Here is a 144,179-nt window from a genome sequence, read left to right on the forward strand (position 1 = left end):
ATATATATATACATATATATACATATATATATATATTATATGTATCTGTGTCTGTACTGTTAATATTTTTCTATTTTTATGTCCATACCATACTAATTTATTACTGCCTTTTTTTTTTTTAACGTTTATTTATTTTTGAGACAGAGAGAGACAGAGCATGAACAGGGGAGGGGCAGAGAGAGAGAGGGAGACACAGAATCAGAAGCAGGCTCCAGGCTCTGAGCCATCAGCCCAGAGCCCGACACGGGGCTCGAACTCACGGACCGTGAGATCGTGACCTGAGCTGAAGTCGGATGCTTAACCGACTGAGCCACCCAGGCGCCCCTATTACTGCCTTTTAATATATGTCCTGGTATATGATGAAACCAATTCTTTGTTTTCTTACTTTCAAATATTATTGGCATGCATATGCATTCATTCTTCCAGATAAAGTTTGCTATTTGTCAGTTTCCGGAAAAGAAAATGTGTCGGGATCCTGAATGAGATCCTAAATGCATATATTAATATGGGAAGCATTAAAATCTTTGTACTGCTGAGTTTCCATCAAGGAAAATGGTGTGTATCTTCATTAATTCAGATCTCGTTAAAATTTCACAGTTTTTCTTATGTATTTCCTATTAAATCTATTTCTAGGTATTTTATGCCGTGTGTGGCTATTGTGAATGTATTGTCTCGTGGTAACACAAAATAGATAAACTTCAAAGGACTGTCTGAAAATATAATTGAAACTCATTCCTGTGCAGTAATTACCTAGAGCCTCGCTGAGAGAGACGTTATACACAAATGTTTCAAAGATGAAAAAAAGGGGAGAGGGGGGTAACCCTTGGCCTGTACCAGGCTGGAAAATGTAATGTCTACCTGGACCGTAGCACAGGGACTCTGAATGGAATCCATTTTGATGTTAGGCCATCGCCTACGAAAACCCTTTTCAGAACTTACTGGGAGGTTGTTTTTCAAAGATGTTATTTTCTATATTACATTTGTCATCTGTATGAAACTCCCAAAGAGGAAATTCCCTGGTCTTTGTTCCTCCTGAGAAACCGCTTTGTGCTTTTAGCGAGCGGACCCTATTATAAATCATGTAACTGAGAGCATTTCCCTCTGCATTGTCTGCCGGAGAGCTTAGCGTCAAATTTTCACCCACTGCTAACAAATGCATGGGATTTTCATGGATGCGTTTGAATTCTAAGCTTATTCCTGGCCCTGGTGAACTTTCTTTCCGACACTTAGGCCTGTTTTTCATTTATTTTTACCCTGTTACATCTTACATATCTCTGTAATCCACTTTAAATGCGTTCTGGATCAAAACAGACTTGAAAATGCTTAGACGGGTTTGCATCCTATAATCTATGCTTCAGTTCATGAAATTGCATGATAAATGTAATTGCCCCACCATTTGATATAAAGAGCTTTATTCTGAAATAAGGAAATACAAATTCTTTGAAGTTACACATCGGTTCATACAGAATCATCTCAGCCTTCACTTCTAAAATCAAGCTGACTTTTAAAAACCTTCGAGTAAAACGGTTACAATAAACTTGAGACTCAAAGCCAGACTAAGATATATATATTTGATGAGAGTCATCCCATTACTAGTTTTTATTCGTCATTTGAAATGTGTGTCTGTTCCCCATTTTGTTCTGAATACCGAAAACACAATTTCTGACAAAGATTTACTCGATTTCTACATTTAAAAGTTTCTAAAGAAAGAATTTTTAAGCTAAATACATTTAAAATACTCTTTTCGTGACCCAGCATTAAAACGTGTAAAAGGAAATCAGAATTGTTTTGAACTGGAGGTATAGTTTCAAGTAATCCAAGACAGGACAGAAGACAAACAGTTCACGGGAACAGGTTTGAGAAAGATTTTTGGGTCAGTGAAGGATATTAAATGGTGTTATTGACAGAAATACACTTTAAAAAATACGAACACAAATTTTTAGAAAGGAATTCGTAGTACTAAAATCAATCTAGAAATGTTCGAACTATCAATAATCCTACTTTACAAAAGTGGGACAAGGTGACAGAAGACATTGAATACCATTGAGTGTATTTAGCCAAGTGTCCCTGAAGCATTCTGGGCATGAAGAATGACAGTCATGAGGCCACGGTATTGTCCCGGGAACAGCAGCTGGGTGGTTTTACACGTGATTCCCAAAGGGCACAGAGGCTCCTTAGGAAACAGTGGAGAGGATTAATTTTGACAATAATAAACTTTACATGAGGGCCAGGGAGCATAAAATGATCCAATCAGACTGAACTCTTGCCAAGAGACTGAAATCAGAAACACAACCAAGTTCAATCCCAGTGTCCTCATTTCTACGCAGACAGAAAGAACATTTCTCATACTTTTATTTAAAGAAATAAAACCAATTGGTGAACTTCAGAGAAAGCGTATCTAATGAACTTCTCTCCCGTGAACCCCCGTTTGGTCATTTGATCGTTTAGAGGTATCTGTAAAGATCTGCCTCTCTACTCCTTAACTTCATCAGCCCGCCTGGATGGAACATGAGGTCAACTATGTAGACCTCAGGAGGAGGGAGAGCCCCGATCAGTCCCTTACGAGATTCATTCATCAACTGAACTTCATTCCAAGCTCTGCCATACTCCCCACGAACCAGAGAGCAGCCGATGCCAATTTTATCAGCCAGAGCCTGTGGGAGAAAACACAAGATCGACCAAAAGTGAGGAGGGAGAGGAGGGGAGAAAAAAAATCCTGAGCTCTAAGACCCATCTTGTTGAAGGGGAAATCTACGACTCTTGCAAAGAAGTGCTTAGAAAGGAGGCTGGAAGAAAAAAACCAAAAAACACGTGGAATATTGTGATAGGAACCAATAAAATGTGACAAGTTCCCTTCTTCCTCGAGATCCTGTAGCCTCAAAAATCTCTGTGTAGGTCCTGCTGGGAAGTGACATTTTTCAGGCAGTTACACGGCATTGTATCAGGACAAGATTGATAACGTCATTGGAGAAAAGCTATTCCGCAGGTTTTCAACACTAGTGCATCTATCAATCTTTCCATGCTTCTAGGCTGCTCTGGGGGTGTGATATGCAGTGGGATTGAATGGAGGGATCAAATTGGTGGGAACCTATTTCTTGCCGATTTGTTCTGTGCGATGGAAATCGTGCCGTGAGCAGGAGGAGCTGGTTGGCCGGGGACGGTCCTGCTCTGCTGGGGCTGCCTGCTGCCACTTCCTGAGTTGTGTAATGTTCCTTGGAAGTGGTCTCTTCAGTTCGGTCCTGGTTTTGAGGTTATTTACAAAGTACCTTCAAAATAATCTGGAAACTGGGGGCGCCCGGGTGACTCAGTCGGTGAAGCATCCGATTCTTGACCAGGTCACGATCTCACCGTAAGGTGGGTACGAGCCCCACGTTGGATCCTGTGCTGACAGCTCAGAGCCTGGAGCCTGTTTCAGATTCTGTGTCTCCCTCTCTCTCTGCTCCTCCCCTGCTCACACTCTCCATCTCTCTCTCTGTCTCTCTCAAATTAATAAGCAAAACGTTAAAAAATAATAATCTGGAAACTTCTTTGCCACATCATGATGGATTGAGAGAGCTGGCTCAGACTTGCCTGGGTTTGAATTTCGGCTCAGCCGCTCCCTGGCTGCTGTCACCGCAAACAAAGGGCTCAGCCTCTCTGTGCCTCCGTTTCTTCGTCTGGGAAATGAGGATAACCGTAGAGCCTCCTGCTTAGCAGGTTATAAGGATGAAGTGGATTAAAACGTATCAAGTGCTTAGGGCTGTGAGCCCCGCACAGAGCAGGTGCTCAATAAATGCTCCTAGCCAGAGGAGGCAGGAATCGCGTTGTTTTAATCACCTGTTTATATATTCATGTGACTTACTGATTACGTACTGTGTCGTGATGGCACCAGGCAGTCTTGGGTGGACCAAGACGATTAAGACATGGTCGTCATTTTTCAGGCCGTACCTCCTATCTAGGCTGAGCCTGCCTGGTAAACAGTCAACTCTCACGTAACAGTATCCAAATGTATGGCCACTCCCGTGGTATTGTCATTTATGATACGAAATACACGTTTGGTCTTCGTCCGTTTCCGCACAGAACTCCTAAACCCTTGGGATTTCCTAAGTGATGAGCGCCATAAGTGTCTTTTCTTAATGAGGTGGCTTTTGGACCACCCCCAAGGGTGGGGATGGTTTGGCAGGCGAACCAATCTTGCGACTGGAGGGTTAGAACTTTCAGCTCCACCTCCTGACCTCTGGGGAGGGGAGGGGGTTGCAGGTTGAATCAGTCCCCGGTGGCCAATGACTTCATCAATCATGACTATGTAATGAAGCCTCTATAAAAATCCAAAAGGAGAGGTTCTGGAGAAGGGCCGGGTTGGTGACCACATGGAGATTCGGGGAGAGTGGTGTGCCTGGAGGGGACACGGAGGCTCCAAGCCCTCTCCCCATACCATTCCTTTTTTAAATTTTTTTTTAATGTTTTTATTTATTTTTGAGACAGAGAGAGACAGAGCATGAGCGGGGGAGGGGCAGAGAGAGAGGGAGACACAGAAGCCGAAGCAGGCTCCAGGCTCCGAGCTGTCAGCACAGAGCCCGACGCAGGGCTCGAACCCACGAACTGCGAGATCATGACCTGAGCCGAAGTCGGATGCTCAACCGACTGAGCCACCCAGGCGCCCCAACCCCTATACCATTCTTCATGCAATTCGTCCATCTGGCTGTTCCTGAGTTACATCCTTTTCTAACAAACTGCCGATCAAGTCAGGAAAAGGTGTCTGAGTTCTGGGAGCCGCTCTAACAAATTAATCAACCCTGAGGGGGCTGTGTCCAGGGGAACCTCCGATCTGTTGCTCAGAGGCACAGATGACAACCTGGGCTTGTGACTGGTGGCTTGAAACGTGTGTGGCCGGGAGGGGACAGTCTTGTAGGGCTGAGCCCTTCACCTGTGGGATCTGACATCATCTCCAGGCAGGTAGTGTCAGAATCGAGTTGAACTGACCCAGCTGAGGTCAGAGGATTACCTGAATGTATAGAAACTGCCCACCCCGATCCCCGCCACCCCTCCCCCATTGGAATTGGTACCAGAATCATCTTACACACTGTCTTGCGGGGTAGAGAGCCAAAAATAAACATGCTTTCCAAAATAATGGTTACTGACCTCTTAAACTCCATGGCAAGGCACTTTAAATCATCACAATGATCCTGTGAAATAGATACTATTGCATTTCCCATTTTATGGAGAGTAAAACCAAGGTCAGATAATTTTCCCCAAGGAGGTCACAGTAAGTGGTGACCTAACATGGAAGGCAGGGGATCGGTCTCCAGAGTCTGAGTCCTAACCTCAGGGTGACGCTGCCTCCCACTGAGCTGAATGAGTTCTCATCTGAAAGTCTGGATTTTCTTTGTGAGGTGGGAAACAATGAAAAGTGTTAGTAGGAGGAAAGACAGATGTGGGGCACAGCTGCTGAGGAAAAAAAGAGAAAAGCCTGTGACCAGGAGATGGAAAAGGGTGACACCTGAATGTCCACCTGAGTTGGGCACCCTGAGGTGGCTGTGGCGTCCCCCCACTGTCCTGTTCCACAGCCTGGGCGGCACCGTGGAAAGGGCAAGCCATCAGACTGGCCCAGGGTGGACTGGCGAGGCAGGGGAGAGGAAGGATGGGGTCAAGAGGATGAGGGAAGTTAGTGAGCGAATTCTAAGGTCCATGGATGATTTCTCTAGGCGCCTAGGGGTGGGAAAGCGAAACCAAAAAGGAGGCAACAAACTGGAAGAAAATGGAGGAGATGAAGAGTATTCAGAGGAGTGAATGATTTACGGAGGTAGAGGGTAAGAGATTTTATCAGTGGGTATTTATCAGTGGTTGGGATGTCAGTGGTGGGAAAGATCAGGATAATGAATTGGATGACTCAACCGAGGTGTGAGGGTAATGGATCCGGTTTGGCATAATGCTACGGACTGAATGTTTACGTCTCCTCCGCCCCAACTCATTTGTTGAAGCCTTGACCCCCAGTGTGATGGTATTGGGAGGGCTTGTAGGAGGAGGAAGGGACCAGAGCCCCCGGTCCGTCCATCCTGTGAGGGCAAAGGAAGGAAGTGGCCACTGGAAACCAGGAAGAGGGTCCTCACCAGACGCTGGCTCCGTTCTCACCTTGAGCTGAGACTTCTCAGCCTCCATTATCGTGAGAAATAACTATTTATTGGTTAGGCCCCCCAATGTACGGTATTTTGTTTGAGCAGATGATCACACTAATACAGTGCCTGTGAGACACTCAGGTGCAGCCTGGAGGGTAAACAGGCACACGGATGTGGGATCAGGAGAGGTTTGTGGGACAGAGGGAAGAATCTGGACACCCGCGGCATTTAGTTAGTATTTAAGGCCACGTGAGAGCATGACCTCACCATATGAAGCACATAGAGTGAGAAGGGAGAAGAGTCTGTGTCGGAACGTCGCGGGGACCCCAAAACTTAAAATAGCGTTGGAGGAAAGAGGTCACCAGAGGAGACTGAGATGAGGTGGAGAGAGAGAACAAAAGTTACTCAAGAAGAGTGCTGTCAGGGAATAAGAAGGACGAGTGACAAAGTCTTTGACATACCAAGTAAGACAGACAATAGATTCCTGTGGTTCTTCCTGAGAGGGAGCCAAGGCGAGAGACCGCAGTGGCCTGAAGGAGAAGAACGAGGTGAGCCAAAGAGGGACAAGGTACCGAGATGACTCTGAATTTTGACCAAGACTGAGAATTATCTAGATAGAAAAAATATGGTAGGTTTGATTCAGATCGACACGGGTTCAGAGTTGAGCTGTGCCTCTCGCTGACCTTGGGTAAATCCCCTCTCAGTTCAGTTTTCTTGTCTTTCAAACAAGGATAGTAATTTCGACTTTTGGTATTTCTCAGAGTTTTCACAATTGCATTAATCAAGTGTCTGTCATGTAGCTCAAAATGATGGTGGTCATGATGATAGGAGCTACAGGAATAGTTGTAGTTATTACGAGAAAAGATTTATATTTCCTCTTTAAATATTGTAGACTTAAGTTTAGATTTTAAAGGAGAAACAGAGAGAGAAAAAGATTCAAGGCAGAAGAGAAGAATTTGCTAGAGCAAGAAACCCAAGAAAATAAGGAAGATTGGGGAGCACAAGGGGAGCTCCGTTGGTTAAGTGTCCCGTTCTCTCTCGGTTTTGGCTTGGGTCATGATCTCACAGTTTGTGGGTTCAAGCCCCAAGTTGGGCTCTACACTGATGGAGTGGAGCCCGCTTGGGTTCTCCCTCTCCCATTCTCTCTGCCCCTCCCTCTCACGCTCTCCCTTGCTCTCTCTCTCTCTCAAAATAAATAAAACTTAAGGAAAAAAAGAAACTAGGGAAATTTGGCACTCCAATTATATATAGAATTAGCTTGGAACTGGAGGCAAGATACACATGGATGTAAAGAGGTTTGTAGGTATTTGGGAGGAAGTAGGAATTGTATACATTCAGTCTACAGTTCAGAAACCATTTTTGCAGCTCTTATTATATTCCAGACGCTTGATACAGTGGAGGAAAAAAAAATTACCCCCTCTTTCTTGAACCTGACCCTCCTCTCGTGTCCCCCTCAGTGAACGATGCCAACATTAACGGTTGCCCTGCCCAGAGCCTGAAAATCTTGTTCTTCTCATGCAGTCCCTCACACCGCACCTTGGCAGACGCCAATTGCTTTCCGTTTCGCTCTTAAATCTCTCTGTACGTATATACATATATATACATATATATGTGTTTTTAATTTATTTTTTATTTAAAAAAAATTTTTTTTAACGTTTATTTATTTTTGAGACAGAGCATGAACAGGGGAGGAGCAGAGAGAGAGGGAGACACAGAATCTGAAACAGGCTCCAGGCTCTGAGCCGTCAGCACAGAGCCCGACACGGGGCTCGAATTCACGGACCGCGAGATCGTGACCTGAGCCGAAGTCGGACGCTCAACCGACCGAGCCACCCAGGCGCCCCTATATATGTATTTTTAAAATCATGCTCTCCCCTTAACAGCTTTCGGTGGCCACTCACAGATTTTAGGATCAAGTGCAAATTCACATGGTGCTTTATAATCCGGCCCTTTAGCTGCATCTGACCCGTCCTCTTTCCTTTTTCCAGACCAACTATGCTACATTCCTCAAGTCGACCATGGACTCTCATTCCTGTCATCTTGTATAAAATGTTTGCTTTGTTTAGAATGTTCTTGTCTTCCTTCTTTACCCGATGAAATCCTATGTATTCTCTAATACTCAGGCTACACATCACTTCCTCCCCTGAAGCTTTCCCTGACATCACCAGAGAACCCACAAGTCTAGCCCTTGTGTGTATGCAGGGGCTATCGCTTTAAGAGATCCATATTCCCAGACCTTAGAAGAGCCCTTGACCTGTAGCAGGTGTATGATAAATATTGAATGAATATGCTTCCGGTAGTCTGGCAAATATATACGTGAGTGTGTGTGTGTGTGTGTGTGTGTGTACACACACAAAAATAAGTGCGTGTATACACACACACACAAATAAGTAAATCTAGGTGGCAGGATTAATATTAGCCAGTTAAATGTTAGCAAGTGGCTCACACTATTATGAGAAAGACAAACATTTTTACCTAAAGGCAAATGAGGCAAAATATCTCAAATACCTTGAAAAGCAAAGCTCGATGATAGAAGATTCCTTTTTTGATCTGTCCAATTGGCACAACGTTGGATTTAAGTTGAAATTTTAGCTCACTGATATGGAGTTCCCAGCTGAAATTATGGAGTTTCTCCTTTGACATTTTACCACCCATTTTTTCTGCCACGTACCTGTGTCAATGACATTGAGATCCAATCAATCGAGTTTCACATCCCATTTTAGATGCTTTGAGTGTAACTCTACGTACAGTTGTATGTGTCAAAGCTGCATTTCCTCTGGCTTTCTTATTTGCTTTACTTTTTAAACTTACTATAAGTGCGTTAACATTAGGCTCACTCTATTCAAACTATCACATAGAGAGTGACACTCTCACAATTTCATTCAACACAAAGGAAGAAATGAATGCTAATCTTCGCAATATTTATAAGAAGAAACAAATCATATCACACAAAGTTCCTATCAACACAGTTTTTTTTTTTTTTTTTTAAATTTTTTTTTTTTCAACGTTTTTTTTTATTTATTTTTGGGACAGAGAGAGACAGAGCATGAACGGGGGAGGGGCAGAGAGAGAGGGAGACACAGAATCGGAAACAGGCTCCAGGCTCCGAGCCATCAGCCCAGAGCCTGACGTGGGGCTCGAACTCACGGACCGCGAGATCGTGACCTGGCTGAAGTCGGACGCTTAACCGACTGCGCCACCCAGGCGCCCCTCAACACAGTTTTAAAGCTTTATCTTGCCCTTGAAAAAATATTCACAAATGCTTCAATCTGAAATCCAAGGCATCGTGCTAACATACACGGTCCTTCTTTTAACGAATTTGAACTTAGAGATAATGTGCACACATTGGAAATTTTTTCTTTGGATTCCCAAATATTTTCAAGTTTTCTAATTTTTCCCTGTTAAATTTTATTATTTTGGGGGGCGCCTGGGTGGCTCAGTCGGTCAAGCGTCTGACTCTTGGTTTTTTGCTCAGGTCACGGTCCCACAGTTCATGGGTTTGAGCCTTGCATTGGGCTCTGAGCGCTGACAGCGCAGAGCCTGCTTGGGATTCTGTCTCTCTCTCCCTCCCTCTCTCTACCCCTGCCCTGGTGGGGCTCTCTCTCTCTCTCTCTCTCAAAATAAAAACATAACCTCAAAAATATAGATATATGTGATTAAATTTTTTTTTGATTTAGAGAAAGATGGCGTTTAGGTAACACTAAAGTGAGAGGAAGAGAGGAAGAAGGCAGAAGGAAAAATAAGTTGGGTGAGGAGTTGGAATGGATGTGCCCCGGGGGTTTCTCCTCATTGGAGGCTCTCCCTGAAGAGGTCAGTAAACACGTCTACAAAAATCCTCTGTCAACTAAGGCTATACTGCATCTTGGAGTAGAGGCAGAGTTGCACATTTTAAGAAAAACTTTCGTCTTGCTGTACAGAGAACCAAGCGAGGAAGAACAACGGCCGAAAACGGGAGGAAAGGTGGGGGAGAAAGCTGTCGCACGACCCAGCCAGGCAGACCGTGATCAATGCTGGGGACCAACAGCTCGGGGGCAAATCTCAGCATCCCCGTCTTGGGGCGGGCTCAGGTTTAAAAAAAAAAAAAACAACGAAAACCCCACAATTATTTGGGAACGATGAAAAGTATTCCCGATAGGAACAAAGCACGAGGACGTTTGGCAAATGCTGAAATGAGCTAGATCAGAGTTCTGCTTGAGTCATCACTTCTCAAGGACACCCGAAAAACGCCAGCAGCCAAAAATGTTCTCTTCCGGTTCTGGCTGACGAGAAGTCAATGATCTGGCGGCTGTTGTTTCTTGCGGTTGTCACATCCAGGTTTGATGAGTGCAGTGCACTTCAACTTGGAGAGGGTACAAGCTCCCGCGGAGGCCCCAGCTGTTGCAGGATCCACCTGCTCACCTAACTCACCTGCTCCTTCTTGGTGCCAGTGGCGAAGGCCACCCTCCACTTGAAGTGATTCCTAACCCCTCACAGCTACCACGTCAAGGTCTCAGGTTTCTCTTAGCGGACTCACACTAAATGCTCCAATTAAGAAGGCAGGATCAGGGGTGCCTGGGTGGCTCAGTCGGTTGGGCGTCCGACTTCGGCTCAGGTCACGATCTCACAGTTCGTGAGTTCGAGCCCCGCGTCAGGCTCCGTGCTGACAGCTCGGAGCCTGGAGCCTGCCTCGGATTCTGTGTCTCCCTTGATCTCTGCCCCCTCCCCGCTCCTGCTCTGTGTCTCTCTTTCTCTCAAAAATAAATGAACATTAAAAAAACTTTTTAAGGAAAAGAAGGCAGCCTCACTGACGTCTGCAGGGTGTTGAGCCTGCCCAAATAGCCATCCCTCAGAACACTCACACCCCCACGTTAGAGCAACGTGCAGTGCAAAATATCAGACATAGGACATAAAAATCAGTGATGGTTGTTTGTATTAGAACATAATTTTTGAGTCTACAAATAATTCACAATACGATTCCTTTAAATTGTGAGCACCCCATCTACCTACGGAGTCATTTAATTTTCACACTTGATTCATTCCTTAGGATCACATTGAAGGATGGCTTTAGTGGTTTCGCTGGAGAAAATGACAAAAGCAAAAGCATTTTTCTTGAAGCAATTTCCAGCTCCTAGCTCTGATTCTTGGTGGAAATAGGACGTAAAATAGAAATGGAGCGTTTTTTCAATTGATTGTGTTTCTGCTTCAGAGTCAGCGGTGGGGTGCAGTTATTATGACGGAGTCACCTGAAAACTGGCTAAAAAATGCAAACCGCTAACATCAGAAACTTTTCCTCAGAAACTGAAAATGTGCATGAATAGACAGAGACAGCTGACTTACCTTGCAAGGACCTCAATCTGTTCCTTAATATTGGTTATGGGAAATATTGATTTGGTCACTTCATACACGTAAACACGGAAGTCAGGATCGAAGGGAGGATACCATTCTTTCTCGGGGCTTCCTTCTCCCATCAATTTTGGTAATGTCGAAACCTCTTCTTCCTCCTTCACTCTTTCCTCCTCTTTTTTCCCTCGGCCTTTCCTTTGAGAGTACACAGTAGCAATCAACGTCACAAAATGAACCACACCAACTGTGCTCTGAGTAATCTAAAGAACCCCACAGAAATAGATTATTTTAAACCTCAATGACCCTATCATATGCCGTTTTCAAATTTTCGATGACGGTGATGGAGTGTTATAGCCTCTACATTATGCAGGAGAAATTAACTTTCAAGGTAACACTGCCTGATTGGTACATACGAAAATCGTACGTTGGTCTTCCGTATAATTGCTTAGCAAGACGTCTGGTGCACAGTAGGTATGCAAGAAGCATTTATTGAATTGGGAGAAAATAGGTTGCTTCCTCAGGGAGTCGAAGCCAGTCTTATATCATCTCTCGCTTCAGTTGGGCCCTTCAGCAAGAAGAGTTTGCATCACCATTTTTAAGAAAAAATTCCCCGGGGGTACCTGGGTGGCCCAGTCCCTTAAGCGTCCGACTTCGGCTCAGGTCATGATCTCACGGTTTGTGAGTTCGAGCCCCGCGTAGGATTCGGTGCTGACAGCTCAGAGCTTGGAGCCTGCTTTGGATTCTATGTCTCCCTCTCTCTCTCCGCCCCTCCCCTGTTCACACTCCTGTGTGTGTGTCTCTCTCTCAAAAGTAAATAAACTTTAAAAAAAATTTTTTTTAAATTACCCAAAACATGGAAAAAAGCAAACCAAAATACGGATAGCACAGAATTTCCATGTCATGCAGGGGCGAAGACTTACCTGAAGTTTATCTAAAGAAATGTACTTAATTCTGCACTTACGAAAACTGAAATGTACTTAATAAACAGTAAAGATACTGCTTAATTAAAATCTACTCTTAATTAATAGTTTCAACCCGAGAGAATTTGCTAGTTAACATGTGTAGCAGAGACGCAAAGGATTCCTGTCGGTGGAAAAGGCATTGCCAGCGGTCACAGTTGATTGTCCTGGAGGCCGTTAACCAGTTTTTAAAATGCAATTCTTTGTGTTCCTTCACTGGGGAATGTCTTTACCTCCCCCTCTTCATTGTTAAAGGACAGTTTCGCCCGAGAGAGATCACGTGGTGGATGCCTTTGGCAGTTGAGACACGTTGTGCCACTTCCTTGTGGCCTCCGAGAAATGCACCGGCACTCAAATTGGAATTTCCCGATATGAATTCAGATCCCACGATTCAGGGGCACTTCCTTCGGTGGAGCTACCTCACGAGAAAATTGCAGCCCTTGTTATGCTAGCAGAACCGGAGGTGGGGACGAGGAAACCTCCATGTGAACTTCTATAGCCTTTGCTTACGTCTATTTTTTTCCTGCTGTTCCTGCATTGTATCTTTTACTAAAATAAACCTTAGCCATAATTATATTATATTATATTATATTATATTATATTATATTATATTATATTATATATAACATATATTATATATAACATATATTATATATAACATATATTATATATAGACAATATATTACATATTATGTATTACATATTTTATATTACATATTATGTATTACATATCACATCACATATCACATATCACATATCATATATCATATATTATATATAGACACACACAGACACACACCCATCCCCTAGCTAAGAAAATGGGGCCCGGCCAGGTGAAGCTCCTAAATTGTGTCTTTGCAACTATTTTGCATTTTGTTCCGCTAGCAGTAAATTAGAAGCAGGAATTATCTTTAAATATTTCTCGAAGTACAGGATGAAGGGGGGGGGCAACCAAAGGCGATGTGAGTTTTCTCTTTAATTCATTTGGAGGAAGAAATACAAAAAATAATCTTATTAATTGCTTTTGGAGCATTACACAAAACTCTATAATCACCACAAATACCCAACGTTTTGTATTTTTTAATTCAATATTCTATGTACTGCAGCTAAGTAGAGTCTAAAATGTACTCCCCATATATTATGATAAAATTTCTAAGCAAAAATTAACATTTCCAGCTCTATCATCTGAATACCTTTCTTGGGGCGCCTGGGTGGTTCAATTGGTTAAGCGTTGGACTTTGGCTCAGGTCATGATCTCATGGTTTGTGGGTTTGAGCCCCACGTCCGGCTCTGTGCTGAGAGCTCAGAGCCTGGAGTCCGCTGCAGATTCTGTGTCTTCCTCTCTCTCTCTCTCTCTCTCTCTCTCTGCCCTTCTCACGCTTGCACTCTCTCTCAAAAACAAATAACACTTAAAAATTTTTGAACACATTTCTTCTTTTGCAAGACAAATAAATAGAACATCTTCACATACATAGTAAGATTTTAGTAAATTGGGAGCCACCACGAGAAAGGTCAATTAGAATGGTGAAAACCATATTTAGATTTACCTGCTCCTAAAGTTACAGGGTAGCTTTATAAGATTGGACAGCTTGACTCAGAGCACCTATAACACAAAGCAGGTGTATTTCTGAGTGTGCTGAGGTGCGAGAGGAGAATCATTTGGTACGTAGCAGACGAGAGCCAGCACGCAGGACTTAGCACATCATGGAGGGCAATCCTATTGAGTGATTAAAAAGGGATAATTTACAGGAGCCTCTGAACTGTAGTTTCCTGCTGCTACAAACAGAAGTACTTCATTTGGACCTCTTTCCCATGAAGCCTGCCTGGGTATGTCAATAAGGGCTTCAATACTTAAATGGATTTTATTTCTTCTTCTTCTTCTTCTTCTTTTTTAAACATTTATTTATTTATGAGAGACAGAGAGAGACAGAGCGCAAGCAGGGGAGGGGCAGAGAGAGAGAGGGAGACACAGAGTCTGAAGCAGGCTCCGGGCTCTGCACGGACAGGCTGACAGCAGTGAGCCTGATGTGGGGCTCAAACCTACGAACCGTAAGATCATGAACCATGAGATCATGCCCTGAGCTGAAGTCGGACGCTTAACCGACTGAGCCACCCAGGCACCCCAAATGAATTCCATTTCTAAATCACTATGGAGACAAGTGCTAAGAAATTACAAAATTAACTCTCGTAAAATTAACCCTCAGAAAGAACACCGATTTGCGATTAAAGATAGTGGAACTTTTACCTTTCTTACCAAGACTTTAGCAAAACTACCTCAGAAAACAGAGAGTTACTGTGGGAATCCAAAGCAATAAGGATATTTTCTATGTTCATCGGTGGATGAGAAGGCAGATAGCTAAACAGAAAGAGACATTTGTCTGGCTCCAAACTCTGTACTGACATTTTCAAAGTTTAATCACTTGCTCCTTTTTGATTCCATCAACTATTTGGACATATAAGTTATAAGGCAAGGCTGCTGGGAGAAACGGAAGTCATGAAGCTGGCCCACGTGGGGTTTCAATTTAGGCAGGAAGATTTGGGTCTATGAAAAATTATCACAATACCAGGTAGTATTCGATAAATTCCACATGAGTGGTAAAAATAAGAAATTCGAGATGTTCCAGAAATCTATCCCAGTTGGGTGTCCTGTTCCCCCCAGTCTATTCCAAAAAGATGAGGAGAGAGTATTGTATAAAGTGGACACAGAATGTATTCCGGGTTTAGAAGGATGTATGTGTGCATACGTGTGTGCGTGTGTGTGTGTGTGTGTGTGTGTGTGTGTGTGGTTTATTTTCTTATTTGTCAGTGTCCCCAGTAGGATGTAAGTTCTATGAAAACAAAGGTTTATGTTCACTTCTGTATCTCTAATGTGGGAACAACTCCTGATACCTAATACAATAAGTATTTGCTGAACGAATGAAAAAATTCAAGAAAAGAAGGTGAGAAGGTATTTAAGCGTGATTAAGATGTTAAATGTGATTAAGAAACAATATCTATTTCTGAAAGACTTTTGCAGTTAGTCAAGATTTGGGAGGAAGGGGGAAAAATGGCCAAGCGAAGGTTAAAAAAAAAAAGCAGTTGAGGGAAATTCTTCAAAAAATAACAATGTTTTAGGAAGTCGTTATGATGAGGATCAAGATTGAGCGGCAGAAATGTTTAAGTATATGTTGTAAATTTCTAAAAGACTCCAGAGGTGAACAGACTGGAAGGAAACAAAATAGAGACAGGAAAGCAATAAACTTTTAAGTGTGTATCATAAACTCATGTGCAATCAACTTAAATATTTATGAAACCTGGTCTGAATACAAAAATATGCTACAGATAGAACTTCTGATACACTCACAAATGGGTACAGTAAGTGTTTATTGGGAGGGGAATGGTCTTTATAAAGAAAAGCTTTAGAGGGCATATTAGGTTTGTCGGATTCAGTGAAGGCTAGGAAATTATCAAGATGGCGGCTGGATAAAGGCAAAACCAATCACGTCTCCTATTAGTGTTTTGCTGTGACGGAGGGAACAGCTGAACGCTTCGCACAGAAGAACAATATAGTTGCTAGTCACCCAGCGAGAGACTGTCGCTTAAGGATTTTAATTTACATGGTATATGGTGATAATATTCATGAGGAGAAAGAGACAAATCATACTTCCCCTGTCTGTATTGGGCCACCACACACATAACTGGTTTGCCCATTTCCTGTCCCCTCTCTTCAAGACTTTGGCCACTTTGTGGTTCTAGATGTCTCGTCATTGTCGGCAGTACCTCTCAGTAACTTTTTGTTAACATCGCACATTCTCTACGACATTATCAGATGAGTAGAGTTAAAATGTGTTACTCTATCGTCCGGGGTCCAAAGTTCTCATAGGAACAAGACAAGAAGGGCTTACCAAAAGAGAGACAACAGGGCAACACGATTACGACCAATCTATCCCCCCAGTGGACCCAGGAATAAGGAGGGGAAAGGGACTGGATGTATATGGATCACTTAAGTATGCCAGGCAATGGTTTAGGCACTCGACAAACACTGTTTCACTTACTCTTACAGCACCTCTGCGAGGAAGGAATCATCACTTCCATTTTAGAGATGAGAAAACCAAGGACCAGTGTTGACCGAATCCAAATGTAGGTTCTCCTGTATGCTAACAACCTGTCTGAATGTTAGGAGCACGTCAGGGCTTATCTCTCAGTGGGGAGTAAGAGGCAAGAGTATGCAGAGACAAGGAGGAGACTGGAAATGGTGTGAGAAGAAATAATGATCCTCACTTGTTTATACTTATTCTCCCCGGGGCATATTGCCAGGGAGTCAAACCGCTATTCCTTTCAACAACAAGCCTTCGATATTTGAAAGAATTTGTGGGGCGCCTGGGTGGCTCAGTCGGTTAAGCGGCCGACTTCGGCTCAGGTCATGATCTCTCGGTCCATGAGTTCGAGCCCCGCGTCGGGCTCTGTGCTGACAGCTCAGAGCCTGGAGCCTGTTTCAGATTCTGTGTCTCCCTCTCTCTGACCCTCCCCCGTTCATGCTCTGTCTCTCTCTGTCTCAACAATAAATAAACATTAAAAAAAAATTAAAAAAAAAAGAATTTGTATTTAATCTATAAATTTTTTTTGGTTATTATTTTTTATTTTTATTTTTTCAGGCGTTTGCCATGCCTACACAATTGCTGTTTGGACTTCATCTGGAGGATGATAGGAAAGCGTTGTTTTGGGCAGAGTAATATGATCAGCCTTTCAGTTTGGGAAGTTAATTTGGGGGGGGGGGTGGTCGCATGGAGGATGGGTTTATGGAGGGCTAAATAAAATGCAGGCGGATCTTACAATAAGGGGGTTAGTGTGCTGAGATATAATACAAAGGCCTGAAGAGGGGAGGTAAAGGTGAAACCGAAGGGAAACAATGACTTAAGAGGCACTGAAGACATCGAGTGCATAGGGCTGAGTCTCATTCAGTGAAGGGGAGTAAGGAGAAGAAGGATTTTAAGATGATGCCAAAGCTTGAGCAATTGCATGGGAGTTAACATTCATCAGCATTGGGAACAGAGGAGGAGAAGGAGGTTTGGGAGTTGGGGGAACAATGAGTTTCGTTAGAAACGCACTGTTTCCAGGCCAGCAGGATAGAGAAGCCAGGACTCAGGAAAGGGGCACATAAATGTCAACGGTAGCTTTATTTAAAAAAAAAAAAAATTTTTTTTTTAATTAATAAAAAAAAAGAACCAGACGGGGCTGTAAGAAAAATAAGATAGTGCGAAAGAGCCAAGAACAGCAGAATCAGCAAAGATTTAAGCTGATGTGATATCAGAGATATCAGAGGGAAGATACACTTTGATTGATGATGATAGGTACAGTATACGCATAACGGTCACTCATCAGACAAGTGCCTACCCTCCCCGATCAAGGGGGCAGAAAGCTGATTTTTCCCCAGGGCCATGGCTGGGTAGACCAAAGGGAGACACCTGCCCCAAAGCCAACCAATGCTTTGGCCACTGAAGAGAAGGTGGTCCCTCTTACAAATTTGCACCTGGTAGTTGTTGGGCTTTAGAATGGAAAGTTTGCTTGGAACTGGAGCCAGGTCTGTCCCATGGCAAACGAAAGTCACATACGCTACAGTTATGGGTGAGGCAATAACCAAAAGAGGGTCAAGGAGGATAACAAAGGGTCTGTAAATAAGATACCACGCACGTGGAGAGAGGGAGAGAGAGAAAGAGAGGGAGAAAGCCAGAGAGAGCCTACAGTTACGGACTTCATCCCAGCTCCTGTCGTTTTGGGGATGGCTGCATTTCCCACATTGGACCCTGGAGATTCCTCTACGTCCCTGCAAGGGTTGAGTGGATTTGGGCTCCTTGTAACTGTTTCACACAACAGTACTAGCATTTGTTGAGTGTTTACTTTGTGCCAGGCACTGCTCTATGGACTGTTCATGTGCTAATTTATTTAATCGTCACAACAGCCTAGGTTATGCCCGTTTCACCGATGAGGGGACTCGGGCAAAGAGAAGGTAGCCAATTTGTTCAAGACACACGGCTTAGGCGGGTGGACCTTGTCAAAAATAACCCTGTCCTGTCAATTTAAGATTTCTGTTCTCTTGAATAAACACGGAGGCCTATGTGTGCCAACCAAGCGCTAGGCTAAACACTGGGGATGAAAAGGGAAATACTCCAATCAGCCTATGTTCTTGTCCTCAAGTTGCTGCCTGTGCAGTAGAGGTGAGGCTGAGAAGCCTAAGGAGGAAAGGAAAGCCGGGAAGAAAAGCGAGGGGGAAAAAAGGGAGGGGAGGAGAGGGAAGGGCAAAAAGTATCAGGCCTAGAACGACAGGCGCAGATTAGAAGCAGAGATGAGAAGAATGAGCCACGGAGACTCACAGTAGAGAATGAAGTCCGAAACAGAAAATAAACAGCTCTGAGGTCTGAGGAAGAGAGCAAACCGCTGTCTGCACCTTGGGAGACCTTCGGGGGCAGTCCCCGTTTAGAAAGCGGATGCTGGACATGTGTGCTAGATGGCCTCCAATACCACAGTGGTTCTGAAGGGCTTAAGTCAACAATAATTAAAGGGTCACGGAGCGTGGCAAGAGGTCCACGTGGGTTTTTGAGGAATCCAGGAAAGTGCTCATTAGAGAAATAATATGTTTAAAAATACGTACACATACCGAAAGCATGTTTAAAACATGCCAGGCCTAAAAAGCATGAAACCACACTGTAATCGTTCCATCATGTAAACACTTGGTCCTATGTCCCTCTCCCCCCTCTCGCTGCCTCCTGAAGGTCAGAGGTTTCTCTGGGTGAGCTGGATGGGGAGGGGAGGTGGAGGCATAAGGCAGAGAGAGAGAGGAAGACAGAGACAGAGAGAGGGAGAGAGAACCACACGCCAGCGTGTGTGGCTCACCACCCACAAAGGCAGCCAGGGGGGAGGGCACAGGGTTCATTTTACATCGATCTCTACACCGGGTCGGACTTGTAAATGAGTCACTAGGACTGCTGTTTCTGTGGTCGTTTTTGAATTAAAGTGCCTGTAGGACTGTATAGTGATCAAAGTGACCCGAGTTCTCACCCAGAGGCAGAAGAAGAAATTCCCTCCGGTTAAGTTTTCAAGAGGTTGCAAGAGACAAAAACGAAGTAAGTTACTTTTTAATTACAGCTCATGAGTCTCGCTTCGCACAACATGCCGAGTCCAGAAGCAAAGCTTCCCATTTAAAAGCCACCCCTTCCATTCCCCAACTCTGCTGGGGAGTCAAAGCCTGACATGATCACAATTAGGAAGAGAACGTAATCACACATCCCCTACCTTGATCCTCTTTCTTTTGTGGTGCCTTTGCTAAGAGCAGTATTTCGTCCAGAAGGAGGCTCGGATTTCTCTTCTGTGGGAGATCCAAATCCGGTACTAAAATGATAACTATTTTTTCTGATTGTATGAAAAAACTCATGATCGATTTCAGTCACATGAAAAATAAGAAAACATTACATGTGCAAGGCGTCTCATAAGTTAGAAGGCATTTGTCACTGCCGTGACATGCCGCGATCCCTTTGCCGTCAAGGCAGGGGTGAAGCAGGGCACGAGGCACTCTTCCATCTACAAATAGTAACACAAAGTCTGCCCACGGCCACTGTGTCCCGTGGTCCAGAGCTCAGTGTATGTTCATGGCACACAGGACGTAAAGCCAGTCTCACTAGCTACTTTTCCAGAGATGTTTTCCGTGGCAATTTGAAAACGCAATTACGAGGGGCACCTGGGTGGCTCAGTCGGTTAGGCATCCGACTCTTGATTTCGGCTCAGGTCGTGAGCCTGGCTCACAGTTCGTGAGTTCGAGCCCTGCATCTGGCTCTGCGCTGACAGTGCAAGCCTGCTTGGGATTCTCTGTCTCCCTCTCTCGGCCCCTCCCCTGCTTGCTCTCTATCTCTCTCTCTCAAAATAAATAAACATTAAAAAAATTTTTTTAAGCAATGATGAAATTATATTACTATAAGGATGAAAAGAATTACGTTGCCAAGATCTAAAACCCAAATTTTTTTTTTTTTTTTTTTTTTTTTTACTCCCACATTGAGGGGAGAATTGAGTCCAGACAAAATACCATTTTCTTACTTGGTCTTTTCTTTGCTTGCTCTTCTAAAGGAAGACGAAGAAGAAATGCTCCGACCATAACCAACATCTGATGATTTATCTTCCGTAGATGGAGGCGGAGAACTAAAATTTTACATATTTGAAATTATACACAAGTTAAAATACTTGATTTGTCAATATTGGATCTGCCTACAAAAGACAGGTTTTTTTTGTTTTTGTTTTTTTTTTTTGAAAATCATATTTGGAGCTGACTTTTAACAGTGACCTAATAAACGCATAAAGGTAAGACAAAGAATATTGTAAAGGTTTTCATGAACTGGAACAGGAAATATTTTTATAAAATGTGTCCCATAAAATATGTAGATATATATAGGTATCTGTGACCATTTTTTAAAATTCTGAAGCTTGCATTTTTAGCTTTATTATTTACTTCTTATTTCATATTTTTTAAAAGCCCCGGGCAGCATTATAGTCCTGCATACAGTTCTGGAGCCCTGTAAACACAACTCGCTTCGGTTTGCTCCTGTCTATTTATACTTTCTTCAATTAACTTCATGTTACCGGGAAGGGAATAGGCACTGACTACAGAAATACATCTGGAATTGAGTGGAAAAACCATGTTGGTGGTGATTTCCATGGTCTTTACTAGGTCAGGCTACAAATTTACGGACCAGTGTTGATTTTCAGGGTGACGCTAAATACAGGGGACGAAAAGGTGCCATCCTGCGAATCTTTACATATTCACGTGATGATGGACAAACAAAAACCATTATGCTTCCCTGCATCCGTCCACCCCCGAGAGACTCACACATCAGATGATTTACTGTTCACTAAAAGTACAGCACGTTGATCACTTGGTTCTTGTAAGCAGAGATCCTTCAAAGGCAAAAGTTTGGTGCCAGGATTTATCTGCAGATAATTTAAGAACTGATCACTCTGGGAGAATCTGTTGTCTGTCAGAGTAACTAATTACTAAAGAGATCACTAAAAATATTGCGAGGCTATCTAAAAATAGGCTAGACAAAGTCCTATATTAGCAATTTTACCAGCCTGGTGAGGCGGGTTAGACCACACCATTTTCTGAGGTCTTTTTCCAGTCATACTATAATGAGATGCCTCTCTCATCCAAGACACTTTTTAGGATCCTTTAAAGACCAGACAGATCATGGGGCGTCGTGGTGGTTCAGTTGGTTAAGTGTCCGACCTTGGCCCACATCATGATCTCATGGTTCGGGGATTTGAGCCCTGCATCGAGCTCTGTGCTGATGGCTCAGAGCCCGGAGCCTGCTTCCGATTCTCTGTCTCCTTCTCTCTCTGCCTCTCCCCCACTCATGCTCTCTCTCTCTCTCTCTCTCTCTCTTTCTCTCAGAAAGCAAACAAAAACATATATATATCAGACAGATCATGTCATTTTTCTGCCCAGAACTCTGTCTGCCAAGTTTTCCCACTTCATTCAAAGTAAAAGCCAAAATCCTTCCAATGGTCTACAAGACTTAACATGATCTGGTCTCTCTGTATCTCTCTGATTTAGTCCTCACTATCGTGCTCCTTGGTTCATTCAGCTCTATACTGACCTTCCTGTTTCTCAATATCTGCCAAGCATGTTTACACCTTATGGCTTCTGTACAAGCTGTTTCTTCTGCCTGGAAAGCTCTTCCCCGAGCCATCTCCATGGCTCAATCCCTCACCTTGTAGTTTTTTTTTTTTGTTGTTGTTTTTTAAATTTTTTTTAACGTTTATTTATTTTTGAGACAGAGAGAGACAGAGCATGAACGGGGGAGGGGCAGAGAGAGAGGGAGACACAGAATCGGAAGCAGGCTCCAGGCTCCGAGCCATCAGCCCAGAGCCCGACGCGGGGCTGGAACTCACAGACCATGAGATCATGACCTGAGCCGAAGTCAGACGCTTGACCGACTGAGCCACCCAGGCGCCCCTCACCTTGTAGTTTTTGCTCAAGTATGACCCTCCCTGTGAGGCCTACCTGATCACGATTTCTAAAATTATGAACATCAACCCCCAGCAACCCCCAGCACTATAGAGCCCCCTTATCTTGCCTCTGATCTATTTTTGCCCCCAATGCTCTGATCATTTTGATCGTGTGATATAATTTCTTTATTTGTTATGTTTCCTATTTATTGACACTTTCCTCTTACCGGTGCCATGGAAGTAGAGATATGTCTCTTTTATTCACTGACTATTCCAACCTACAATATTAGAAACTTAATATTTACTGAATGAATGAATCAGAGAATTCTCCTTTATTTTTAAAATAAATTTTTTTGAAAGTTTATTTATTTTTGAGAGAGAGAGAGAGACAGAGCATGAGCAGAGGAGGGACAGAGAGAGAGGGAGACACAGAATCTGAAACAGGCTCCAGTCTCCGAGCTGTCAGCACAGAGCCCGACGCGGGGCTCGAACTCGTGAACCGCGAGATCATGATCTGAGCCGAAGTCGGACGCTCAACCAACTGAGCCACCCAGGCACCCCAGAGAATTCTCCTTTATAAAAAATATTGTTTCATTAAATTTTTTTAAAACTCGTGAGCAAATACATTTTGTCACAGTTTTATCTGATCCATAGCAACATTTTCCTGGTAAGTGTTCTCTGTTGGCTTTTCTGCCCATTTCCTCATTTTTCTCAAAGCATCTTTGTACTAATAATGTGCTAGGGGAAGTCAGAAGGAGGATCAAGAGTCCAGTTTTAGGCTAGCCATTTTCATTATTCGAAATGCCTCTAGGGGCACCTGCCTGGCTCAGCCGGTAAAGCACGTGACTCTTTACCTCAGGAGCATGAGTTCGAGCCCCACATTGTAAAGATTACTTTAAAAATAGGGGTGCCTGGGTGGCTTAGTTGGTTGAGTGTCCAGCTCTTGGTTTCAGCTCAGGTCATGATCCCATGGTTTGTGAGTTCAAGCCCCATATCGGGCTCTGTGAAGGCGGCGCGGAGCCTGCTTGGGACTCTCTCTCTCCCCTCTCTCTCTGCCCTTACCCCACTTGTGTTGTCTCTCAAAATAAATAAACGTAAAATAATTAAAAATTAAATAAAATAATAAAAATAAATAAAATAAAATAAAATAAAATAAAATAAAATAAAATAAAATAAAATATGACTGACTCTAGATTTCTGTTCAGGTCGTGATCTCATGGTTCGTGAGTTCAAACCCCGTATCAGGCTCTGCACTGATGGGATTCTGTCTCCCCTTCTCTCTGGCCCTCCCCTGTTTGCTCCCCTCCCTGCAAAATAAATAAACTTTGAAAAAAATTTAATAAAATAAAATAAAAATTTTTTTAATGTCTCTAGAACTGTTAGCATGGCAGAGTGTTTCTTGCAAATACGGCTCGGCTCTGTGATTCCTTCATGGCCCTGTCTCCTCTGCCTTTCTGAACCACCCTGATCCAAGAAGGCTTCCGCTGCTTGCCTTGCTCATCCCAGGTGCTCGGGTCCTGCACCTGCCCGGCAAACCCAGCATTTGGCTTGTGCACCCCTGAGCTCTCCCATCACCTGAGGCAGTATGGATTGCTGATGGTGCTTTCTGAGGCCTGCCGCCGCTGGCTCCCTCGTCCCTCTCTGGGCTTATTTTTTCCCCTTTTCATTTTTCTCCTGTACCCCTTCTGCTTGATCTCAGGGAATTTCAGTCACTCCTACTTTTTTTTTTTTTGTAATTTTAGAGAGAAAGAGAGAGAGAGTGCCAGCACACACACAGGTGCAAGAGGGGGGCAGGGGGGAGAGAGAGAGAGAATTCAAGTGGCCTCCACACTCAGCACGGAGCCCGACGTGGGGCTCAATCCCATGACCCTGGGATCATGCATGAGCTGAACACAAACCAAGAGGACAACGCTCAGCTGCCTGAGCCACCCGGCACCCCCTTATGTTTTTTTTTTTTGAAGTCTGTGGATCGTATCTGCTTCCAAGGTTTGCTTAATATGGGATTTGTAGATTTAAAAAAGTTCCCCTATTCTCCTCATTGCTGTTGGTCTCCAGAAGAAAGGAAGATGCTAACTTAAGCCGCAATGCCAGAAAGTCCTCAAGATTCTAATTTTCAGCTTCCCATTTCTCTGGACGTCCACACTGCATTACACTGTATATTGGTTTTAAAATCAGAATCAGAAATGCAGCTTAAATAACATTCCTCTATATTACATTTTAAAATCTGGGAATACACTTTGGTTAATTTCAGTTAGATTATGACTAATAAAACAAGGGGTGCCTGAGAGGCTCAGTCGGTTAAGCCTCTGACTTCAGCTCAGGTCCTGATCTCAAGGTTGGTGTGTTCGAGCCCCGCGTCGGGCTCTGTGCTGACAGCTCGGAGCCTGGAGCCTGCTTCGGATTCTGTGTCTCCCTCTCTCTCTGCCCCTCCCCCGCTCACGCTCTGTGTCTCTAACTCTCTCAAAAATGAATAAACGTTAAAAAAATTTTTTTTAATTAAAACAAAACACTTATACTTCTATACTGATCGCTGAGCTGAGCCCTGGAAATAACAGAACCCCCAAACAGAAAGTGCTCCTTCTTTTATATTTTCTCTGAAACTCGAGAGTAGCATCAGCAAGCTGGTTTCTACTACAGGTAATCAGATTCTAGGTAAAACTGTACATAAATGCAAAATCTTACCGCAGACAGAGTTAAGAATAAAGCTCTGATTCCCAAGTTTCTGTCTATAAAAATATACATTCTGCTAGGTGGTTATAAAATTGCAATGTAATGGCATCATGACTAAAGAAACGATCGCACATACCGAAATACAAATTAGTGCTGTCACTTACCCGACCGTAATCATAGAATCCGTCACTAATTATGTTACTTGATGACAAGTAGCCAGTCAGGCTATATTTCAGAGACAGGTTGTTGTTGAGCAATTTGTTATAAGCTGCCTCACTGAATTTATTTTTTCGACTTGCTGATAGATTAACTTCTTCAAGGATATCTAAAGCCCTGTCAATAAAAGAAAAGAGCATTATTTGCTCTAAACAAGCAATCCAACGTTAAATTCCCATGTATATCCGTAGCTAAGACCCTGAGTGAAGAATTGAGATGGAAAGGTTAAAGACACCTCACCCTTTTTTTCTATTTATTTCTGTTTTAATGTTTGTTTTTTGAGAGAGGGACAGAGCATGAGTGGGGGAGGGGCAGAGGGCGAGGGGGACACACAGAATCCGAAACAGGCTCCAGGCTCCGAGCTGTCAGCACAGAGCCCGATGTGGGGCTCGAACACACAAACCTTGAGATCATGACCTGAGCTGAAGTCGGACGCTTAACCGACTGAGCCCCCCAGGCCGCCCCGACATCTCACCCTTTTAGATAAAGTAATGTACACAAATATAAATAAAGATGGTTAGAAATGGGGAAACCTGTCAGTGGAACCTTAAAAAGCCTGTTTGTCGGTTTGGTTAAATGCAGAATTCTGAGGCCGTCACGGCTCACGCATTTTATTTTGGCTTCCAACGTGGAGAGACAGGGGCGCCTGGGCGGCTCAGTCCAGTAAGAAACAGACTCTTGGTTTGCTCTTAAGTCATGACCTCACGGGTTGGTGAGTTCGAGCCCGGCGTCAGGCTCTGCACCGACGGCAGTGAGGAGCCTGCTCGGGATCCTCTGTCTCCCCCTCTCTCAAAATAAATAAATAAACTTAAAAAGGAAAAGAAACTTAAAAAAAAAAAAAAAGCAGCCAGGCAGAGGTGTCGTTTCGCGATTGCAGAGTGGAAGAGAGGTGTTTATCAGGATGAAAAACGGACAGGGAGACAGTCAAGCTGGTTTTGTCGCAGAGGGGGGGCGGGGAGGGAGGTCTCCAGGGGTTGGGAGGAGCCCAGATGATCCTGCTCCCACCAGGCGGTCCTTTCTGGGAGGCTCTCGGTGCCCAGCCCAGCTCCCCAGGGCCCTGCCTGCCCTTCCTTGGGCCTGAAGACTGTCCGCCTTCCTCCTCTGCTCTCCATCTGAGCCAGAAACTCGAGGCAGCCCCACTCACCCGAGCTTGCAAAGTTCGACAGCCGTGAGCTCGTCGTTGGCACAGACCATCACGGCCCAGCTGGCGTGCCTTCTTACTTCATCATTCTTCGAGCGCAGGAGCTCGACCAGCGGCTCCAGGCCACCCGAATTCCTTAACTAAAAGTAGAAACTGCAAGTGTACACGTTGGGAGGACACAATATAAACATCCGTGGGGTTTTTTGTTTGTTTGTTTCTGTAATCGCCTTGTTGGGTGGTGAAGAGATTTTGACTATGTACGAGCATGTTAGGATCTGTGCATAATTGGAATTTTTACAGCCCGGGGTGAAAGATCTCCTGTAAAACCTTATAGACAGGAGCCCAGATTTCTGTGCACGGTCAAGAGGAGGCCCCCAGGGAAATCATGGAGGGAGGGCGTCCTGATCTTTGGTGGGAGGGAGACTGGGCGGACAGCCTATTATCTCGCAGCCCTACTTTCATTCACTCTGCTCCTCAACCTGAATGTTCACGTGGCCCTGGGGGAGGCAGGATGATGGTCCCCCAGAGGTGTCCTCTTCCCTGGAAGGGATTTTGCAGATGTGACAAGCTAACGATTTTGAGATGGGGAGATTGTCCCCGATCAACAGGTGGGCCCAATTTAACTACAAGGGTCTTTAGAGGATGGAGAGGAGGGTGCCCGGAGGCAAGAAAGGGGGTGTGGAGAAGCAGCGATTGGACAAATACCCTTTGAAGACGAAGGAAGGGGCCACAGCCCAGGGATGGAGGTGGATGGTAAAAGCTAGAAAGGGCCAGGAGACACATTCCCCCCCAGAGTCTCCCAAAGGAACACGCCCCTGCCAACACCTTGATTTTAACCCTTAAGACCCGGTTTCGGCTTCTGGCTTTCTAAACTGTAAGATGATAGGTTTATATTACTTTAAGCCACTACGTGGTGGTTACAGCGGCAAGAGGAAACTAACACGGTCCCTAAGGCTGGGCAGGGGGAACTGATACACTACGTGCCACCACCGTATACTACCACCAGACCATCAGTGTGGCCAGGGCAGTGTTGTAGCAATTCCCTAGAAAAAGAGCAATTTTTGTTATCACTGCACAGCGTCTTTTCCTCATTTCTCCAAAGAGTGAAAAAGAGACGAAGAAAAGAATAGAATGAAAATCGGGCAGAACTAAGCACGGTATTAAAGGAAATTCAGGAACTAAAGGTAATTACTCATGTATCGAATTAGTCCAAGGAGGAAAAAAAAAAAAAAAAGATCTGACAGAGCTCTTATCTACTGCCTGAAATGCAATATTGCATTATCTGAGCCTAGAGGACCAAAGAAAAAGAATAGTCTATCAGTTTCTATGTGCAGTAGCTGAAGACGAGAGCCCTTGTGGGAGAAGAGCTACTTGATTCGGTCATTTTCGGTCAGTGTCCAGGGGTAGTTTTCTCTCAGAGATGATACTTTAGCACATGCAACATGCACAGCTTAGAAAAGTTTCCCTGAAGCATCTCACGCAAGTGAAACTTCGGAACATCTTTACTTCCGAGTATAACACACGACGGTCTACGTCCGTGTGTTCTTTCGGCAAAGATCTCATTTATGAATTCCTACATTCGTTTCCTCATTCATTCAACTACTGCTTATTAAGCATGCCCTCTGCGTCAGATATATGTTAATGACATCGACACAGGAAAGAAAAACTCTCCGTTCCCTTCCCCACAGCCTCGAGGAGCTTATAGTCTTTCACACAGGAACCATAGATGCGCAACAGACAAGGGAAGCATGCATGGGGGTAACGGGCACAATAGCAGAGGATATTCCCGGGTTCGAGGGCTGTCATGGAAGGCAGGATGGCGGAGATGGGTTTTGCGGGAAAAGCAGGATTTTAGCAGGCGGACAAAAGTGACACTGGTTTTCCAAAGGGAGAAATCAAAGAGGTGAAACTAGGAGAGCAGAGCATATGGACAGAATTACAAATGGAATGGTATTTCTGGAGTATGGAGTTCCGCCTGGGAAGAGGCGTTAGGCGCAGGTGGGTAGGTGCGGGTCAGTGACAGCCGTTGCGCATCCCGCGAAGCCGCTGAACTTTTCCCCCCCCCCGGGGCGGCGGGGACTTGCAATGAGGCGATGAGGGTCACAAATTTGAAAGATCAGCCTGGAGGCAGTGTGGGAAGCAGGAGCCCGGAGCGGGGGGGAAGCGGTAGACTGATCTGCAGTATTCCAGGAAATGGATGGACTATTCTGCAGACCGCATGGAGGTGTGACCAATATGCTTTTATCGTTCTGTTGCCGAAGCCCAGCATAGTACCCGGCACACAGTAGACATAAAATAAATATTCGGTAATCTTAGCGCCTTGATGGATGAATACAAATGAACCGAATCAATGGGAACAAAGACACAGGATAGAATAGATAACCTAAGGGACCGAGGAGAAAAGATTTGTTAGTTGTCTGGGCAGGGAGCACAGTGCAGCAGCTTGGGGTCCGGATCGCATCCCTGATCTTCCAACTTACGAACTCTGCTTTGAGCCCACTACGTCTTTAAGCCTCGTTTTCCACATCTGTAAAATGGGGATTACGAATCAGCCTGTCATGAGGGAGGCTAAATGTCTGTCAAGTGCTGAGCACAGTGCCCACCGCATAGCAAGTGTTAGCTGTTGTTATTTATATTATTGGCAGGAGAGGAACAAAGTCTTAGGCTGTTTGAGTGAGTGCCAGGTGACAAGCAAATATGGGAGAAGCAAGAGAAAAATAAATATGATCCACTTGTAAAAAAATGAAATTCTAGGTTTCAAAACTTTGAAATATACAAAAAACACAAGAGTGTGTGGAATTCATATGTACGATATAAAGCGTCATAGTAAAGGCACACCTGTCTAACGCTCAGCTTAAGGAATGACACTTTCAAATGACCTTGAGCCCCTGTTTGCTCCTCTGAAGTGCATCCACTCCCTTGAGCCCCCAGGAGGATTTCTTGCATTGGGGGTTAATCATTCTCTAGCTTGTCTCTATAGTTTTAACTTACGTGTCTGTTTACCTAAACAACGTATTGCTTAGATCTGTATATTTCCGAATGCCACGTAAATAGCATCTGGAACGTGTATTCTTTTGCAATTTGATTTTGCTCGGCATTGTGCTTGAGATGCATCCCTGTTGCTGTCTGTAACTACAGGTCATTCATTCTCACTGATGTGAAATTCCGTTTTGTGAATATACCACAAATTTATTTGACCATTCTCTTCAAAACTGGACAACTGGTGTGTTTCCCGTCGTGTAGATATTATAAACAATGCTTCCTGGCGCCTAGATACTGCCGATTTGTTTTCCAAAGTATTGCCCCGATGTAGCAGATTTTGGTCTTTGTGGAGCAGTTTTAGGTTCACAGCAAAACTGAGCCGCGGGACGGAGATTTCCCACACTCGCCGCCCCCACACGTGCGGCTTCCCCATTATCAAGTCCCCTACCGGATTGGGACATTGACTGACGCGTTATTATCACCCAGAGTCCATGGTTGAAGGGTTGCACCACTTTTGAAGGACCTAAAGGATGGGTAGGTTCGAACCCTTGAAAGTGTTTCAGAGTAATCCACCGATGGGTGGAAAAATGAGAGACTCCAGGTCAGCAAAAGCTCTCACCTCTGTCCGGGCCTCCACATCGCACGCAGTTGCGGCCACGGTGAGAGCCGCTTTGCTCTGCACGACCGTGTTCGCGGAACGCAGCGGGCCCAGGAGGGCGCTCGTGACGCCGTGGCTCTGGAGGCCCGCGCGCAGAGGCTCCTGCATTGCCACGTTCGCTAGCACTGTAGCCGCGTTGGCGACGGCTCCGTCCCGTCTGCTCGACAGGATGTTTACTAACGGATCAACACCGTCAGCTTCAGCAACAGCCCTGGGGAAGCGGAGGAGAAATGAGCGTCATTCATCCGAGTTCAGGACGTTGTCTTTGGCATGTACACCTGAACCTCTGCCGCAACTGAGTCCTGATACAAAACCGTTTGGGAAAGAAATTAATTTGCCCTGCGCTGAACCCGGCATGGAGGTGCTAGTGATGTCGGGAAAATGTCGGTTAACAATGAATTTCAATTACCCCTTTCCTACTTCTGCAGCTTGTAGTTAGAGAAAAAGGCATGACGACATCTTAGAAATCCTCTTACTACTGTTCATTTTTTAACTCAGTGATACTTGTAAGATCAGGAAGTTCTATTCGGAGAAAGTCGATCAAGATATTCCCATCCGGTAGGAAAGCAAAGCTTTTAATTTTTAATTTTTTTTAATGTTTATTGATCTTTGAGAGAGAGAGAGAGAGAGTGAGTGGGGGAAGGTCAGAGAGAGAGGGAGACACAGAATCCGAAGCAGGATCCAGGCTCTGAGCTGTCAGCACAGAGCCCGATGCGGGGCTCAAACTCATGAAGCATGAGATCATGACCTGAGCTGAAGTCAGATGCTCCAATGACTGACTCACCCAGGTGCCCCGCAAAGCTTTAAATAGTAGGAATGGTCTCAGGGTCCATGGGTTCGAGCCCCGCCTCGGGCTCTGTGCTGACAGCTCGGAGCCTGGAGCCTGCTTCGGATTCTGTGTCTCCCTCTCTCTCCGCCCCTCCCCCGCTCACGCCCTGTCTCTCTTTCAAAAATAAACATGAAAAAAAATGAAAAATAAATAAATAGGAATGAGTGTGGAGGGAATGCTCCTGGTTTAAGTTAAGATTCTTTGGTTCATCTTCCCCGTATTTAAATGAGGCTGTTAATTGTGGGCAGAGGGTAGCACATTTGGAGCCAGCAAAACATTGTGGAGGTGAATGTTGCTTTTACAGATTAAACATCAAAGATCAAAGTCATATTCCTGACATGATAACTACTAACTACTGTCAGTAATGTTGGCATATTCAGTTGGTAAATTTCCTATTTCTGCTATAAAGAGACCACAGTCATCCGTAAGGATATTAACAGTCTGACAAGTAATAAGCCGAAATCTCTTTTTAAGAACGCCATGCTTTCTATAGTCCTTGCTTTCTAATTACTTAAAAAGCTCATAAAGGAGCAAAAATAAAAAAAGAAATCATTTTAACAAGTGGACGATGATTTAAGTATGCTCCTTACTATTTGGAACTGCTTCAGACGAGAGATGTTCCAAACAATAAGATACAGAGCATCCTAGTTTCAACGGAAGACCCCGAATTCTTGTTAAAACTCCACTTGCATCATCGTGGGAATGGAGGTAATCAAGACAACAAAAAACATACCTGAGACTTCAATAATATGAACATCTCTTTAAGGTTTATATTTGACACATTCCACTTAGGATCATATTAAGAACCAAAAGTGGAAGAAAAAAAAAAAAAGTGAGGCTATATGATTCAGCCCACCACCCTGTATTCTGATGAATTAAATTTAATTTGGTCGTCACTTAAATTTGCTGATTGTGAAGAAGTGACAACCTCAAGAATAGGAGTTATCCGGGCGCCTGGGTGGCTCAGTCAGTTAAGCGTCCGGCTCTTGGTTTGGGCTCAGGTCAAGGTCATGATCTCACAGATTGTGAGTTTGAGCCCTGTGTCGGGTTCTGTGCTGACAGTGTGGATCTTGCTTGGGATTTTTCTCCCTCTCTCTCTGCCCCTCCCTAGCTTGCTTTCTCTCTCTCTCTCTCTCTCTCTCTTCCAATAAATAAATAAATATTTTAAAAAACTAAAAAAAAAAAAAAAAAGAATAGAAGTTATCACAATTGCCCAAGAGAGTACAGAATGTAAATGAAATACCACCGAGGAGCAAAGAAGCTATGATTGTCACACAGACCAGCTCAGAGGTGGACGGAACCGACAGCAACTAGGTGGGGACAAAATGACTAAGGCTCTGGAGAAGGCCGGGTCAGTTGGTACTAACCCTCAAGGCACCTCCCACCCTTGGTGTGCATAAATCCATCCGGGAAACACACCATATTGATACGAAGGCAAAGTCAAGAGTGTCTGTTTCCACTTTTACCCATGCTCTAGTCCTTGGTACATATTTAATCCTTCCTGTGGTGTCTCCCATTCTTTCTTACTGCCAGCAAGCATTTGAAATTACGCATATTTTCTACTCATTAGAGACGTAAACCTGCTCCAAACTCATTTTATTTCTCTGACTTGTTTTCCAGGCACCTAATGCAATCGATCAGTCCCTTCAGCCGAATTACTTTGTAGTTTTTAATCATTGCAAACTATGCCTTGGTGAGAATGCACAATTCCTTTGCCACTTGGCGATTTTTCCTTTGACGGGATTCACCTTTTAAAACATCCCGGAGAATAAAGGAGGAGCCGACAGTGGAGGTATTTCAATGGCAACCGAGACAGGAGGTACGAGTATTTTAGGTAAACGCATACCAGTCAATTCTCAAGGGCTTTGTCTTTTGTATGGAAAATTTAAGTAAATACCTAGGATCACACTCCATCGTTTTGATTTCTCTTATTTGTTTAAAAAAAAAAAAGGGCTACGAGATACAGGAATTTTCATCAGATGTACCTCTGCCCACAGCCTTTGTGTTTCATTTTGGCTTCTTCCTTTTTCCTGGACAAAGGCATATGTTGCCTTGGTTCCTTTGTATCCCTATCTTCTGCTCTTTTCTGTGCTCTTTATGAGCCAGTAAAGAGAAGTACATAAAATCCTAGCTGTTTAAGAAACCAAAGATTCTAGTACTCAGTGGAATAGAGCTTTTACTAAATGGAACATAACTGCCAACGCTGAAAGACAAATCGCACGCGTGCAGCTGGGAGAACTACTTGCATTGTGGGTAGATCCCTGCCTGTAATGTGCTGTGTGCACTCCGTTCAAGTGTAAAAAGCGTAACCGAGATGAAATTATTATGGTGAAAAAAAAAATCCAGCTTGTTATTCTTACCTAAAAAAAAAAAACAAAAACAAACAAACCCTAATTTCATTTATAGAAATAGAGCACAGAATTTATAGTTTTCTTAAAAAAAAAAAAAGAATGGCATTAATTTTGTGATTCAGACCCAATACGTTCTATTTTTCTGTGTCTAATGTGCACACAAGCTGAAGCCTGTCATATTTTAAAAACACATTTCCGTTTCCTAGATAGTCTATAGCATCCTCCAAATGAATGGGACGGAAGTCAAACTGCTTTGTTACAAAATCCAGAATTGTAGGGCCATATGTCATCATGATAATCCGAAAATATTTTGATTCGTACTATCATTAACCTCCACCAGTTGGAGTTTAAACAAGTAAGAGTTTAAAATGGGCATTAAAAAAACTAAAACTCAAATATGGGAATGTATAAAAACATCTGTTTGTATCACTTGATATATGTAAACAGAAGTGAAGTTCGACACGTCACGTGTATCCAATTTATTACCAAGTCCTGACTGGTTTCCTCCCCCATATTTCTCGAACCCTCTCTCTTTTCTCCAGCTGTATCACTCCGATCCAATCCAGTCCACATCCTCTCTTGTGAATTGATGTGCTCTTCTAAGCGGTCTCTCCTCTCCCCCTCCAATCCTTTCTCCAATTTACAGCTGAAGCGAGCTTTTAAAATAATAATCCAGGACACCTGGGTGGACTCGCGTTATCATCTCCCGGTTCCTGAGTTCGAGCCCCCTGGGCTCGCTGCTGTCAGCGCAGAGCCTGCTTCGGATCGTCTGCCCCTCTCCCCCTCCTCTCCCTCTGCCCCTCACCCACTCACACTATCTCTCAAAAAAATGAATGAACATTTAAAAACAAATAAGTAATCGGATTATTATAATCATACATATAGTAATATACATAATACATAAAATCAGAGTCAGGTTATTTTTTTTTATTTTCTTTTTTAACGTTTATTTATTTTTGAGACAGAGAGAGACAGAGCATGAGTGGGGGAGGGTCAGTGAGAGAGGGAGACACAGAATCCGAAACAGGCTCCAGGCTCTGAACTGTCAGTACAGAGCCCGACACGGGGCTCGAACTCACGGACCGCGAGATCATGACCTGAGCCGAAGTCGGACGCCCAACCGACTGAGCCACCAGGCGCCCCAGAATCAGGTTATTATAATTATATATACAGTGAAATATATAGTACATACAATCAGATGTCTCCCCTACTTAAAATGTTTCTGGTTTCCCATTGCTCAGGATGAAGTTCCGAATTTCTCACTTTGCCTCCAAGTCCCTGCAGGAGCCAACCTGCCTCCCCCACCGCCGCCCGAGGCCTCTCACCTCTTCCTGTGGCTCTGTGCTCTGGGCCTCGCTGGGGACCTGCATCACGCTACCGCCACCGGGCTCTGTCTCCCCTCTGGATGTTCCAGAACGCCGTTCTGACTTCCTATCAAACTCTTCCCCCGGAAAATTCCTATTCGCCTTGCCAAGTTCAACACAAATGCCTCTTCCTCTAGGAAGCATAACCCCCCAACTGGATCAGGGCTCTTTTCCGCGTGAGCTTAAGATCATTTGTTTGCTAAACATAGAGACATTTTTTAAAATGATGTTTTGGCGCAAATGGTCACACAGAGCAGCAGCAATCTTGAAATACTATTTTATAGAAGCTTGTTGTGGGAAGGAGCTTAGCACAAAGTTTCTCGTTTAAATCCTGGAGCCCCGGGGCGCCTGGGTGGCTCAGTCGGTTGAGCGTCCGGCTTTGGCTCAGGGCACGATCTCACAGTTTGTGGGTTCGAGCCCTGCATCAGGCTCTGTGTTGACAGCTTAGAGCCTGGAGCCTGCTTCAAATTCTGTGTCTCCCTGTCTCTCTGCTCCTCCCCTGCTCATGCTCTGTCTCTCTTTCTCCTTCAAAAATAAATAAAAACATTAAAAATAAAAATTTAAATCCTGGAGTCCCAAGATTTACGGGCATGGGCACTAAGAACATTGTGCTCAAGTAGGTGTCTCTTTATGGCTCCCTGAAAATACTATGCTATTTCATGTCTGTGTCTTTGCACTCATGTTTTCTCTGCCCAAAAGGCAGGTCCCTATCCCTCCACACCTCTGCCTGGGGGACTGTAGCTCACCCTTCAAAACCTGCTCAACTGTCCCTTCCTGTGTGGAGTCGTTCTTGTCCATTCTTGTCCATCGCTGCCTCCCTTTGTTATTCACTCCCTCCTCTTGCTATGTCTACACCTGGCTCCCCCTTCTTAGAGGCAGGGCTTGAGTCCTATCTATATCCCCAGGGCTGAGAAGATCAATATACCTAAACTGACTTGACTCAGCTCAAGGGGAGCAATGAAGAAAACCTCAGTAGGAGTCGCGAGAGGGTGAGGGGAAAATGCCCGGCTCAGCTTTAAGTTTGCAAGAAGGCATAGGACCCAACCAAGTTGAGGTCTCTGCTCATATCACCTACGGCTGCCCTCCCCACCCCCAATGCTACTCTAATTATTTCCGTGAAGTAATTATCATGTGGGGTTTAGCACATGGCATCTTACGCTTTAGACAACCTCTTAGGGATATATCCATTTCATGTGCCAAAGGATGTCTACGTTTTGTCTTTGCAGACATCGTGGACCTGTTTACTCGGGTCCCATCATCAGATGACGTTATTTGGTACTTCTCAGAAAACCCTCGCTGCAGTTTGGAGGTTCACGTTTAACCCGTCTGCGAAGGCTGGTTACGTGAATCAAGGGTGACCTTGGGCAGTGCAGAAATCTGTTTAACAGAGCCCACATACAGGGTAATATGTGGAACCCGATGGAACAGATGGTGATATTGGCAATCAGAACCTTGTTTGTTAACAGTGATTACAACCATTCTCACCAGCGTGACTTTTCATATGTCTCTGCGAGGTTCGTCACACCAAGGAAGACATATTGGCAACAGACACACCGCGAGTGGTCAGGAGAGGTGCATATGCCGCCGGCTCAGGGCTGGCGCGGTTAAGCCTTGCGGGCTCCCAGTGAGGCTGTACAGGTGCTTGGGGATGGGACGCTGGCCGTTATGATAAACGGGTCTCTCGGGTATCACAGCCAGATCTGGAATGCTGTGAACAGGATTCCTGACTCTGGTTCCAGCCAATTTTTCAACAAAAGTAATGATCCAAGAAGTCGAGCGTATTCGTGAAGTTGATCGATTTCTGAGCGCATCGAAAAGAACTAAGACCCCGCTGCAGCCCCCCGGTTGCAGGAGAACGGGATACGTGCCCCAGCTCTGGCTGAGCTCCAGGATAGACAAAAGTAGCCAAGAGAGTTCTCCTTTTAAAGAAATATTATTTAAAGAAGCTTATCAGCAGTAAGGGAGAGAATCACAATGAATTGTAGGCAAATGCTCAAAATGAAGGGTTTTTAAGCAACATACAATTTTTAAAATAAAACCCAGCCACAAAAACAAATGCACGACGTTTTACACTCCATAGCAAAATAGGAAAAACGCAAAAAAAATTTTTTAAAGGATGAGAAACCAAATTGCTTCTATCACGTTGGTGTATCTGAGTGGCATAATTTTGAGACCTTCAGAGTGTGCTTTTCTGCTCTAGTTGCTATGACATCATGGTTTCCAAAGAGATAATGGCTAGTTGCAAAGCACCTAGTAGAGGCTGACCCAGCACCTTCAAAACAGCATGCAGGTTTTTGTTACCAATTACGAGGCAGTCAACCAAAGTCTAGGGATTTCAAATGCAATTTTCTTACGAGTGACATGGAATCCTTATTGACCTATCTGTCCAATCACAATACTCCCTTCCATACATGCCACCTTCTGTTTCAAAAGCTGGAATGGCTGCCAATAATTAACTAGCTGCCATCAGGAAAGAACAACTGTCTTCATTTTACATGGCTGACTTGTCTCCTGATAAAATAGGAATAATGGTCAAGGTGTTCGAATATTCGCAATAAATGGCTTTTGCGGTTACCAAATGTTTCTGTTTAGCCTGGAAATCAGTCTCTTTGCATATCTGCACATGACAAGGGACGCAATCCCAAAGTAATTAGAGGTACCGTGTTGTTGGTTTTCTTAACTAAATCATAAGGACGCTGCGTGCTTTCGTGTGACAGCACTTGCTGGGGCTGCCTTATTCTCATCAGCTCTAATGTCACCTTCTTCTGGAGAGGCCATCTTTGACGAGCATTATGTCATTCCCTCGACCCCTTTCACAACCCTGGTGTCATGTGTGCCCCTCTCTCTGACATTGTGCTGTTTTATTTAACTGATGCTGTTATCACTTCTGAAATTACCTTCTTAAAGTTACTCGTCTATGGTCTCTGTCTCCCATCCAACACGTAAGTTTCACGACAGCAGTTTCGTGGAACCTTTGTTGTGTTCCCTACGGTATCCCTGCAGCTAAGAACAGACATAAAGAACACTTGGGTACCGGTGAGAGAATTACAAAAGAAACCTAAATTCATAAGTAATAACCTCCTTCACCTTTGAGATAAAACAATAAAAGAGGTCAAGAACAATCCCATCCTTCCTAGTGGAAGCTTTGTTCCAAACGCCCTAGGATACTAGACAGAGGGTAATTATTCAGATACCCAAAATATAATAGGTAATCTAGGCTCACTTTTCTTTGTTTTATAGTTAAGAGAGAGAGAAAATTTAGAGAGACTAAGACTTAACCACCAGGCAAGTCAATCAACCAACACAGGATTAAAACTATGGTGGTCTGACTTATAGTCTATAACCTTTTATAACCATCGATCTCTGAAGCTTTAAAAAAGTACAGTGGGGTTTTTTTTCCAGGAAAAAGGAAAAAAAAAAGGCGCCAAGATCTACCTGGTTCATTTCATCATTCCTCAGGGAATGAGAAATGAGGTGGGCCATGGGCCATTCTGATATGTAGCATAGTGGGGAAATTCTTAGTGACCATTGGATATATTTTTTCCCTTTTCTTTATTCCCTTTATAGAAGGAGGGGGAAGAAGAGGAAGTGGAGGAGGGATAACAGGGAAAGGAAGCTGGGAGAAGAGGAAGGAGGGGAGGAAGGAAAGGAGGAAATGAAAGCTCATGCCTCCCAAGCACCCTACTGGAGTTCAAGGAGTCACGGCCGTTCCAGTCTGGAAGAATTCAAAGAGATCAGGAAAGCAAAGAAAAGCATTTCAGTGACGATCTGGAAAAGTTCAGACTCAGACACTGAGCAGGAGGCAGAGAGAAAGAGCAGTTGCAGGAGTGCAGACTAGAAGTTTCCACTGTGGCAAACTCCCTAGGGATGTACAGAGCAGTCCGCTTCGGCGTAGCTCGACCCCACCGCCGTGACCCTGAGCAAAGACCGTGCCTCTGTTTCCTCATCTGCAACGTGGACCTAACAATTATCCCTGCCTCATGGCACTGCTTCGAGGATTTAGTAATATATTCCATTTCAGGAACTTAGCTTAATGCCTGGCCCAACTGTCATCACCACCATTGTCTACTCCTGTTCAGTGAGCCTCGGTGCAGGGATTTTCCCATATCCTGTCTCGATTTCTCGGACCACGGAAAAACACCATATTTCCAAATTTGCCAGTGTGTATGAAATTCTCATTTTCAAACAACTCTTCGGCTAAGTGGTCAAATCTCCAACACTTGCAGGGCTGGAGCTGGGACATTCTCGGGATCCCACCCAAGCCTTTCCCAGTTAGGTGCAGTCAATGATCAAGAAAAGCCATTTCCAGAGAAGAAGAAAACACACAGAAAATGATTAATATGAAACGTCAAGGATAAGTAAAAATGGAATTTATGTAGGTTTTAACTACTGCTTCAAACTGAGAGGGCAAGAGAAAAAAAAAAACCGCACAATAATTTGATAGTTTTCTAGGAAAATCAGTACTGCTGGGAATTAAACTGGAAAGAGGTACCAGCAACTTTAAAATAAGGTTAATGCAAATGTTAGCGTCTGTTCTCTGGGTAATAAAAGCAGCATAGATAATTTTCTAATTGATCACTTCATGGGATTCACAGAGTTTCACAAAACCGGTAGCCGATAAAGTTTAAACCGTTTGTGAAAGTTGACTAGACAACAAGGAACACAAAATGGGGATACGGAATCAACTTGGTTTACTGCAAAATCCAACTTTTCATTCTTTCTTCAAATCCAGTATGATTTTTTTCCGGCCAGAGAAGGAATCAAGGTAGAAAAGAAAAGTATCCATTCAGTAAACTTGGATGGAAATAACACAAGAATAAATATTAAGGGGTGCCTGGGTGGCTCAGTCAGTTAAGTGTCCAACTTTGGTTTCAGCTCAGGTCATGATCTCATGGTTCCTGAGATCAAGCCCCGTATTAGGCTCTGTGCCGTCAGCATGGAGGCTGCTTAGGATTCTCTCTCTCCCTCTCTCTCTCTCTCTGCCCCTTCCCCGCTCGTGTTCTCTCTCTCAAAATAAATAAACTTTAAAAAAAAGAAGAAATTTTAAGTTTACCTCAAAGACTCTTCCCATTTATTTCACCTGTTAACTTCAGAAGTCTTTTAAAATGGTAAATAACACATTGAGTTCCTTGAGGGATCAACCTTAATACAAAAGTTTAAAACATCCTTATGCACAAAACTGAATTTCCTAAAAGGTTATGAAACTAGCTTATTTATCTTGTAGGTCGCTCATATTGTGAGCATTCTAATTCAAAGGAGGTAGCATCTTACGACAAAGTGATACTAACAGGCATTTTAACACAAAATATTCTTTTCCACGGTACACAGTCAAGAGCGAAAAATCAACTCTAGAGTAATTACGATAACGATGCGATTAACTGATGCTGTCCAAGCATATTATATTAATCCTGTGTGGTTATATATCACGGCACATACTCAGCCACCAGAACTATGAATGTGTCAGAACATTTTTAAACGACTGCCCCTTACAAAGGACCAAAGACAAACTCAAGCATTAACACACTGTTAGTGGTAGAATATTCTCTCTTTAAAAGCAACACAATGAAATGCTTGCCAGATCACAATATTTTAATAATGTTTTAAGCTATTACTTTAGACACACCAGAGGGTGTTTCAAATTAAATTTAATGTGTCTTCCACAAAAATACAGAGCAATCTTTCCGTTGCCAATGTTTTGCCCCTCCCCCAACTTCCTCCTTAAGTACCACTAGGGGTCAGTATAAAGACACGGTTCCCTTCACTGCTCGGCAGGGAAAACAGAGCCCTGGAAACATTTTCCCAGGGAAAAACCCTCACGCAATAAAGACAATAACTGTACAGCTGCAGCATTCTTAAGTCTATCTTAGACTGGACACATCGAGTCTATGACAGGAGTTTGCATTTTTCGTGAGACCGCATTTTAATTTTGTAAATCACAGTGGATCGTTCTCTAGTCAATGTTTCTTTAGTAACAAAGCAGTCACCGTGACAAGATTACCTCTTCTAAGTGAACCTGTGTGTATTGGGCACAAAGTATGCTCTAGAACAGACGTTAACATTTCAAAGGGGGGGGGGGCTCCTGGGTGGCTCAGTCGGTTGAGCGGCCGACTTCAGCTCAGGTTCGAGCCCCGCATCGAGCTCTGTCCTGACGGCTCGGAGCCTGGGGCCTGCCTCGGATTCTGTGTCTCCCTCTCTCTCTGCCCCTCCCCCGCTCGCATTCTGTCTCTCTCTCTCTCTCTCTCTCTCTCTCTCTCTCAAGTAAATAAACATTAAAAAACTTTTTTTTTTTAAATTTCAAAGGGTGGAATGACACAACTCCAGCCATCTCAAAGCCATACATCCCACCTCTTCCTGTAGAAGGGCAGAGATGGAGGTGAACTTTGTGGTGTTTTGCCAACTTTAAGAGAGACTGTTTTTTCTCCTTCAAAAGGACTCTCGTCATTCAGTGCAGCCCCACATGCACAACACAGGCCATTCGAAGAAACAGCGTTGGTCTACACTTGAGTCTACAAATAAAGAGGTATTTATAAAAATAAATATGTATTACCTTCTCCTCACTCTATTTAATGGGATGGGAATGGAAAAAAAAAAAAAAAAAAAGCTTTGAAAGTGCTTTTTATACACACTACAGAGATTTAACATTCCAAGAAGAAAATCACTTCGGGCCAGAATCTTCCCCGATAACGCCAATGCCAAATGACTGACAGGGAGTCGGGTCACTGTGAATAAAACGAAGTCCTTTTCTTGAAGTTCTGTGTTAAGTTCTGTCCATGACATACCTTTTAAATGGTTTCTCTACACGTTACATGGCTTTCTTAGGCACGGTACTCCACGAATAATTCTGCTAGGGCTTAAAACTATTCAGTCAATGCTTTATTTCTCCGTTAGTGAAGAGTAATACGAAATGACAGGTTATCCACAGATAATAAAAAAAAAACATTCAAAAGTTCCCAAACTACTCAAACATACACCCGTTCAACCTGGGGGCACTGTGGCTCTTTCTGGGATCCCTTTGGGGTATACTCCTTCCTTATAGGTCACACAGCAGTAGAAGGGTCCCCACAGAAGAGCTCTTTGACCCTCGTGTCATGGAGACCAGCAGTGGCCCAGTAATCAATCATTTTGGGGGGGGGAGGGGGGGGGTAACCATTATATGTGCTGTCATTTAGAACTCTCTTAAGTCACTGCTGTTGTGGAAAGCCCAAGAAGGGGTACAAAAAATTTAAAAAAAAAAAAAAAAGAAAAGAAATGGAGATAAGAAGGTCTCTAAGCTTAAGGGAAATCACCCAGTTCTTCACGGAGGTAACACAGAATAAGCAGAAAGAATCAGGAGTTAGTATGATCTGTGAACAAACAACGGAGACTAGATTATGTGTTTTCTACGGCAAAACCAGTTATTACCTACTTATCTATGGGTATTAATTGTATTATTACTTTTCATATTTTTTTTTTATTTATTTTTTGAGAGAGAGTGCAAGCGGGGGAGGGACAGAGAGAGAGGGGGACAGAGGATCCTAAGTGGGCTTTGTGATGACAGCGGAGAGCCGGATGCAGGGCTCAAACCCACGAACTGTGGGACCGTGACCTGAGCCAAGGTTGGAGGCTAAACCAGCTGAGCCACCCAAGCGTCCCTACTCTTTGTATTTTTATTTTATTCCTTGTCTTATTTCCTAAAATAACTGCATCGTTTGAAAGCTATCCTGCCAACAACCATACTATTTTCTAATCTTTTCCTCGTTTACTAATAGCCAAAATTCACTTCGTGTTGGAAAGGAAAACGAAAAACATGAAAGTCTTTTTAGTCTTCAGATAACTCAAAACCTCTAATTCTGATCAGATCCAACAGATGGCAGTGATGTTATAAATTAACAGTTTAAAATATTCTTGTAATGTGTGGACTCTGCTCCTCAGAAGAACGTCAACCACGAATAATAATTCCCTCACTATTTGCGTAAATCATGTACAACTTTAATATGAATAACTGGACAGGAGAGCGCAAGTAAAGATCACCTGAAATTTCACTGAGATGCTATTTCCTGGATCAAAAATCAACAACTTTCTCCTTTCCAAGAAGTATTACAAATGGAGAATTGTCAGAAAGATTAGCAGTGAACGAAGCAAGGAGAGGTGCCCAAAGTGACTAAATGGGTTACCTTTTCATACAGAATTCATTATTGCACTTAGGTTTCTATTTTCATCTATTTCTTCCTACAAGGGTTGTCTTAGCCTTCTCACTTTTTATTTATTCGCTTATAAATGATTTCACTTTTCTTTCTCCTTCTATCACTTTAAATAAGCAAATATGGTTAGGGGCGCCTTGGTGGCCCGGTCGGTTAAGCGTCTGGCTCTTGGTTTCAGCTTAGGTCATGATCTCACGGACCTTGAGATTGAGGCCCACATCGGGCTCTGGGCTCACAGTTCAGAGCCTGTTTGGGATTCTCCCTCCCTTTCCCTCTCTCTCTATGCCACCCCCCAACGTGCTCGCTCATGTTCTCTCTCTCTCTCTCAAAATAAATAAACATTAAATAAAATAAGTTAATCTGGCTGTTCTTGTCCTTTTTTTCCTATGCCTTCAAATTGTTATTTTTTTAAAATGTTTGTTTATTTTTGAGAGAGAGTGAGAGTGTACGAGTGGGGAATGGGTAGAGAGAGAGGGGGAACAGAGGATCTGAAGCAGGCACTACACTGTCAGTACGGAGCCCGGCACAGGGCTTGAATTCGCCAATGGCAAGATCACGATGAGCCCGTCGGTCACTCAACCAACTGAGCCACCCAGGGGCCCCTCAAATTGTTAATTTTATTTGTGTTCATGGCCTTTCCATATTTTTATCCACTTTAAGTGATCTTTACCCTGCAGATGATAAAGAATGAAAAGTACAAATAGAAAAGTCTTAGAGGTAAGTTTCCACTGTTGCTTCTGTGGTCCAAATCATGTAAAAACACAACAATACAAACGATCACTTTCTGTTCTCAATTACGGGCATTGGTTGATGTCAGACCTTCTGGTTTTTCACTGTCCTTTCACTTTCCGTCGTGTTTTCGGTGTAAGTCCACTTTCCCCCCCAAATCCGTTGTTACGTAAAGGAAATTACGCCAGCATTACGTGTAATCATAACATACCAGAGATCACTCAATGCATAAAATGGGCCTCCAATTCCAGAAGGTGCCCTGACTTTAAGAATTAGAAATCCAGGGGCTCCTGGGTGGTTCAGTTGGTTGAGCATGTGACTCTCCATTTCTGGTCAGGTCGTGATCTCACAGTTTGTGAGTTCGAACCCAACATCAGGCTCTGTCTGCACTGGCAGCAGAGAGCCTGCTTGGGATTCTCTTTCTCTCTCTCTCTCTTTCTACCCCTCCCCTGCTCTGTCTCAAAATAAATAAATAAACTTGAATAATAAAAAATTAAAAAAAATAATTAGAAATCCACTTTAGGCACATTGAGATATGAATGTCAGGGAAGAGGTTGTCTTCTAATAAACAAAATTAGTATTCACAATGCTTAACTGCAAATTTTTCTTTTTAATTAGGCTGGCAATTATCAGGTATCCGAACAGCTACCCAGTGCACCTGGAAGACATTAGCTCTGGGTTTTTGCCTTTTCTTACTACTTAGGTGTGGCAGAAAAGCAACATTCTTTCTACCCCCCAATCTCACCCCCCCCCAGCAGCAGAGTCACAACTCAGGCCTTCCCCTTCCCCACGTGCCCCCCATGCCCTCACGTGCTGCCCCCCCACCCCAGCAGCTAAGAAAAGTGATCCAAGGCCCTGCTTCTAAAACGTGATGCCAGAAATATTCACCAATGCAGAGTTTAAGCTAATATGTTTTTAAAGACAATCTGAGTAGAATACACTTTTGATTAAAAATAATCAATCATGGTTATTGTCTCTTCTGTTTTGGTTCTAATTAATGCTCTAGGAGGCTTGCTAGAAGGATGGGCAATGTGGTTTATTTGTTTTCATTCCTTTTGGTTGACTGTAGAATCTTTGCCAACTCCAGTCTTCAGCATTTGGCACAAATATGTCAAACCTGACTCCATTTCCTCCCCCAAAACATTCATTTTCAGTATCTTTTAGCTCCAAAAGTCCAAAGTAAAAAGTATATAGGTCTCAAGAGAGACAGATATCCATAGCCATAAGAGATATCTCAAGAGACAACCATTTTCATTCACATCCCATTTCCCATACCAAACACATATTGAAAAAAATGATCAGAATGGACAGTATATAATAGGTTAAAGAAATACCTGCCATTAAAATTTTATAAAAATAAAAATAAATCACAAAAATAAAGAGACGCGTGGCAACATTTAGTCTTCGTTGACCTTTCTGTGTTGACAACATGGAACCATAGAGTCGGATGACAAAGTTCTGTGTAACAGATGACTGAATTGCAAGAGAAAGTCTGAAGGAGCCTCTTTCAGAAGCTACTTCACATCCTAATTTTCTACGATTTTGTATAAAACTGAAATTATATAAGCCAGGCAAACTCACATCAAATTAAGACATCTATACACTCTGGAGGCCTATTAAAGTATTTTAGATAATATATCAGTCTAAATGCACCCAAGATAGAAGTGTTTTAATGTCACTGGTAAGACTTTTCACTGGCACCACTATCGTGGAACAATGCTATTTTCAAATTGCTACTTATTATGACTCAATATTCTAGAAATTTGTGTACTTTCACATAGATAATGATGACCCTGAATTTAGGAAATTGCTATGTCAAAGATTGTAGCTATTAAAGGAACACAGTTTTGTTCTGATGCTTATCCTATTTTGGCTGTATTTTAATCGGGCATTGTTAGATTTTTAGTCATTCCATTAAGATCTCATAAAATACTGTGTGGGAGTAGAGAAAGGGAAAGAAAGGGTAGGAAGGGTAAGAAATAGATTAAGTATATGATGGAGGTAGAGGAAGATCGATTTCAAGTTAGAAAAGAGTAATCTCAGCCACAATGCCATAAAGCAATAATACACAAAAGTTAATAACTTACGTATCGTGATGGTGGATTTTATGTGTCAACTTGACTGGGCGAAACAATACCCAGATAGCTGGTAAAATATTATTTCTGAGTGCATATGTGAAGGTGTTTCTGGAAGAGGTTAGCATTTGAGTCAGGAGACTGAGTAAAGGTGGTCCTCACCAATGGGGGTGGGCATCGTCTAATCCGTTGAGGGTCCAAATGGAACAAAAAGGTGGCAGGGTGAATTGCTCTCTGCCTAAGCTGGAGCATTCATCTTTTCCAGCCTGGAACACCGGCTTCCCCGGCTCTCAGGCTTTCAGATTCACACTGAATTATACCAAGAGATCATCTTTCCTGGTTCCCCAGTTTACAGATGGCAGATGATGAAACTTCTTGGCCTCCATAATCACATAAGCCAGTTCCTATAATAAACCTTCTCATGTCTGTATATTATGTCCTATTGGTTCTGTTTCTCTAGAGAATCCTTAATAATAAACATACCAAATGAGATACAGGGAGGGTAAATAATTATTTTATTTATGAACGTTTCTTTCAAGAAGTTCTCGCTCTTTTATAAGGCAATCTTCTGTGGAGGAAAGAACACAGATTCCAGATTTAATTTCCAGCTCAGCCATTTTAATAGATGTGTGTACCCAGGACAATTAGGTAACCTTGCAGAGCCTCGGTTTCCTCATCTGCTGACAGATCATCTTGGTAATTAAAGTTTGTGCTGAATATAGATCACATACCACACTGCTTAGAATATAGAGGGCACTCCTTTCCAATCTTTCCACATAGTGTTTACCCATAAATATATTGCTTTCCATTGACTTTTTTTTTTAATTTTTTTTAACATTTATTTATTTTTGAGACAGAGAGAGACAGAATATGAATGGGGGAGGGACAGAGAGAGAGGGAGACACAGAACGGGAAGCAGGCTCCAGGCTCTGAGCCGTCAGCCCAGAGCCCGACGCGGGGCTCGAACTCACGGACCACGAGATCGTGACCTGAGCTGAAGTCGGACGCTTAACCGACTGAGCCACCCAGGTGCCCCTCCATTGACTTTTTAAAATGTTTCCAGATTTACCTAATATTTATGTCCTTTTAAAATGGGTCTTGTAGGGGCGCCTGGGTGGCTCAGTCGGGTAAGCGTCCTACTGCAGCTCAGGTCATGATCTCACAGCTCGTGAGTTCTAGCCCCATGTTGGGCTCTGTGCCGACGGCTCAGCCTGGAGCCTGCTTGGGATTTGGATTCTGTGTCTCCCCCCTCTTTCTCTCTCTCTCAAAAATAAATAAATAAACTCTAAGAAATAAATAAATAAAACGGATCTTTTAAATTTTCTCTAGATTTATCAAATGTTTCTACAAAGTTGCCTTTAATATTTCCAGCAGCCATCCCATTTTGTTTCTTCTGGAATCGTCCACAAAAGTTAGACTGTGAGCTGAACCACATGGCTCACCCATTTTCCCAATCAGCCCAGAAGAGTCAAGATTTTGCAGCATCTTTGAAAATCAGGGCCATCTGATGACTCTGACTTTCATAAGGATTCCTGAGGAGTAACCCAAGAGAGAACATCTGAAAGAATATGTAAATTGCCTGGAAAGCCAAAATATTAAAATGAGAACATCCTGGACTGTTAGATACCCCTAAACAAGTCAGCGTTGAGTTTCTCCTTACTTTGCATTAGCGGGATGGCATGTGGTTAGATTGGCCAGGGCCAGGGAGGCGGCCTCCCTCACTTCTTCACTGTCACTCTTCAGCAGCACGATTAACTGTGGAATCCCTACAGAAAAAGAGAGGGAAGATGTGGTTTTGTGAGTACCCAGCTAAACTACAACTGGGGACCTAAAAATGTTCGAAATGGTTTTTTCTGCTTTGCTTACCCTGGTTATTGAAAAATTCCTTGCTGCCCGTATTCTCACACATTGCCGAGATCGCTTGGGAAGCAGCAATTTTAGTTCCGTCGTTTTCAGAACCCAAAAGGGCTACAAGGCATTTTTCAACCTCTTGTTCGTGAAAAAGTTTTCTATTCTCAGCTTTCATAAACCAAAAGGAAAAAAAATTAATCAGGATTTTTGCCGCAAAAAACCATGCAAGGGTAACTACTTCCTCATCTAAAATGTGACAGGAGGTTCCAGCCGTTTCTTAGCCTCAGTCACAAAGCTCTACACTAAATAAAATATTCCCCCACTCGACCTCTAGAACACAGTGACTATGCAAAGTGACTTATGAATATTAAAGCTTAAGTTCCTGTTCCCTTGTATGATATCAGTACTAGGGCAAAGAAAATTCTACGATAAGAAAGAGGCAAGTTTCAGATTTAGTGAAAATTTATTTAACGCCTGTCATGCTGCCTGGCACGGTGCCGTGTTCACACAATGCTGTCTTCTCACTAAGGACAAAAACCCTGTTTGGGGCACCTGGGTGACTCAGTCGGTGAAGCGCCTAATACTAGATTCGGGCTCTGGTCATGATCTCCCAGTTTATGAGTTCGAGCTCGCACGGGGCTCCGTGCTGGCAGGGTGGACCCTGCTTGGGATTCTCTCTCTCCCTCTCTCTGCCCCTCCCCAGCTCTGTCTCTTTTTCTCAAAGTAAATAAATAAAGGCTTTTTTTTTTAGAAAGGACAAAACCCTGTTTATCTGATGTTTATTTTAAATACAAAACTCAACATTTGAAGAATGCCTAAGACATACAAACTGGCATGCTGGGTACTCAAGAGAAAAGGAGAGAAGTGGAGAAAGTAAAAATGAATAAAAGAGAATGAGCCCAAGTCTTCGGGATTTATAATCTTATATCAAAAAATCATAATCATTTTTATCTCAAGTTACAATAAATGCTGTTGCAGCAAAAATTACAATAAATATTTAATTGCCAAATTGCCATTGATATAACCTAAACATACATTAGCATGGTTTTTTTTTTTATTTGAAAACAAATAAAATTGTGACTCTAAGAACATACCATGATATTCACCCCATTATGAAACACTTAATTAAAAATCAAAGTATTTTCAATGTTCTTTTTGTTCCCTACTGTTTTTCTCTTGATTTCCTTTCGTTTTTTTAAATAAATGACAACCTCATTACTATACTAAGCAAGCACTGCATTAAACTAAATTAGAACGTTAAAACCTCATTTTTTTGTTTTGTGTTCTACAGCTATTTTTAAATTTTTATTTTTATTATTTTAATGTTTTTATTTTTAGAGAGAGAGAGACCGCACAAGTGGGGGAGCAGGGCAGAGGGAGAGGGAGAGAGAGAGAGAGAGAGACGGAATCTTAAGACAGAATCTCCATGCTGTCAGGTCAGAGCCCGACGTGGGGCTTGATCTCACAAACCATGAGATCATGACCTGAGCCAAAATTAAGAGTCACATGATCAACCAACTGAGCCATCCAGGCATCCCGTAAGTTACTCTTTATTAAAGGCATGTACTAGAAAAAAGATATATTAAACCAAACTCAATGTTAATGCCGTAAGAGGAATCAGAGACTAGTTTGAAAAGAACCAGCTTACAAATAATTCCTTGCTAATTTGTTTACAGTCCTCCAAAAAGCGTCATCGTAGGTTTGACTTTCCATTAATTACCCTTTGAAGTCAATTTATGTGGTTAAAATAGAAGAACGTGTAAGATATGCTCTTAGGATGTTGATATACGTAAGAGGAGACTATTCTGTTAGAATAAAAAATCTCCGCAAAAACCGCCCTACTAATTTCGATCGTATGTGACTTCTGCACGAGGAACTAATTCATCGTTTATGTATATTACAACTAACTTGTGTTTCTAGGAATATTCTCAGAACTTATCATAACTGCTTGTCCACTTTAAAGTTAATAGAGGATCTCTGTCTTCTTTTAACCGTGAGTTTTTTCAAATTGCCCCCTTTTTTGCAGAAGCGGAACCACACTCACATGTCACCACCTTTGCAATCACTTTTGGCCTTTGTTCATTCCAAACACAGCAACCTGGTCACAACTGGCACTGGCTACATCACTAACACTTCTGTTCATTTGTCTTAAACCAATTATGAACCATGTCCTGTAATCCTATCGTTTTAATCCCTTGCTCCTTTCACTTAAACTGAGGATTCAGGCAGGTCATGACTGTTTTACTTTTGTAAATGGTGCGATTAATACTTAAATCTCAAGTATGTGGCTTCTGAAAGGTTTTAAAATATATGTAGTCCTGATTAGTATTCCCTGAATAAAAAAGATCTGAAACTCTTCTAGAGTCTTTGACCTAAAATGCTTAGATTCATAATTAAGATTTCCCTGATAGCTCTAAATTCACTTTACTAAACAGAACACTCTGAGCATAAATTCTACCAGGAAAATCAGCCAGAAGAATTAATTTGTCAAGACTAACTTTGGAGTATGTGGTTGTCGCATTCAAAAACCAGTATATACGCAATTCTTGGAAATATCTTTTTAAAAATAATCTAAATACCACGGGCAATTAGTTTCTCAGCCCTGCTGGGAGTGTTCTCAAAATCCAGCTGCGTTCACCAAACCTCAAAAGTGCTGACTGCAGTGTGGCCATAATAGATTTAAAAGATGAATTAACATATTAACCAAGTACCTTCACTGAATTGCTGCACCGAGAAGTAAAGTATTTATGTTTTAATTATACAGATAATAAAGATGGCAAGGTAATTATGCTACTAATAGAGTAATGTCCTTTAAAGATAACATTTGTGCAGTATCACTAAAATAAAAAGTGTGAGGCTTTGTAACTGGAAATAAATCTGCACGTAATGATGCTTTTCTTCACCCGCTCTCGGGAAGTTGCTATGGCGCCACCTTTGCTCCTGCTGAGATGTTAATGTCAGTTCGTAAACCTCCTGGCAACGTGGTAATTAACACCTTCCTCCTCCCGGTCCCAGGTCAAAAACTGACTGATCTGGGCTTTCGACTGTGGGGGCGCATGTTAAAAAGTACTCAACAAACAAAACTTAAAGAATGTGTATTAAGGGGCACCGGGTGGCTCAACGGGTTAAGCGTCCGTCCAACTTTGGCTCAGGTTATGATCACACGGTTGTGAGTTCCAGCCCCCCATTGGTCTCTGTGCTGAAGCTCAGAGTTCAGAGCCTGGGGCCTGCTTCGGATTCTGTGTCTCCCTCTCTCTGCCCCTCCCTTGCTCTCTCTCTCTCTCAAAAATAAATAAACATTAAAAAAAATTTTTGTTAAAGAATATGTATTACGTGTCTGTGTGTTTTTGACGTGCAATGACGATGCATTCCCTAACTTACAAAACATTTTTGATGATGAAAAAGTAAGAAAGAAAGTTTTACGTGAATACTGATGGTTACATTATTCTTAATAACAGCATAAGGAGCAATATTTGTGAAAACCTACATATAAATGGAGTTTTCTAACTGTGCAAATATATTCTCTCATTCAGTAGGTTGTCTTTTAGTCTTGGCGATTGTTCCCTATGCTGTGCAGAAGCTTTTCATTTTGATGTAGTCCCAATAGCTTATTTTTGCGTTTGTTTCCCTTGCCTCGGGAGACATCTAGAAAAATGCGGCTACAGCTGATGTCAGAGAAATTACTGCCTGTGCTCTCTTCTGGGGTTTTCTAACTGTGGAAAATTATTTTGAGACTTCATGATTATTTACTTCCAATACAGAAATATTAGGAGAGAACTTTGTTATTCCTTAGTAAGTTTTTAGTTTTTCATTGTCACTAGTTAATATAAAATAAAGCCTCCTAGATCTGGCTGGGTCTGGCAGAGAGAAGTCAAGGCAGGCAACATTTGGTATAAAAAGGGGTAGATAAGAAACACAGGTAGGGCTTGAAAAGAAGGCACAGTATAGAAGGGAGGCAGGGAAGAAGAGGTGGTTATCGTCGATCTGGCCAAGTAAACAGCGTAAGGAAGTAAATAAGCAACAAATAGAAGAGATCATCAGGTAAACGATGCGGCTGTAGGATTTAGGAGTTGGGAAGTCGATGTCAAATCCTACAAGGACTGTTTTGGCAGAATGGGAGAAGCTGAAGTCTCATGCAGTCAGTCGAGGGATGGAGATGAGATGAAGAGGTGAAGTTATTTACAATTAACTAGTCTTTCAAAGAAGTCGATTGAGAAGAAAAGGGGGGAAATAGGGGCCCGTGGGTCAGGGACAAGTCGGGAAGAAACAAATTTCTGTAAACTACTCCTGGTCAATGAACAATTATGGGCTCCTCAGAATGTTCTAAATTTGTATCAGTTTCCTCCTATATAACCACTAGGACCAGGAGAAAATAGCACCCCAGTGTTGTAATGCCACATTAGTGGGAAAGACTCATCATCATCCAAAACTGGGCTAAAGGACTCCATTGCCGTCTCAGTTGACGGGGTAAATAAGCAAGGGCATCCTGCAGGTCTTGTCTGATTATTGTAACTAGGCCTAGTTGATGAAAAAAAACCCATCAAAACATTAAAAACCACAATTAGGAATGTGTAATAGGTATGGAAGAAAGAGAACAGAGACGGGCTAAAATAATAAATATTCCTGGGGAAAAAAAAAACAGTAAATAAAACAAAAGTAATAACCAAAAGTATAATAGGAAAAAAGTTTCCTAAGTTAGAAAACAAAAAACAGATCCCAAACCACGATTCAGTAGATGACAAGACTTTTCTGTTTCAGGCAGAGAGAGGGGGGTGGGTATGTGTCAGACACATTTTGACAAAGTTTTTTTTAACTTATAGGATAAGGGATTCAGCACAAATACAAAAAGAAAATATTTTCTATAAAGAAGAATGGAAATCAGACTGCCCTTAGACTCAGACGCTACAAAAACAAGGTTCGTAGAAAATCGGAGAAAATGCTGTGATGTAACAGTTCCAGACCCAGCCAAACTGTCCTATGTGCTTTTTTCCTAAATAAAATCTTAAGAATGGGCATGTTTTATCATGAGAAATTTACAATGTACATTGAAGTGGATTCAATATGTAAATAACGATAAGTGTGGAAAAAATTGAGTGTATAACGGCCAAATGATCCATAAAAAAGAGAATTATATAGATTTTTTAAAATGTATTTATGTATTCATTTTTTACAGAAAGAATGCATGGGGGAGAGAGGCAGAGGGAGAGAGAAAGAGAGAGAGAGAGAAAGAGAGAGAGAATCTCAAGCAGGCTCCACACTCAGCCCGGTGCGGAACTCGATCCCACAACCCGATCGCGACCTGAGCTGATATCAAGAGTCAGATGCTCAACTCACTGAGCCACCCAGGTGCCCCCCAATTACATAGATTTTTAGAGAGGAGAATCTATAACCCCCCTATGAAATTTGCAAACATCAGGAAAGGGAAGAGTTATGGAAGCAAAAAAGTTAAATGTCTTCAATAACTATAGCCACTCTATCTTTAAAAAAGTCATTTAAAATTTCCTTTCATCTATATAACAAAAAAAGGAAGAAAGCAAAGAAGACAACATAGAAAAATGAAAAGCCGAAAACAGCAAACACGGTCAGGAAGAAGGTGAAACAAATACAATAGTTGTAGAAATAAACCTAACGATGGTTCATCCCCTTGCCTCTGGATCTAGCGAGTGATGGTTTCACAATATTGCTAATCTGTGGGGACCTCGCTATCCCTTGTTTGTTCCCTTAACCCTGACTGTACTTCTGAAAGTAGTCCCTTCATGTGTCTCTTTATTTAACTCATCTGGAGTTTCAAGAGCTGGTAATACACCTTTTTGTCTAGTCAACAAGCATCTATTCCCTTATTTTATTCATTGTTTACCTTTATCTTCTAGAACAGTGCCTTGCATATAGCAGGCATACAATAAATATTTGCTAAGTAGTAGGCAAAGAGATCCATAGATCATATACTAGGCCTCGGTGACAATGCAATATTATTTTCAAAGCAAAACTTGCATTTTTTAAACTACAAATCAAAAAAATGTTAGAATTTAAAATGGGAGACTTTGAACTCTGGGTCCTGCTGGAGAAATGGGATCTGGGGCTCACTGTAGGTCTTTCACTCAAGGGTTGGCCCAGTTTGCTGATATGGTCAAAAGGCTGATTAAAATCCTTGCTTCAATAGCACTGCTAGGAATTTACCCAAGGGATACAGGAGTACTGATGCATAGGGGCACTTGTACCCCAATGTTTATAGCAGCACTTTCAACAATAGCCAAATTATGGAAAGAGCCTAAATGTCCATCAACTGATGAATGGATAAAGAAATTGTGGTTTATATACACAATGGAATACTACGTGGCAATGAGAAAGAATGAAATATGGCCTTTTGTAGCAACGTGGATGGAACCGGAGAGTGTGATGCTAAGTGAAATAAGCCATACAGAGAAAGACAGATACCATATGGTTTCACTCTTATGTGGATCCTGAGAAACTTAACAGAAACCCATGGGGGAGGGGAAGGAAAAAAAAAAAAAAAGAGGTTAGAGTGGGAGAGAGCCAAAGCATAGGAGACTGTTAAAAACTGAGAACAAACTGAGGGTTGATGGGGGGTGGGAGGGAGGGGAGGGTGGGTGATGGGTATTGAGGAGGGCACCTTTTGGGATGAGCACTGGGTGTTATATGGAAACCAATTTGACAATAAATTTCATATATTGAAAAAAATTAAATTAAATTAAAAAAAGAAAAAAAAAAAGGTTTTGCACCCATAAAAAAAAAAATCCTTGCTTCATAAAACTGAAATTGAAAATAATCCTACGATAACCAAATCTTTATATTACATAAAATGATGGTGCATGTTTCTAAAATGCTGTTCGTAATATACATCACCCCACTTCAAAGAGGATATCATGAATAAGAGAAAATCCAGAAAAAGTAAGAGAATGATCACAGGATAGCATAAGGACATGATGTATGGGGAAAGGCTAACTGAAGATTCTTCCGTCTGGAAAAATAATGGTTAAAGGAAACATGAAAAAAAATCACAAATGGCATAGATGAAATCAATACAGATTTAGTCATTTGATTCTAAAATAGTGAGGAGACACAATTTGGAACTGGGATGTAGTCATTTTAGAACTAACATAAGGAAGTAGATTCATAAAACATTAAGCGCCAGATGGGATTTAAAGACTATCTGGTTGAGTTTCTTTGTATTACAAATAAAGAATGGATTTCACCAAATGGTGCTAGGAAAACTGGATTTCCACACGCAAGAGAATGAAGTTGGACCCTACCACACCGTACACAAAAACAACTCAAAAATGGATCAAAGACCTAAACATAAGAGATAAAACTATAAAATTCTTACAAGAACACATAGGGGAAATTTTTCATGACATTGGATTTATTAATGATTTTTTGGATATAACACCAACGGCATAAGAAACGAAAGAAAAACGAGATAAATTGGACTCCACCAGAATTAAAAACAGTGCATCAAGGGACACAATCAATAGTATGAAAAGGCAACCCACGGAATGGGAGAACATGTTTGCAAACCATACATCTGATAAGGAGTTAATATCCTGAATATAGAAAGAACTCCTACAACTCAATAACAACCTGGTTTAAAAAAAAAAAAATGGGCAAAGGATTTAAATAGGCCTTTCTCCAAAGAAAATAAGCACATGGAAAAAAAAAGCTCAACGTCACCGATCATTAGAGAAATACAAACTAAAACACAGTGAGACACCACTTCACACAAATGAGTATGGCTACTAACTAACTAACTAAATAAATAAATAAAACAGCAAGTATGGGTGAGAAGGTGGAGAATTGGAACGCTTGTGCCCTGTTGGCGGGCGTGTACAATGGGTGCAGCTGCTGCGGAAAACAGTATGCAGTTCCTCAACATATTTAACACAGAATTACCATATGATCCAGCAATTCCAGTCATGAGTATATACCCGAAATAACTGGAAAGCGGGGACTTGAAAAGCTATTTGTATATGTATGTTCATAGCGGCATCATTCACAATAGCCAAACAGTAGAAGAAACCCAAGTGTCCATTAACAGATGAACAGGTCAACAAAATGTGATGTATACATACAGAATACTATGTAGCCTTAAAAGGGAAGGAAGTTCTTTTTTTTTTTTTGAATTTTTTTTTTTTTTTTACATTTATTCATTTTTGAGAGACAGAGCACAAGCAGGGGAGGGGGAGAGAGAGAGGGAGGCACAGAATCCGAAGCGGGTTCCAGGCTCCCAGTGGTCAGCACAGAGCCCGACGCGGGGCTCGAGACTCACAAACCACGAGATCATGACCTGAGCCGAAGTCCGATGCACAACCGACTGAGCCACCCAGGCGCCCCAAAGGGGAAGGAAGCTCTGATGCATGCTGGGACATGGAGAAACCTGAGATGGGTCACGCCAAGTGAAATAAGCCAGTCACCAAAGGACTAGTATTTTACAGTTCCACTTGTATCAGTACTTAGAATAGTCAAAATCACAGAAACAGAAAGGGTGGTGGTTGGTGGGGACCACAGTGGGGGAGAAGTGGGGAGTTCTTGCTTCATGGGTACAAGCTGTCTGTTCTGCAAGACGAAAAGAGCTCGGGAGATGGACGGTGGAGACGGCGGCCCAACAGCGTGAATGTACTTAATACCGCTGAGCTTAAAAATGGTTAAGACGCTAAATTTAACATTATGTATATCTTGCTACCATTTTTTTTTTTTAAAGAATAGAACTCATTTCCTTTCCTTTAATCAACACCAGCTTCTCTTCTTGAGTTCCCCATTTCTGTGAATGGCACCATTCTACTCCCAGCTGTCCTAGCCAGAAACCTGGTCTTGTCCTTGACATCACCTTCTTCCTCCTCCAACCCATGTGGTCACTCATCGAACACTTATGGACCGACCCTCCCGATGTGCCAAGCACTGTCATGGGGGTTCTCCTTGCAAATGTCTGTTTCAGGAAACTTTCACCTTCCACCTAGATGCCACAGCAGTCCTCTTCCTGGTCTTTCTGGGTCCGGTCCAGCACACTTCGAATCTCTCCCCCACTTTGCAGCAAGAGAGCTCTTTCTTTTAAAAGTGAGCATCTGCAATGGTCCCTCACCTTTCTAAGCCACTTCAATGGCTCTTTGTTGCCATCAAAATAAGGTCCAAAGTCCTTACTTGGCTTCTATCGCGCATTAGCATCTGGCTCCTCATTACTTCCACAGCCATCACTTTCAATTTTCTGCTGCATTCTATTCACTAGCTGTTCTGAAAACTTTCAGTTCTAGAATTTACTATGCTCTGTCCCTCCTCTGGCCTTTATACCCTGTTCCTTCTCCTTAGAGCACTGGTGATCCTTCCCCATCCCATCAGGACCTTCTTTGCCCAGACAATTTCTATTATTTACTTTATGTCGTGGCTGGTAAATTACTTATGTCGGGAAAACCTATCTGATCCAACCTGACTTTAGGTGGCCCTCCCAGGTGATCCTGTCCTTCCACCATCAAGCACAGTGTGATCACCTGCTTTCTTGCCCCTTCTGGGTTTATTGACCCAAAGTGGGGGGGGGGGGGCTCAATAAATAATTAGTAAATGAATTAGTAAATAGGTCCAGAGAGGCTGTGGTTCATTCATAGTTACAACTTAGGTCATTGCACTGCAGGTAGCGGGACCAGTGGTAAAACTAGACCACCAGGGACTCTCCACCCAGGGCTCTTCCCACTGCTACGTCACACGATGGGTCATAAATTCATGAAACTCACTATCCCAAGAGGGGCTGTGCCCGGCTTTAAATGGTCCAACCACACAAAAGAGAAGTCGCAAAAATTTTGGCTTTGATATCGTCTGTCTCTTGCCATCGTCCTCTCTTTTGGTCTCAGACAGCTAAGAAGACCTGGGATAGCTGGAAAACAGAACTGACCAGGCACAATAAGGTCTAAGTTCCATTTGATAGAACACCGAGCCAAGCAACTTTTGCCAACATTAAAAACCTTGATTTTACAACCTGTCTAGATTTGGCATTCATAACGCAACTCACAAGTCCCCTCTATATTAACTCCGTACTGGACGGTGACATTCGGCTTACTGCTGTGAAACTCTGCCTTGAAGAACTCAGTATGGATTGAAAAGGAAGTGGGTCCCATAATATACACATAGGCATATATATGTACAGATGTGGGTGTCTATGTTTAGAAACAAATCATTTAAACTAGTCAAAACTGTCATCATTTAGAAGAGGAGTGATGTGGAAGGAGGAAAATAAAATCACATCTTTTATTAAATAAAATACTCCAAATATACATAAATTAAAACTATAATTTCATCTTCAGTGCTTGTGATGTAATTAATCTCTCATATTTTACAGATTTATGCCAACATAGCTTGCCACTGAAATGAAAATTGTATTATGTATACAGTGTGAGCATATTATTTTTCCCAGCCATATCACATGGCTATATCACTGCCTGTCTCCAGCTGAAGTTGAAATTACTGTACAGATATCATTCCGAACGTGGGTATATTGAAACAACGTTTTTCAGGATCACAAGCAAGGCATGGATGCTGTAAAATTTCAGAATCAAGGGGAAATAAAGGCTTAACTTAGGAATGAATTGCTTTAAAAAAAAGATTCATAATTAAATCATATTGAGTTAATTATGTCCCTGACAAAGCAATTTCTACTTTTACTAATTGGCATTGAGATGAATCTTGACCTTAAATAGTAAGCACTATTCTCCAACGTTCATTTAAAAGCCGACAAATACTGGGGTGCCCGGTTGGCTCAGTTGGTTAGGCGTCCCACTCTTGATTTCGGCTCAGGTCATGATCTCATAGTTCATGAGATCAAGCCCCGCGTCGGCACAGAGCCTCCTTGGGATTCTTTCTCTCCCTGTCTCTCTGCCTCTCCCCCACACGTGCACGCACGCACACGCTCTCCCTCTCTCTCACAAGAAATAAACTTTAAAAATTAATTAAAAGCAGACAAATACTCTAGTGCTTGTTAGTACTAATCAAAGCCAAGAATACAAGAGGAAGCATGTGTGCTTAGTTTATATAAAATGAGACATACGATCATAAGCTGCTTTAGTAATTGCTTTTGCTGCATTCTTCTGAATATCAGGAATTGTAGAATTTTCTGCAAAGGACAGGAGCTTCTTAAGACCCCCGGTCTGCTGAATCAGCACCAAAGTATCCATATCTTCAAGGCAATTGGCTATCACGGAAAGCGCTTCTATATGAAGGTCATTCAATTCCTAATAATAAAAGCGAATACAACTTCAGAAAATTGTAGTGAAAGAAATTGACACTTCCCAAATTTTACTACAAGACGAAGGTCAGTCAGAACATAACCTTGTTAACGTTGCTGTGACAGATGCCCAAGGAAGCAGTTCTGTTTAGTTATCATAACATCACTCTCCCTCACAGTTTGCCCCATCTCTTCTTGCTCCCCCTGCTCCAAAACGTTTCCCAGATACAGGATCATTTTTTCACAATAAAGACGCTTGCAGCAATAGTAGCCCAGTGGAGTTGCTCATACAACCTCGTACCGCCAACCATTTTAAAATCCGAAGAAAATATTCTTTGAAAAAGCAGACAGGAGCTGAAGGAAAGCATATTCCCTAAAATCTCCAGCCGGTCGAGGGAAGTGTTGTAAGTCTGTGACTTCTTGCCTCCACTCTCATGGGCTCCAACACAGCAATGCTTCTGGTCAGGGAGCTCTCTTCACAGCAAACCAAGGGTGACAGTGGGTCCATGCCCATATCCCACCATCCCGAAGCAGCTGGCTCAACAGAGTGGCCTTTTGAAGACAGTTACGGTGCCAGTGAAGTGGGTGGCGATACCTGGCAGGGCCGGGGCACGGTTCTCCACTTTATACACGTTCTGAGTCAGTGGCCAATATACGGTGCTGGATCTCCCATAGCCAGTGATGGTGGGTCAAGGAATCAGGGGGTGGAAACGGGTGTCGTAGCACTGTTACCTCCTAGTGGCCCATTAGCCATATCTTTGCTTGCTCTCTCCCAGAACTCATGCTCTGTTGGCCTAGAGGTCTTAGTTCCAAAGGAGAGAACGCTTCCGCCAAGAGGCACGACAACGATTCCACTGGACTAGAAGTTAAAACTTCCCCCAGCCACTTCGGCCTCCCCATGCCTCCACATAAGCAGGCAATGAAGGAAGTTACCGGGCTGCTAGGGTGGCTGATCCCAACTACCAAGGGGAAACTGGACTGCTACTCCACACCAGAGTGTATCCGGAATACAGGAAGAAGAGTATATCTGGGATACAGGAAGTCCTTCGGGTATCTCTTAGTATTACCATGCTCCATGAATAAGGTTGAAAGAAAACTACAATAACCTAATCCAAGCAGGCCTCCTGAATGGCCCAGACCCTCAGGTATGAAGATACGGATCACCCCACCGGGTGAAGAACCACATCCGGTTGAAGTGCTTGCTGAAGGAAAAGGAAATGTGGAATGGGTAGTGGAGGAAGATAGTTATCCATACCAACTACCACCATGTGGCCACTTGTAGACAAGAGGGTTGTAACCGCCATGAGTATTTCTTCCTTATTTTGCTATGAGTGTGTGTGTGTGCGCGCGTGTGTGTGTGTGTCTGTGAAATAGTGTGGGTATTTTTTCCCCTCTCTTATCCCCTCAGGCAACATAAGATGTATTGACTTTACAAGTTAGTAGTTATTCTTAATTTTACTTCACAGTATTTAAGTTACAGGATATCAAGGAGAAGACTAAATATCCCCCAAGGACATTGCATCCTCTTCTGGGGAAAGGGTTAGTATATTCTGGTTGTACACGGGATAGTTACATCATGCTAGGCATGCAAGGACCTTGCTATTGCCTTGATTTTGAGATTAAGTAGGATTTAAGGAGATATGTATGGAAGCCAAATTGACTCGTGATGATTAATTTTCATGTTTTAACTTGGCTAGGCCACGGTATCCAGATATTTGGTTAAACGTTATTCTAGATGTTTCCATGAAGGTATTTCTCTAGATGAACATACTATATAAATCAGTAGACTAAGTAAAGCAGATGATTCTCCCCAATGGGGAGTAAATAACCCTTCCTGCTTTATCCTAGAGAAAACTATGGCTGAAAAAGCCTAAAAGACTAATTCTAGGTATTTCAGGAAATCATGAAGAAGATCCTAAACAAGAATTTAAAAATCTTAAATTTCTAAACCAGAAGAATAAAATTATTTTATTTTTTTAATTTTAATTCATTTAGAGAGCAAGTAGGGGAGGGGCAGAGAGAGAAGGAGACAGAATCCCCAGCAGGCTCTGCACTGTCAGCATGGAGTCCGATGCGGGTCTTGAACTCACAAACCGTGAGATCCTGACCTGAGCTGAAGCCAAAAGTCAGACTCTTATCCAATGAGCCACCCAGGTGCCCCTCAAAAAAAGTCTTTTTTTTTTTTTTTAACATTTTGGCTGCTTCTTTTTTTTTTTTAAATTTTTTTTTTTTAACGTTTATTTATTTTTGAGACAGAGAGAGACAGAGCATGAACGGGGGAGGGGCAGAGAGAGAGGGAGACACAGAATCTGAAACAGGCTCCAGGCTCTGAGCGGTCAGCACAGAGCCTGATGCGGGGCTCAAACTCACGGACTGTGAGATCATGACCTGAGCCGAAGTCGGACGCTTAACCGACCGAGCCACCCAGGCGCCCCAAAAAAAGTCTTTTGTAATGGCCTCTATCATTAATCTGATTTAACCATGCTGATAAACAATGTAGCAATAAACAAATTAATTAATCCATTTTACTGAACACTATGCTTAAATATAATAAAATTTTATTTTAAAAAGCATTCTACATTCGGATTTTATAGCAACATGTAGGAGAGATACATTTCCTCATAGAAAGTTGAATGAAAGTTTCAAATACCTTAGTTTCTAGGATTTTAATAAGGTGGTCCACTCCTTGATTGTCTCTCAGCGTTGTTCGTGCCTCCTTATCATTTGTAATAATACCTAAGGTTTTGAGAGCCAACAACTGAATAACTGGATATTCTGACTTCAAGAGATCTAATATAGGGGGGATTGCATTTAGTTCTTGAAGTGCCGCTCGACACTGAAAATCCTGCCATGAGATACAAATGATCAAATAAGTAAAATTTTAAGCAAAATATAGTCAATCGCAAGAATGGAGAACCTCTATGGTCTAACAAAGGACATTGTAAGTTTTAAATTTCCCATCTTTTATTCCAGATTCCCTTTCAAAGTCACTCACACAGTAAGTAAGAAAAACTCTCCATCGACAACACCTAAATATTCATTTTAACTATGCAGACGTTGTCAATAACAGGAAGTAGATGTGATCTATGATTTTTGCAGTACCTATTGTTTCTTTATTATCCAGCAAAGTCCTTTCGTTACTAACAGCACTACAGTAAATCTGCGCATAATCAAATTCTTTTCACACTCTATACCCTGTTTCAAATAGTATTTGATAAAATGAAATGATGCCATCAATTCCTTATTATCTTCATCCAAATGGATTATTTATGAAATGCTTACATGCACACAGTGCTGCTGGCAGGCCCTGTGCACGCAAATTTATACCAGGTTGAGTTCAGACACATGACCTTTATACAAGACGTTTATAATATCAAGGGGTCGTTAGAGTCTAGGTGAGTTGCTCTGCCCTGTGTGTCTGCAATTCTGTGTATGTGAGTGGTGGGGAGAGGGCTAGTTGGGGTGAGCAGTGGAGAAAACCAAGCAAAAAGTCATGAAAAGCCCCCAAACTCTGACTACTAATCATGACACTTAAAATCAAAATATCATACATGTCAAATAGTATTAAGGTGGAAAAGGTCTCATTAACAGCTTAGCTTTTCTCTATCCATCCTTCAGTGCATGATTCCTACAGGCATAAAAACTGTAGAAAGTTGTTTGCTGTGGGTTGAATTGTGTCCCCCCAAAATATATGTTGAACTCCTAACCCTCGGTATCTCAAAACATGACCTTATGTAGAAACAGGGCCAGTAGAGATGTTATTAGTTAAGATAATGTCATAGTGGAGCAGGGTGGGTACTTAATGGTGTCCTTAGAGGACTGGGGTCTTTAAAAGAAGAGGAAGCATGGGGTGCCCTGGTGGCTCAGTTGGTTGAGTGTCCGACGTTGGCTCAGGTCATGATCTCAGTTTGTGAGTTCGAGCCCCGCGTTGGGGCTCAGAGCCTGCAGCCTGCTTCGGATTCTGTGTCTCCCTCTCTCTCTGCCTCTCCCCTGCTCACTCTCTGTCTCACTCTCTCTCAAAAAGAAATAAACATTAAAAAAAAAAATTTTTTTAATAAATAAGAGGAGGCACAACAGAGGGAGAGATTGCAATGATGGCAGCTGCACATCAATGACCGCCAGGGATTGACGGCCACCACCAGAAGCTAGGAAGAGGCCGGGAGGATGCTTCTCAGAGCAGCCGTGGGGGCAGGGCCCTGCTGACACCTCAAGGTCGGACCTCCAGCCTCCAGCACTGAGAGAAATTCCTGTTGTTTTAAGCCGCCGTGTCTGGGGTAGTTTGTTAGGCGGTCGGAGGAAATTAACACGCTGTTATTCACCAGTACTTCTGTTGTGAAGAATAGTGAAGGCAAGTCTTTTCATTTCTCTTTGATTAAAAAATTATAGGGAAGTAAGAGCTACGAGGAGTCTTGGGATGAAAGATACTAACCCACTGACCGCGTTATTTAGGCCTGTGGGATAAGAGAAGGGGGACAGTGGAGCAGGGAGGAGCCAGGGTAGAGGCCAGTGAGTGCCCAGCCTGGGGCAATGACTTCTGAGGCCAGGAATGCTCTTGCCGCCTTCGGGCATAGCCCATTTGTCTCTCTTTCTATATAATTTGTCTCCATACTCCACCTCTCGGTGAACTCTCCTTTACCTTCACTTCACTATCTCTTCCTTTTATATTCTACTGCTAGCTCTTTCAAATGGCATTTTGGTATTTTCAGTTGATCTAAGCAAAGCTAATCAAATGTGTGGGCAAATTGTTCAGGAACCTGAGCAGCAAAAGAAACAGAGAAGGCTGTTCAAAGTGTCAGGAAGCTGACCTGCTGTGGGGGGGTGGTGCCTTGAGGGGCTGCGGGAGGGGTGGGGACACAGGACAGCACAGGTAGAAGAGGCCAAGGCAGGCTGTTTCTTTCCATAACAAAGGAAAAACAGTTCGGTGACAAAGCACCTTGCAATTATGGACAATGAGCTCTGTTCAGCATACTCAACTCATTGGGTCTTCACCAATAAATAAGTCTAATCCAAAAATCTTGGTACACTGAATACGGCATGCATTGCATCCAATGTGCTTAGATCACCAAGGTTAGGTCAATAAGTCTGCATGGGTGAAACCTCGTTCAATGTATTAGATTCCACGTTTCAAGAAGAAATACATTTATCTACTTTCATCCTGCCTTAATTTGCAAGCCATTCTATTCTTTGAAAATTTACATACACTTCTAAAATGCCCTTTCATAGACCTGTACTCTGAAAACGATGAAACACTGAAGGAAATTGAAGACAACACAAAGAAATGGAAAGATATTCCATGCGCATGTATTAGAAGAACAAATACTGTTAAAATGCCTATACTACCCAAAGCAATCTCTACATTTAATGCAATCCTTATCAAAATGCCAACAACATTCTAGAACAGACAATCCTAAAATTTGTATGGAACCACATAAGACCCCAAATAGCCAAAGCAATCTTGTAAAAGAAAAACAAGATGGGAGGAACCACCACTCCAGGCTTCAACGTATATACAAAGCTGTAGTAATCGAATAGGATGGTAACTGACACAAAAGTAGACACCCAGATCAATGGAACAGCATAGAAAACCCAGAAATAAACCCACAATTGTATGGTCAATTCATCTTTGGCAAAGGATGCAAAAACATCCAAGGGGAGAGAGAGTCTTTTCAATAAATGATGTTGGGAAAACTGGACAGTAACATGCAAAAGAATGAAACTGGGCCACGTTCTTACACCATACACAAAAATAAACTCAAAATGGATTAAGGACCTAAATGTGAGACAGGAAACCATAAAAATCTCTGAATAGAGCACAGGCAATTATTTCCCTGACACTGGCCATAGCAACACCTTTCCAGATATGGCTCCTGAGGCAAGGGAAACAAAAGCAAAAATAAACTATTGAGACCACATCAAAATAAAAAGTTTATACAAGCAAAGGAAACAATCAACAAAACTGAAAGGTAACCTTCCGAATAGGGGAAGGTATTTGCAAATGGCATATCCAGTAAAGGGTTAGTATCCAAAATACAGTATATAAAGAACTCACACAATTCAACACCCAAAAAACAAATAATCCAATTAAACATGGGTAGAAGTATGAACAGACACTTCTCCAAAGAAGACATCCAGATGGCCAACAGACACATGAAAAGATGCTCAACGTCACTCACCATCAAGGAAGCGCAAATCAAAACTACAATGAGCTATCACCTCACACCTGCCGGAACGGCTAAAATCAACAACACAAGAAACAACAGGTGTCGGCAAAGATGTGGAGGAAAAAGAACCCTTCTCTGTTGGTGGGAATGCAAACTGGTGCAGCCACTGTGGAAGGGAGTCTGGAGGTTCCTCAAAAAGTTAGAAAAACAGAACTACTCTCTGATGCACTAATTGCACTCCTGGATATTTACTCCAAATATTCAAAAACCCCAATTTATAAAGGGATACATGCATTCCTATGTTTATTGCAGCATTATGTCTAATAACCAACTTGTTGAAGCAGTCCATTCACCTGTTGGTGGAGATATAAATAATGAGATATTATTCAGTCAAAAAAAGAATGAAGTCTTGCCATAATGCAACAACACGGATGGAGTTAGAGCATTACGCTAAGCAAAATAAGTCAGTCCGAGAAAGACAAATACCGTACGATTTAAGAATTTAAGAAACAAAACAAATGAACAAAGGCAAAAAAGAGAGACAGAGAGAGACAGAGAGAGAGAGAGAGAGAGAAGCCAAGAAACAGATTCTTAACTATAGAGAACTGGTGGTTACCAAAGGGGAGGTGGGTGGGGGGTGGGTGAACTAGGGGATGGGGATTAAAGAGTTCACTTTCGGCGATGAGCCCGGAATACGTATATCATTGTTCAATCACTAAATTGTATACCTTGAAACTAGTATAAAACTGTACGTTGACTGCACTGGAATTAAAATGAAAAACTGAATTACAAAAAAGAAAATGCCCTTTCATGGGACACAACTGCTTATAAAATGTGAAAGTTCAAAGGTATCTACACTCAACGTCCATTCTTTTTTTTTCCCCCAAGCGATAACTCCTAAATAGTACCAGGAAAAAAAAAACACAAAAAACAGTGAATCAAAACTGAGGAGTTTCTAACACCTTTGAGCCTTTTTTATTGGGCAAATCAATTCTATAAATAGCTTTGGTCAAAACCCGCTTTTAGAAATCACCCTCACCTGGGTCAAGTTGTAAATGCACTCAACTGAGTTCTTCTTCACGTCAGGGTCTGGGCTGGCCAGCAGTCTGACGAGCGGCTCTAACCCGCCGTGCTCCAATATCTGCACTTTGCTGGTATACTCCGCAGACATGTTCGCCAGGCAAAGACTGGCGAACTCATGAATCACCACTTCCTCTGCACATCAAAGACAAACGACACAAGTGTGCGAAAGGCTTCCGCAACCACTACTTCAAAACACGTTTTGAGGGGCGCCTGGGTGGCGCAGTCGGTTAAGCGTCCGACTTCAGCCAGGTCACGATCTCGCGGTCCGTGAGTTCGAGCCCCGCGTCGGGCTCTGGGCTGACGGCTCGGAGCCTGGAGCCTGTTTCCGATTCTGTGTCTCCCTCTCTCTCTGCCCCTCCCCCGTTCATGCTCTGTCTCGCTCTGTTCCAAAAATAAATAAAAAACGTTGAAAAAAAAAAAAATTTTAAACACGTTTGGGAAACCAAAGCTTCACGAATCCTAACTGTGGCGAGAGCCCCTCTTGGCTTGAAAGACCTGAAGGACAATTCGCAGTTGATATTACGTAGGCTATTTCCGAGGAGTAGTTTAATGAAATGCGAGAAACAAACCAGTCCCGTTTTTGAAACAGATGCGGGATGCAAAACTACCTTCTGGAGCAAGCTGAGCGATGACGGAATTCATGACATCTAGTTCCCTTAACAATTTTTTAACATCGTCTGCAAAAGAAGAAACAGCGTTTATTATTATCAGTCCCTTATGAGATAGGCGTTATTGTTACCTAATTTTACAAATAAAGAAACTGAGGCTCCAAATCAGCAAGTCAGTGGTGAGACCAGGTAGCATGGTCAGGTCTGTCGGACCCTAGACGGACTCTAGCCCCTCTCCTTGATCAGCGAAATATACTACCTTCCGACAACACTAGAAAAGATAACCAGAAAAGTGCCAAGTGTACCTAGAACACTAATCAGTAAAGCCGAGTTACTGCGCCCGACATCTGTTTACCGTATGGTAGAAATTCCTTTTGGTGTTGTTTTGTTGGAAAGGGTATTTTTAAATTTTGATTTTAAGAAAACTTGTGCAGAATGCAAGTAAGAATTATCCTCAGCCTTTTTGATTACTATATCTTGGTTGTGTTCCATTTGATTATCAGAGATGCCAAAAATGATTAAAGACAAGTATACCGATTTGTTTAAAGTTCACTTCTGTACTAGTCACGTGAGCCTAATTAAGGCCGGGCAGACACGCCCCTACTGCTCTGCTGTCATCCTTAACCCGTGTTTTCTGAGAAATAAGGCATAAGAAATAAGGTACTCATTTAGTTTTTGCAGTGGTTCTCGGTCAGTTATCTTTGTAAGCCGAAATTAGCATCATTAGGATTTTGGAAAATTTCACTTCACGGCAGAGAGTCTCTGGATGGATTTTTCCTCATTAACCACTGGGTAGACTTGACTTTTATTGGACACCTTTTGCTCTGTTTCTGTTCAAAATGGCGGAAGAGGGCCAGCAAACTTATCGCTGGCTTACATGTATGTGAAAAAGCTCGAAGTACAAAAGAATAGTAGAGCTTCTGGAAAGGGTAGCGTCCCAAAGTGGAGGGCATTATTTTACAGTCAACACTGGTTCAAAAAACGGGGGCGCCTGGGTGGTTTCGTCGGGTGAGTGTCCAACTCTTGATTTCTGCCGTGATCCTAGGGTCATGGGATCCATGATCCTAAGTCATGGGATCCAGTTATCCAGCCCCAGGAGATTCTCTCCCTCTCTCCCTGCCCCTCTCCCTGGCTCATGCTTTCTCTTGCTCTCTCTCTCTCTAAAATTAAAAAAAAAAAAAAAAAAAAAAAGTATACCTTGACAGGGAATTAACCAAGTGAAGGCATCCTACTGAGATCTTTCCAAGTGTGCTGGTGCACCTTCTAGAAAACTTGTGTTCTTGGTATTCCTGCTCTGAGGAGTCCAGTGTCTGTATTTCCAAATGAGAAGGCCACACCCGTCTATTTTTACATGCTTGATGCAAAATATTTCTGGGCTTTTAGATCTCCAGTTCATTCTCCATTTGGTATCCAAAAGAACCTTCCATATATTTCAAAGTTTCTGCTGCAACACTGACCATGAGGTCAAGAACACCGATGCTCCATGTCCCCTCTGCTTCTCTCGTTTCCCTGCAGGAAGGAAATGCTCCCGCAGGCCGAGGCCGCCTGGCTGGGCCCGTATGTGACACCTCACGTTCTTCTGCCCTAACAACTCAAAAGTCTTCATCACAGAAACCCGTGCCACGAAATTCCCTTCTAGATAGGAAGTTAGCCAAATCTGTCCAGTAACAGATGCAGTAGAGCTCTTCGCTAAACCATTTTTCTCTTGGCTCAGCGGAGGGCTCAGATTCTGTGGCAGTGCCTATAAATCAGTGGCATAGCGGATCAGTTTGTTATTCTGCTTTTTGACACCAATTGTCCCTAAAGGATCTTTCTTTTCCTGAAGGTAAGTCAGCAAAACATAATGGAAAAGTGCCTATTTTCATCACTTGAAAAAACAATATCGATCTCTGCCCCCTTCTTTCTCCACAGAGAACACGCTCATATAGGGCAACTGAATAGAAACTCTATCTATTGTGGTTGGTCCACGCAAATATGTTCTAGCTGGGGGCGCCTGGGTGGCACGGTTGGCTAAGCGTCTGACTCTTGATCTCAGCTCAGGTCACGATTTCACAGTTTGTGAGTTCAAGCCCCCTATTGGGCTCCACGCTGATGGCGTGGAGCCTGCTTGGGATTCTGTCGCTCCTCTCTGCTCCTCCCCCACTTGTGCTGTCTCTCTCTCAAAATAAATAAATACATTTTTGAAAATTTGCTTTAAATATGTTCCAGCTAAACTCTAGGACACATACAATTTTAGGTTGTTCAGAACTGCCAACACCTTCACTTCCTGGAGTAACTTCATTCACTCTGGGTTTTTTTAAAAAACATTTTTTTTATGTTTTTACTTAGTTTTGAGAGCGAGAGAGAGCAAGCAGGGGAGGGGCAGAGACAGAGGGAGACACGGAATCTGAAGCCGGCTCCAGGCTCTGAGGTGTCAGCACAGAGCCCGACATGGGGCTCAAACACACAAACGGCAAGATCGTGACCTGAGCTGAAGTCAGAGGCTTAACCGACTGAGCCACCCAGACATCCCGTGCAATCTGTTGTAACTGCATTCTTATTTATGCTTTCTGGTTGCCTAATATGAACCATCCAATTTATTTTTGATCTTATATACTCTTTTACATCAACCTTTTCTTAAGATGGCAAGCTCTTCAGATCGCCATAAGTAATGTAAAATCTGGGCTTCAAGGATGGCAATGAACTCTCTCTTTAGCTGACTTCATTAAATGAGCCCCTGTTATACGGCCTCATCAAACTAAATACAAACCAGGGAGGGGGGGCTGCGTAAGAGACAGCAACTCCATTTTGATTAAAAGGTTTAACACAGTAATTTAAATGCTTGTCTTGAATGACACAGGATTAGTTAGCATAGGCTCATAACTCAATCACTTTAGAAAAAAGACAAAGAAGAAAAATCAAGAATGTGTTTGCTCTCACAGCAATCCTTTTAGCACCAGGCATTCTGTTGGAACATCGTACTGGTTCATCCACTATGAACATAGTGAAAGCATTGAGTACGTGAAAGGCATGTGAAGATACAAATCTCTAAAGAAAAAGCGGTTATTTTAAGACAGTCTAAAGATGACTTAACCATGCGGCACCAGAGGTGCGTTTGTTTACAAATTAGTCTGGAAACATGCCTTTTCATTTAAAAAAATTTCTTTAACGTTTATTCATTTTTGAGAGACAGAGTGTGAGTGGGGGAGGGGCAGAGAGAGGGAGACACAGCATCCGAAGGAGGCTCCAGGCTCTGAGCTGTCAGCACAGAGCCGGAGGCGGGGCTCGAACTCGAACTCACGGACTGTGAGATCATGACCCGAGCCGAAGTCAGATGCTTAACCAACTGAGCCACCCAGGTGCCCCAGGCCTTTTCGTTTAGAGTGAACGACTAGCTTAGTCGCCTTGGACATGGATGGACAGTGAAGCAAAAGCTATTCATGTATTGGCTGTACTGACAAAGCAGGAACACGAGCCATTGAGGACGCCAAGCAGGTTATCGTGTCATCAGATCGTTCACGTAGAAAATGAATCAATTCCCATAAATGCCTTGATTTTTTTTTTTTTTTTTTTTTTTTTACCCAATTCGTGGAATCAAAAGAAAGCTCTTGGTCAGGGGGCGGGAGGGTTCATTCATCATATCTAAGACCCACGGGCTCACTGGAAACCGCCAAGACAGCAAAACTCTTTCCAGTGTTATGCTTCGTGGTAGCAGATTGCACCCCAGCACTGGTCGCAGCCCAGCCAGCCGGCTCCCAGAGGGTGGCTCAACAGGTCTGAGAGCCATCACATTGAGCACTCAAATGCAACGGTCATTCTCAATATTTTAGGGTCACAGACTCTTTTGGAAACTCGTGAAATGCAACATACAAACCCTGTTCGGGAAAATGTGGCAAACCAATTTGGAGGCTTCACAGATTATAAGCTCCTCGTGTAGTGGAAGGTGCAAATTCTAAATAAAATGAATACGAGAAATCAAGAACAAAAGTAAATAGGAAAAAAAAGTCAGAGAAACCTAGACACTAAGTTAGAAGGCAGAAGTCTCAGCAGAAAATTATAACTTTCCTTTCCAAAGGACACGCATTCTCCCCCAGAATCATGTAGTAGGAGAACGTGAGTTAGCATGTGCACTCATGTTACGGATCAGAGGATAGTTGATGAATACAAGTCCACTAAAGCCAGAGAGTAGAGTTCTAATTCTAGCTCTGATCTGATTTCTTCTATTAACCACCCGCATGAATGCACAAGGAACCTAATCCTTTCAGAGCTCTTTTCTATTTTTAAAACGAGGAGTTGCATAAGAGGTATTACAAAGCACCCCCGCTTCTCAAATCCCGTGGCGTGTAAACGGAATAAAACATAAGAAAAATTTTCATGTTCCCTTTTTTGATTATGAATACTTTCAAGGTGGCTCATTCAACATGGCGGAATTAGTACACAGACAGCCCCTGAGACAAATTCCTGAAGGCCCCACGATACAAATGATTACTACCTTGTTTAACTTCTCTGTACCTCAGTTGCCGCACATATAAAGGGAATGACCGTAGCACCGACCTCATTAAATGACTGAACGTACAAATAGCATGTAGGACAGCGCCTGGCACATTGCAAATGCTGTGTGGGTGTTGACTAATGTTACCAAAATCTGGGTTGGTAGAGCATCCACTCCCCCACGACTGTCCTCATCCTGCAGCCAGAAATACCCCCAGAGCCCCTGCCTTCCAGAACAGCCGCCATTAGAGCTCCCGTACTTGCCTCCAGATCCCCTTCCACTAACAGCCCCAGCGGGGCCCCATCAGCCCCCCAGAACTGCAGGCAGTGTTCACGCGGTCTTGGCGGCGTTGGCTGTAAGGGCACAGATGTCACCTAAAACTCTCCTTCCCCGTCACTTCCCATCTTCCTGTCTGTGACATTAATGCCACCGTCCCTGCTGGACAGCATGGAATAAGGAGCCCCCCTTCCTCTCCCGTCCTGTCTCACCCAGGGCTCAGGAAAGTGAGGGGGGGGGGAGGGGAGTCAGGAAGTTGAGGGAGGAAACTGAGCTTGTGCTTTTGCTGAGACTGGTGAGGGGGGGAAGTATGATAACTTTAGCCGCATGCCATGAGACAGACAGTTATGTTTATTCCTAACTGCCTGGGTTTCGGTTTAGAGTTCATTCAGTCTTCACCAAGAATGTCATGTTTTATTATAAAGTCACAAGGCCTTTAGTGGCTAACTCTAACTCAGAAACCTACCATTATAACATGAAAATGACTTTCAAGTGACACAGGCATCCTGTTCATTAATCAGGGACTGCCTTTATTGGCAGAGTTTTCGTCAAAGCAGTATTCTAACAGACGTGATAGCATATTTTAACGAATACTATCATTTCACCACATTAAACATATGAAAATATTCAAGCCATAGGTCTGATTTAAGAAATAAATACGTGTCTAAAATTATTTTTGGCAAAATACGTTTTGCAGTTTCAAAAAAATAAACGTATCAAACCTCTTCGTCCTGGGTTACTTTCACTATGAAATACATACGAAGTGTAGCTTACATACGGGCGGACAAATTACGTCACGCTAACTCCAGAAAAGAGCTATTTTAAGAGACAATGAGTGCCCTTCAACTTGTTAGACTCAAACCTACCACGTCACCAACTCTGAGAGTTTTACATGGATATATTTGCATGTGTCTTTATATTTTAAAAATATCTCGGGGCTCCTGGGTGGCTCAGTCTGTTAAGCATCTGACTTTGGCTCAGCTCATGATCTTTCGGTTCATGAGTTCAAGCCCTGCAACAGGCTCTGTGCTTTCAGTGAAAAGCCTGCTTCCGATCATCTGTCTTCCACTCTCTCTGCCCCTCCCCCACCTCAAAAATAAACAGTAAAATCAAGAAGAAAAATATGTTCTTAAAATATGAAATCATAATCTGTTGTATTATATTTATTTAACTTTTCGTTAACATCAAAGTCAGTTCAAATAAAATTAAAAACAAACCCCTTAAAGTTAAATTTTAAAAAAGGATAATGCATTACATGAGGTTATGAGATTATTTCTGAGAGTTGATACTTACTATTAGAAGCCAGGATTCCAAATATCATGGTAGCATTTCTTCTTACAATTTTGTCTTCGTGGGTGAGCAGCTTGGTTAAAGGTTCCACAGCTCCAAGTTCAAGGAGGGTAGCTTTGTTTTCTTCACCTGATATCACAGGTAAAATCAAATCATGCATGGATATCATCAGTCTCAGCAAAACTCTCCCTCGTGCCATTTTAATTTCTTATTTGCTGTTTGCCTTTCACATTCCTCTTTGCTTCCGCATATACATACACTTTATTTCCGCATATATCTCGGAATAAACTTTAGAGCGCAGGGATCCTCGACATTTGCTGCTTTCCTTCCTCCTGATGCTTATTTCAAGAGCTGGCTTCCTCTTGTCATTCAGTTCTCAGTTCATACTGCACCTGCTCAGAGGGTCTCCCCTGACCACCCTATCTAATGTTACCACTACGTCCAAGCCTTTCTTCCTCTTCCCTAGTCTATTTTCTTCATACCACTTAGCCATCTCCTTGCCTCGTTTGCCTGTCCCACTAGAACTTAATTTTCCACGAGGACAGATACCCTTTCTGTTCTATTCTCTCGTATCCTCAGCGCCTAGCATAGCGCCGGTCATGTACTGGCGTAATTAATCACGAGACTTCATTAACATACACGGACCCCACTTCAAGTCAAAGTGGGATGGTGGGGTGAGTTCAGGGAGCTCGTTTTTCACCCACTGGGGTTACAGCACCTATTTTGTCATCCAAGATGTGTCTGCAGCAAGCATGAAGGTTCACGCACAGAGGGGAGCCGCCAGGGTAACTGGGGACTCCTTAGCTGTGGCAAGAAACCCCAGAAGGCCACGTAATGCCAGAGTCTTGCTGAATTATAGAAGCAATTTAGCTATATCTTGATGAGTGGGATATCGTTCTACAAAGTCAGGAACAACGTTTAGGTCCTGATTAATTTCAGCTTTTTAATTTCATGGGCTACGAAAACATAGATCTCGCTTTCAAAATTAATTTGAGATATAACAAAGTCCCTTTCACTTGTCTTGCCTCAGTTTTCTCATAAAATTAGAGTCTTTTATATTTTAAGTTATAGGTCCATATTCTGATAACACACAGACTATATCTTCCTAATGAAATTGCCCTGTCTCTAAATGGTCAGATTTGTCGCCTGCTAAGAACATGTTGAAATATGCATTGTTGACTATCACAAACTTCTCTCAAATCTTCCAATATTTGCATCTTAAGGAAATTCTAAAACTTAATTTCTTAGATGAAAACATTTTGTCAAATGAATCTTTAATATAAATTTTAAGATACTTATGCTTAAATAAAAAAGATATTTTATATGTCATATTGTCATAAAAATTAACTTTGTCTTTAAATTTTTGTTCTGAGAATTTTATTACATAACTTGAATTATTTCTTCATCAAGATACATTTCTTCTCAGTTTATAAACAATGCTGTGTATTATAATTTTATGACCAGCAAAAGAGGATTTGCAAAATTAATAGCTTGTGTAATCTTTACCTCTATTTTTATTCTTTTTTGACAGTGTTTATGAGGCATCATTGACATACAATAGACTGTACAAACTTAAAGAGAACAATCTGATAAATCTTGACCCATGTTTAACACCCATGAAACCAAACAGCACCATTAAGGAAAAAAAAACAAATCTAACAGCCCCAAAATTTCCTCTTGACGCTATGTGACCTCTTCCTCCCGTTACTATACATTATTTGGCATTTCCCAGAACTCTAGATAATCATAGAGTATGAATTTGTTATTGTCTGGTTTTGCTCAGTCTGATGATTTTGAGATGAATCCATGTTGTAGCACGTATCATAGTTCATCATTTTTATTGCTGAGTACTACACCATCATATGGATATACCACACTTTGGCTGCATCATCTGGTAGATGTACATTTAACTTTTTCAGAAACTACCAAACTGTTTTCCAAGGTGATGGTACCATTTTACGTCCTCATAAGCAATGTACGAGGGTTCCGATTTCTCCATATCCTCGCCACTAGTTCTGTCGATCTTTCTGATTAGAGTCATCCCGGTGGCTGTGAAATAGTATCTCATCATGGTTTTAATTTGTATTTCCCTCATGACCAATGATGTTGAGCCAAAGGCACTTTTTTGCCATCCATATGGCCCTTTAACCACGTGGCTATTCAAATCTCTGGCTCATATGTATGTTTAAACTTGGTTTACTTTATTACTGAGTTTTGAGAGTTCTGGACGCAAGTCCTTTATCAGATATATGATTGACAAAGATTTTCTAGCGATCTATAGCCTATCTTTAAAAAGAAAATTACTAGACCTTTTTTTGAGCAGTTTTAGGTTTATAAAAAAAAAAATGAACGAAACATACAGAGTTCCCATACTCTCCATCTCTCTTCCCTCCCCCACTTCCCTAATTATTAACATCATGCATTCGTGTGGCACATTTGTTACCATTGATGAACCGATATTGATACGTTGCTATTAACTAGAGTTGACAATGTACATTACAGTTCACTGAGTGTGTGGTACAACTCTATGGGTTCTGAGAAATGCGTAAGATTATGTTTAGCTTTCCGAGAAACTACCAAACGGTCTTCCCAAGTGCCTGTACTATTTTGGATTTCCACCAGCAATAAATGAAAGTTCCTGTTGTTCCACATCTTCCCCAGCACTTCACGCTGCCATGAATTCATGCTGTTTAGAATTTTAGCCGTTCTTCTAATAGGTGTGTGGGGATATTTCACTCTTGCTTTAACTTCCTGGTTAACATACGACACCTTTTCACACACTTACTTGCCATCTGTGTATCTTTTTTTGGTTAGGTGTGTGGGTTCAGGGTAAATTTGATAACATCCGGTCAACTGTCCTCTTATGGATTATGTTTTAGTGTCATACCGAAGAAATTTTTGGCTAACCCAAGGTCAGAAAGGTTTTCTCCTATGTGTTCTAGAAGTTTTATAGTTTTAAGTTTTATGTGGATATCTCATTCTAAAACCATTTGCTAAAAAGACTGACTTTTTCTACTGTATTGCTTTTGTACCTTGGTAGAAAAATTGTCCATATATATGTGGGCCCATGTATGGCTTCTTTATTCTGCTTCTTTGATCTATTTGTTTATCTTTGTGCCAATAACGCTATCTTACTTACTGTAGCTTTATAATAGTCTTAAATCAGGAAGAGTATGTTCTCAAGGTTGCTACTTTTTCAAGATTGTTTTCACTTTCAGGGTGTCTGGGTGGCTCAGTTGGCTAAGCATCTGACCTCGGCTCAGGTCATGATCTCACTGCTTGTGAATTTGAGCTCTGCATCAGGCTCTGGGCTGAAGCCTGCTTCAGATTCTGTCTCTCTGGCCCTCCCCTGCTCGTGCTCTCTCTCTCTCTCAAATAAAAATAACACAAAAAATTTTTTTGAAAAGATTGTTTTGACTTTTACTAGAAGCTTTGCATTTCCATATGAATTTTAGAATTAGCTTGTCAATTTCTACAAAAAAAATGCTCAGATTTTGGTAGGAATTGCATTAAATACATAGATCAATTTGGGGAAAAATGACATCTTAACAATTGACATCTTTCACGCCATTAATACAGTATCTCTTTCCATTCATTTAGAACTTCTTTAATTTCTTCCAGAAATATTTTATAGTTTTCAGTGTACAGATTTTTTCCCACCTTTTGTCAGATTCATCCTGTGATCTCATACTTTTTGGTGCTATTGTAAATAGTGTTAAATTTCATGTTGATTTCCAATTGGAAACCTGGAATTGGAACTTTGCTAAACTTCCAATTGGAACTTTGCTAATGTATTATTTCTAGTAGCTTTTTTGTAGATTCAATAGACTTTTCTATATAAAAGATGATATCATAGTCTATAAATCAAATATAGTTTTGCTTCATCTTTTCCAATCTGGATGCCTTTTGTTTCTTTTTCTTACCTGATTGCATTAATTAGAACTTCCCATACAGCCAAGAGCAGACATGTTTCTCTTGTTCCTGATCTTAGGGGGAAAGCATTCAGCCTTTCACTATTAAGTGTTAGTTGGCCATAGAGGAAGTCTGTAACTACTCCTACTTTGCTGAGATATTTTATCAGGAGGAGACACTGGACTTTATAAAGATAATTCTTTGCATTTATTCAGATCATTATATGGTTTTTCTTGTTTTAAATATAGTCTATTCATATCCTAATGCTGCTATAACAAATTACCAAAAACTTAGTGGCTTAAAACACAAATACATTATCTATGGTCTGGAAGTCAGGAGTATGTAGTTGGCCAAGTGAGCTAAATTTGAGATGCGGACAGGATTATGTTCCTTTTTGAAGTATTAGGCAAGAACCCATTCTCATTTCTTCCCATGAACATTCCTTGGCTAATGAGCATCTTCTATTTTTAAAGCCAGCAATCACATCACTCTGATCTCTGCTTCTACTGTCACATCTTTTCCTCTGACTCTGACTCTCTTGTCTCCTTCTGCCACCTATAAGGACCCTTGTAATTATGTAGGCCCCACCTGGATAATCCAAGATATTTTCCTCTTCTCAAGATCAGCTGATTAGCAACCTTAAATATATCTACAACCTTATTTCGCCTTTGCCATGTAACATAACATATTCACAACTTCCAGGGATTAGGGGAGTTATTATTCTGCCTACCACACATAGTAAAGTACCTTGATTGATTTTCAAATGTTAAAGCAACCTTGCAATTTGGGAATAAATCTCGTTGGTCATGATCTTTATCTATATCTATACCTATACCTATATCTATATCTATATCTATATCTATATCTATATCTATATCTATGAGGTATATTAACCTGCAGATTTATTTTCCTATAATGACTTTGTCTGTTTGGGGTATCAGGGTAATAGTGACTTCCCAGAATGAATAGGGGATTATTCCATCTTTCTCAATTTTCTGCAAGAGTTTATATATAACTGGTAGTACCTCTTCTTTAAGTATTTGGTAGAATTCAGAGCGAAAATATCTGGACCTGGAGCTTTTTTTGTGACACAGTTTTGAACTACAAATTTTAATTTCTGTAATAGATATAGGGATATTCAGGCTATCTATATCTTCTTTAGTGAGCTATGGGAGTTTATGTCTTAAAATAAATTTGCCTAATTCATCTAAGTTGTGGAATTTATTGGCATTAAGTTGTTCATAATGTTAATATTATCCTTTTAATATCTGTAGGATCCAGAGTGATGTCCCCTCTTTCATTCCTGTATTCATAATTTGCCTTCTCTCTTTTTAGTAATCTGGCTCAAGAGTCATACACACACACACACACACACACACACACACACACACACACACATACATTTCACTTGTTGATTTTATAATAGAAAGTTCATACCTCTTAATCCCCTTTACCTATTTTACTCATCTCTCCACCCACCTCCCCTCTGACAACTACCAGTTTGTTCTCTGCATTTAAGACTCTGTTTCATTATTATTGATCTTCTCAAAAAACCAGCTTTTCGTTTCATTACTTTTGTCCATTATTCTGTTTTCTATTTCATTGATTTCTGCTCATACATCCTTATTACTAATAATTGGGTTTAATTTGCTTTTCTTTTTCTAGTTTCTTAAAGTGGAAGTTGAAGTCATTGATTTGAGACTTTATTTTCTTTCTTTTTTTAATGTTTATTTATTTATTTGAGAGAGGAGGAGAGGCAGAGAGAGAGAGGGAGAGAGAGAATCTCAAGCAGGCTCCATGATCAGCATGAAGCCAAATACGAGGCTCGGTCTCATGACTGCATGTTCACAACCTGAGCCAGTATCAAGAGTTGGGTGCTTAACTGACTGAACCACCCAGATGCCCCAAGACCTTATTTTCTGGCTGGCATTTAGTACAATAAATTTCTCTCTAAATACTCTTCTAGTAGCATCCCACAAATTTGTATATGTTGTGTTTTCATTTTCAATTTGGATTTTCCTTTTGAATTCTTTCAATCACAGATTATTTAGAAGTGTGCAGTTTACTTTCTAACTATTTAAGGATTGTCCAGAGTCCTTTGTGTAATTGATTTTTAATTTAATTCTGTTGTGGTCTGACATATATTTTATATGATTGGAATCCTTTTAAATTCATTCAGGCTTAAAAAGAAATTTATTAAGGCTTGTATTATAGCTCAGAATATTGCCTACTTTCATAAATGTTCCTCTGTGCATTTGAAAAGAATGTACATTCTGCTTGGAGTATTCTATAAATATCCATTAGGTTAAATTCATTTATATTGCTCTTCAAATCTTTTATATCCTTACAGATTTTCTATCCACTTGTTCTTTCATTTATTAAGAGGTTATCAAAATCCTCAGCTATACTTGTGGATGTTTATTTCTCCCTGCATTTCTAACTTCATGTATTTAGAAGCTATGACATTAACGACATAAGTGCTCAGGTGTTTTTCATAGCTTCTTGATTAATTGACTCTTTCCTTATTTTTATAAAATGAGGTTTTTTTATCTGATACTCTTTTTTTTGCTGTTTATTTTTCTGATAATTAATACAGCCACTCCAGCTTTCTTTTGATTAGTGCTAACATAGGATTTTTTTTTTTTTTGATTTTTTTTTTTTTTATTTATTTATTTTTTTTTTTAGAAAGGCCGACTGCCACGTGCAGTGCCTCATTTGGATGTGTCTGGAGTCTTGGAAGCTTGACTTGACTACCCTACGTTCTCCTACAAATGGACCTTGAGAGCTTGTTTACAGGTTCCAGGAGGGGAACACAGCTAATCGTATACCCTCGACCAAAGAACGGTCCTCTTCTATAGGGAAAGGTCGTCCTCTTCGACCAAGCTCAGGGCTTCGGGAGGGGACGCACGTGGAGTGGTGAGGCAGGAAGGGGACACCCGCCTAGCCAGCCAGATCAGCCGAATCAACCGTGGCGATCGATGGGGTGACAGATGTCGCAGCCAGATCACCCTCACGTCCCAGATACCTTTTTTTTTCATCCTCTTACTATCGTTATCTGTGTCATTATATTCTAAGTGCATTTCTTGAAGGCAGCATGTAGTCTGATCTTGCTTTTTATCCAATGTAACACTCTCACGCTGTTGACTGAGGTGCTCAGACATTCACATTTACTTTGGTCATCTGTTTAAGGTTTAAGTCTACCATCTATTTGTTTTTTGTGTCTCATTCTTTGTTTTACTCCTCTTCATTTCTGCCTTCTTTTTATGAATTGAAGATTATTGTTATGATTCCGATTCGTTTCCTTTGTTGGCTTACTTGATATCACCCTTTATTTTGTTACTTGTGTTGTATTGGGGTCTGTAGTATACATCCTTATCACAGTCTACTTTCAAGTGGTGATATCCCACTTGACATACGGTAGATGAACCTTATAATAGTATACTTCCATTTTTCCCTTTTCTCCCTTGGTTCTGTTGTTGTCATATACCTTATTTATACAAATGTGTCATGCTGCACAGTATATGATTATTATTTTTGTTTGAAATAACCAATTTGAGGGGCTCCTGGGTGGCTCAGGCGGTTAAGCATCCGACTTCAGCTCAGGTCATGATCTCAAGGTTTTCGTGAGTTTGAGCCCCACGTCAGGCTCTGTGCTGACAGCTTGGAACCCGGAACCTGCTTTGGATTCTGTGTTTCCTTCTCTCTCTCTCTCTCTCTCTCTCTCTCTGCCCCTCCCCTATTCCTGCTCTGTTTCTCTCTCTCTCTCTCTCTCGCTCTCTCTCTCACTGTCTTTCTCTCTCTCTCTCAAAATTAAAATAAACATTTTATTAAATGTTTCATTAAATTTTTTTTCAATAACCAATTTGATTTTTAAGTGACTTAAATAATAAGGAAAAACTTTATATGCTAAATTTCTAGTGTTCTACCTTTATTGTTATTATAGTGTGTAGATCCACATTTCCATCTGGTGTCATCTTCCTGAAGGACCTACTTTACCATAATTAGTAGTGTGGTTCTTCTTGCAATAAACTACTTTGGCTCTTGAATGTCTGAAAAAGACTTTATTTCACTTATGTTTTTCAAAGGTATTTTTGCTGGGAATAGAATTCTAGGTTTAAAGTTTTGTTTTTTTTTCTTTCTTTTTATTTAGTCTTTCTTTTTCTTTCTTTATTTTTTCAGCTTTAGTTAAAGATGTCTCTCCACTGACTTCTTGCTTGCATAGTTCGGATGATAAATCCATTGTCATCCTTATTTTTGTTTCTCTGAATGTAATGTGTTTTTCCCTCTGACTGCTTTTAAGATTTTCTCTTTATTACTCTTTTTAAGCAATTTTGTTTTGTTAGACCTTAGTATATCATTTTCTTCATATTCATTGTGCTTGGGCTTTTATGAGCTTCTTGGATCTAGAAGGTTAGAGTTTTCATTAAATTAGAGGAATTGGGAACTATTATTTATTCTCATTCTTTTTCTGTCCCTCTCACATTTTTTTCAAAGGCTCCGGTTACACATACATTGTGTCAGTTTTGATTTACTGATGATTTAGATCCTCATTATGGGTCGAATTTTCTTGCTTCTTTTCATGCCTGGTAATTTTTTTTTTTTTCAACGTTTTTTATTTATTTTTGGGACAGAGAGAGACAGAGCATGAACGGGGGAGGGGCAGAGAGAGAGGGAGACACAGAATCGGAAACAGGCTCCAGGCTCCAAGCCATCAGCCCAGAGCCTGAAGCGGGGCTCGAACTCACAGACCGCGAGATCGTGACCTGGCTGAAGTCGGACACTTAACCGACTGCGCCACCCAGGCGCCCCTCATGCCTGGTAATTTTTTATTGGATGCCCGACACTGTGAATTTTACCTAGTCGGTAAATGGTTATTTTTATATTCTTCAAATTTGTTTTGGGACACAATTATCTGGAAACAATTTGATCCCTTCAGGTCTTGCTTTTTAAATATTCACTAGATAGTACTAGAACAGAGTTCGATCTAGCACTAATTATTTCTAACTATTGAAGTAAGACCCTTGTGTATGTTCCATACAATCGTCCATGAATCCTTGCAGTTTTCCAGTCTGGCTGATGGGGAACGGGCCCTACTTGTGGCCCTGTGTGAGCACCAGGCACCGTTAGCTCTGATCCTGTTAGGTCCTTTGTCCGACTTCAAATAGTTCCCATACATGTACACCCTGATCAGTCTTGAGTTGGACCCTTTACCAATCTCCAGTTCGCTTTCTATGCAACTCTTTCCTCTCTGTTACCGTCCTGAAAACTCTTGCTTCCTTTGTCTCCCTTAGCTTTCAGATCTGTCTTCTCAACTCCATGTCTACCAGACTCTGTACAGGTTAACCCTTCCTGTGATGTGGTCTGGATATTCTCTGAAATCAATAAGCTGATGTAATCATAGAGTTTATTTCCTTCATTTCCTGTCTCTCAGTGGTCACTGTCCTTCATCGCCTAATACTCAGTGTTTGGCCAACTGTTATTTCGTATGTTTTTGTTTTCTCACTTGTTTCAATTGGGAAAGTGAATTTGACCCCTTACTCCTTCATGGCTGGGGGAAAAGTCCCATCATTTATCTTTAAAAAATAGAAAATACTGCTAGTATAAAACACCAGACTTAACAATATTTTCTGTGTTGATTCCACATAATCTGCCTGTTTCTTTACCTCATGTCATATGCAAAGCGATGGTATTTGATGACTCTGTATGGCTGAGTGAGACTCATGCTGCCATAACTGCATGATCCAGTCTCCCTGAAATCTAGCCCAGAATTCCACGCAATTACTCATGAACCATTTCTGCCAGACGCAATGATTCTGGTTTTTATCTGGATTCCCAATGATGACTAGAGTGGTATAGCAAGGAGAATATTTCACTATTTGCGAACAGAATGATTTGTTGTTCTCTCCGACAAGTCCCAAAAATAATGTTTAAATAGTATCATTTCCTTAAAAATCAAATCGCTCCCTTCTTAGTTTAAAAGTTTTTGTTTGTTTGTTTGTTTTTAATTACAAAGTTACACTAAACTCTTCAAGTATTCTCAATATCAGACTGGGTAGTTCAGTCGGTTAAGCATCGGACTCCTGATTTGGCTCAGGTCATGATCTCATGGTTCGTGAGATCCAACTCCATGTTGGGTTCTGCCCTGACAGCATGGAGCCTGCTTGGGATTCTCTCTCCCCCCTCTCTCTACCCCTCCCCCTTGCTTGCACACTGCCCCTCCCCCCCCAAAAAATAAAGAAACTTAAAAAACTTACACAGTATAATAAAAGTCTCAGTTTATCACCACTTGGAATGAACTAAAATATAATTATCATTTGCGTTTATAAACCCTCTATGAATAAACCTTGCAATAGAATCTAACCTGTAACATTTACAGTGTTTAAATAAACTTTAGTTTTTTACGACAGTTTTAGTTTTACAGAAAAATGGCGAGGATAGTATAGAGTTACCACATATCCCATACCCATTTTTCCACTATTAACATTTTACATTAGTAGGTACATTTGTCACAATTAATGAACTAATATGGATACGTTACTATTAGTTAAAGTCTATGTTTATTCAGATCTCCTTACTTCTAGTCTAATGTTCCTTCTCGGTTCCAGGATCCTACCCTGGGTCTCCTATGACATTCAGTCATCGTATTTCCTTAGCTCCTCTTGGCTATGAGAGTTCCTCAGACTTTTCTTGTTTTTGACGGCAGTGACCATTTTGAGGAGTACTGGTTAGGTATTTGTAGAGTGTCCCTGACTTGGAACTGTTCTGATTTGAGGGTTATAAATTTTGGGGGGAAAAAGTAACGGAAGGGCCACTTTCATTACATCGTGTCAAGATCACCTATTATCAATATGACTTATCACTGTTGATGCTGATTTTGATCACCGGGCTGAGATAGTGTTTGTCAAGTTTCTCCACTGTCAACTTACTCTTTCTTCCCTGCTTCCATATTGTAATCTCTGGAAAGAAGTCACTATGCCAAGCTCATACCTAAAGAGTGAAAAGTTATCTTCTGCCTCCTTGAGGGCAGAGTGCATAAATTACTTGGAATTCTTCTGCGTGGGAGATTTGTCTTTTCTTTCCCAATTATTTACTTATTCAATTATTTATTTTTATCAGTATAAGCTCATAAACATTTCCTTATGCTTTGGGTTATAATCCAATACGACTTTATTTTGCTGCTCAAATCGTGCCAGCTTTGACCATTGGGAGCTCTTTCAGCTCCTGTGACTTACAATCTTTTAGACTACAATCAAACCTTCAACATGACTCTTCTATGCAGCGACTAAATTACTCCTTGAGATTAAGTTAGGCACTTAGGGAGATATATTACTTTCAGGTAATGCATTAAGTGATATTCTGGTTGTCTGAAAGAATTCATCTGACAAGAAGTGAATTAAAGACTAAGGAGAGTGCCCATTATGTAGTAAATATTTTAGGAAACTAATGAAATAGAAAAATAAACTGAAAAAGCCAAACCTTTTAAAGCAAATCTATAAATGGCTTCACATGCTTTAGCCAAAATTTCTTCTTCTGGAGAATTAAGCATTAACACCACAGTTGCTGCTTTTTTGCTTTCAATCGTTAGTGGATCAAACTGAAATGTAGAGAGAAAACGATCAGGTTCACATATGAGCCTTAAAAATCACACCAAAAAAGGGAATGGCGTCTAGAAACTTGAAGAGAACATAACCATACAAAAAGGATGTGGTCACTGCCCACTAAGTGCATTGTAAAGTTTTTATTTAAAAAAAAAATCACTGATAGAGATACGGTTGCCAATATTGGTGGCTTTGGAATTCCTGGGGTGATGGCAGGAGGAGCAGAGTATTTTGGAATCTGACAGATCTAATTTTGCAACTGAGCCGTGTGGAATCCAAAAAGTTACTTAAGCTGCAAGGATTTCACACGGTTTCCCTTTCTGTATAAACAGCATAATAATACCTCTCTCCTCAAAGGAGCAAGGAGAGGATTAGAGATCATGTGTGTAAAGCATTTAGTACATTGTCTGCACATAATAGAAGGTCATTAAATAACATATCTTGGCATAATTCTTAGTCGATACACAAGAAGCCTTTAGTACCTGTATATATTTGATGCCCTGACAGTCTCCAGAATTAGTACCTGCTTCTAATCACTACTCTTCCTGAGAAAGCAGAAATTACATACGTGAAATCACTAAAAAGCAATAGAAAACTGCACATAACACAGTGTAAGACTGGACAAAATCTGAAACAGGGCAAATGGTAATAAGCCATAAGGAAAAAGTAGGGGCGCCCGGGTGACTCAGTCGGTTGGGTGTCCGACTTCAGCTCAGGTCATGATCTCACGGTCAGTGAGTTCAAGCCCCGCATCGAGCTCTCGGCTGACAGCTCAGAGCCTGGAGCCTGCTTTGGAGTCTGTGTCTCCTTCTCTCTCTCTGCCCCTCCTGCCACTCGCACTCACTCTCTCTCTCTCAAAAATAAAATAAAAACACTAAAAAAAAAAAAAGTATAGAGCTCTAGGAAGACCTATATCCCGCTCTGAGATGTTCAGAATTCGTGGGTAGCCAAAATACACAATAACAAATGCATGACTCCTGTGGGTTTTCTTTGGCCAAGGAGAAAACAAATTGTTACGCTATTTTTCTTCCATTTCCAGAGACTGGTGAAGGTGGGTGTTCTGCTTATGTTAAAGACAAAAAATTGAATTTCAAAGCTTTAGCTGGCTCTTTGCGTCGGTCCCTTTCTAAATGAACATCTTCTTGTGTCTGGAGATATAACAAACATTGGTGTTCAGTTTCAGGCAGAGAATGGAGAGACAGATTACTCTGAGTAAGGAGGCTGGAAGAGTACAGAAGACAGAGAAGGTAGCAGTAAGCTGTGACCTAAAAGGGCACAGCTGGGATAAAAATAGCCCTCGCAGGGGAAATGGCCATTGGATTTGGGGACAGCGTTATCGAACATCCGAATTAAAGCCACTGTTTGTATATGTCTAACTCTCTACTAGAAACTGTGAGAGTCACAAAAGTCATGGTGTTTGTTCTCAAGCCTCTTAGACTCTTTCTGGGGAGACAAATCTTCGTTGAAAGTCTGCCACGAGCACCAAGCTTATAGTACTTGTGGGTTTCCAGTGACATGAACCAATGGGACAAGATGGCCTCTAGCAGAGCAGAGAGCAGTGGCGGAGACACTGGCTCCAACACTGATCGGGAGAGCACAGTGACCTGGAAACCCAGAGAAATTTTAAGGGAGGAAAGCATTTGGGGATTGAGGCTTGCAAATCAGCAGGCACTCACAAACCCAACAAGTACATTAACTATATACTTAAAGAAATTACTTGGTAAATGCTCCAGCCGACACTGGGGAAGACAAGATATAAAAACAATAGTACTATCTCAATAAATACAATGAGATATATAGTAAAATTGAATGATAATGATGTTGTGAATCATGATGTAATTCTTAAGGATTTCTGAAGTAGTGATAACACATTATAAGGGAAAAAATAATTCGGAATTAAAATTCTAGATTTTTCTCAAGAAAGCTCAGGTAAAGGAAACCAGATTGTTTTGGTAAAGAGAACTGGGTTATTGCCTAGTTATTATTTATTTTTTCCTTGATATAAAAAAACAGGTTTAAATATGTGTGTTTAATAGGCTACATAAAAATAGTAAAAATTCCAATTTACCAAAAGGACAAGGTTACAAAAGAAAGTTGCTCAATTCAGAAAAAGGGAAGAAAAAACAAGAGAAACACAACATGAAAATATAGCAAAGAAAAACCAAAAACCTAAAAATGATAGGAATAAAACCAAATATTATCAGTGGTCAAAATAAACATCTGTAAGGCAAATAGATCTCAATAACTAAGATTGTCAGCTTGTCAAAATTTGTTGTTTGTGTAGTGATATATACGTCTTCCACTTGATCTTACAGAATACAAATTCAGATCTATCTCTCTAAGACACAGAACATTCTTATCACTTCTGAATATTTCCCTTACGCTCCTTTCCCCTCCAAAAACACCCCCAGAAAGATAACCATTCTGACTTTTAAAATCATCCTTTAGTAGGGGCGCCTGGGTGGCTCAGTCGGTTAAGCGACCGACTTCAGCTCAGGTCACGATTTCGCGGTCTGCGGGTTCGAGCCCCGCGTCGGGCTCTGGGCTGATGGCTCAGAGCCTGGAGCCTGCTTCCGATTCTGTGTTTCCCTCTCTGTCTGCCCCTCCCCCATTCATGCTGTGTCTCTCTCTGTCTCAAAAATAAATAAATGTTAAAAATAAATAAATAAATAAAATCATCCTTTAGTAAAAAAGTAAATAAATAAATAATAAAATAAAATCATCCATTAGTTTTTCTTGTTCTTCAACTTTGTATAAATAGGCTCATATAACATGTATTCTTTCATGTCGCCCTCTTTAGCTCAGCACAATGTCTCTGAGATTCAGTCACATTTTTTTTTACTAAGTCATACTTCCTATGGCTATATATTATTCCATTTTATGAATATACCAGTTTAGGTTCTTGTCTTTCAGCTGGAGGCTACCATGAACAAAGCTGCAATGAATATTCTTGCACACGTCTTTTTATGGATATATGCCCTCATTTCCCTTGGGCATATACCTAGGAATGGACTTGATGAGTCATAGGGTAGACACGCGTTTACCTTTCATAGACACTGTTGAACAGTTTTCTAAAGTACTTTTATCAATTTTCATTCTCACTAGTTAAAGATAAAGAGTTCCAGTTGTTCTACCTCCTCACCAATCCTTGGTATTATTTTTATTTGCTTTTTTTTTTCTTTATTTGCTTTTTCCACTTTATTTCTTATCTTGCTTAGATTATGATCTATTGTTTTAATAACACTCCTGCCAAACCCTAAATAAACTTTTTTTTCATCCTTCTGTCTTGTCATCAAATCAATTCTAGAATATGGACAAACACTAGAATTTTCTTTCTTTGCATTTGTACCCCGACATCCAAGCATTCTTGGAGAATGTTAAGCTACAGGGAAAATTAGTATTGCTGTAAATTCAAGATCAATAATTTCACAAGAGTCTCAAACCTGTCTATATCTTCTTCTGTTACTTTAGAGAAAATGTTTCTCCTACTATCTAAGCCCAGTATCTAATGTGTGCTTTGGATTTTTAACCCATTCACCTTTAATTCTCTCATTGATTCAATAAACACTCATTCAACCCTAATAATGCCACACACTCAGAACAGCATACTAAACATGATAATCAAGTCCCCTATTCTCATAGAACTTACACATTGTCAGTTACGTCATACCATTAATCATCCTTTTTTTCTCTTGAGTAGTCAACTTCTTCCTAACAATTGGATTATTCCCATTACTTCGGAGTCCACTTTGCAGAGAGCCAATTTAGATTCAATAAAATGCACCTAAGTTTAAGTCTGATGAGTTTTAATAAATGTATAGGTACCTCTAACTAACCCCCTCCAAACAATATGTGGAACTTTCCATTACCCCAAAATATTCTCTCCTGCCTCTCTGCGGCTGACTCCCTTTCCCATATCTCCTCTAGGCAACCACTGATCTGCATCCTTTCACCGTAGGTTAACTTCAACTCTTTAAATATGAAATTATTGCACAGGTACCCCTTACGTATGGCCCCTTTCACTTGGCAGAATGATTATGAGATTCATCCGTATTATTCCACGCATCCGTGGTTCATTCCTTTTTACTGATGAGTAGTATCTCATTGTATGAACATAACAATTTGTTTATCTGTTCAGTTAGTGATAGACCTTTGGGTTATTTCACTTGGGACCATTATGAATGAAAGCTCCAATGCGCTTTTCCACGTAAGTCTTCTTGTAGATGTATATTTTCATTTCTCTTGAGTGAATACCTAGGAGTAGAATTTCTGGCTTGACTGGTAGTACAGGTTTAACTTTCAAAAAAAATAAGGTTTTTTCCAAAGTAGTTTTACTATCTTGGTTCCCACTAGCAATGTATCTGTATCCAACATAGTATATCTCTTCGCTTATTTAGGTCCTCCTTAATTTGTCTTGGCAATGTTTTATAGTTTTCAGCATATAGGTACTGCATTTATTTTGTTAAACTTATCTCTGAATATTTTGTGGTTTCTGATGTTATGGCAAATGAGATCTTTTTTTCTTCATCTATTTTAAACAAGTGTCATTAGGTAAACAATATTTAGGACCATTTTTCCTCTTACAAATGAACCTTTTCATTATGATGATATGGGTCTCTTTTTCTCTGGTAATATTATTTGCCCTGTTATATAATTCATCTAGTATTAATATAGGCACTCCAGCTTCCTTATGATTTTAGTTTGCAGTATATCTCTTTCCATATTTTGACCTTTAACCTAGCTGTATCTTTATATTTAAAGATTTCTTATAGACAGCTTACAGTTTGGATCTTGTTTTTTTATTCAGTTTGACAATCTCTCACTTAAAAAAATTTTTTTTAATATTTATTTTTGAAGGACAGATAGACAGAACATGAGCAGGGGAGGGGCAAAGAGAGAGGGAGACACAGAATCCAGAGCAGGTTCCAGGGACTTGAACTCATGAATTGTGAGATCATGACCTGAGCCAAAACCGAGAGACTGACGCTCAATCAGCTGAGCCACCCAGGCGGCCCTGTTTTCTCCTTTTCTGATTTATTCCCTGGTTCCTTTTTCCGTCTTCTTTCGGACAATTGGATTTTTTATCCAATTTTATCCAATTTTATCCAATTTTATCTCCTATACTGGTTTATCAACTGAGTTTTCTTCTGAATATGAGTCACATTTTTCTTTGCATACATAATAATTTTTACTGGCAAGTGAACATTGTAAAAATTATGTTGTTGAGTGTCTGGATTGTATTGGGGGCCTTCTCTTTTTTTTATTTTCTTTATGTTTATTTATTTTTGAGAGAGAGACAGAGCGTGAGCAGGGGACGGGCAGAGAAAGAGAGGGAGACACAGAATCCGAAGAAGTCTCCAGGCTCTGAGCTGTCAGCACAAAGCCCAATGTAGGGCTCAAACTCGTGAACCCCAAGATCATGACCTGAGCTTAAGTCAGACGCTTAACCAATTGAGTTACCCAGGCACCCCTGGGGGTCCTTCTCTTAAAGGATGTTGAATTTTGTTCTGCTAGACAGTTGTCTTATTTATGGTTCAGCTTTATCTATGTAAGGCCTATTTGAAAACATTATTCCAGCAGGTCTGAGGAAGCCGTTGCTCTAGGGCTGGGTTAGACATACTACAACTAAGGCATGACCCTGCTGGGGGCTCTACTTAATGCCCCAGATGTTCAAGAAGATCTCTCCAATCTTTTGGATCAAAATTAGAATGTCCTCCAGACGGGTCTGAATCTTAACATTATTCTTGTAGCTCTCTGATAGTTGTTCGTGCCTGTTCTTTGTCATGAACATGAGTTTCGCCCTGTGCAGCTTAGACTTCAAAGAATCGAGGGAATCATTAACTAAATTTCTGGAGCTATTTTCCTATATATTTCCCTCCTCTCTGGCACTCTGCAAACTTCCACCACCTTAGCCTCTCTACACTCTGACGTCTCAAAACTCTCTTATTTTAAAACAAAAGTAATTATTTCCCTAGATATTAATCATCTTCCAGGTGCTATCTTAGCTCTCCTTCCCTTCCACAGTCAAAAATCTTATGAGCTATTGGGGCGCCTGGGTGGCTCAGTCAGTTGAGCGTCTGGCTTCAGCTCAGGTCATGATCTCACATTTTCTGGGTTCGAGCCCTGCGTCGGGCTCTGTGCTGACAGCTCAAGCCTGGATCCTGCTTCAGATTCTTTGTCTCCTTCTCTCTGCCCCTCCCCTGCTCGCACTCTCTCTCTCAAAAATAAACATTAAAAAAAAAAAACTATGAAAAAATTCTTAGGAACTACTGATTTTCCTCCATTTTCTCCCCCTCATACTTCCTGCTAAACATCTCCACTCTGACTTTCATCCTCATTGGTTCACCAAAATATTTCTAAGACCATCAACAGTGAACACCGTGTTACTTATCACTTCTTGACATTTTAATCTCATTTCTAGAGAATTAAAATAACAATGCTTGAAACTGTAGAAGCTTATGGCTTACTTGAATTGTCAGGCCTGCATCTTTCTGGATGAGTTTTTTATTGCTTTTTTTCATGATAGTTTGGGTATTAAAAATCCTTGGTGGGAGTGCCTGGGTGGCTCAGTCAGTTGAGCGACCGACTTCAGCTCAGGTCATGATCTCACAGCTCGAGAGTTCGAGCCCCACGTCGGGCTCTGTGCTGACAGCTTGGAGCCTGGAGCCTGCTTTGGATTCTGTGTCTCCCTCTCTCTCTGCCCCTAACCCACTGGCATTCTGTCTCTGTCTCTCTCAAAAATAATAAATATTAAAAAAAAAAAAATCCTTGGGGTGTTGTTGTGGTTGTGGCAGTTGTTGCTTTGAAGGTTTTGTTTTGTTTTGTTTTGTTTTGTTTTGTTTTGTTTTGTTTCACAGCTATATTCCTCTGAACTTCTCTGTAACAGCACTTAATGCATTGCGTCGTTTCTTGGGTTTACGTGTCTTCTTCAGTATGTTTACCGTCATTTCCTGGGTTGCTCAAGCCCAAAACCTGGAACCATCTCCCACCTCCTCTCCTCTCACACCGCACATGCAATCCATCAGCAAATCCTGTCATTTCTGCCTTCATTATGGCTGCTTACTCAGGCCACCGGGCTGCATAGCTCATCCCTCCTCCGTAATAGCCTCCATATTGGTCTTCCAGTTTCCACTTTTCCCGTCGTAGCTAGAATGATCTTAATGTTTTTCGTTTCAAATATAAATGAGATGTCACTAATCCTCTACTTGCAACCCTCCAATGGATTCCCCTTTTTGCACATTAGGAAAACATCCAACCTCCTTAATATAGCGGAAAAGGCCGTGATCACCACCAGCCTCCCACCTTTAATCCCTATCTCCTGCTCCCTGCTTTCTAGTCTCCAGTCACATCAACCTTCTTGGTATTCCCCAAGTATACTAAGTAAGGTCTTAGTATGGCTACAGTGCTCTCTAGCTAGGGTGCTCTCTCCCAGATATTTGCAAAGCAGACTTCCTCATTCCATTTGTCTTTCTTAAATGTGACCCCACTGAGAAATCTTGCCCTGACCTGGATTCTATTTAAAGTAGCCCCATCCCTCCCCATCCTTATAGCCTACTTTATTTTTCCCCATTGATCTTATTACTACCTGAATTATATTATTATTTGTTAATTGACTGCTTCCCCTACCTAGCATATAAGCTATGAACTTTGTTTTGCTCCCATGTATATGCCCAGGAGGTAGAAAAACACTTGTACGTGGCATTCACTCAGTATTTGTCTAATAAGTGAATGAATTTCTTCAGGCAAAGGACTGTGTAATTTCTCTACCGCCATTACTTAGAATAAACCTAGGATGTGGAAATACTCAATAAATGTTTATAAAGACGTGCATGAAAATACCTCTGGAAACTTCTGTGTTATGCTTGTGGCCTGAGAGGGCTTTAACCGTGTACTGTCTCTTGATGTCAGAAAAGAAGGTTCTAAACCTGAGGTTCGTGGAGCCATCCGTGGGCTTCAGGGATATATCCTTCCACTAAAATTGTATATAAAACTTTTGGTGGGCATTTTTGTGGGGAGGGAGTCCACAGTGGCCATCCCACCCTCATAGGGCTCCCTGACCGCACCCCCCCCACCCAACCCTTGAGAATCACAGCCTTAAATCCTCTTTGCCGCCCACAACAGTTTCCCTGGCATTCTGCTGGCTGTCTTCTCTATCCACCCCCACTCAGGACAAAGTTCCCTTCCACTTCAGAACTTGCACTTCAGAGACCACTGATAGTTCAATATTTTTAAAGCTGATGTTATAAGCATGTGAATAAATATGCTCTGTTAAAACATACTTATGTCACGATCTCCACACAGTGACTGCAGTTGTCAAAGGAGTACCTGAAAATATACTTAACCCGAACCCATCGTAAAGACTTGTAACCCTTCTTCAGCGGTGGAGAAAACACTTTGGTATTTTGACCTATCTGCTGGTCGTCGTTAAGAAAAAGGTAATACGGGGTACAAGAGGCTTGAAGGGAAGGTTCAGACTGTGAGAGTTACAGTCTAAAGAGCTGTTAAAGGAGGAGAAATACCAATATTTGGCAGAAAGCGGAGAAAACTTGGCATGACATCTGTTTCTCCTACAGAGCCTACAGCATTATAGTAATTTTTTATTTAAAAAGGTGCTGAGAATCAAATGATAGCTAGCACAGAATGCCACACAACTAAATAAATGATACTGTGCTGTAATTACATAGCCCATCTGCTTTCCCGTGAGGAACTCACAGTCACTCACCAGCAAGCTGGTTGTGAAATTATAATTTCACGCTGTATACAAAACAAATGATGAACCAAAGTTATTTACAGAAAGGGTGAAATAAAGGGGAAGCATTTTGGCTAAACTCTGAATTTTAAGTTCAGTCAATCAGCGCAGCCATAGTCTTACAGAGATACTTTTACATCTCTGTTAAGGACACAAGACCTTCTAGAACAATGCTGTCCAGCACAAAGTTCAACACTGCAAATGTTCTGATTCTGCTTTGCCCAATATAGCAGTCACAGCCGCATGTGGCCTTTGAGCGCTTGAAGTGTAAGGTGACTGAGGTGCTGAATGTTTCGTTTTATTTTTAGTTGTTAATTTCAATTACTATGCCTTTAATCATCATTAATTTAAATTTAAATCACCGCAGGTGACTAGTGACTGCTACATTAGGCCGGGCCTAAAAGAATAGAAAGTTGTAAAGTTGAACTCAGTGAAAATAGATAAATCATGATAGTCTCGTAATTTTTATGGTACCAAGAAGGGCAAAGAAAAGGCTTTTTTGATGGCTATTGGAGCGTGTTTGCTACATCATTGGTCTCAGATCAGGGGGGAAACGAATTATACATGAAAAGAGAGACAGATTAACAGAAATGGACTGTCTCACTCTAGTAGGGACTTTTAGTAGAGAGCATCTAGACATCAGTTAAAATCCAGTAAAAAGGGTAAAGGTTAAAATGAAAACAGCTAAAATGGCCTCTAGGTTTCTTTACAACTTGAATTAAACTTTTAGAGCAAGGTAAGCAAGATTTTTTTAGAATATGGTTTTGTGCATGTTTCTTAATTTATACTAATTTTTATTAAATCATGACTTTCTAAAATCTGTGCTGTAGGAGAAACGTCGGAAAATTAATTCCCATGAAGCTTCATTTCTGAAATAAGTCCAGGCAGTTCTGGCAGCCCGTGACAACGCGTTAAGGGTTGCATTCTGAGGTTGACGGGAGCGTCCGGGGAAGACAAGTCACTGGAGACATCCCACTCTTCCAAGGAACTGGGTTTGGTCACCCACGTGAGGAAGCAGATCCTGCTGTCGCCTGACGCTCTGACTCAACACTCAGCGAGCTTAGCTCCCCCCATTTGCACCTAACTATGGACAGAAGGTGCAGAACCATTAACGTAAATACATAACGCTCAGTTAACTTGACAGTGAGATTCCAGAACCAGGTCACAGTCCCTTGTGAGTTTAGATACTGTGGATTTAGTCTGCTGAAACTCAGTTGCCTCTGAAATATCAAGGAAATAAAAATTCCATGCTCATGAACTTGAAAACCTGACCATGAAGCATGAGGGCCACACCCCAGGCCACCAGGAACTTTAGTGGCCAGCTGGTCTTCCACAGCTGATCTCCCTGCCTCCTTTGACAATGCGCAAAACTTCTCAAGTTTTGTGGGATGATCAACAGTACCCTCAATTACATCACGAAGAATAACAACTTTGACCAAGTTCTCATCTAGTGCCAAGTGCTGTTCTAAGCATCTCATGTTTACCTAAGCTTGCCTCCCCACTGTGAATAGATGTGAAGTGGTTGTCGTTATATCCTCACTGGAGTATACAGAGTTCGGGAACTTGGCCTCCAGATGGAGTGAGGATTCAGTCTCTGGCGGTATAATTCCAGAGCCTGGATCCTTAGTCCCTAAATATCTTGCCTTATAGTAAATATTGCCTTCTAAGGTTGTTTCTATTAGTAATTCTCTTATGCAATCATTCCATAGAAAGTTTTCCTTTTGTTAAAGCATCACAAACAACCTTTCAGCCAGACGTGGAAATGTCTGGGGAGGTAGATTATAGTTGCATCGGTCTTTCAAGCTGTTATCTTCCCCACCTCTAAGCATCTTCTTAGCTAGTGGTCGCTTTCACGAGAAGGAATGGAGGTCAATAAACCACACAGGCGTATATTAAATGTATGTTTTGACGATTCGAAAATTAAGAAAAGCAAGGGGAGCTTTTTGTTTTAACCATATAACTGAACATTCTTCTTTCTGTCCCCATTACCCATTTTAACTAGTATACAAAAGACTAATAACAACACGAATCTTTGGAAATAAGAAGCAAGTTGTTATTAGTTGGCACAGGAAAGTTAACTTTTTAAAGCAGTTATATATCCATCTTTGAAATGTGGTTTTCTTTTATACTCTGTACAAGAACCCTTTCATAGACTTTGAAGAGGTATACCTTGGCACAAATGCCAAGTTCAGACAGTTGACATTGTGGTATACTGTTTTGAAGTATTTGAATTCACAAGATAGAAAGTGGTTACATAGTTAACACTAATCTGCCAGCTTTATTAACATATAGTCAGAGTAAGAGAAGTATGGAAGGACTAAGAGGAAAGGCCATGGTCAAGGCCCATTGGTAATTGTTATATACGTCCTTTTTTTTTTTGGATCACTCTACTTTTTTAAAAAGCATAATTAACATACGGTGTTATACTAGCTTATGGTGTACAATGTAATGATTCAACAATTCTATCCATTTTTCAGTACTCATCACAGTAAGTATACTCTTTTTTAATGTTTATTTTTGAGAGAGAGAGAGAGAGAGAGAGAGAGAGAGAGAGAGAGAGAGAAAGTGGGAACAGGGGAGGGGCAGAAAGAGAGGGAGACACAGAATCTGAAGCAGGTTCCAGGCTCCGAGCTGTCAGCACAGAGCCCAGCACGGGGCTCGAACTCACGAACGTCAAGATCACGACCTGAGCCGAAGTTGGACGCTTGACTGAGTCACCCAGGCGCCCCACTATAAGTAGACTCTTAATCTCTCCCATTCCCCACCTATCTCCCCTCTGGCAACCACTAACTAGTTTGTTCCCTGTATTTAAAGTCTGTTTGTTGTTGTTGTTTATCTCTTTTTTTCCTTAAATTCCACTTTTGACTGAAATCAGGGTATTTATTTTTCTCTGTCTGACTTACTTCCTGTAGCATTATACCCTCTAGCTCCATCCATATTGTTGCAAACAGCAAGACCGCATCCTCTTTATGTCTAGGTAATATTCCATTGTGTATATATACATATATATATATATATATCACATCTTCTCTACCCATTCATCTATGGATGGATACTTAGTGCAATCCCTATCAAAATACCAACAACATTTGTCACAGAACTAGAACAAATAATACTAAAATTTGTATGGAACAACACAATATCCCAAATAGCCAAAGCAACCTTGAGAAATTAGAACAAAGCTGGAGGTATCGCAATCCCAGATTTCAAGACGTACTACAAAGCGGTCGTCATCGAAACAGTATGATTCTGGCACAGAAGTAAGACACATAGATCAATGGAACATAAGAGAGAGCCCGGAAATAAACCCATGCTTACACGGTCACACAAACCATGAAACTGGAGCACTTTCTTACACCGTACACAGAAATAAGCCCAGAATGGATGAAAAGACGCAACTATGAGACCTAAAAGCATAAAACTCCAAGAAGAAAACATAGACAGCAATTTCTTTGACATTGGCCATTACACATGCTTTGGCTGTCCCTAAGGCTCTCGTGAACTGAGAAAGAAGAGCTAGTTTTCTGTTAACGCTAGGTTTAAAACTGTTTCTCAAGTCCTTGATTGTGCCCCCCAAGGACTGGAATACAGAGGACAAGCCAGCAAAACATTACAAAATTATAGAAAGTGTATTAGACAAATATATCTATTGTTTAACGGTCCCTTAATTCTAATTTTAATCAGAAAATGTTTGTCATCGGGGCGCCTGGGTGGCTCAGTCGGTTGGGCGGCCGACTTCGGCTCAGGTCATGATCTCGCGGTCCGTGAGTTCGAGCCCCGCGTCGGGCTCTGTGCTGACAGCTCAGAGCCTGGAGCCTGTTTCGGATTCTGTGTCTCCCTCTCTCTGACCCTCCCCCATTCATGCTCTGTCTCTATCTCAAAAATAAATAAACGTTAAAAAAAATTTTTTTTTAAAAAAAAGAAAATGTTTGTCATCAAGTACTGTGTTCATTAGTCCACTTTCCGGTAATAAGATGTCAATAATGATATTGACCGGGGAAAATGGCTGGCTCAGTCGGGGTTGTGAGTTCGAGCCCCATGCTGGGTGTAGGGATTACTTAAAAATGAAATCTTTTTTCTAAAAATGCTATTTTGCAGCAAAAAGGGATAATTCAAACTTAAGTGGCAATGAAAAAAAAATAAGAGAATTTGGAACATTTTAGGAGGATGTCCAAAAGAGAGCAAATGGAATGATGAAACTGTACCGTGAACCACAATGGCCATCTATCTCTGCAAAGTGTTCCTAGACCTGAGCAGACAGGTGCTTCTCCTTCATCTCGTTTTATTTTTTTAAGTTTATTTATTTTGAGAGAGAGAGTGCACAGAAGCAGTGGAGAGGGAGAGGGAGAGCGAGAATCCCAAGCCAGCTCCGCAGTATCAGCACAAAGCCCGTCGCAGGGCCAGATCTCAGGAACCGTGAGATCATGACCTGAGCCGAACTCAAGAGTCAGACGGTTAACCGACTGAGCCACCCAGGTGCCCCCAGACAGATACTTCTGGAGTCTTCGTTCCCAACTGTACTGAAGGATCAAACATAGGAAGTTACATAGGTGTGTGTCTGTGTGGGTCTGTGTATCAGAGTCGAAAGGAGACCCGCAACATTAGGTCTTATTTACTAGCGTTAACTATGTGCCAGGCACTGAGAACGTGATGAGCTTTACTTCATTTTAATTCACACAACAACCAAAACGAGTTGGGCCTCACAATTCACACTGAAGAAATTTCAAACAAGAACTGAAAGAACATGGCCGCGTTTGGCAACACTGTGCCAAATAACACAGGTCAGGAGACGCAGAGCTGGGACGTAGCTCACATTTGTAACCGCAAAGCTCCAGTGCTGTTGGAAAGACCTTGCACTAAGCCCAGCTTCCTTCAAACTATAAAATCCCTGTGAGTCTACTGACGGACCATAAACACTTTTTTTCAGTCACGTTTTATTTGAAGAAAATCACACCAAATGTCTGTTTCAAAATGAGTTTCTTTTCGCCCTTAAAGATTTTTCATCTCTTCGTTTATTTTAATGTTTATTTATTTTTGAGGGAGCGGGAGACGGGCAGAGAGAGAGGGAAACACAGAATCCAAAACAGCCTCCAGGCTCCGAGCTGTCAGCACAGAGCCCGACGCGGGGCTCGAACTCGCGAACCATGAGATCATGACCTGAGCCGAAGTCGGACGCTCAACTGCCTGAGCCACCCAGGTGCCCCTAAGATTTGATTTTTGAGTAATCTCTATACCCAACGTGAGGCTCGAATTCACAACCCCGCGATCCAGAGTCACACGCTCCACCGGCTGAGCCAGGCAGGTGTCCCTCAAAATAAGTTTCTAATCTGAAAACTGTCCAAGTTCATTTTTTATTTTTAACATCATCTTTTGGTAATTCATAAACCTTAGAGAAATAAGATAAAAACATACTTTTAAAAAGAGAGACATGGGGCGCCTGAGTGGCTCAGTCGGTTGGGTGTCCGACTTCGGCTCAGGTCATGATCTCGCGGCTAGTGAGTTCGAGCCCCGCGTCGGGCTCTGTGCTGACAGCTCAGAGCCTGGAGACTGTTTCAGATTCTGTGTCTCCGTCTGTCTCTGACCCTCCCCCGTTCATACTCTGTCTCTCTCTGTCTCAAAAATAAATAAACGTTAAAAAAAAAATTTAAAAAAAAATAAAAAGAGAGACAGGGCTTTGTGTTTTAGGCAATGTATTACTCAAACATCTGGAACAGAAAAAGATGATGAACCCAGACTTTTCTCTCCATAGAACTGGAAAATACGAGCCTTCTGATGTTCAAACGGTCATCTTCAGACAACCTCATATACAGAGCTAATAGCTATAGCATAAACTCCTAGTTATTTTGGAAAACGCACTCGGATGATTAACATAAACGAGGGACCAGCAAATATCAATTTAAAATATTTAAAAGAACAAACCAAAACTATTTGGTCATTAACTAGGCCCATAAACACGCCCTCCGCATCCTGGAAAAGCTAATAATTACTCTCTAATTGTGCTGATTATGTAATGACAACGTTGTAAATGTTTGTTTATATAATGTTAGATTTCTCTAACTAATCTTATCATTACTCAGACCTTGGACTTCTGCCAATGTGTACTCATGTATATGCTGGTACATGCCAAACAGTTGGAACAATTTATTTTGAAAACTGGTCGTTAACGTGCTACTAGTCTTAAAATCGGAAACTTACCACATCCTTAGGAGGGGGTTCTGCTTCCTTCTTTACCTTTTTACCCATTCTGGAAAAAGATGCAGTAATTAATTAGTTAAAGTGCCATTTGTACCTTGTATATGCACAAATCTCTCAGTTACCTGTGGATGCCCTTCGAAGGAGATTTATTTCCTCATTGCAATTTTACCTAAAAAAGAGATGATGTGAAATAGGTAGAAATGGTCGTACGTGTACAAATACGTTACCTGCAGTCGTATTTCAAACGCCACAGTTTTTAAGGAACTCACTGTTAAGATTGTTGGGCATCAGTCCTGGCTTCCAGCTTGTAAGGAAGAGAACACACCCAGGACATAACTTTTACTTACATAACGGGAAACAGTTTACCATGCATATAGCTCACTGGTGGGGTGCTTAGGAGACTAAATCCAATTTACTTTTGAGAGCTCCAAGAATGTTCTGCCACAAAGGGGGGGATTTTTGTCTGCTTTCCTGCACTGATCTATCCCAACAGTATCTGGTACATGGTAGGTATTCGATATGTATAAAAATCATTAACTCTGTTTTTCCTGGGAGTATGATTTTGTGACTGATACCCAAGACAAGGCAACTCCAAATTAACGTTGGTGTCATTTTCCCAGATAACCAGAAGTTTTCTCTAATATAATCCATAGCTCAATAAAAAAAAAAAAAAAAAGTAATTGAGAATCTGAAGAGATGTATTCTGGAGAAGTTGGGGTTACTGCTTACAAGACCTGTTTCTACCTGCCCTCGTATGTCCATAACTGTGCAGACAAAAAGTCAAAGGATTGGTACTGATAGTTGACAAACCACAGAGCAGTAACCCCACCTGGGTACAGAGGACTTTCCAAGATGTTGGGGACTGTTAGAATAAATAACTCTAGAAACCTTTCGAGTTTTCTCCAATGGGAGGTTATGTTTGGCATTTGGGCAATCTCAGATGCTACAAACCTGTCTCAGGGAAATAAGTACAGTTTCCAGAAAATTCTGGGAAGTCAAAAATCTTTGGTGAGAATCTACAATGTCAGGATTGGTTCAGATGGTCTCTCAAGGGACAAAAGCAACTCTCAGCATTAGAGGCACTAACCAGAATTTATCACATGTTTTAAAACGCCACATGTTCATAGAAACTCCTAGGGGCTTCTGAAAGACATCCAGATCCCTCAGTTCAGGTCACATAAATTTCCAGATCTTTAAGGGTCTGGGCAAGCTTACACTGTGATGCCCTCCCTCACATCCAGTATAGTAAAACATTAAATTGTACCCACATTCCCCATTAAATATGATTTTCATCACATAAAGTTTTGAAATCAAGCATTTGAAATTATTCAGCAGGTTGTATACCTCAAACTTCTTGCAAAATGAGAAAACTGTTCTCAAATATAACTTAATATTAAACCATTTACATTAATTTTTCAAGTTTCTCTTCAGATTTTAGAGGCAGTTACTTTTTTCAAAACTCAAACATCTTTCATAGGTGTTTGAAAAGCACACAGACCCTAGATTTTGTGTTTACGATATTCCAGGCAGATGGACAGAAACCATTCTGGACAAATGCAAATCTATCTTGCGATTAATCTCTAGGAAAAAGAAATTTTAGAGCGCTTCGTAATCGACTCCAAGGTAGAGCAGCCTTTGATTTACAGAAGAACTCCTTATGAATAATGTTTATGAAGAACTGAATTAGGGGCGCCTGGGTGGCTCAGTCGGTTAAGCATCCGACTTCAGCTCAGGTCACGATCTCACGGTCCGCGAGTTCGACACCCGCGTCGGGCTCTGGGCTGACGGCTCAGAGCCTGGAGCCTGCTTCTGATTCTGTGTCTCCCTCTCTCTCTGCCCCTCCCCCATTCATGCTCTGTGTCTGTCTCAAAAATAAATAAACGTTAAAAAAAATAATTTTAAAGAAGAACTGAATTATACTTGCATTAAATTACTGTACATCATCTGGTTTTCACTCAGGAACTGATTTTTTTCCCCATTTCAGGATAGTGGCTTTGAGTAACGGCATACTGAAGAGTACAGAGGTTAGAATTGCCTTAACACAGGACGACAGCAATGGAGTCGATCCCAGGCAGTACCGTAAAGTAGGAAGCATTTAGTTTGTGTTTTTATTACCAAATTGAGTATAGTAGTTAATGGGGGACAAAGTATTTAGCTGACATAGATCAGGGGCGATGAGCCTCAAAGATGACCGTAAGGTGTTTTTTTTTAACGTTCTAAATTCAACATTTCACTTAAAATCAACATGATACAACCACATTATCTTATGTTAGTTTATTCTTTAAAGATTTGTTTGCCTCTAAAGCTCCAGAGACGCCACATTAAGAAAACAAATCCTGGGGCGCCCGGGTGGCTCAGTCAGTTAAGCATCTGACTTTGGCTCAGGTCATGATCTCTCAAGTCTGTGGGTTCGAGAGAACCCGCATGGCCCTCTGTGCTGACAGCTCAGAGCCTGGAGCCTGCTCGGGATTTTGTGTCTCCCACTCTCCCTGCCCCTCCCCTGTTCACACTCCGTCTCTGTCTCCTTCAAAAATAAACAAACACTTTAAAAATTTTTTTAAAAAAATCCCTTTGACTTTTTGAAGCACACCTGCTTTCCTTGACTATTTTACCACCCTTCCCAGTGATGTTTTCGATTGTGCTAAAATATACACAACATAAAATTTACCATTTTAACACTGCTTAACTGTATAGTTCTGTGTCTACTATCCACTTATACAGAATACATTTCATTACAGAAAATTTGGAAAACAAGGAAGGGCACATGGAATAAAAAAAAAAATCACTCAGGAATAAACTCAGGGAGATTAGCACTGTTTCAGGATAGTTCCTTTTTGTGTGTTTTCTATAGGGATTTTACCATGCTACATGGGTTTCGATCTCCTATTCTCAACTTCCTTTCCTGGAACCATTTGCCTACCATATTCTTTTTTTTTTTTTTTTTTTTTTCCTGATATAATTTATTGTCAAACTGGCTAACATACCGGCTGTACAGTGGGCTCTTGGTTTTGGGGGTAGATTCTCGTGCTTCGTCACTTATAGACAACACCCAGGGCTCATCCCCACAAGTGCCCTCCTTTCCTACTGCTTTTTTACACTAATGGACAGGTTCGTGAAATCTCTGTCTCCATTCATTGCTCCAATCATCTCCAGTGAATCAGCATATCATGTCATTTAAAATACTATTGTCAAATCCACTATGTATCTAGACAGTCCCCTATTGTTGAACATTTGTTTCTCATTTCCTGAAATTATGGATAAGGCTGCAATGAACCTCCTCAGACATAAAATGTTCATCCACGTCCTCAACTGCTTCTTTAAGAGAAAGGCAAATAACTGGATGGAAAGGCATGAACTTCACCGCACTGAGTACAAAAACAAATCTGCTTTAAATGGGCACCTCCTCCGTCATTAGAAAGGAGCCACGCTTTCCCCCCACAAATTTGTCGACCGTTTGTACTTCTCTGTGAGCTTTCAGCCTGTGCGATCTTAAATGTTTTCTGAGGAGGAGCCTTATTTTAAAAACTGTGAAGGAAGGGGGAAGACTACAGCCAGTGGGGACTCGTTTCCTGAGTTGCTGGGAGGCACGGAACGGAATCTTAGACTCTCAGATCCCCTCTCGGGGCCTGTTTTGTCACCTGTTAAACGGAAGGAGGCCAGGATGCTTAGGAAACCCACCCGGATCCCCGGCTGATACTGGGCGCACAGGGCAGGGACCGACAACCCCCAACGAGGCATTCGTTCCGTCGGTTGTCCCAGAGGTCCCCACGCGCTGGGCACCTCCCCCTTGCCCAAATTCTGCGGGGACCTCGGCCCCGGACCCCTCCAAACCGCGGGAGTAGCCGCGCAGCCGCACGCCCGCCTTTACCTGCCGGCGGATCCCGCCGAGCGGCGGCCCCTCGCGCCCGGAGAACCGCACCCGCCGCCGCCCGCGCGCGCCTCCGAGGCCACTGTTGCTCTTGGTTGCTAGGCGACACCGGCCGCGCCTGCGCGCGCCTCGGCCCTGAAAGCTCGCGCTGGGCTGCGCGCGCGCCCCCCGTCCCGCCTTGGGTGAGCGGTCTGCGGCGAAGGCGCCTTGAGCTCCGAATCCAGAGCTTTGCGCGGGGTGGACACGGGAACCCTGCTCTTCGCGGCCAGTCCGGGTGAACACTGGAAATCAGCAGGCAGTCCAGCCTCAGCCTCTGGCCCGCGGACCGGCTCTGGATTCGCGTACTCTGGGATGCTAGCGCTTTCTCCCAAAGACAGGCCCCAGCCGGAATCTGCGCGGATGGCTGCCACATCACCGTCCCCTGTCCCGGCTCCCCTAAGCCGCACTCCTGCGTGGCCCACTTTCCAGGCCCTAGGGTGTCCGGTCTGTCCTCACGGCACTTGTGTTGGCCCGTCAAAATCTCCTCCTCTTCCACCTTTCTTTCCTCTTTATGCCACCCTTCCCAACGGCCTAAGACCTCAGTTTCCCTTCTTCGTCCTCCACCCTCCTCCACTCCAATCAGCAGTTAGGTCAACGGGCCCTCCTCATTTTGTCTCCTAATCTATTCCTCCTCTTTAATCCTTACGGTCACCCCAATCCGGGCCACCATTTTTGGCGTCTGATGGCTCCGGTTCCTCTCTGCCTCCTATTCCTGCATCGATACGAGACACCATACCAGAGGCAGATCAGCCTTCCAGAACTTCTCATTCTAGACGTGTCACTCCCCTATTCAAACTTCAGTCGGCTTCCTAAAAATAAAGTCTGAACTCATTAGCCTGGTATGCAAAACCGTCTGCCCATTCCCTGTTTGGACCGCCCCCCTCTCTCCCCCAACACAAGCCCCAGCCAAGCCGACTGTCACCCCCAATTTTTCCATACTTTTCTCCTCTGGATTTCGCTCACTGTCCCTTCATCATTGCGTCTATTCCACAAATATTTATTAAGCACCTACTGTTTGCCAGGTCATCCGCAACTTGTGTAACCCCTGGAATACTCTTTTATTTCTACTTAACGAAGCCCAGCTCAAATGCCATCGTCATACAAGACCCTTTGATTGACTTTAGTAAAAAAACAAAACAAAACAAAACTCTCCCTCTCCTGAATTCCTCTCATACTTTTCCAAACTCCGTCCCTTGCCTGCCTCTGTCCGTCCCCCAGCCTTGGTCCTTTTTACTTGAACATATATGGCTGGATGAGTTTGGGCAAATGTTTTCAGCTGTGTAACTGTTATCACAATGAAGATGCACAGCATTTCCACCCTCCCAAATTTCCTTCATGCCCCTTTGAAGTCAGACCTCTCTCCCTCCAACCCTCTTCTCCGGGAAAAACTGGTCTGTTTTCTCTCCCCATAATTTTGTATTTTTAAAATGTCTTATCGGTTGCACCATGCAGTATGCTACCCCTTGTGTCTGGCTTCTTTAATTTAGCTTTTAAGATTTGTTCATGGTGGCGCATATGTCAGGAGCTTGTCCCTTTCCGTCGCCGAGGACGACTGCACTATGCGGATATACAACATCCAATCACTGGTTGATGGACACTTGGGTTCTTTCCAGTTTTGGACTGTTATCAATAAATCTGCTCTAAACATTTATACACAGGTTTTTGTGTGAACATATGTTTCTCCTTCCTTGGGAAAATACCCAAGAATGGGATTTCTGGGTCTTATGCCATGTGTACGCTTGATGTTATGAGAACTTGCCAAACTGTTTTTCCAAAGGATCTATACTGTATTTGCATACTCACCACCAATGAGTGAGCCATTCAATTGCTTCCTATGTTCTACAGCACTTGGTATTGGCAGGCCTTTCCATTTTAGCCATTCCGGGAGCCCGGGTGGCTCAGTCAGTTGAGTATCCAACTTCGGCTCAGGTCGTGATCTCACGGTTTGTGGGTTCAAGTCCCATATTGGAGCCTGTGCTGACAGCTCAGACCCTGGAGCCTGCTTTGGATTCTGTGTCTCCCTCTCTCTCTGCCCCTCCTCCCCTCATGCTCGCCCTCTCTCTCTGTCTCTCTGTCTCTGTCTCTCTCTCTCTCAAAAATAAATAGACGTTAAAAAATTTATAAATTTCAGCCATTCTGTTGGATGTGTAGTGGTGTATCCTTCTGGTTTTAATTTGTATTTCCTTCATGACTAATGGTGAGCTCATTCTAGGTTTTTGTTAACCATTTCTATAACTTATTTTGTGAAGTATTTGTTCAAACATTTGTCCTACTCATAACGGGTTGTTTGTCTTATTACTATTGACTCATAATAGTCCTCTATATTTCTGGGGACAAGTCACTTATCATACATAACTTGGAAAAATTTTCTGCCCAGGTTCGTCATAGTGGAAAATTAAATTTAGAGACCATAAGTTAAACACGAGGGCTTCTCATTGCTACTGGGTTGGTCGCTGCTTCTAGATCTTTTCAGAAACCTGGTGAAGCTATGAGTTCAGCACACATGATAAATCAGAAATCTACAGATCCAGACTGTGGTTACAAGAGATAAGATATCATCATATGGCAGTCGTTGGAGCTATCTCGTTCTCTGGCCATGGCTTAAAACTGAAAAGTCTAAGGCTGTCATTTCCTGTCTCAGAACTACTAAATATAATTAGAAGGATTTCACCCATCTCACATCCCTGGTGGTGCTTTTGTCCACCACACTGTGCCATGTCAGTAGCGGCTTGGTCTGTCAAAATTGTCTCCAAAAGTTACTTCTCTCTAAGAGACCACATGTGAGTCCCATAAGACATCCTCTCAAGGTAAACAGATCTCGTCACTGTGTTCAGATCCACTCAGATTAAACAACCAGTTCCAGATTTATGTCTTTGAATTTCTGAGGTCAGCAACCACTTCTGGTACTAGTCATTGTATCATTTGAAGTTCTGCGGACAGCAAAATCTAGTCTAGTTGGCAGGGATTTAGAGATTTATAGGATTGTTGCAAGGGCTGGAGTGACAGGTTCTGGACTGAACTGGCAGAGATGACTTTCAAAACAGTGTTGCAAAGCACTATTCACAATAACCAAGACGTGGAAACAAACTAAATGTCCACGGACAGATGAAAGGATAAAGAAAGTAAGTGTATACAATGGAATACTATTCAGCTATAAAGAAGAAGGAAATCCTGCCATTTGCGACAACGTGGATGGACCTCGAGGGCATTATGCCAAGTGAAATAAGACAGAGAAAGGCAAATACTGTATGATCCCACTTATATTTGAAATCTAAAAACGTTGAACTCACAGAAACAGAGTGGAATGGTGGTTGCCAGGGTTGAGGGGACGGGAAAAATGGAGAGATGTTGGTCAAAGGGTCCAGACATTCAGTTAGAAAATGCATAAGCTGCCGAGATCTAAGATAAAGCATGGTGACTGTAGTGAACAATAACTGTATTGTACACTTGAAAGTTGCTACGAGGACAAAGTTTCAATCTCACCACCACCACCACCACAATAAAATAGTAATTACGTGAAGTGAAGGATATGTTCACTAACCTTGTGGTGATATTCATTTTGCAATATGTATATCTATCAAAACATCACGTGGTACACCTTATACTTAATACAATGCTTGTGTCAATTATATCTCGGTAAATCTGGGGCAAAACACTGCAGATGTGGCCATCCAAGAAAGCCAAGGAATCAGGAAGCTTAAATCACTTTCACGCAGAATAATGAGGATTTATCTCAAATTCACATTAATGCTCTTCATTAATTCTTTTAATCCTCAGCCTTTTTTTTTTTTTTTTTGTCATGGAAAAATTATCAAATGAAGCAACAATGCCTAGCACATCAGACCAGCTCCCTTCCACAAAGCGTATCTCTTCAAAGAGAAAAAGATTTGAACTTCTTAAAGCATCCGCAAGCTTAAATTTTTAAAAAGAAGACATTTTTTTATGACGTCAGTTACACTTGTGTGCGATTAGACTCAATTTCATAGCTAAAGCCAGCTCACAGACCGAAGTATAGGATTATTCAATTTAATAGCCTGTGTTAAAATGGTCTATGTTTGGGGCAAGCAAAGTAAAGGCGTAGAAAGCACGTCACTTTTGAGTAGTGCCACAAATAGATGCATTTGTGACGTGTGAGTCGCCATGGAGCTAACGCTAATCTAGATATCAAAAATGATTGCTGAATCTACAGGCATTACAAAGTGTGCCCAGTTAATAGATCCAGTTGGGCTACCTAACGAGAAACGCTACAGCAAAACATTGTTTATTCCGCAAAGAGGTACCAAAACAAAGCGCTTGAGATAAGCTACTTATAGTGCTGAGTCAATGTACCGAAACAAATAATATATATCAGGCACAACGCTTAGATGTGTGTATTGACGATTTCATCGTTAAGCTAATGTTGGTCCCCCCAAATCCCATCAAGGAAAGGCTTCGTGTTTCAATTACAAATGCAGAGAAATGTTGGCATAAAGATTTTCCATGGTTCTCTATTCCACATTAAATGATATTTTCAAAACGGTGACTTCAAGCCACTACAGTCACACTTGTTTAGAGCTTTATGCAAAAAAATTGAGATCAGAAACATATACTACCAGTTCATACCCAAGAGGATGACCAAGGAAAAATTTCTGGAGTCTCTGAGCTGAAAGAGCCATTGAAATTGTAAGTGTGGGTGTAAATGATTCTTACTTTGCACATATGAGGGTTGGTATGGTGGCTTCAAAATGTGTTAACTAATATTGTTGAGCTTCTTAAAGAACTTGACCCAAGATTGGGAGGACCCCATGAAATAAATGAACGTGTAGTGTCAATATTGATGCGTTCAAAGAAAAATACCATGACTGATGTTTAGTAACTGTTAGAATTCGAACTCGAAATTATTAGTAAGACCAGTGGGGCAAGATCTTTATGCTGGAAGAAAAACTTCATGAAAACTTTGAAATGTTTAGTATGAGAACATTTTAAAGGCTTCAAAATCCACTCATTATCACAAAACATTTCAATGTCGCATTTGTCAAAGAGAAGGGACTTCCATTCTTTAAAAATGATAAACGTACGAAGGAAGATTTTTAGGTTTTTTTTTTTTTCCAATAATAGCTTTCTAAGACCTGAGAAGGTTTATTTATTTTGAGAGAGACAGAGACAGTGCAAGCAGGGGAGGGACAGAGGGAGAGAGAGACAGAGAGAGAGAGAGACAGAGAGAGAGAGAGAGAATCCCAAGCAGGCTCTGCACCATCAGCACAGAGCCCAACGTGGAGCTCGAATCCACATGACCACGAGATCATAACCTGAGCCAAAATCAAGAACCAGATGCCCAACCAACTGAGCCATCCAGGCACCCCCAAAGTAAGATTTTAAAAGACCAAAGATCAGGGGCACCTGGGTGTCTCAGTCAGCCAGTCAAGTAGCCGACTCTTGGTTTCTGCTCAGGTCATGATCTCATGGCTCATGAGATGGAACCCTGCATCGGTCTTCACATTGACAGGGAGGACCCTGGTTGGGATTCTCTCTCTCCCTCTCTCTCTCTCTGCCCCTCCCCAACTCATGCTTTCTCTTTCTCTCTCTCTCTCTCTCTCTCTCTCTCTCTCTCTCTCTCTCTCAAAATAAATAAATAAACATTAAAAAAATAAAAGATAAAGGGCAAGAAAACAGTTTCCATTCATGGAAGAAAAAGTGATAATCTGTTATTTGGTACCTCTGCTTCTGTAAACATAATTTCTGACCAAGGTAACTATGAAGAACGTGAAAGGTTCAGATCAGGAATTACATGGAACGGTTTTGAGCTGCAAATCAGGTGTGTGTGTGTGTGTGTGTGTGTGTGTGTGTGTGTAAAATATTCTCAGGACCCAACTCCACTTTTCATGTAAAAGAGTGAAGCCATTTTATCTGTAAGTTTTTTACAAACTCGATATTCAATATTTTCAGCTAAGTTTTATTTTCTTGCCTTATCATCAATATGTAACATAAAGGGAATGCAATCATTTTTTTTTTCAACGTTTTTTATTTATTTTTGGGACAGAGAGAGACAGAGCATGAACGGGGGAGGGGTCAGAGAGAGAGGGAGACACAGAATCGGAAACAGGCTCCAGGCTCCGAGCCATCAGCCCAGAGCCTGACGCGGGGCTCGAACTCACGGACCGCGGGATCGTGACCTGGCTGAAGTCGGACGCTTAACCGACTGTGCCACCCAGGCGCCCCGGGAATGCAATCATTTTTGCACAAAGCCCCATAGTGACTCCTCAAATGCCCTCAAGTTCACCTCAGGGGGACTTACAAATATTATCATTTCCTCATATGCCATGATGTCGAAACATTTGAGAACTGCTCATCTAAAGACTTGCTGGCCGATAGAAGTTCTGGGTTGAATGTATAGGATTTTGTTTTGAACAGTCCTGGTCCAGGAATTTGCCACTGTCCACACCTGCAGAGATCACCAACTGTGTCTATTAGACAGTTTGTAACGAAAACCACGGTCACTTCCTCTAAACCGGTGGTCTTCCTTTCATGCTCTTAAGGCACTTGAGCAGCAAACTAGCTATCAGAATATTGCGGGTGAACGTGAACTAGGGCCAGAGGAGATGAGACATCTAATGGATTCTCCTACCGTAGCGTAGACAACACTTCTTTCGCATCTGGATTATTACTCGCCTCAGACTCACCATTTTTCTTCCCTGGATGCTGTTACGGTCTATGTGGTTATTTCCGTGGCTAGGAGACGTTTTATCCCTTCATATTATGTGTGTTCAAAAATCAGTGTCCTGGGGCACTTGAGTGGCTCAGTTGGTTGAACAACCTGCTCTTGGTTTCGGCTCAGGTCTCGAGCTCACAGTTTGTGGGTTCGAGCCCCTTGTTGGGCTCTGTGCTGGCAGGGCGGAGCCTGCTTGGGATTCTCTCTCTCCCTCTCTCTCGGACCCTCTCCTGCTCTCTCTCGCTCTCTCTCTCAAAAGTGGACAAACTTAAAAAAAAAAATCAGTGTCCTTAGGTGTTATTACCCTCACGCACTACCCGTAAGGACTGTGGTGTTGGATGCTAATTAAAGCACACGACATTGTCAGCTCTCCCATGTTAACAACTTGAGAGTCTTAGCATAACAAACCTCATTTGATTCAGTGGATATATTCCACAAAACATGTGTTTGAAAAGGATTTTTGAAAACTAATTAGACTTTAAGAACATTAAGAGAGTTCACTATTTAGGGAAACCTGAAGATGAATCACCTTATACTGAAAAGGAAAAGAACCCGTCAGTACAAGAAAGCAATTATCTATTATAAGCCTGAATCTGTTTCAAGTGAGGGGGTACATTTGTATAATTTAGATAATTTCTCATTGTACGTTTCTTCTAATGTCGTCTTTGAATTCATTTCCATTCAAAGTGAATGAGTCATACGGCTGATTGTTGTAAATCAATTGAACTTGGTTGACGATAAATAATAAAAATGTAACTTCTGTCTGTAACCTTCAAGTCAGTGTTCTCGATGAAAGAAAACCCATAAGCAGTGTGGTGACCTTCCGCCTTTCCTAGAGCCTAAACACACACAGTTTGCCAACACTTTACTGTGAATAGTTGCTGTTTTTCTCAAAAGTAGATTGCCACAAGGCAGTTTCTTCCACCACATCGTGTTATTTAAAAGTTATCTGCTTTTTTGGCTGCTGTTCAAGGGAGTTCTTTGCCTGTAAATCCTCTTTATCTCATGCTATGGTTGAAGTAAAACCTGGGCACAGTTTCAGTGCATTCGTCTTGTTGTACCAGGAGAGGAAAAAAAATTAAGGACCCCAGAGACTGATCCTGTTCTGCAAATGGTCATGAATCAGTGGGGGGCCCTGTTGGCTATTCAAAAGGGTAATACTCCTGAGCACCCACTGGGAAGGTGCGATCCCCTCATGGGAAAGGCAGCCACACCATTAAAAAGATCATTTAAAAGCCTGAGAGCTGGAGTTTCCAAGGAAACAATACCCATTGTGTACTTGACTCCAGGCCTTTAAAATCAGCCTCACTTAGTGGTCGGGGTCCATAGTCCCTTAGCTCTTAGTTTCGACTTGATAATCCTTTGCCTCTGAACTCAGTTTCTGTAATTTGCACTATGGAGATACCAGCTTGTTTGCTAGAGGTTGTGAGGTTTAAAAGAAAATAGGATGCATCCCACTTAAAGAAAAAGATGGATTAAAGGTGTCTGAGACAATATATCCCTTTGAGATGACATCTCATTCTGTGAAGGATGCCTTAGAATGACCTCTTTCACCACTAGCCAGCCCTCTACCTCATACGTGGAACCTATGTTCACAGTAGGAACTGTGATCTAAGCAACCCCTTGACATGAAGATTCCCTGGTTTGGCTTCTGACATTCAGCTTATTTAGAAGAAGAAGACGAAGACGAAGACGAAGAAGAAGAAGGGGAAGAAGCTAAACAATTGTGTCTGTTTAACGATCTCAGTTGAAGGATCCCTTGAACTGAAAATAAGCGGGTTGATGTAAAATACAACTCAGATCAGAAACACCAAAATAAACTGTGTTGAATAAAATGGGACTGTTGGAGGTACAAAGAATGGTTCTCTGATCTCCTCTTTTTTGCCTGTTATGGTGAGTGGAAAGGTAATCCAATAGCACATGGTATTATTGAGGCCAGGATCCTGGGTCAGATCTGGCCTTGACTTTCTTAACCGAAATGGGCCAAAGATTTTGGTTGGATCATGAGTGATAAATGATTACTGCTAGAAAAAGAGCTGAGCTCAAGCTTTTTGAATGGCAGGTGGTGACTATCATCCCGACTCCGGAGGGTCCTCTTCGTCCTCCTTATTTGAAGGGCGGGGCCACCCTACACAGATCTGGTTCCAAGGCAGCATCATTCTAGGGACAGGTAGTTTAGTTTCTACACATTATTGGAGAGTGGTGTCTAATTTGGGACAGAGTTATCAGTCTTTCGTTTCCAAATTATTTTATTTTCTATCACTTATTTTAAGAAATGACAAGTAGGGGCGCCTGGGTGGCTCAGTCGGTTGCGCGTCAGACTTCGGCCCAGGTCATGATCTCGCGGTCTGTGGGTTCGAGCCCCGCGTGGGGCTCTGTGCTGACAGCTTGGAGCCCGGAGCCTGTTTCGGATTCTGTGTCTCCCTCTCTCTCTGACCCTCCCCTGTTCATGCTCTGTCTCTCTCTGTATCAAAAATAAATAAACATTAAGAAATGACAAGTAAAACCAGCTTAAAAAACAAATGAAAATTCTTACTTAAATTTAACTAGAGTTAGAGGTGCGTGGGTGGCCCCGCGGGTTAAGTATCCAACTCTTGATTTCCACTCAGATTCTCACAGTTCGTGAGTTCGAGCTCCACGTCGGGCTCTGAGCTGCCAGTGCAGAGGCTGCTTGGGATTCTCTCCCTCTCTCTCTCTGCCCCTCCCCTGCTCTCTCGCTCTCAAAATAAATAAGTAAACTTTAAAAAAAAATAATAAAGTTTGATCTAAGTACTTGAACAACAGAAAAAAAATAAGCAAAAGAAGATGGTAATAATCACCTATAGTATATTTTGAAATAAGTAGATGGGGAAAGATCCCCATCGCTTGTTAATATTTTCAAAAATTATAATGGATAGATATGTCTACAGTGAATGTCTTAATTACTAAATATTAAACAAACAATTTATAGTTTCAAGCAGAGTATAATCTATGACATTGTAAGTGAAATTTTATAAATTCAAAAAAAAATTGTAATTCACAAATCAGTAGCATTACCTAAAGTGTATCTTTAACTTTGTCTATACCTCAAACTTCAGGGCATTTGAAGGAGCTAATGATTTCTTGAACAGTTGATTGTAGGGCCTATTTTAACCATGATTCCTCTGTAAGAATCAAAAAATTAAGGAGGGAGAATATATTCTAAAATCTTTATTTAATGGAAGACTGAGGCCAAACTCACGCAAAGATTAAGTCACAATACAAACCCATAAATACAATGAGTTTCTCTATCACATTAATCTAATTTAATTTTTCACCATGGAGCTGATATATTAAAATAAGGAAATCTTCCAAAAAGAAAATGATACTAAAATAGATTTTGTTTTCTTCCATTCCAAATAGGGTGACTCTTCATTTCAAATTTAGTCTCTATCTCTTACAAATGCATGCCTATCTTTGCAGAAAAGAAAATGTAGGTCTACATATAATCCACTTATCATGTAATTTGTTTCCACTGAAGTCATAGCATTCTACCTGGTACTTACCCTTGAGAAAGCACAAACCAATGTTGCTCTAAGCATTCAAATTGTAACAGTAAGTGAAACAGTAGTGACTTTTTTTTAACCCATTAATATTGATCACAAACATTATATTTCATGTAGGACTTCTGGATTCTGTTCATTACATTTCTGAGCATCTTAATAAAATACAATCCAAGTCCAAAGCTGTCATTCTAAGCTTGGCATTACTAACTGGGAATCAATGTGACTAGAACGTTGCTATGCTTTATACTTTGTCAAAAGAACGTTGTTAAAGAATATTACAGTTTTTGTAATGAGAAACATTTGCAATTTCTATTTCCTAACTGTACAGTTTTTAATTAATTGGTTCACCAGGATAAATGACAGAAGAACACTCCAGATGTTCTATCACTCACTAGTTCTGAATACTACCATTTGTGATTTGAAGGTTCTAAGGTGGTCCTTCATGTAGCTGCAATCAAGATAAAACTCATCTTGAAAGCCAAAATCAAGAAAATGATCTATATAAGCTAAGATAATCAGCTGTCATTCGTTACTCTGGCCTGAATAGCAAGGTCACTGGATTCCATTTCCATAATCATTTGCCCGTGACTTGAGTAAAACGTCTAGTGTTTTGCAGATATGTAACCGATTCAAATATTTAGATGCATATTTAAGCATGAGTATGGATGTGCTAGTGTTGTGAGCATTGAAAAAATTACTTGATGGCCAAAGCTACTCTACAGAGCACTGTTGTGCAGAACCAGGGACATTACTAAACAGAACAATTCGGCCAAGATAGAAAGAAAGAAAGGGCATACAAGTTAGAAGGGAAGAAGTGAAATTTTCTCTGTTCACAGATGTAGAAAACCCTAAAGACTCTGCTAAGAAACTATTAAAACAAATAAATTCAGTAACGTTGCAGGATACAAAATCAATATACAAAAATCAGCTGCGTGTCTGTACCCTAACAATGAATTATCGGAAAGAGGAATTCGGAAAACAATCCCATTTACAACAGTATCAAAGAATAAAATACTCAGAAAAAAATTTAACCAGGAAGGGAAAGGTCTTGAAAACTATACCCTGAAAACTATGAAACACTGATGAAAGAAATTGAAGAAGTCACAAATAAATGGAAAGATATTCCATGTTCATGGACAGGAAAAATCAATACTGTTAAAGTATCCACACTATCCAAAGCAATCCACAGATTCAGTGCAATCCTTACTTAACTCCCAACAACACTTTTCACGTAAATAGAATAACAAATCCTAAAATTCTTACAGAACTACAAAAGAGCCCCCATAGCCAAAGCAATCCTGAGAAAGAAGAACAAAGCTGGAGGCATCACAATTCCTGATTTGAAACTGTATTATAAAGTTACAGTAATCAAAACGATATGGTATTAGCATAAAAACAAATAGATAAATGAAACAGAATAGAGAGCCCAGAAAACCATACACCATACACAAAAATCAACTCAAAATGGATTAAGATTTGAACGTATGACTTAAAGCTCTCAGAGGAAAACAGGGAGTAAGTTCCTTGACATTGGTCTTGGCCATGAATTTTTTTGCATTCGACAACAAAAGCAAAGGTAACAAAGGCAAAAATAAATAAGTGGAACTAAATCAAACTAAAAAGCTTCCGCACAGCAAAAGAAACTATCAACAAACTAAAAAAGCAACCTATGGAATGGGAGCAAATATTGGCAAACCACATATCCATTAAGGAGTTAATATCCAAAATATACAAGGAATCCATACGCCTCAATAGCAAAATAAAATAAAATAAAATAAAATAAAATAAAATAAAATAAAATAAAAATAACCCAATTTAAAACTGGACAAAATACCTAAATAGACATTTTCCAAAGAAGACATACACATGGCCAACAGGTACATAAAAAGGTGCTCAACATCATTAATCATCAAGGAAATGCAAGTCAAAACCATGATGAGATATCACCTCATACCTGTTAGGATGTCTACTATCAATAAAACAAGAGATAACAAATGCTGGCGAGGATCTGGAGAAACGGAAACCCTTGTACGTTTGGCAGAATGTATTTTGGCATAGCCACTATGAAAAGCAGTATGGAAGTTCCTCAAAAAACTAAAAACATAACTACCATATGATCCAGCAATCCAACTTCTGGTTATTTAATCAAAGGAAATGAGATCATTATCTCAGAGATATTTGTACTCCCATGTCGATTGCAGCATTATTCACAACAGCCAAGATATAGGAACGACCTAAGTGTTCACTGACAGATGAATAAAGAAAATGTGATGCACACACGCATGCACACACATACACGCTGAAATTATTCAGCCTTTAAAAAAAGACAATAATCCTGCCATTTGCTACATCACGAATGAACCTGGAGGGCATTATGCTAATTGAAATAAGCCACACAGTGGAAGACACATATTGCATGGTACCCTTTACATGTGGAATTTTTCTTTAAAGTCAAACTCATAGGGGCACCTGGGTGGCTCAGTCAGTTGAGCGTCCGACTTCGGCTCAGGTCAGGATCTCACGGTTCGTGGGTTCGAGCCCCACATAGGGCTCCCTTCTGTCAGTGCAGAGCCCGCTTTGGATCCTCTGCCCCCTCTCTCTCTGCCCTGCCTCCACTCATGTCCTCTCCCCCGCCCCTCAAAAATAAATAAACATTAAAAAAAAATAAATTAAATTAAAACAAAAAAGAAGAAAGAGAGGAGGAGGGGGAGAAGCAAGAAGAAGAAAAAGAAGAAACTTGGATCTGGGCAGCCCAGACCCCGAATGCCCTACCAGGCTTACACAAGCACAGGTATATCCAGCTGGCTCCTTAAGTCAGAGTTCAGGGTCCCCAACTATGGGACAGTCTGGGGTGACAGGATGAATAACCAACCCCTTCCACCGAGCCCACTCCATTGGCCGCTGAGACCACCAATGCCAGTGCTCTACTCCAGCCAGTGGAAAAAGAATTTAGTCCCTTGGAAACCTATGCATTTCAAAAACCAACCGGTCCCCACCTCTCTACCCACCCCTCCCACCACCCGAGTCAACAAAAATCTTTCCTGTTTTTCCCTCTGCAACGCAGGGGGATGGGAGGGGGAACAGAACTCGCATGTCTTTACTCACACTCCATCTCTGGAACTAGAAAATTAGTCCTTACTTACACTAATAGTGTCAGAAGCAAAATTTTGATGATACCGAGAAGACTCTATTGACAAATACACATTTGATTACTGAAATGTCTACCTCACTCTTCTATCCAGAATTTGGCCCTATTGTGCATTTCATAGAGCTCAATGTAAGGCCCTCTTCCTCGGGAACATATAGTAAAGAATATAGTAATTAGAATATTTATACTAGTGTTTTATTTTTGTAAGCTTTTTTTTATTTTAAAGCTATTAGTGTTTCACAGATGTTTTCTACCTTGACTCCTGTGAATTGCATGAACAGGGGGCACCTGGGTGGCTCAGTCGGTTCAGGTCATGATCTCACAATTCATGGGTTCGAGCCCCGCATCGGGTTCTGTGCTGACAGCTCAGAGCCTGGAGCCTGCTTCGGATTCTGTGTGTGTGTGTGTGTGTGTGTGTGTGTGTGTGTGTGCGCCCCTCCCCCATTCACGCTCTGTCTCTGTGTCTCTCAAAAATGAACAAACGTTAAAAAAAATTTTTTTTAATTACATGAACAGGTTAAAAGATAGATGTACCGTATTTACAGAAAGGATAATTAGTGACTACAAAATCTTAGTCTTTTGTAAAAGCTGCCAGTAACTCCCCAATTCTCAGCCTCCATGATTCGATATAAAAGGAACCAACAAATGACACTGCCTCGTTCAGGAGAGAAGGAAGAAGAAAGCAGGACAGCTCCAAGGAGTGGACGATACAAGCTGAATTTCAAGAAATGATTATATTTTAGCCAGAGACACAACGTGTGGATCTCATTTTGGGGAGAGGAAATAGTATTAACAAAATATATTTTGCAGACTGCAAGAAACTTACAATGACATGAGCTGACAGAGCCTGTGCGAAGGGACAGGAGATAAAGCTGAGAAAGGTAGAAAGGGACCTTATGCCCAAGGCATTTATGTAAAGCATTTTGAGTTTTATTCTGTAGACTTTGGGAAACCACTTTATAATATAAGCCAACTACTGAGGTTCATAAAGTTAAAATAGACCAATTTGCATCTAGGAAATTCTACACACAGATAGCTATCTTTATCTAGAGTATGACGGGAGCGCTTTCTCATTCCACACAGGATGTCCCTTGCAACCCTCTTTGGGGAGGGATCATGAAGCAAAATCGAGGCTGGTGAGTTGTCCTTCCTGACAGTATAAAAACTCAGACAGTGACCTGCCAAGTGATCAAAAACACCCCCCCGCCCAAATACTGCTGTGTCTCTTTTCCCAGATTAAAATCACATCGATGGGATGCCTGGGTTGCTCAGTTGGCTGAGCGTCCGACTCCTAATTTTGGCTCAGGTCATGATGCCAGGGTTGTGGGATCAAGCCCGGCATCAGGCTCCGTGCGGAGCATAGAAACTGCCTAAGATTCTCTCTCGCGCTCTCTCTCTCCATCTATCTCTATCTCTCTCCCTCTGTCCCTCTCCCCCACTCGTGCTCTCTTTCTAAAATTAAAAATAGAAAGAAAGAGAAAAAAAGAAATGTTAAAAAAAAAAAACAAAGCAGTTGTGGTGATGGAGTTAGGGGTGTAAACATTTTATGGTGGAATAAAAGTTACAAAGGAAAAGGCAAGGAAGTTGGACTGGGTCGGGGAAGCCGTGGGATCACAGTGCAGACCAGGTAGAATCTACCACAAAAAATGCAGGACTCAGAACCAGAGATTCCCCTCCAGGGAAGTCCTGCATTGGGCAGAAAGGACTAAGCCTTTGATCCATTGCCTTGTTCCTCATTGCCTAGGGGCCATCCTAAGAATGATGTGGTATCGACTCAAAGCTGAGGAAGATCCTGCTAAGCCCTCCCCTGGATGAAAGATACCCTGCAGAATCTTCCAGAAACAATGAATTTCGGGATCGTGAGAAATCTTTGTTGTTTTCTGTTGCTGAAACGTGAGATTCCCCCACAGGTGGATCCACAGTTTTCACCTCTTTTGGAAAATCGTTGGCTGTTACCTCTTCAAATCTGTTTCCGCCCCTCCTTCCTCCTCTGGCTTCTGACTGATACAAAGTATCTAGACCAGCGCCTAGTAATGGGTCCTTCTACTCACTGCTAGTAGATGCGATCACAGGGAGTGTAAATTCTGGGGGACTTTCATTCCCCGCTCTGTGCTCTTCCTCCCCCAGTGCAATTCCACTATTGTCTGTATACAACCCAGTGTTAATTTCCTAGCACTGCTGTGACACAGTAGCACAAACTGGGTGGCTTGACACAGAGAAATTTATTGGGTTCACGGTTCTGGAGGCCACAAGTCCAAAAGCAAGACGTAGGCAAGGCCAGGCTCTCTAGGAAGGCTCTGGAGAAAAATCTTTTCTTTGCGCCTTCCTGGCTTCTGGGGATTGCTGGTAATCCTTCCCATTCCTTGGCTTACAGATGCATCATTCTGGTTTCTATCTCTGTCTTCACGTGGGCTTCTCCCCTGTGTGCGTCTGTGCTTCTGTCTTCATGGGGCCTTCTCCTCTCTGTGTGTCTGCACCCAAATTTCCTTCTTTTCATTAGGACACGAAGCATTGGATCAGGGCTCACTCTACTCTAGTATGACCTTACCTTAACTTGACTACCTCTGCAAAGATCCTACTCCCAAACAAATTGACACCACAAGTGTCAGAAATGAGGACTTCTGCACGCCTTTTTGGAGGACATAATTCAATACACAACAAACTGCGTTACCCTTACTTACATATATGTAAATTTCCCCTAGGGACCTGTTAGCTTCTTGAGAGCAGGAAATTTACCTTTAAAGCCTCAGTGTCCGACTTAGCATCTGAATTATATTTAGGTAAACGTATATAGACGCATCTCAATAAATGTCAAGTAAGAGCAATGTTCACATTGCGAAAGACCAATTTGGGGAAAACATGTAGGAGAAATAATAGAATATTAAATAAGTATTTTAATTTTGGGCTGTGAAAATAAGTCTTTATATAGTATGTCACTTCATATGCAATTTTTGGTCGTAGGTGACAGAAAAAGCCAGCTCACTCCGTCTCAAAATAACATGGAAACATATTGGCTCATGCATCTAAAATGTCCAGAGGTCGTTTCTTTTTCATGTGATTCATTGGCTCAATGACACAACCAAGAGAAAATGTAGATTTCTTCTTTGAACCATGACAGAATAACTGACACCAGACTAGCCATAAACAACTAGAAAACTGGACAGTGTCTGAAACCACAGTTTGTAGACATGCAAAGTCGGGTCTGTGATACTTGAGAGAAATGAACCAAGTAAGACGACATTGGTGATCACTGTTGGCATCTGCCTAGAGGCGTTTTCCAGACTGCAGTCCAGTAAGGGGGAACCAGGCAGACTGCGATGTTCTCCCTGAACTGAAGACACTGGGATTGGAGTTTGGGAATGCTGAGGTGAATGGAAATTTGTAGGGCAGGATGCTGGGGGAAATGGGAACTGGGCAGGGCAAGAGCTCAAGAAACAGGCAAATCCGCACAACAGTCGGTTTAGGTGTTTCGGCAGAATACTACGTTGCGCATGTGCGGTGCGAAACCCCATGAGGTCTCGCAAAGAGCCGTGAGCTGAAAAATTCCCAGAGCTCACATGCGGCTGGGGGTGCTTGATTGTCCCATTAGAAAACTAGAATGGGGAGACCATATTGAAAACATGGAGCATTCAGTGGAGACCATAGAAGTATTGCAACTTAGTGCTAAAGCTAAGGCTACTGTAGACCCATCTTAACAAAGCTTATGAAGAAGCATCAAGGGGCGCTTGGGCGGCTCAGTCAGTTAAGTATCCGACTTCGGCTCAGGCCATGATCTCCCGGTTTGTGAGTTCAAGCCCGGTGTCAGGCTCTGTGCTGACAGCTCAGAGCCTGAAGCTTGCTCGCCCCCTCTCTCTCTTCCCCTTCCCTGCTTGTGCATGCATGCACTCCCTCTCTCTCTCAAAATTAGATAAATACATGTTTTTAAAAAGCATCAAAAGGATAAACTGATCCACAGATAACCTGCCTTCCACTCATAATAAAATTCAACACTCTTTAAAAGAAGTTTTTATAAAAATTCAGACACCCAACAACATAATATTCATAATTTCCATCATCCAATAAAAATCACTAGATATGCAAAAAATAAAAGCAGAATGTGGTAGCTCATATCCAGGAAAAGAGATGTGTTAATAAAAATAGACCCAGGGATGCCTGGCCGGCTCAGTCAGCAGCGCATGTGACTCTTGATCTTGGGGTTGTGAGTTCAAGCCCCACTTTGGGCATGGAGCCAACCTAAAATTTAAAAAAATAAAAAATAAGAAATAAAATGCAGAGACAATAGCTTCGCAGAAACTGCTTAAATAGCTCTCACAATTATACAGGAATATACATGTAGATCCCTATACATCCCTATATAATCCAGCTCCCACAATTATTTATACATATATTAATTAGATTTTATATATTATATATAGCTTTATATATACTATATCCATATAGAATATATATCCTTATAAAATATTTTTATATCCCTATATAATCCTTATATATAATATCCCTGTATTATGCACACAATATATATTATATACACATTCCTGTATATATTTCTACGTACAAAAAGATTTGTTCAGGGAATTGGTTTACCCACTTACACATATATCTGTATGTATATATCCACTTATGCAGTATATATATGTATGTACCTACTCACTTATACTATATATATATATATATATATATATATATATATATACACACCCCCTACTGGTTCTGTTTCTCTACTTCCCTAACTGATACACTGGAATACATCTATTAATTTATAAAAGTTCTTTTATAGCAATTACTCTTACATTTCCAGCTATGACTTAAAATTTGAACTTCTCAGGGCACCTGGGTGGCTCATTCGGTTAAGCCTCCAACTCTTGATTTCAGCTCAGGTCGTGATCTCACAGTTTGTGAGATTAGAGCCCTGCATAGGGCTCCATGGTGACAGCACGGAGCCTGCTTGGGATTCTCTCTCTCCCTCTCTCTCTGCCCCTCCCCTGCTCATGCATGCTCTCTCTCAAATAAATAAACTTAAAAAAAAATTAAAATTTGAACTTCTCTGCTTTCTATATTTTAGAAGCATCTCACGGTTTTTGGTCTCCAACTGTCCCCCCCCCCCCCAAACAATTAGGAACTTACCAGTTTGTTTTATTTAATCTTATTTCTAGGGTTTGAAAGGTATAGAATAAGGCTTTGGCCTGAGCCCAATCTGTTATCATGCACCAGAATTCTTTAGTTAGTTTGCAGGGGGGGATTATTTTGTTTTGTTTTGTTTTAAGTAATCTCTATATCCAAGATGGGGCTCCAACTCACGACTCTGAGATCAAGAGTCACATACTCTACCCACTGAGCCAGCCAGGCACCCTAGTTAGTTTTTGTTTTATTTTTTATTTAAAAAAATTTTTTTTAATGTTTATTTATTTTTGAGACAGAGAGAGACAGCATGAACGGGGGAGGGTCAGAGAGAGAGGGAGACACAGAATCGGAAGCAGGTTCCAGGCTCTGAGCCATCAACCCAGAGCCCGACGCGGGGCTCGAACCCACGGACCGTGAGATCATGACCCGAGCCAAAGTCGGATGCTTAACTGACTGAGCCACCCAGGCGCCCCTGTTTTATTTTTTTAATAAAGTATCTGGAACCATTTTTTTTAAAGGCCTAGAAAAATGTCATCATTATAGCTAAGACTCCTCAGTTCGGACAGTATGGATTTGTGAAAGGTTTAAATATAGAAATGTTAAAGACACAAAGGGTGAAGACATAACTTTCCACATCTAAAAATCACTGACAGGTAGACTGGTATAATGTTAAATGCAAAGAACTTTCACATGTTCTCAAAAAGACACATGATAGAATTTCTACCTTTTTAGGGAGAAAGGGATCAAATATTCTACTTAACTGGTGAATACCTTCTTTCTGAGAAGGAAGTTCATTATTGGCTTTATCTTAATTTTTTCACGCCACACTAACAGAAGCTTGGTTTCAGAAAAAAAAAAAAAAAACTCTCAAAAAACTACTGTGTATCAAAATTTGAACTTTTGGGGCACCTGGGTGGCTCAGTCGGTTGAGCAGCCGGCTTCAGCTCAGGTCATGATCTCACGGTTTGTGAGTTCGAGCCCCGCGTCGGGCTCTGCGCTGACAGCTCGGAGCTTGGATCCTGCTTCGGATTCTGTGTCTTCCTCGCTCTCTGCCCCTCCTGCGCTCACTCTCTCTCTCTCTCTCTCTCTCTCTGAAAAATAAGTAAACATTAAAAAATTTTTTTTTTAATTTGACCTTTCAAATTCTTAAAACGTTAACTGCATTAACAAAACACTGACACCTAACAGAGTTCCTAAGTGAATCTCCATTAGCATATCAATTCTTATGTAAATGATGCTTCTGAGTGCCGACAAAATGAATTCTAGCACAATTTAATTCTTAAATAAATTAAGTTGAATCATCTCTTTGTTCCCTTAATTGTCACTCACTTTTTGAATCCTTTATTTATGTTCTTTTTACACCATGGCTAACACTCGAAGGAATAAGGTATGTAAATCATTTTGCAAACTATAAATCACGGGAAAAGGTAAGGTAATGTATTGTAACCTTTGGTTTCACTAAGCCCTACTCTAGTGGTCGTTGTTTGGAAAGGTCTTCTCTCACTTGCACAACTGCTAACACTAATTTTTCCCTGTCAATCTGCCTTTCACATTCTTAGGAGGAAATCCTCCCGGTGAAGTTTAAGTAGCCAAAGACGAGAGTAACCGAATTAAAGTGTGCTAATGGTATTTGAAGACTAAAACCTCTCCAAGCCCCAACTTGCTTTTTGTGTGCATGGTCTTTGGCCTCATGTGTACAGTTAGGGAAGGAACCCAGATTATCTGTCCTGGGCACCAATCTACCAGCTCCAAGATGCTGTATAGTGATGAATTAACTTTACTCAAAGAGAGATTTGGCCTTTGTCCCTGCTCTTGGGAGTCGATCTTTGCACCCTTGGAATTTCCTGAAGAATTCCAATAAACGTGTTATGATTCACGACGGGCCCTCAGACCACACCTAACAGTTTCTGTTAACTAGATGACTCCTAGTGGGCACCTGGTAGGTTAATGCAAAACAAGAACTCCTTGCGGGGGTGGGGGGCGCCTATGCCAATAGTTTTAAAGTGAGCACTGACCATACCATAAAGACTGAGCCACATAGTGCCCATCTTACCCCCCAGGAGGGGAGAGGGCGGTAGATGGAGCTTAGCCAGTGTGGGTGTGTTCAATCAGCCATGCCTACTTAACAAAACCCCGTTAAAATCTCTGCACGACCAACTCACTCAGGTGAGTGAGTTTGTTAGTTGACGACACTCCCTGTGGGTTCTGCCACCTAAAGACACCGGGATCCTTGAGGACATGGCACTCGAAGTTGAAGTGGATAGATTTAAGATACGCAAGAGCGGGGCACCCGGGTGGCTTGGTCAGTTAAGTGACCAACTCTTGATTTCGGCTCAGGTCGTTTTCTCATGGTTTGTGAGATCGAACCCTGCATCAGGCTCTATGCTCACAAGGCGGAGCCTGCTTGGGACGCTCGCTCTCTGTCCCTCCCCTGCCTTGTCTCTCTTTCAAAATATATAAATGAACTTATTTTTTAAAAAAGATTTTCAGGAGCTAGATTTAGTGGTTGGTTGGAATCTGGCTGATGTTGGGAATTGACATGAATAACTTGAGCCAGTTAGGATTTGGTGATTGACTGGAAGGAGTCATGGGTGACTCCCAGGTGTCAGACTTGGACAACCAGGGACACGGCGGTGCCATTCACCGAGGCAGAAAACACTGGAAGAGGACAGGTCTGTCAGGGTAACACCCCACGCTCAACAGGACTTGCTGAATTCGATGTACCTATAAGCCATGTGTTTGGAGAGGTCTACTGAAAGCTCCATTTATGGGTCTGGAGCTCAGAGGAAAGGTCTGGGCCATATGTGTAGACATACAAGTTGTTGGTGTAATAGAAGGTATCTGAATTCATGAAAGTGATCAACTTACCTAAGAAGAATGTGCACAAAGAGCATGTTGTACACTTTTTTATCTTATCTTATCTTATCTTATCTTATCTTATCTTATCTTATCTTATATCTACCCTGAGAGAAAGACAGAGAGAGAGAGAGCAGGCACATGTGTGTGTTAGTGGGAGAGGAGCAGAGAGAGAAGGAGAGAGAGAATCTCAAGCAGGTTTCTCACTGCCAGCGCAGAGCCCAGACTCGGGGCTCGATCTCAGAAACACGAGATTGTAACCTGAGCTGAAATCAAGAGCCGGACGCCCAAACAACTGAGCCACCCAGGTCCCCCTCACATCGTAGACTTTAAATATCTTACAATTTTATATTAAGTTAAGCCTCTACAAAGCTGAAATTTACAAAACAGTAACTTCAGATAACTTTTTTTGCTTTATGGTTCTCCTTTTTAGAGGCGGGAAGATCTGTTTTCCACAGGAATATTCAGACTATACCAATTTATTTTATTCTTGAATGTTCTTTTTTTTTTTAAGTTTATTTATTTTGAGAGAGAGAAAGAGAGAGTGCATGCGTGCACATGAGCAGGGGAGGGGCAGAGAGAGAGGGATAGGAGAGAATCCCAAGCAGACTCCATACCATCAGCACAGAGCCCAAGGCAGGATCGATCTCACAAATCGAGCTGTGAGATCATGACCTGAGCCGAAGTCAAGAGTTGGAGATTAACCAATGGAGCCACCTAGGCTCCCTGTTCTTTTTTTTTTTTTTCTTAAATATTTTATTTTTAAGCAATTTCTACACCCACTGTGGAGCTCAAACTCACAACCCCAAGACCAAGAGTCACATGCTCCACCAACTGAGCCAGGCAAGCGTCTCTAATTCCTGAATGTTCTAATGCTATTATTCGAAGAGTTTCCCAAAGGTACACAACCAGAAGTCCTGTGGGGAATTAAAAAGCTTCCACCCGTGGCTGGTCTACTGTTGCCAGCCCGTTTCCCAACCCTGAAACTCCACAGTGATGCAGTTTTTCACCACATTCAGATTCGCCCCGGGTTAAATCATATTCTGTGGCACAGAACAAGTGATATCACGTGAAATTCTCAGCCTCGTTCCCTCAACACCAATATTATACAACGATTTCAGTCTGTTCAGAATAGGGCATGACAAAATAGTCACTACGCTATGGAAAGACTGGATTTTAGCCAATATCATTTTCTGTCTTTAACGACTTAACTAGCTATGTGGCCATCCAGCTCTCATTATGACCTTCATTTGTCAGGTGCTTGAAAATAGCCCAGACACCTTTTCTTCCAGAGAGGCACCCTCCTGGGAAGAATGAGCCAGAAAGAGAGAGAAGGAGAGACAGCTCACAGCGGGAGCAAGCAAGGCGTCCTATTTCCTGCGGGAGCCATTTTGATTTGTGTGTTGGGGAGATTGCTCTCTGCCTCGGAAGGGCCTTTAAGACGTGCAGCTCTCCCTTTCCAGGCCCAGGCCCCTGAAGGAATGGTCAGAGATGTGTGATTTCTTCTCCAGCTTGGCCATGTTTGTGTCCTTGCATTTATGCTTAATCCTTCGCTCTGACCACTTCCGTGAGCCTCTGCACCCCAACCTGGCTCCAGAAAGACTTTGTATCGATAGACCTCAGAGATAGCCTTCCAAAAAAATTTTTTCAGAAAAAAAATACATAAAATGCTAGGCTACTTGCTCTGCCAAGACAAAACTTTGCCTGATCAAAATGTGTATCATCTCGGGGCACCTGGCTGGCTCAGTCAGTTAAGCGTCTGACTTCAGCTCGGGTCATGATCTCACGGTTCGTGAGTTCAAACCCCGAGTCAGGGTCTGTGCTGACAGCTCAGAGCCTGGGGCCTGTTTCAGATTCTGTGTCTCCCTCTTTCTCTGACCCTCCACTAATCACACTCTGTCTCTCTCAAGAATCAAAATAATAATAATAATAATAATAATAATAATAAACAAAAATAAATGAATAAATCACTGTATGTTTGAAACTAAATGAGAGCCAGGACAAATACAGAAACACCCAATTCTCTAAGTAGTCAGGGACATTTTTTTTTTTTCCCCTAAGCCTCCTTTCCTGGCATGATCCCATGAGAGTTTCTTCATATTTGTGAGGCTCCATAATCCAGGTTCCTAGGCTGTTGAGAGCTTGAAGGGTGGCTGGTCCACACTGAGTTGTGCTGCGGGTTTACGCCACACACTAAATTTTAAAGACACAGTATGAAAAACAGGTGAAGTATATTACGAATAATTTTATACCCACCACATGTTGAAATCATGTGTTTCAGATATATAGGGCAAAATAAAATATATTGGTAAAATTAGTCTCACCTGTTTCTTTTTGCTTGTTATATGGCTACTAGGAAATTAGATATTACACACGTGGCTCACACTATATTCTCTTGGACAGAATGGCCCTAGTGTCTCGAACTCTACCATTAGGCTGAGTGTGAGGTCGATGGTATAAACCCTGGCTTGACACACTCATACCTAACGTGGATATGCCCGTTCCCCGTGCAACAGCACAGAATACTTTATATGCTGGGGGAAAAGAACAATTATTTACCTTGATTTTTAAACTTGGGTTAAATACATACACATTATGCTTGATTTATTTTAATTAACACTCAGCTGAGTTGGGAATTAATAACAGCGAATGGTGTAAAATGTTGTGAAGTTAAAAACAGTCAAAGCAACGCTTCTAGAAAGGACCAACCGGGAGAGTCAGAATGCAGACAATCACGAGTCCAGACCACCCCAGCTAGGGAAATAGTACATCTTTTCTCTGGTTAAAAGTCTTCCCCCTTTGTCTAATATTTCTGCTTGCTGCGGGATGTTTTTTCAGGATTGATACTCGAGCTGTAGAAAACGTTCCTCCATCAGCGGAATCTGGCACAACAGCAGGCTCTTCAGATAGCAGGACCGGCAATTTTCAAATTCACTCTGGATTTGTTAAGTGGTTTGCAGCTGAGAAGCTAGATGAGCTGACTTTTCACTGTATGAATTCTAAAAATGCTTAGAGGCAAGCATCTTAAGAACTGCGATATTCTGTGGGCTATGTAATCAGTACATTATCAAAATATATGCACTTTTGATTATTACAGTGATCTAAAAATTGCTAATTATATAATAGCATGCCAACCAAAACATAATTACAGATAATACATTATTTGGTGTGGATTTCTGTTATTGGCAAACTCTGAAACTAGTTACATATTTTCCCTGAAAATTCGAAATTCATTCCAAAAGTGTTAGACTCAGTCAAAGCTAGAAAGAAGCATTTGAGTAGGCTCAGGAAAATCATAATCTTTTTCCATGACAGCCACTGGGGAAACATCTACCAATGGAAGTTTGACAAAATCGTGCACCATAAGCAAGGGTGAGGGGAGAATCTCTGTCATTCCATTCTTCCATTTGCAAAGGTTCTAATCCCCACCCTTAAGCTGACTATTCCATGGCACCGAGCTCACAGAACATTTGACATTTGTATATGTAATGCTATTTTTGCATTCGATAATCGTTGGAAAAATCAAAGTCTAAGCATCTATAGGACAAAATGTTCTTTGTAAGCAGCAACACAACCAAAGAAATTTCGTTGGATATTGCACTTGACTCAAAGATTGCTCTACCTGTGTTGTTATAAACAAGGTATTCAGAACCAAAAAAAAAAAAAAAAAAAAAGGTGGGAAATGAGGGGAAGGAAAAGGGAAAGACAGGTTGTCAAGGGGAGGAAGAGGAAAGAGAAAGAGAATGGAATGGTGCATCTTCTGGAAGTCATCAAAAGCACTGATTTAAGTTTACCTCCTGCTTGATCTAAACAGTATCCGTGCAAAGCTCACCCCAAACCTGGGAAATTTCTCTGACTGGAAAGAGCGAGCAGGCTGATGAAATGGCTACAGTTAAGTCATGCTAAGTAATTCCTCTTTAGAGACTCTTTAGTTGGGAGCTTAGAATATATTGTCTCTGGGCAGTTGGGTGGCTCAGTGGGTTAAGCAACTGACTCTTGATTTCAGCTTAGGTCAAGACCTCATGCTTTGTGGGACTGAGGCCCCACCTGGGCTTCTGGGCTCCAGTGTGGAGCAGACTTAGGATTCTCTCTCCCTCTCGCTCTCTCTGCCCCTCCCCCACTTGTGTGCACTCTCATTCTCTCTCAAAATAAACTTAAAAAAAATTTAAATACAATATATTGTCCTTCTAGCAAGCCAGAAGCCATCTCTTCCAGGCATTTGTTGGCCAGCTCCCCAGCATACATTCCTTTTTACCACCATTTCAGGAAGACCCCAACCTCCCCAGGATCAGGGTTTAGATGAGACTAACCCCACCCCCAACTCCAGGGTGGACGCTGATTGGCCGATCCTATTTCCCAGGCTAGGGTGTGCTCCTCAGGAATAGGCAGGAGATCCAATGGGCTCAGCGGGACACAAGAAGAGATGTTTGGGGGCTCTCTGTGAAGGAATTATGGGAGCTTCCTGTAAGGTGCTTGCTCTCTGCCTCCACAGACAGGAAACTAGCCGTCCCAGTTGTGGCTGGCGGCTATCCCAAAACTCTAATGACTAACCACTTTGAAAATAAAGTTGATTCCATGACACGCAGGGAGCAGACAACACTGGGTCCGTGGTGGTATCTTTGTTTCTTAAATCAACTGTCTTGAGATACCAATAACATAAGATAACATGCACCCATTTTAAATATGTATAAAGTTGATCATTTTGTTTTAACTTATTTTGAAATAACCTTGAACTTACAGAAAAGTTGCAGAGGGACTATATAGAGCCCCTGTGTACCTCCCCAGTCCCCTAATGTATCACCACCTCTCCAAGTTGTCACTGTCCACCTTCACATAATATGATACCACTGCACAGAGCATGGTTCATTCACCCCCTCCTATCCCTCTTCCGCGGTCATCGCACAACTTACTTCTACATGTAGTAAAAGCCACACATACATTCTCATTCGTTTTGACCTGCATAGTCAATTATTTGAAAAATAATTAAAAATGAGAAACAGAGGGGCGCCTGGGTGGCTCAGTCAGTTGAGCATTCGACTTCGGCTCAGGTCGTGATCTCACAGCTCATGGGTTCAAGCCCCGCGTTGGGCTCCTTGCTGACAGTTCGGAGCATGGAGCCTGCTTGGGATTCTGTGTCTCCCTCTCTCTGCCCCTCCCCTGCTCACGGTCTGTCTGTTTCTCTCTCTCTCTCTCAAAAATAAATAAGCACTAAAAAAATTATTTTACTGAGAAAAAGAGTCATTAACATTCACTAACATATTTACCATGTCTGCTATTCTTTGTTCCCTTATTTAGATCTGAGGGTTTTAATCAGGGATCGTTTTTCATCGGCTGGAAGAACAAATTTTCTTTAACATTTTTTGTAGGGCAGTTTTGCCTGAACAATGTCTGTTTGGATATTTTTGCTAGATATGGAATTCTAGGTTGATGTTTTTTAACTCTCTCATTACTTTCAGAACAGAAATATTCTGTCTTCCAGCTGATATCAAGAGATACCAGATAATACCAGAGAGGTGAGAAATCAGTGGTTATACTTTTTTCTTCCCGTGGGTAATTCTTCCCATCCCTTCTCCCCATAATGCTTTTAGCAGCCTATATTCATCATGGTTTCCCAACAGTGTGGTTATGGATTTTTTTTTTTCAGTTGGTTTGGAAATTTGGAGGCTATTACTTCGTCAAACATCTTTTTCTTCAAGTGATTTTGTTTTCTCCTTTCTCCTCTCCATCTGTACTCCAGTTACATGTACCTGTAATTGATATTTATTGTCCTACTGGGTGCTAAGGTTCTTTTCATTTCTTTCATCTTTTTTCCTTCGGTTTGACCACCCACCGTTCTTCTGCAGTGTTTTCTTTTCTGCATGTCTAATCTGCTGCTAATCCCATCCAATGAAATGTTTATTTTAGATACTGTATTTCTCAATTCCAGAAAGTTCCTTTTTTTTTTTTTAAGTAGGCTCCACACCCAGCATGGAGTCCAATGTGGGGCTTAAACTCATGACCCTGAGATCAAGATCTGAGCTGAGATTAAGAGTCAGACGCTTAACCAACTAAGCCACCCAGGTGCCCTTCCATTTTGTGGCTTTTAAATATCTTTTTTTCCTCCTCATTATGGTCTTGCTCTCCTTTAGATACTTGAACATTTTTATGGTAGTTGTTTTAAGGCTTTTTCTGCTGATTCCATCATTGCTGTCATGTTTGGGTCTTTTTTCTCTTTTTTTTCCATTTTTCTATATTGAGTAACCTTTTTATTGGATGCTGGATATTTTGAACATTATATCTTTCAGTATCTGAATTTTTTCTTCCTGTAAAAAACATGGAATTTTGTTTTGGCTGGCAGTTCAGTTACCCGCAAGTCAATTTGACCATTTTGAGGCTTGTTTATAAGCTTTTTTAGGATATCTAGAGCAGTCTTTAATCAAAAGCTAATTTAATCCTACTACTAAAACAAGAGGCTTCTCTCCACTGCCCAGGATGTTCAACTAGGTCTCTCAGTTCTGGCCAGTCAGGACCTGAATATCTTCTAGACCTGAATGGCCCTGGGAATGGCTCAGCATATGTAGCTGTTCTTTGCCTGTCTGTGGTATTTCACTTTACACGTATACAGCTTAGAATTCAGCCACAGACTCAAGACCACCCCTATGCAGGTTTCCACATTTCTGGAACTCCGTCTCTGCTGGTTCTCTGCTTGGTGTTACACACACACAGCCCCGACACACTCACCATGGTCTGAGAGAGCCTGCTAGCTCCAAATCATGCCAACTCAGCTATGTTGGGGAGCCTCAACCACAGCTGTGAAACAGACTACCTCTATGGCCACCCTGCCAATAGATGCCTCACTCCTGCCTCTCCCCTCAATTATGTCAATTCCAACTAAGTCTCATGCTGTAGGAACTTGAATCATACCAGGGACCCCAGGGGGGAGAGACTCTAGTTTTTAGCTTTCCAGTCTCTGAGCTCAGGGAGGCACTTCAGAAGGAGATTGGTATGGATCCTCAGCAAGCCGACACGTATTTGCCACATAAAAGATTTCAAACCATGAAAAAAAATGAGTGAAACTCATTCAACATCCATGAGCAAACCACCCAGCTTACCAAATATTAAGGTCTGTCATATCTGCTTCAGATTATTTTCAAAGACATCAAATTTAACAGATACACTTAAAAGTTATTTTTACCCCCTTGTCGGGGCGCCTGGGTGGCTCAGTCGGTTAAGCGTCGGACTTCGGCTCAGGTCACGATCTCACAGTTCGAGAGTTCGAGCCCCGCGTCGGGCTCTAGGCTGACAGTTCAGAGCTTGGAGCCTGCTTCACATTCTGTGTCTCCCTCTCTCTCTGCCCCTTCCCTGCTCATGCTCGTCTCTCTCTGTCTCAAAAATAAATAAACATTTAAAAAAAATTTTTTAAGTTATTTTTACCCCCTTGTAGATTTCATTCCCTTCCCCAGTGATAATCTCTATTTCGAATCTTCAGTTATTTTATCGATGCGTGCCAAGAAGATATGTCAAGGATACACAACGTACAAGCGTGACTAGTATTTCCAATGGCAAATTTCCATTCTTTCTTGGCAAACCAATATTTTTATGTGTAGGTAGCCCCTGTGATGGGCACCTTCTTTCAGTCTCCCGGTGGATAGACATTAGCTCTCCTCCAAGAAGAGGAAATTTGGGGGAAAGATCTTTCCATTTCTTCAGCTATGTCATTTCTCCCAGGACATGTGCTTCACTGCCCTTAGACCACAAAGGGGCAGCTGCCTCTGCCCAACACTGACTGAGTTGAATGGGATGGGCCTCCTCCCGCTATCCCCAGGTATCACCCCCCTGGGCCTGCCCAGAGAGTGAAGTGAATACATCCAGGAATCCATGAAGGGTGCAACAGTTCTAGACTGAAGGGATTTAAATACCTACAGAATTGGGATTTACTGGGACATGTGTCTGGGAGAGTGCCTTCACTTTGGGCCAACAAGGCCTCCGTGAAAATACTTAAACTCTCACCAACCACAAGAATCCTTTTTTTTTTTCCCCTGAATCTTCCCTATGCACAAAAGATTTCTATTTTCCCATTAATATCATTTTGGCTTTGTTTCTTGCAAACGGATGCCCTGACGTTATTAGGCACAGACAGCATTCACACTTTCCCTGACCAGAGTTACTTCACAAGGGAGAACCTCAAATCCAAGTTACTTCTCCAATTCTGAGAGAAAGAGGGAAGACAGGTGGATGGAATGGGAAGGAAAAATCGCAGTGCCCATACATTTCGCAAACACATCAACAACCTAGGCAAGAGGATGAACCACCTTATACTTGAGATATATCAAAATATATCAAGATATTTTTCCAATATGTGAATCACAGGAGTCTCTCCCTGTTTTTCCTTCTTTTCCAGTATAATTCTATAAAACATGTTGTGTCAAGTGACAACTCCCAACGGTGGACGATAGCGTATTTCTGTCAATAGGGAACTGTTATTGTATGGTCATACTATACGGAACTGGAGATATGATTCTAATTGCCCCATTTTTCTTTTACTTTCTTTTGTTCGGTGACATACTTATCTCCCCAGATCTGGTTTCTCTGTGGAAGGAACTGAAATTATGCTGGAGAGCGGTTTTCTCTACGTTTCTTTCTACCTTATCTTTGGAAGGGGCAATGGTTTGTCTACAAAAATTTGTTGTACCATTATTAAATTTTAGAAGCCAAGACCTACTATCTAATATGCATCACTTCTTTTCAGAGCTACTTTATTCTTGAGAGCAAACAAAGAGAGAGAGAGAGAGAGAGAGAGAGAGAGAGAGAGTGTGTGTGTGTGTGTGCGCGAGAGCTGACCTAGGTCCCTAGCTAGCTTACAAAACCTAAATGATTTTTGTTTTCTTAATTTAAAAGATGGCAAAATGATTTTTCTTTTTTTAATTTAAAGGGAGGTGATTCATCTGAACATTGTCAGCAAATAAATGGTCACAGGCCATGTACCAAGAACTTTCTGAGAGTTGGGGAAATTCACTAGATAAGTACACAGATTGCAGAACGAGAAGACACTATTGACTGAACCCTGGCTCTTAAACTAAATAGATATGTAATTTGGGCACAACATTTTACCCCTGGGATTCTATTTTCTTATCGGTAAAAGGGGCTAAGAATGGGTCGTCACACATTTGTGAGGATCAGGTGATATAGATTTAGGATACACCTGGAACCTGGTATTCATTCATTCATTCATTCATTCATTCATTCATTCTATGCAACCTCGTACTACCTACCTTTCTGAAGATATAGTTTGAAGAAAAATCTTACACTAATGCTTACAATGACTCATTTTAATCTTTTGAGGAAATAACTGATAAAAATAAATTGCCACAGAAATACAGGACACAGAATTTTAACTCCTTTCACCACTACTGTGGAAATAGATGTCTCTTATAGTTGGCCAGAGAAACACTCACAAAATATTCAAAAACCTGTGAACAAGCCTGTGAAGTATTATTTTAAATGTTTCATTACCAACTTCTACCGCTCTTAACACGGGAAATAAACATGAAAAGAAAAAAAAAATCTTCTCATTCATAAACATTGGCCCAAAGACCCTCAATATTGAAAGCAGCAATAAATGTCATTGGAAGTTCTGTGGGACATCTTTCCCCACTGACTTCAATTCAGGGGAAAAATTTAGTATCATCCCTTAAATTTTGTTTCAGGCACATTCTATTTCTTTTTTTTTTTTTTTTAATTTTTTTTTAATGTTTGTTTATTTTTGAGACAGAGGGAAACAGAGCGCGAGTGGGGGAGGGGCAGAGAGAGAGGGAGACACAGAATCTGAAGCAGGTTCCAGGCTCCAAGCTGTCAGCACAGAGCCTGATGCGGGGCTCGAACCCACGAACCGTGAGATCATGACCCGAGCCGAAGTCGGACGCTTAACCGACTGAGCCACTCAGGTGCCTCAGGCACATTCTATTTCAAGGTCATGTCACCTTGTGTTTAAGACTGATGAAGCCCAAATAACCATCAATAGTGGAGCAGTTAAATAAATTATAGGACAGTCACACAACCAATGCCTGAAGCGGAAAAGGACCCCTATGTGCTAATATGGGTAAGATCCCCCTCGTGTTAAGTTAAAAAGCAAAGTGCAAAACAGGGTACAGCATGTAACCTTTTGTGTAAAAGGTGGGGGAGGGAGGCAGTATAAGAATATAAATCTATATTTGCTGTATGTATATAAAGTAATACTGTAAGGATACAAACAAGCTGTTCTATTTCCATTATGGAAGAAAAAAGGATGGTTAGACACAAAATGAGGAGTAACATTTTTTAATGTATATATTTTTATATCATTCTGATTTTCTTTAAGCTTATTTATTTTGAGAGAGAGAGAGCATGAGCAGAGGAGGGGCAGAGAGAGGGAGAGAGAGAGTCCCAAGCAGTTGGATGTAAAAACAATTAAACTATTGGGGTGCCTGGGTGGCTCAGTCGGTTGAGCGTCCGACTTTGGCTCAGGTCATGATCTCGCAGTTCTGGGGTTCGAGCCCCACCTTGGGCTCTGTGCTGACAGCTCGGAGCCTGGAACCCGCTTCCGATTCTGTGTCTCCCCATCTCTCAGCCCCCCTCCTGCTCATGCTCTGTGTCTCCCTGTCTCTCAATAATAAATAAACGTTAAAAAAAAATTTTTTTTAACAATTAAACTATGAATGAAGCCTGACGAAAACTCAAGGAAGCATAGGCAAAAAAGAGCGTTGGAGGAAGAAAAGGATGGCTACAAAAATGTATCAGCTTTCATCTGCGCTCCTTCAAATCTTTGCTTACACTTCCTCTCCTCTCGTCTCTCCCAGTCTATTAAAAGCGCAATCTGTACCCCTCCTTCTCCCCATCTGATGCCCCTTCATTCAATTTTTCTATTCTATTTTTCGTGGCACTTACCGCCTTCCAACACACAGTACTTTTTTTTTAATATCTAATTCCCATTTATTTAAAGTTCTGTCAGTCTGTGTATACTATTTATATTAAAAACACAGGAAGCTGGGGCTCCTGGCAAAAATATACATTTCGATTTTGGAGATTGTTCAGACACTGAGAAGAGCTGTATCCTCAGCACCGGATCTGGGGGGGCAGTGGGGGGGGAGGTCAGGCACAGGGTCTCTCCCTCCACAGAGCTGGCTCAAAGGGAGCACCCCAACCCCAATCCTTGGCCAGCCAAGGGTGGGGGTGGGAGAGGGAAGAGTCTTGTCAGTAGAGAATGAGCCCAGGGCATGGAAGGCGGGGGCAGAAGGACGGGACCCAGGAAGCCTGGGCTTTCGCCTCAGGTCTTCCCCAACCTTCCTCAGAGACCCTCACCAGCCCCTCGCCCTTCCAGGCCTGTCTCTTTCCTGGAGAAGCAGCCCGGGTGGGCTCTCGGACTTCCTGCTCAGAGGCGGCATCCAAGCTGGGCTTCACCCCTCCTCCGAGGCTCAATACTTCCCCTGGGAGGAGCGGGACCGGCCCAGCAAGGTCCCAGGTCACCAGAGGCTGCGTAGGGTAAGGCCAGTGACCAGCGAGCCAAACACAGGAAGGGGAGGCCGGCAGACCTGTTGGGACCAATGGACGTCACACTGAGTGGGATCAATGTGCCCCTGGCACCTCCCCCAGGAGCGGGTCTTGGGCTGGCTCAGCAGACCCCTGCCCACCAAGGGATCTGGCCCAGCTCTGCCCATCCACCTGTAGGCCCTTCTGACCCATCTGCCTCAGGGAAGGGAGGGTAGGGTGAGGAGGGGTGTGGAACCGGGTAAAGTGAGTCAGTGCTCGTGCGTGTGGAGTGGCAGCAATGGGGAGTGTGAGTGGGGGGCATGGGCTTCAGCTGGGCTCCTGGCTGCATCTGCGGCCGGGCCCTGGCACACACAGTATTGTTAACCTACTTGTTTAAGTACGTAGGGAAAAAAAGAAAAGAAAAAAAGCCTGGGGCACCTGGGTGGCTCAGTCAGTTAAGCATCTGACTCTTGATTTCAGCTCAGGCCACGATCTCCTGGTTGTGAGGGCTCCACGCTGACAGTGTGGGGCCTGCTTGGGATTTTCTGTCTCTCTCTCTCTCTCTCTCTCTGCCCTCTCCCTTGCTCGGTCTCTAACTCTCTCTCTCAAAATAAACATTTTAAAAAAGGCTTAAATAAAAGACAATAAGCGAGCAAGTAAATAATATGCCAGGTGGTTATAAATGCTGTGAATGCCATTCAATGGGGAAGAAACACTCTTTATAACAAATGGTGCTGGGATACCTCGATAGCCACACGCAAAACAATGACGGTGGATTCCTACGTAACACTATGTTAAAAAGCGAGCTCAATCTAGATGAAAGATTTAAATAGTTTAGATTTGAAGAGATGTATCTCAGAATAAATAAACATTTTTTTAAGCCCGGCATTTAGTAGGTGCTCAATAAATGTTTGTTGACCGAATGAGCTCATTATTGTCTCTACAGAAAGTCAGTGCTCTACAGAACCGAACAACAGAACGTTTTCCCTGCAGTGCTATCCCTGCCGCAGAAGACTGAGAATTTTCCTCACTTTGAATTCACGGTTCTGGACACAAAAACATGATTTGTTAAGCCGTTTGGGAATGGTTCAACCATAGGCAAGTTTGTAAATACATTCTGTGTGTTATCACGTGCCCCTACGGAAGTGGTGGTCGAACTTTCAAACAGAAACCTGTTCACCTGTTCCCTTATTTTTCATTCTATTTTCCTTTGTCCCTGTCATCTTCCTTTCTTCTTTCATCTCAACATCTATGGGTGTGGTCATTTACACGGCTTTATTCTTGTCATGGTTCGAGCCTCAACAACATGAAGTCGTAGAAAAGAAGGAAGGTGGGAAATCTGGATGGGCTTGGGGCTGGAGACTGAAGCCTTTCAAGAGAGCAGCCTTTTGCCCAAAAGAATGCAGCAAACTCCAGCTCGATTCCAAAAAGGTACAAGAACAAGAATGTGACACCATAGCGGCGGAAGTCTAAAAGGAGAGTCATTCTTTTTTTTTTTTTTTTAAGAGAGTCATTCTTGAGAGGGGAGTGTAGAAAATGTCCTTAACCACCGTTTTCCAAGATGTATCCCGCAGACCACAATTCTCCATAGTTATTAATAGATTTTATACGAGCAAAGAGGATTCTCTATATTCAAATCAGTTTGGGAAGCACTGAGATAGATAGTGTTTCTTTCATGCAAGACTGTCCTGAGCCTTTAAGATTCTACTATATGACGTGAATCTCCGAGAGCGAATTCTCTTTTGCAGCATTTCTCCATCTTTTGTTTGTTTGTTTGTTTGTTTGTTTGTTTGTAACCCATTTCTCTGCAGATCATCTTGCAGGACAAATCTTCCATCAAGCACGTTTTGGGAAAAGATGGAGGGGACTGGCTAGACCTGGGCACGGTCCCAAGTTTTCTGCCAGGCAGATCAAGTCAGAGCCAAAGGACCAAGGTGCCCAATCTCCCATGGAACGGCAGGACAGCAGAGCAGAGGAGCCCTGGCTTGGAAATCAGGGATGCCTGGCGACCAAACCACTTTCTAGATGGGTCGTTTGGGCAAGTCATCTAATCCTCTGCAATCTTGTGTTTCTTCACCTATGAAATGGGAATAATCGTGCCCCCCCCCCCCCCCCCATCAAGCAGTGGTGAGGAATTAAATGGGATACCCTATAGAAAACATTTAGGGGAATGCCTAGCAGAGTGAAATTTCACCAAAGGAGAACAGTTGTCCTCAGGAGTTGGGGAAGTTTTCTATTTTCCTACTGTTGAACTTCTTTAGGCTGGCTCACCCTTCACGGTGTAGGGGAATTCTGCAACTCCGTGGACACCTGCGTTTCCAAACTTCTCACTAGCCCTGCGGGTTCTTCATTCAATTGCAGAAACTATTCCAGACCCGACCAGACAAGGACTCAGGCTGCTGCTTCCTCCTCCCCTGCCCCCCCCCCCCCCCCCCCCCCGGCTCTGGCAGGAGAAGCCCAGGAACGGGTCCTGATGTTTCCTCATCGATATGTTTACATTAGCTAAGACTTTTATAGATTCATCGATATGTTTACATTAGCTAAGACTTTTATAAATTCTGTAGAGAAAATGTCAAGCTGTAAATACGAACCATCCTGGGGTGGGTGGGCTTTTAGGCACAACGCTTTGGGGCCACAGGACATTAGGCCACCTGACGCATCAAGGGACACTTAACGAACAGGAATCAGCAGCACCTCTTTACTATAGGTCAATTCTTACAAACGATAGCTTTCTTAGCCTGGTCTAGAAAATTCTGCATGGGCCATGACAGTAAAACAAAGTATTTGATTTATACTCTTAGTTCGATCTAATGTATCCCAGACTGGCTGGTTCATTTTTAAATGTGTGTTTTATTCAGAAATACTTTCTTGCATATGTTTTTTTTGCTCATAATCAGATTGTTTGGAGCTGTCTAATAGGATCCCGGCATATGGCCCTTACCGATTGGCTGCTGCTTGCCGAAAACTTCCAAACATCTTGTCCAAGGCAAACACATGACTTCCTCTTACATTTGCTTGCGACAACTGACTTGAGTGCTTTTTAGAGAAAATCCTTAAAGGTTTCTCCTCTTCTCTGAAAGCGTCTTTATTTCTGGATTTCAAACGTATTTTCTTTTCATTCTTTTCACCATTTAAATCATGTAAAGTTTCTATGTAGAAAGAAGAAAGAGTCTTATCCAAATGAAATTACTTGGCCAGGAAAAAAAAAAAAAAAAATCCACCTTGGGACCGAACCCTTCCCAAATGGTATTCGTCCCTTCATTGTTCCCTCACTCCACAAATATTTATTGAGTGCTGACTGTTGTAAGACATTACGTAAGATTCTGCGAGTGAAATAGAGATAAATGAGTCACCAGCCCTTTCTCCGGCAGGCCTAGGGGAGACAGGCCTGAGATACAAATGTTGGCAAGGACACTTACAAAGGAGTCATAAAGATGAGAAGAACAGGAGATAAAATGTCATCCACCTGTGACTCAGCCACAGAAGTTAACTCTTCCTCAGGGAGGATTTGGGCATGCTGAGCTGTATCCTTTCCAGAATTCTCTCTTTATATTCACGCTTCTTTCAGTTAATGCCTGCCGACGCCCTTACGCTGTGCAATGGTTGGGTTAAAAATTAGAACCGCATGATGGGTATTGAGGAGGGCACCTTTTGGGATGAGCACTGGGTGTTGTATGACAACCAATTTGACAATAAATTTCATATATTGAAAAAAAAAAAATTAGAACCACACATCCTAGGGGCCATAATCGACCCTGATGTATACAATATATACAAGAACTTAAAAAAAAAAAAAAAAAAAAAAAAACAACTAATCTGGGTGTTGATTTTGAATCTAAAAGATTAAGTTCTTGTTGCCTACACATATTAACTTAGAAATAGCCCACTTTGGCATCAACGTCTACAAAGGCTTGACCTATGGTGCGAAACGCTAAGAAGTTAATTCCCTTAACACTGATAAAGGCCTGAAGGAAGGCGAGCAGGGCACATAGAAAATGCCCCTGCACAGACGAGAAGCCCCAGGAGTAGCAGATAACAACTCAGGCAGAAAATGTGTGCAAACAGATGCCCTCCAACACAGCACTGGCAAGAAAGAAACTCGGAGAACATTAGTCACTTCCTCACCGGAGGAGCGGGAAGGCCGGCGTCAGCCTGCTGGTGAACAGAATTTAAAATAACCTACTAAATTAGAGAAGTGGTCAGCATGCTTTTTTAAGTTCGCTGGAGATAAATGCAGGGTAGTACCTTCAAGAGAGGGAAACGAAGTATACAAATAGAAGGTGAGACGTGACTGGCTCCAGGCAAATGTGGCTACACAAGGGCCAGCAATGAAAATAGATAAGCGACGGTCAGTCATAACACCGGCTCTGGAAACACCGCACAGGGTTCAGATGCACCAATACGTGTCCGGCAGAACCGTGAGATCACCCTCCCTTTATACTTGGTATTTGCCAAAACTTCCCCCGGGGCGCTGTGTCCGTTCCCGAGTTCCATGGTCAGAGGGACACCAAGAACTTGGGGAACATTCTGTCCCTACATTCAACGGGGCTTAGAAAATGGGACACATGCAAACAAGTGAGAGGCAGAGACGGTTCAGTCTGAAGAAGAGAAAGCCAAGAGATGATTAGACTGGCGTCTTTAACTGGCAAGCTTGTGGACGTGTTTTTTATTCAGCTGTTCGGTTTTCAGCAGGGAGCAAACACACTTTTTAAGCTACAGTACAAATATTTGGGTTCAGCGTTAGGAGAATTGTCTCCAATGGGGTTCGAACCGTCCTTTGGACAAATCCCTGCCCGAGTGGAAAGTCTCTGCTTGGGGGAAGGGTTTAGAGACGCGGCTGGGGGCCCTGCTCTTTTTCGTTGCAATTAGCTTGACGCTGAGACAGATTAGTAGCTGAGAGTTTCTTTTTCTTCTGGTGTTTAAGGCCTTTTGTTTTCACCCCTCTTCCTGGTCTACAGTTTGTAGTAGTCTGTCTCCTCTGTGGTCTAATAATAACGGTTCTAGTGGGGGCCCCGATCTGGTGCCCTGCCCCCTACCGGCCTTCCCGTCCGCCTCTTCCAGAGAATCTCTTCCAGCTCCTCAGCCGACCTCCCTTAGCTCACCTTGCGCCGAAACCCAGGTCCCTCCAAGGACACTTCTTCCTTTGCCCTCACGTTTCTGCCCAGCCCCCATACAGGATAGGGAAGTTGGCTGCCATCTTGCCTCCTATTATCTTGTCTTGCAAATAAAATAAAATAAAATAAAATAAAAATAAAATAAAATAAAATAAATAAAATAAAATAAAAATAAAATAAAATAAAATAAAAATAAATAAAATAAATAAAATAAAAGAATATAAATAATATAAAATAAAAATAAAATAAAATAAAATAAAATAAATAAAATAAAAATAAAATAAATAAAATAAAATAAAAATAAAAATAAATAAAATAAAATAAAAATAAAAAAATATAAAATAAAAATAAAATAAATAAAATAAAATAAAAATAAAATAAAATAAATAAAATAAAATAAAATAAAAATATAAAATAAAAATAAAATAAATAAAATAAAAATAAAATAAAATAAAATAAAATAAAATAAAATAAAATAAAATAAAATAAAACTCCACTCTCTGAGCCTCGTGGTTTTCTGCCCTTCCCGCTTGACATTGTCGTCTATCAGACCCCTTGCCACTCCGCCCCCTGTTACTCATCAAAGTCTCAGCATCTGGCCTCCAAGCTCCGCGACCGCCAGGAGCTTCAACGCACGCGTGACAATCACTTGGCAAAACGGGTCTCGCTGTCGGGCACGGCCTGCAGCTGCCTGCACGCCCAGGGTCACGGAGGCCACGACGCTCTGCAGCCCCCTCTCCTTCCCCGCCTGGTTCGGCTCCTCCCTCTGAGAACACCGCCTTCAGCCTCTTGGCGACTTCCGGTCCACTGCTCCGCCCGGGCCTCAGGGCATTGACCTTCTGTCTTGACTTCGGGCCTCGTCCAACAGAGCCTATGGTTCGGCAACCGGGGGCACTTCTGCCAACACTCGACAATCCCTTGCCCTTTCGGCTCTTTTGCTCCCCTTGTCTGGCGAAATCTTTCACCTGATGAGCCCAGGCCCCCAGTAGCTGAATCCTTAGAAGTAAGGCCACACAGTATGGAGCAGATTTGTTTCACTGTCAGTGCAGAAAAACGAGTAACACACTCTTTCCTTCCACAAAACCTATCCCCGGGCTTCTCCCCGCCTGTGCCGACAGCAGCCCTTGCACCACACACACACACACACACACACACACACACACACACACACACACACACTTTTGCCCCTCTGTCTCAGGAAATGTGCCTGCTGCAATTTGAAGAAAATTGAAGCCCTCACACAAGACCCTTCCCTTGTCTGGTTGCCAAACATTCATAGCCATCCCTCTCCTTGAGCTTGGGATCCCTTCCCAGCCTGTCACCTCGGGACCCTTACACTCTCTGGTAACTCCTCTCCCTCAGATAGAATCTGTTTCTTAGGGGTGGGGGTGGGGGGGCCACCTGGGTGGCTCTGTCGGTTAAGCGTCTGACTTCAGCTCAGGTCGTGATCTCGTGCTTGGTGAGTTCGAGTCCCACATCCGGCTCTGTGCTGCCAGCTCAGAGCCTGGAGCCTGCTTCGGATCCTGGCTCCCTCTGGCTGCCCCTCCCCTGCTCGTGCTCTGTCTCTTTCTCAAAAAAAAAAAAAAAAAAAATTAGAATCTGTCTCTTAGTGGGGGGCACCTGGGGGGCTCAGTCGGTTAAGCAGACTCTGGATTTCAGCCTCAGGTCGTGATCTGTGAGTTCAAGCCCAGTGTCTGGTTCTGCACCGTCAGCCCAGAGCCTGCTTGGGATTTTCTCTCTCTCTCTCTCTCTCCCACTCGTGTTCTCTCTTTCTCTCCAAATACATCAATAAACTTAAAAAAAGAAAGGATCTCTTGGCAGATCCTTATCATAGTCAAAGTGCCTGAATGTTTTATCCTGTCTTCCCCAAGCCCCACCTTCCACACCCTCCCCGACTCCTCATTCTGGCTTCGCCTCAATCCCCCATCAAAACTGGTCTTGCCAGGGTCACCACGACCTTTGTGGCGCTAGATTCAGCGGACACCGCGCTCGTGTCACTGCACGGCACGCGGGGGGGGGGGGGGGGGTTCGGGGGGGGTGGGTACTTCACCCTGCGGATCCAGCCGCACTGTTGGAAGCTCTTTCCTGGGCTTGGGTGATGCGGAACCCTGCTCTGGCCGCCACGTCTCCTCTGCGCGCCCACGCTCCTTATCCTCAGCCACTGCGTAGTCAACACCTGGTGCCAGGCCCTCTCTCGTCTTTTCCCCACGCTCTGTCCTCTTCCTATGCATTCTCATCAATTGCAGACTTACCCCCCCATGACTTCCAAACGCGCGTCTCCAGACCACACATTCCGGCCGAGCTTCAGACCCGGTTTCCCCCGCTGCCGGCTTGCCTCCACGTGGACGGCTCCCAGCTCTCGCTACAGTTCCAGAACTAACTTCCTGAACTTCCCACCCACCCATCCGTGGCTCCCTTCTACTTCCCTGATCTCAGCAGAAGCCACGCCCACCTTTCCTGTTACGTAAGCCAGACATCTAGGCCTCACCCTTCACTGCCCTTTCTCCCTCACCCCCATTCTGATCCGAACATCCAGTCTTGTTGATTTCGTCCGCTAAATACCTCCCAAATCCATTCTCCACCTAAGCCACCGCGGCCTCCTGTCCACATGACTCCAGGAGCCTCGTCCTGTAACAGCCCGGATCCCTGCATTATCCTTTCACTGGGCGTTTTTCCACCACCGCCTCCACTCAGGAGCCGGAGTGATCTTTTGGAAGCTGAATTCTGAGAACGCCGCCTTTCTGCTTAAAACCCTGCAACGGCTGCTATTGCTCTAAAACAAAGAAGAAACTCCGTATCCTGCTCCTTCAGACAGATGCCACGGTGGCCTCTCAGGTCACGATTCTTCATGCCACAGGGCCTTTGCTCACACAGTTACCTCTGTTTGAAATTGTCAGTTCCCGGGGCGCCTGGGTGGCTCAGTTGGTTAACCACTGGACTTCAGCTCAGGTCATGATCTCGCAGCCCGAGAGTTCGGGCCCCATGTCGGGGCTGTGTGTTGACAAAGCCTGGAGCCTCTCTGCCCCTCACCTGCTCACACTCTGTCTCTCTCTCTCTCTCTCTCTCAAAATAAATAAACATTAAAAAAAATTTTTTAAAGAAATTGTCAGTTTCTTAGTTACGACTTCTTGTGGCTCTGAGGCAAGGGTCCCTTCTATAAAATATCCTCTAGTTTGGTTTCAGCTTTGCAGTTGATGGAATGATTGTTTGACTATTGTCTTCTCCCCTAACTGGGGAAAGGAGGGAGGGGGCTCTGTGAACACAGGGACCACCGTTGGCATGTCTAATCATTGCGATGCCAGGGTTTGGCACAGAGTCAAGAGCAAGGTAGACAATCAGGAAACAGTTGCCTAAAGGAAGAAATGAATGACCGAATGCTCAG

The 144,179-nt window shown here is 42.0% G+C and overlaps 1 protein-coding gene across 11 annotated transcripts; it reads right to left on the reverse strand.

Moving 5' to 3' along the window:
• Positions 1-1,395: 1,395 nt before the first annotated feature.
• On the reverse strand, positions 1,396-102,910 carry ARMC3 (armadillo repeat containing 3). Of its 11 annotated transcripts, none has more exons than XM_019460547.2 (19): positions 102,824-102,910; positions 98,956-99,004; positions 83,890-84,007; positions 72,505-72,630; positions 66,465-66,533; positions 65,813-65,988; positions 61,263-61,457; positions 58,436-58,619; positions 47,407-47,559; positions 47,201-47,306; positions 29,974-30,223; positions 26,376-26,512; positions 25,180-25,348; positions 21,228-21,328; positions 20,441-20,542; positions 19,646-19,741; positions 11,412-11,612; positions 8,604-8,766; positions 1,396-2,654 (listed from the first exon to the last, which is right to left on the reverse strand). In XM_019460547.2, exons 2-19 carry the CDS (start codon positions 99,001-99,003, stop codon positions 2,445-2,447), a joined length of 2,604 nt encoding a protein of 867 aa, XP_019316092.2. In that variant the 5' UTR covers position 99,004; positions 102,824-102,910; the 3' UTR covers positions 1,396-2,444. The 11 variants fall into 11 exon arrangements, with proteins under 11 accessions (XP_019316092.2, XP_019316091.2, XP_019316087.2 ...); XM_019460546.2 differs by having other exon boundaries at positions 19,646-19,753; XM_019460542.2 differs by having other exon boundaries at positions 19,646-19,762.
• Positions 102,911-144,179: the final 41,269 nt, after the last annotated feature.

Source organism: Panthera pardus, unplaced genomic scaffold (genome assembly GCF_024362965.1).
Source record: "Panthera pardus isolate Hobbes unplaced genomic scaffold, ASM2436296v1 HiC_scaffold_6, whole genome shotgun sequence".
NCBI classification, from domain to species: Eukaryota; Metazoa; Chordata; class Mammalia; order Carnivora; family Felidae; genus Panthera; species Panthera pardus.

Excerpts from the sequence above, each read along its gene's own strand:
- ARMC3 (XM_019460542.2), bottom strand. The coding sequence starts at position 99,003 with ATGGGTAAAAAGGTAAAGAAGGAAGCAGAACCCCCTCCTAAGGATGTG. Across the intron at positions 66,534-72,504 it reads TGGAATCCTGGCTTCTAATA|ACGATGTTAAAAAATTGTTA; the intron begins GTAAGTATCAAC and ends CTTCTTTTGCAG. Across the intron at positions 65,989-66,464 it reads CGCTCAGCTTGCTCCAGAAG|AGGAAGTGGTGATTCATGAG; the intron begins GTAGTTTTGCAT and ends TTTGATGTGCAG.